The sequence below is a fragment of the Lampris incognitus genome, chromosome 6 (assembly GCF_029633865.1).
Source record: "Lampris incognitus isolate fLamInc1 chromosome 6, fLamInc1.hap2, whole genome shotgun sequence".
In the NCBI taxonomy this organism is placed as follows: Eukaryota; Metazoa; Chordata; class Actinopteri; order Lampriformes; family Lampridae; genus Lampris; species Lampris incognitus.
Window position 1 is genome coordinate 49025344 of NC_079216.1, and position 143218 is coordinate 49168561.

At 45.7% G+C, this 143218-nt stretch overlaps 7 protein-coding genes across 9 annotated transcripts in view; 2 read left to right on the forward strand and 5 right to left on the reverse strand.

Annotated features, from left to right (window-relative positions):
* Window positions 1-2803, forward strand: part of caprin1b (cell cycle associated protein 1b) — a 16511-nt gene extending 13708 nt beyond the window's left edge. For 2 of the 3 annotated variants that reach the window (XM_056281721.1, XM_056281720.1), the window contains exons 13-18: window positions 178-270; window positions 895-1041; window positions 1378-1531; window positions 1737-1916; window positions 2025-2131; window positions 2232-2803. In XM_056281721.1, coding sequence (XP_056137696.1) covers window positions 178-270; window positions 895-1041; window positions 1378-1531; window positions 1737-1916; window positions 2025-2131; window positions 2232-2318 — 768 coding nt within the window. In that variant the 3' untranslated portion in view covers window positions 2319-2803. The remainder of the gene's footprint in view (window positions 1-177; window positions 271-894; window positions 1042-1377; window positions 1532-1736; window positions 1917-2024; window positions 2132-2231) is intronic. The other variant, XM_056281722.1, reaches the window with a different exon arrangement.
* A 13001-nt stretch (window positions 2804-15804) lies between these two features.
* Window positions 15805-28754, forward strand: nat10 (N-acetyltransferase 10). Its single transcript, XM_056281253.1, has 29 exons — window positions 15805-15903; window positions 16131-16255; window positions 16395-16486; window positions 16584-16755; window positions 18595-18717; window positions 18829-18890; window positions 18997-19111; window positions 19221-19328; window positions 19577-19710; window positions 19812-19905; window positions 19994-20092; window positions 20446-20582; window positions 20707-20831; window positions 20968-21118; window positions 21228-21324; window positions 21438-21554; window positions 22604-22705; window positions 23296-23370; window positions 23466-23582; window positions 23810-23943; window positions 24030-24078; window positions 24219-24315; window positions 24448-24555; window positions 25950-26122; window positions 26208-26327; window positions 28045-28143; window positions 28263-28336; window positions 28448-28528; window positions 28608-28754. The coding sequence occupies exons 2-29, from the start codon at window positions 16142-16144 to the stop codon at window positions 28744-28746; spliced, it is 3108 nt and encodes a 1035-aa protein (XP_056137228.1). The 5' UTR covers window positions 15805-15903; window positions 16131-16141; the 3' UTR covers window positions 28747-28754.
* Window positions 28755-28768: 14 nt separating this feature from the next.
* On the reverse strand, window positions 28769-32036 carry adal (adenosine deaminase-like). Its single transcript, XM_056281252.1, has 10 exons — window positions 31888-32036; window positions 31649-31779; window positions 31442-31502; window positions 31251-31338; window positions 31077-31158; window positions 30869-30995; window positions 30585-30665; window positions 30370-30508; window positions 30171-30271; window positions 28769-30057 (listed from the first exon to the last, which is right to left on the reverse strand). The coding sequence occupies exons 1-10, from the start codon at window positions 31930-31932 to the stop codon at window positions 29866-29868; spliced, it is 1047 nt and encodes a 348-aa protein (XP_056137227.1). The 5' UTR covers window positions 31933-32036; the 3' UTR covers window positions 28769-29865.
* An 11326-nt stretch (window positions 32037-43362) lies between these two features.
* On the reverse strand, window positions 43363-48006 carry edc3 (enhancer of mRNA decapping 3 homolog (S. cerevisiae)). The gene is made up of 7 exons (XM_056282027.1): window positions 47878-48006; window positions 47448-47612; window positions 47057-47283; window positions 46605-46952; window positions 46350-46503; window positions 46011-46228; window positions 43363-45815 (listed from the first exon to the last, which is right to left on the reverse strand). Exons 2-7 carry the CDS (start codon window positions 47609-47611, stop codon window positions 45481-45483), a joined length of 1446 nt encoding a protein of 481 aa, XP_056138002.1. The 5' UTR covers window position 47612; window positions 47878-48006; the 3' UTR covers window positions 43363-45480.
* Window positions 48007-54300: 6294 nt separating this feature from the next.
* On the reverse strand, window positions 54301-57582 carry syt18b (synaptotagmin XVIIIb). Its single transcript, XM_056282425.1, has 5 exons — window positions 57438-57582; window positions 56263-57281; window positions 55720-55888; window positions 54581-54741; window positions 54301-54450 (listed from the first exon to the last, which is right to left on the reverse strand). Exons 1-5 carry the CDS (start codon window positions 57580-57582, stop codon window positions 54301-54303), a joined length of 1644 nt encoding a protein of 547 aa, XP_056138400.1.
* Window positions 57583-64792: 7210 nt separating this feature from the next.
* LOC130114061 (cytochrome c oxidase subunit 5A, mitochondrial-like) lies at window positions 64793-74254 on the reverse strand. Its single transcript, XM_056281794.1, has 5 exons — window positions 74130-74254; window positions 72981-73097; window positions 66476-66597; window positions 66204-66321; window positions 64793-66120 (listed from the first exon to the last, which is right to left on the reverse strand). Exons 1-4 carry the CDS (start codon window positions 74200-74202, stop codon window positions 66208-66210), a joined length of 426 nt encoding a protein of 141 aa, XP_056137769.1. The 5' UTR covers window positions 74203-74254; the 3' UTR covers window positions 64793-66120; window positions 66204-66207.
* A 34939-nt stretch (window positions 74255-109193) lies between these two features.
* On the reverse strand, window positions 109194-116611 carry LOC130114561 (protein mono-ADP-ribosyltransferase PARP6-like). The gene is made up of 22 exons (XM_056282426.1): window positions 116590-116611; window positions 115918-116018; window positions 114852-114946; window positions 114676-114736; window positions 114461-114551; window positions 114301-114367; window positions 114043-114192; window positions 113739-113880; window positions 113417-113551; window positions 111847-111942; window positions 111620-111712; window positions 111337-111462; window positions 111148-111213; window positions 110958-111025; window positions 110777-110825; window positions 110447-110559; window positions 110274-110346; window positions 109993-110062; window positions 109782-109861; window positions 109612-109675; window positions 109405-109489; window positions 109194-109290 (listed from the first exon to the last, which is right to left on the reverse strand). The coding sequence occupies exons 1-22, from the start codon at window positions 116609-116611 to the stop codon at window positions 109194-109196; spliced, it is 1944 nt and encodes a 647-aa protein (XP_056138401.1).
* Between the last annotated feature and the right edge of the window lie 26607 nt (window positions 116612-143218).

Sequence of the window (143218 nt, forward strand, 5' to 3'; positions counted from 1 at the left end):
TGTTTACAGTGTGATGTTTCCATCTTGGTTTGATTTGAAGCCGTTATCGTTACACCTGCTGTAATATCATCAGTTGTGATGCCAAATAGTGTTACTTGGTTATATAGTTGATTTCGATTTTTTTTAATCTTTTTTAATGTAAATGAGAATTTTTTTATGTTATACTCATGTTTTCAGGGCCCTATTGTCTCCCCAACACCACCACCCTTGTATCAGAACTCGCACACACCCGATTCTCGACCACCAACAGAGCCCATCGACCCCATCCAGGTAAATTGTTTGCACCCAAACTTTTTTTGTAGGCGTGTCACATAGCTACTTGAGCCACTGTTATGGTGCCTACTCTCAACATGACATCAAATTAATCCTTATATTCATTGCCAGGGCCAAAGTTATTTGAAACTTTTGGTCACCTCTGAAAAAAAAGATCTTAAGAGCTGTTTCAGGGATTCTGTGCAGGTCTGTAAAGTTTGGGAAAATATAGGAATAATTTTGTCATCCTAATTCAATACAGTTGTGGGCCAACTGTCATACCTATAATGTCCCATTCGTTCTTGTGAAGAATATTCTGTAGCCACTGACTGATTTTTAAACAAGGTACAAATCATTTAGCCTAGATGTTATTTGCTGACTTAATATAAATTATCAACCCAACTCTTAAAACATACTGCAGAAAAAGTGTTGGTCCTAAACAAAATGGTAGAAGACCTGCTTCCCAGAAAAAAATTTAACGTTTGAAATTTTCAAAGTTAAACCTTTGGCACATATGAAATATTAGCTAAATGTTTTATAAGCTTACATAAGTATATATAAGCTAAATATAACTTGTACACATAATTTAAACTGAATATGAATATTTGGTTGTCTAAGAATGCTTTTTGGACTCTTTGCTAGACTTCCATTAGCTTGTCATCAGAGCAGCCTCCGGCCTCCACAGCTCTACCCCCTGTGCCTCAGACCCAAGTTTTCCAGCCAGTCTCCAAAACACCTCACAGCAGCGGCATCAACGTCAATGCAGCACCATTCCAGTCAATGCAGACAGTAAGGACATTGTGATAGCAAGTCTTTTTTAATTCTGCTACTACAATCCAATTACTGTCTCTAAGAATAATTTTGTTAAGAAACAACTTTTTAGCCTTATATTTTTCAGTTCAAGACTCCCAAGCATTTGTCAATTGACTAAATATAAAATCCATAAACTGCTGTCATTTCTGTTAGAATGAGAAGTCCTCAAAAGTGCTCTGATTGTACTGAGATTATATGGCTTTTTTAGCAACGTGGCTGCATACAGAAAGTATCATTAACTTCTGATGAGTCTGTGACCTGTTCTCTGGTTTCAGTTTTTTTTAGATAATATGGCCCTTATTCACCCCTCAGGTGTTCAACCTCAACGCCCCAGTCCCACCAGCCAGTGAGGCAGAGGCCTTGAGCCAAGCCAGCCAATATCAGAACAGCTTCAGCCAGGGCTTTGGTAGCCAGTCTCAGCATCCTGTGGAGCAGACAGAGATGCAGTCTGAACAACTGCAGTCTGGTGAGCAGAACTTGCTGATTGATACAATAATTCACTCATTCATTACTTCCTGAGAGATGCTGTACTGTGATGTGTGATATAGGGGTGGCAATCTGTGATTTGATACTGCACCACTCTGTGTAAGGTTTGCATTCTGTTTATTTGAATTTTATCTGAGAAAACTAATTTGCCCCAATTGTACTGAACCCACCCTAATGTCTTTTAGCAGTTGGTGCTTACCATTCCCAAGACCAATCAGGAAGCCTTCAGCAACCAACACAGCAGGGCCCAGGCTTTGGGCGGCAGTCCCAGTCCTTCTACAATAGCAGAAGCATTTCCCGCGGCGGGCCCCGTAATGCCAGGGGCATGATGAATGGTTACAGAGGCTCATCTAATGGGTTCAGAGGTAATCTGTCTTCACTGACTGTCACAAATGGAATCCTTCCATTTATATTAAGTTTCAATATAATCTTTTAACAATTGCATTGTATATTTAAATCCTTCCAATTTTTAGGTGGTTATGATGGTTATCGCCCTCCTTTCACTAACACTCCAAACTCGGGATATGGACAGACCCAGTTTAACACACCTCGGGATTTCTCAAATGGGAATTACCAGCGGGTAAGAAAGAAGCACTCAGACTTCACTGTCTCTGCTCCTAATGAGCATTGGTATCCGTTGAAGTAGTGTCTAAAACCCTCTTCAATGTTTGTTTCCTAAGGATGGTTACCAACAGAACTACAAGCGAGGAGCTGGCCAGGGACTTAGAGGAATGTCTCGAGGCAATACTCAGGCAATGCGTTCCTGAAAGGCCTTTTATATTGACTGTGACTGACTGACTTACTTGCACCACACTGAAAATTCTCAAATTAACAATGCATTTGCCCCAGCTAACTTATGTTCTTTTTCTCTTTTTTTTCCCATCAGTGGTATTTTTCTTGACTCTTTAATCAAAGTGTACATGCTTTGATGTTTAAGAATATTAATCATGTTTTGTCTAAACACAAGCTAAGCTGTAAATCCATTCATGGTTCTAAGCAAGCCTGAGTTTAGATATTCCTGCAAACTTGAACAATTTCATTAAGTTATTTTGTATAAAATGAAATGACACCTGCCACTGTTGGTCCGATTCATGGGAGTATTTTTCCTTTCTTAGCCCTCTTTGTTTTTTTTTTTTGTTTTTTTTTAAAGATTTTCATTTTTGATTTTGGTTCAGAAAATCATTTGATGGACATTCATTCATTTCATCATTTGTAAATTGATGTTGCTCTAATTGTTTCAATAAAGATGTGTTGCAAACCCTTGGTTTGGACATTGAGTTTTGTTCAATTTTAGACCAACTTAACAGTTGTATACTGCGCTGAAGGGATGGTGGCAAAACATTTAAGAGGTGGAAGGGACGGGCACAAGGGACTTAATGTCCCTTCAAAGGTTCCTGGAAAGCAGCGCTGTGTGTGAGGCTGCAAAGCCATACTTAGCTCTGTGGAAAACACAAGTGGGAGCAACTGAAGAATTGAAAAGGGAGGTCTGATTTATCAAACTAAATTGAGCCCTACAACAAAAATCAACAAAAGCTATCATTTGTTTGATGGTGTATGTCTTTTCTTGCAATATAGCTTGATCTGAACTTGCTAGACAATGTGAACTAGCCTTTTAGGTTGTAAAGGTTGACAGGCGTATTCTTAGCTTAGGTTTAGAGTTAGTGAGTTGGTTGACTCCACACAGTGCATTATTTCTTACAGCACCTCTAATGGGGCAAAAAATCGAGTTGCAAGGTCATCAGCTAGGGACCACATATCCTTGAGATTTTACCCCCATAAACCTTGAAATATTTCCTTGTTGTGGCAAGTCCTGAAACCCTCTGATGGTGGCCCGAGGATCCTTTAGTGTGTTTTCCCAGCTCCTGTCCTACCTCCTTAACTACAGCTACGAGATCTTGGAGCTCTACTCTGCCTGGTTGAACTGAGCTGCCAGATCTGTCAACCTCATCCTTTTCCTTTAGTGTGCTTCCAGCATGCTGTCCTGCCACAGGACGATCAGTTTGAAGAGGAACGCCGCCCTGTTCACAACAGACTGCCGCACAGTCAGACCAGAATGATGTGCAGGTAGGAAATAAAGCCATCTAGTCAGGTCAGCTCTCATGCTACAGTTGTGTTCAGACTAGACCTTTTCACGTCATATATTACCTGCCTTAGGTTGCCAGAAGACCAGCTTTCAAATAATGATCTTCCCTTTTAGGAAAGGAGCTATATCATGGTTTTTAGAAGGCTTAAAACGATTGGCTCACTGAACTTTGTTGAAACCCAGCAAGAAGATTCACCAAGTGGCAAGTTTCTCAAGGCTGGAGTGATTAGTGAAATGTTTGTATGTACAAACCTTAATGATGCCCCAGAACATTTTAATGGGGTCTGGGTTAAAAAAGTTGAACCTATGGTTTAAGGAGATTCTGTCTTTAAAGCCATGGCCAGGATTTCTGTGGCAGCTTTGGTGACGCAACCCTGATGCAGGACTAAGATGGATTTCAACATATTTCAAGGTACTTAATTATGGTAGTATTCCACTGTAATATCTTCCTACTGAGGAATAAACATATAGCTTAGTATTGAGCTTTTCCTGTTTTAACATGCTAATAAATTGCTCTATTACAATTGAGATCTAAACATGTTGTGTAAAGCATGATGTGATAAAGACAAATGCATGCTGTCAATGTACAAGATATTAAGAAGCCTAAATTCAAAAAGGGAAGAATGGATAGTTTATATGTAGTTCATAAATGTGGAATACACACACACACACACACACACACGTGTGTGTGTGTGCGCTCGAATGGCAGGAATGTCCACATACTTGCCCCATGAACACAAAGCTAAAAAAGGCAGCGGTGGCTGCAGGCAAAGGCTAGAACACACTGTGCATAACATTTCTATCTTAGAATGAATGTACTTTTTTTTTTTAAAGAACGTGTTGGATCTCTTATCAATAAAAGTTCACCGCTCATTATACGGGTTGTTATCCCATTTGATAGTTCTACTGACAGAATACCACATCAGGACTGACTTCTGATTATTCGTTGTGCAGGATATTTTTGAGCTAGATTATGTTTATTCATTCATTTTTTTCATTCATTCATCTTCAGCTGCTTCTCCGGAGTCGGGTCGCAGTGGCAGCAAGCTAAGTAGGGCACTCCAAACGTCCCTCCCCCCAGCAATGCCCTCCAGTTCCTCCCGAGGGATCCCAAGGCGTTCCCAGGCCAGATTGGACATGTAGTCCCTCCAGCGACTTCTGGGTCTACCCCGGGCTCTCCCCCCAGTTGGCCGTGCCCGGTAAACCTCCAAAGGAAGGTGCCCAGGGGGCATCTTAATCAGATGCCCAAACCACCTCAACTGGCTCCTTTCGACACGAAGCCGGAGCAACAGCTCTACTCCGAGCTCTCTCCGGATGTCCGAGCTCCTCACCCTAAGGCTGAGACGGGTGAGATTATGTTTATATAATATTAATATAATTAAATCAGACAAATCCATCAGATTGATGCCGACAAGTGAAAGAGCTTAAAGCAGTATGAGCACCTTTTAATTTCAAGAAACAGCACAAGTAATCAACTTCTGCCGTGTTGGTAGTATTGCATTTCAGTATTGGGTGGTGTTTAAACAGTTGGGGCGGGCTGAATGATTTAATTTGACTTCCATTTCATTTTACTGAATGCACTGACACAGAGCATCATAAATTTAAAACTTGTGTGCGACCAGCGCTTGCAGTTGAAGGGCTGCCTTATGCTGACAGAGAGGTGAGCAGGGCATCTGAAATACAGCCTTGGTTTCAAACCAGTCGTGAACACCCAGCTGCAAAATCAGCAGGTGGAGCTCTGGAAAACAGAGCTCATGTTCAAGAAGAAGCTGAAGAGGTCGTGGCGAGCCCTCAGCAACTGTTGCACTCACACAGGATCAAGATCTACAGTGCTCTCACTGTGAAGGACACGGACTGAGGAGTTAGAAAACAACGAGACTGGAGACGTGAGAGTAGACGTAGTCGAGGTAGTTTACTAGCTCCAACTTTGCATGTCATACGTTCGACAACGACACTGAACTGTGTACCGGAAGCGGAAGTGCCTTATCTGACCCCTCGCCTCTTCCCTTAAAGGTACACTGTCCTCTTAGGTGAATGTCTCTAGTTATATAGATGTGGGTCACCACACAGGCCCCCCCAGAATTCACCTACACAAAACAATGCAAAACAGCAAAAGTGCAAGTCATGAACATAAAAATAGATTCTACAACAGAACAGTCAATGACATAGTGCAAAGTCACGGGGAAAACAAGTGACGAGTCGGGGGGCGGACCCTGCGGCCATAACGGCTGCGCTTCACAGGAGGGGAAACAGATGGGGCCGAAACCCGGGCCATAGGCGGGGCCGAAGCAGGAACAGAGGCAGGTGCCGGGGCTGACCTAGGAGGGCATCCCCGCCGCGGGGGTAGGGCCAATTGCATTGGCTCCCCAATGTCCAAGTGAGTGGGCTTGAGACGGTCTATAGCGACCCGCTCCGGCCTGCCCCCCATGTCCACCACAAAGTTCTTATCCCCCGCCTCCAGGATGCGGAAGGGCCCGTCGTATGGGGGCTGCAGCGGGGACCGATGGCTGTCGTGCCTAATGAAGACGTACCTCGCCGATGGCAGATCCTTGGGGACGTAGGACCGGGGGAGGCAGTGTTGAGACATCGGAACGGGAGCGAAGGCACCGGCAGCGCTCCGGGACGCACTGAGGTGAGAGGCGGCCGACCAGGGAGCCGTAGCATCCGGAAGAAACTCCCCCGGAACTCGCAGGGGCTGGCCATACACCAGCTCAGCGGAGGAGGTCTGGAGGTCTTCCTTTGGGGCCGAACGCAGGCCGAGCATGACCCACGGGAGCCGGTCCATCCAGTCGCAGCCAGTGAGGCTTGCCCGCAGAGTGGCTTTCATGTCCCGATGGAACCGCTCACAAAGTCCGTTGCTATGCGGGTTGTACGCCGTAGTGCGGTGGATCTTCATCCCCAGGTGCTCAGCGACCGCCGTCCAGAGCTCCGAGGTAAACTGGGAGCCCCGGTCGCTCGTGATGTCACCCGGCGTGCCGAAACGGGCCACCCAGCAGCCGATGAACGCCCGTGCTACCTCTGCTGCCGTCGTGGAGGACAAGGGAATAGCCTCTGGCCACCTGGTGGCCCTGTCCACAATAGTGAGGAGGAACGTATAACCACGGGAGGGGGGCAGGGGACCCACCAGGTCAACATTGACGTGGTCAAACCGCCTCTCTGGAACCACAAACGGCGCGAAAGGGGCCTTGGTATGGCGTGCACCTTGGCGCGTTGGCATGCCACACACGAGCCGGCCCAGGCTCTAACATCCTTACGGAGCCCAGGCCAAACAAACTTGACGCTCACCAGCTTGGTCAAGGCCTTCACTCCCGAGTGGGAAAGGCCGTGGACGGTGTCGAAAACTCGGCACCGCCAGGAAGTAGGCACCAGGGGGCGCGGTTGACCGGTGGAGATGTCACAGAGGAGGGTGGTGTTGGCCACGTCGAACGTCACGTCCTCCAGCCGTAGCGCCGTAGGGGTCGACCGGTAGTCTTGAACGGTCGCGTCTTTGGCTTGGTCCGCTGCCATAGCGGCGTAGTCGAGTCCCAAGTGAACGGCGTTAACAACCGCCCGTGAAAGGCAGTCGGCGACGAAGTTATCCTTGCCCGACACGTGTTGTATGTCCGTGGTAAACTCGGAAACCGCCGCGAGATGGCGCTGCTGACGCCCAGACCACGGTTCTGAGGTTTTGGCCATACAGAACATCAGCGGTTTGTGGTCCACGAAAGCGGTGAACTGTCGGCCCTCCAATAGGAACCTAAAGTGTCTGGTTGCGAGGAAGAGACCCAGTAGTTCCCTATCAAAGGTGCTGTATTTGCGCTCGCCCTCACGGAGTTGTTTACTGAAGAACGCCAACGGCTGCCAGCCCCCCACCCACCCACTGCTCACACACGGCCCCCACGGCGTAGTAGGAGGCATCCGTTGTAAGGGCTATGGGGGCGGCAGGCGACGGGTGAGCTAGCAGCGCAGCATTGGCCAGCGCGGTCTTGGCGGCCACAAAAGCCTCGTCCATCCCTGAAGACCAGTCCAGCTCGTCCTTAGACTTCTTACCCCGCAGGGCCTCATACAGGGGACGCATGATGTGGACGGCGCGGGACAGGAAACGGTTATAAAAGTTCACCATGCCCAGGAATTCCTGCAGCGACTGTACAGTGCGGGGGAACATGGTGACAGCCTCAACCCTGGCAGGGAGGGGAACGGCCCCCTGTGGAGTGATGTGGTGCCCGAGGAAGGTGATGGACGACTCCCCGAACTGACACGTAGCTGGGTTGATGATGAGGCCGTGTTCGCTGAGCCTGTCAAACAGCTGTCTGAGGTGCGTCATGTGGTCCTCCGCCGACGCGCTGGCCACGAGGATGTCGTCTAAGTACACAAACAAAAATGGCATGTCGCGGAGCACAGAATCCATAAGGCGCTGAAACGTCTGCGCCGCCCCTTTAAGGCCGAAAGGCATACGCAAAAACTCAAAGAGCCCAAAGGGTGTGATGACAGCCGTTTTTGGGACATCCAATGGGTGGACCGGCACTTGGTGATACCCCCGCACTAAGTCGATTTTGGAATAGATGGCAGCGCCCGCCAGGTGGGTAGAGAAATCTTGTATGTGCGGTATGGGGTACCGGTCGGGAGTCGTGGTATTGTTTAGGCGACGGTAGTCCCCGCACGGGCGCCAACCCCCGTTGGCCTTAGTAACCATGTGAAGAGGGGAAGCCCACGGGCTGTCAGAACGGCGGACAATGCCGAGGCGCTCCATAGTCGAAAACTCCTCCCTGGCTATTGCGAGCTTGGCCGAGTCGAGGCGTCGGGCCCGGGCGTAAACTGGGGGGCCCACTGTGGTGATATGATGTTCCACGCCGTGCTTGGCCACCGCCGAGGAGAAGGTGGGTGTGGTGAGCTCGGGGAAATTTGCGAGCAGGCGTTGGTATGGATCCCCGGTGGAGAGTGTGTTAGCGAGGCACAGCGCTCCAGCGCCCCCAAGCGTGCAGGGGTATGACGCAAAAGAGACGGCATCAATCACGCGACAGTTTTTAACATCCACCAGCAGGTTGAAAGCACAGAGGAAATCCGCACCTAGGAGCGGGGTGGATACAGCAGCCATCACAAAGTCCCAGCCGAAACGTCGGCCGCCAAAACACACGTCCACATGTCTGATACCGTACGTCCGAATGGACGTGCCGTTGGCGGCGTCCATCTGGGGGCCGTGACTGTCGGTCATCGTGTCCACAGCTTGTGCTGGTAGTATGCTGCGTTGAGCGCCAGAGTCAACCAGCAGCCGCCGGCCCGACAAGGAGTCTCTCATGAACAACAGCTTGCAGTGACGGCCGGCGCCCATAGCCGTTAACGAGCGCCGGCCTTGGCGTTTCCCTGAACCCTGTAACTGCAGGGTTTGCGACACCGTTTTGCTTTTGCCCCAAACCTGGCATGGTAATAACAGAGCCCGTCGTCAGGTTGGCGGCGGGCTGTCACCGCAGCCGCGGTGTCCATATAGTCGTACACAGGTGGTGGTGGGGCGGTCTGGTGGGGTAGCAGGGCATGCACAAACTGTTGCCGGTTGGCCAGGAAAACCCTGTCTGCTTCAGCAGCCAGAGAACGGTAGTCCTTGGAGGCGGCGAGAGGAGAACTGGCCAGTGCTGTGCGTACAGGTGCGGGGAGCAGCCTCAGAAAAATGTGTGTGAAAAGAAAGGCCGGATCAGCCGATCCCAGCACAGACAGCATTTTTTCCATTAACTCAGACGGTTTGCCGTCGCCGAGGCCAATCGGGGACAGTAAACGGTCTGCCTTCTCCAGCTCCGACAGTTCAAATAGTTTCAGGAGGAATGTCTTTATAGCATCGTACTTGCCAGCAGCTGGCGGAGCTTCCAACAGTGTCATTGCTCGCGCCGTTGTCGATGCGTCTAACGCCGCCACTACGTGGAAGTACTGCGTTGCATCCTGCGTTATCCCTCTCAGCTGGAACTGGGCTTCCACATGTTGAAACCACGGCCGTGGATTATGCTGCCAAAAGTCGGGTAGCTTCACAGTAGCGGTGTAAATGCTAGCGTTAGCAATAGCCATGTTGTTAGCACCGGCGTCGTCGTTGTCAGACATACTCGTATTAGTAGTTCGATCACGTCGGGGTCACCAATGTGGAGTTAGAAAACAACGAGACAGGAGACGTGAGAGTAGACGTAGTCGAGGTAGTTTACTAGCTCCAACTTTGCATGTCATACGTTCGACAACGACACTGAACTGTGTACCGGAAGCGGAAGTGCATTATCTGACCCCTCGCCTCTTCCCTTAAAGGTACACTGTCCTCTTAGGTGAATGTCTCTCGTTATATAGATGTGGGTCACCACAGGACGCTAATTTCCTATGGCATGAGTCTCACGACACCAAGGCAACACTCACGCCGAAACACTGCAACAGAGACGAACAGGCAAACATAAAAGTCTTTCTGGTATAGTAATGGTTAAACCAAGCGAAGGACTTTGACTCTAGAAGACAGCAGAGTATTCGAAAACTGGATCTTTTATACTGAACAAAAAAATAAACGCAACACTTTTGTTTTTGCTCCAATTTTTCATGAGCTGAAATCAAAGATCTAAGACTTTGTCTATGTACACAAAAGGCCCATTTCTCTCAAATTCTGTTCACAAATTTGTTTAAATCTGTTAGTGAGCACTTCTTCGCTGAGATAATCCAACCACCTGACATGTGTGGCATATCGAGACGCTGATTAGACAGCATGATTGTTGCACAGATGTGCCTTAGGCTAGTCACAATAAAGGGCCACTCTAAAATGTGCAGTTTTGTCTTGAAAAAGAGAATTATTAGGCGCTGAACTATGGATTTCACAGATATGCGGGGGGGGGGGGTCAGAAAACCAGTCACTATCTGGTGTGACCACCATTTGCCTCACGCAGTGCAACACATCTCCTTCGCATAGAGTTGATCAGGTTGTTGATTGTGGACTGTTGGTCCACTCCTCTTCAGTGGCTGTGCGAAGTTGCTGGATATTGGCAGGAACTGGAACACCCTGTCGTATACGCCGATCCAGAGCATTCCAAACATGCTCAACGGGTGACATGTCCGGCGAGTATGCAGGCCATGCAAAAACTGGGATGTTTTCAGCTTCCACGAATTGTGTACAGATCCTTGCAACATGGAGCCATGCATTATCATACTGCAACATGAGATGGTGGTGGATGAATGGCACAACAATGGGCCACAGGATCTCTTCACGGTATCTCTGTACATTCAAAATACCATCAATAAAATGCACCTGTGTTCATTGTCCGTAGCATATGCCTGCCCATACCATAAACCCACCGCTACCATGGGCAACTCTATTCACAACGCTGACATCAGCAAACCGCTCACCCGCACGACACCATACACGCCGTCTGCCATCTGCCCGGTACAGTGAAAACCAGGATTCAGCCGTGAAGAGAACACTTCTCCAAAGTGCCAGACGCCATCGAAAGTGAGCATTTGCCCACTCAAGTCGGTTACGATGATGAACTGCATTCAGGTCAACACCCCTGTGAGGACGACGAGCAAGCAGATAAGCTTCCCCAAGATTGTTTCTGACAGTTTGTGCAGAAATTCTTTGGTTATGCAAACCAATTGTTGCATCAGCTGTCTGGGTGGCTGGTTCTCAGACGATCTTGCAGTGAAGATGCCGGATGTGGAGGTCCTCGGCTGGCGTGGTTACACGTGGTCTGCAGTTGTGAGGCCGGTTGGATGTACTGCCAAATTCTCAGAAACGACTTTGGAGACGGCTTATGGTAGAGAAATTAACGTTCAACAGCTCTGGTGGATATTCCTGCAGTCAGCATGCCAATTGCAGGCTCCCTCAAAGCTTGCGACATCTGTAGCATTGTGCTGTGTGAAAAAACTGCACATTTTAGAGTGGCCTTTTGTGACCAGCCTAAGGCACACCTCTGCAATGATCCTGCTGTCTAATCAGCATCTTGATATGCCACCCCTGTCAGGTGGATGGATTATCTCAGCAAAGGAGAAGTGCTCACTAACACAGATTTAAACAAATTTATGAACAAATAGGCCTTTTGTGTACATAGAAAAAGTCTTAGAGCTTTGATTTCAACTCGTGAAAAATTGGAGCAAAAACAAGTGTGTTCATTCTATGTGGGTGTTGCCATAGAGATACGTCTGAAATGACTGATTACTGCGGTGTATATCTCTATGTTGAATAAATGTTCCGTAAACAGCCAGCTAACCAACGTTAGCTGTCAAACGTTAAGTGCACGTAAAAGAGAAGAATGAAAGCCTCACTCCAGCCAGGTTACCAAAGTTGGCAACTCCAAACTTCATTTGTATTCCATCAGAGCCAGACATGGATGAGACAAAGTTATGATCGTTGTCTTCTTAGTCTGCATGATGGTGACAATAATCCACAAAATAAATCAATTGACATGAGAAAACAGGCTGAGATTTTGGAGGAAGTTCTCAGATATTGGCATCCGTTATCGGAACCGCTTATCCTGCTCTCAGGGATGCTGAAGCCTATTCCAGCAGTCATTGGGCGGCAGGCGGGGAGACACCCTGGACAGGCCGCCAGGTCATCACAGGGCTGACACACAGACATCAATTCATACCTAGGGACAATTTAGTACGGCTGATTCACCTGACTTGCATTACTTTGAACTGTGGGAGGAAACCGGAGCCCCCACACAGACACGGGGAGAACACGCAAACAACGACCGGGGATGACCCACCAAGGTTGGCCTACCCCGGGGCTCGAACCCAGGACCTTTTTGCTGTGAGGCGACCGCGCTAACCAGTGCGCCACCTCAAATATTGGCATGAAATCCACAAATCTGCAATGCTCTTAGAAGAAAAATGAAGAGAAACTCAACATGGACCATCAGTGAGAAGGATATAGATGCTGATTCCTCCTGTAAGCATCTCATTTGTCCACCACCAGTGCCAGATACAGAGTCAATATCCTGGACACAGATTAAGCCTAGTCCTGGACTTAAAAAAAAAAAAAGACTTTTGTATGAAAAATCTTCATTTAAAATTCAGTTTAATCCAGAGCTAGGCATAATCTGTGTCTGGGAAACTGGCCCAAAAGGTTTTGTGAGATTAGTTTCCATCACATCTGAGAGTCCATCATTAATCAGTGAGGAAGAACCAAAGCCACATCCCTTGAAAAGATGTCACATTAAGGAAAGGCCTCAAAAGGAGATGGTAAAAATAATAAGAAAATAAATAGGAATAAAACTAAATAGTATAAATAAAAGCAAATATCAAACATTTACCAAAGCTTTCACCAAGAGGTTTTAAGAGATTTAAAAGCCAGAGTCTTGGTGTGTCTGAGTTCAGTAGGTAGAGTTCCATAGTGTGGGAGCTCTAACAGCAAAACCCCACCACCCATTGTGACAAACAGACCTGCGAACAACCATCAACACATCTCCTTCCCATCAAGTTGTTGATTGTGGCCCGTTGGTCCACTCTTCAATGGCTGTGCGAAATTGCTGGATATTGGCAGGAACTGGAACACGCTGTCACATATGCCAACCCAGAGCATCCAAAACATGTCCGGTGAGTATGCAGGCCATGCAAGAACTGGAACATTTCCCGCTTTCACCAATTGTGTGCAGATCCTTGCAACATGGGGCCGTGCGTTATCAAAATCAAATTTGTATAGCCCAATATCACAAGTTTGCCTGTATGCTTAACAGAAACACAAGATCCTGTCCTTAGACCCTCTCACTGAATAAGGAACAAGTCACTTAGAAAAAAATAAATTAGGAAGAAACCTCAGAGTGTAAGGATCTCTCTCCTAACAGAGACAACGTGCAATGGCTGTCGTGTTTACACAATACAACATTGAAAGAGAATAACACAATTATGGACTTCTAGAAGTTATGAAGAATATGCTGCAAAGAATGCCAAGCAGTGTCCAGACACCATCGGAACAGTCCAGGACCCAAGCCATGCAAGCAGCATCATGTTAACAAAAACTTATTCGGATTAATAAAAAGAAAATGTGATGAGGGGAATGGCAGGCAGCATCCACCATGGAGACTTGGGAGGAGAACCAACTGCACACAAGGGAGACTCACAGGACACCATTCACACACAGAAAAAGAGAAGACCTGTGAGAGAACAGAACAGTTCGCAATAGTCATAACCTATGTTCTATAATCTCAATCGGCAGATTTGTTGGTAAATTCATTGAGACAGAAAACCAACCCGCCATGCAGTACAGTTTGTGAAGCACTCAAAACGGCAACTAATTGTAAGCCAAGGCAAAAAGATGTTTTAAGTCTGGATTTAAAAGGACAGACTGATTGATGGCAGCAGGCAGGTTATACCACAAGGAAGGGGCCTGATAGGAAAAGGCTATGCCACCAGCTGACTTTTTTTTTTTTTTTTTTAATCTTTGGGTACCATCAGGAGCCCTGTATTTTGAGAGCGAAGAGCTGAAGCTGGAATGTACAGGTCAAGGAGATCAGACGGGTAAGCCCATTTAGGATTTATAAGTCAGCAGAAGCACCTTGTATTCTGATCCAACATGATAGGAAGCCAAGAATTGGTGTAATATGGTCAAATTTCCTAGATTTAGTTAGGATTCTAGCAGCAGCAGCATTCTGAACCATCTGAAGACTTTTAGTCCTAGAAAGTGGTAGACCTGAAAACAGAACATTACACTAATAAAGTCTGGATGAAACAAATGCATGTATTAGAGTCTCCGCATCAGCCCTGGAGAGAAAATACCCAATTTTAGCCATGTTACGCAAGTGAAAAAAGGCAGTCTTGGTGATTTCTTTGTGCTCAAAGGAAAGGCTGGGATCAAACGCAACACCAAAAATTTTAGCTACCACACTGAAACCAGAGTTGTCCATTGTTATAGTTACTTGATCAAATTGGTGTCTGTGTCTAGCAGGGCAAGTGACCAGCATCTCAGTTTTATAAGTTTAAGCAGAAAATTAAGTGACATCCAGTTTTTCCCAAGGTAGCCAAGCAGGCCTCCAAGTTAGTCATTATCATACTGCAACATGGTGATGGATGAATGGCACAACAGTGGGCCTCAGGATCTCGTCACGGCATCTCTGTGCGTTCAAAATGCCATTAATAAAATGCACCTGTGTTCGTTGTCCGTAGCATATGTCTGCCTACACTATAACCCCACCAACACCATGGGCCATCCTATTCACAACGTTGACATCAGCAAACCGCTCACCCACATGACGCCATACACGCAGTCTGCCATCTGCCCGGCACAGTGAAAACCAGGATTCAGCCGTGAAGAGAACACTTCTCCAAAGTGCCAGACGCCATCGAAGGTGAGCATTTGCCCACGACGAACTGCAAGTCAGGTCAAGACCCCGGTGAGGACGACGAGCACGCAGATGAGACGGGTTCTGATAGTTTTTGCAGAAATTCTTTGGTTATGCAAACCAATTGCTGCATCAACTGTCCAGATGGCTAGTCTCAGACTATCTTGCAGGCGAAGATGCCGGTGGGGAGGTCTTGAGCCAACGTGGTTACACGTGGTCTGCGGTTGGACATATTACCAAATTCTCAGAGACGGTTTATGGTAGAGAAACGAACGTGGACATTCCTCCAGTCAGCATACCAATTGTACGCTCCCTCAAAACTTGTGGCATTGTGGCCTTTTATTGTGACCAGCCTAAGGCACACCTGTCCAATAATCATGCTGTCTAATCAGCATCTTGATATGCCACACATGTCAAGTGGATGGATTATCTCGGCAAAGGAGAAGTGCTCACTAACACAGATTTAAACAAACTTGTGAACAAAATTTGAAAGAAATAGGCCTTTTGTGTACATAGAAAAAGTCTTAGATCTTTGATTTCAACTCATGAAAAATTGGAGCAAAAACAAGTGTGTTTATATTTTTGTTCAGTGTGTGTGTGTGTGTGTGTGTGTGTGTGTGTGATATACACACATACGTATATATACACACACAGATGCAGGGAAAAGGTGTTAATGCAAAAAATATTTTATTATTATAATTTTCCCCCTGCATCTGTATTGATATTCAGCTCCTCGTTAGTTGAGCACTTATAACAACACCATTGACGGTTTCGGGGGGTAAAAAACGCTATATATGGATATATATATAATTTAGGCTACATGTAAGGCAGCTCTTTGTTGTCTGGCGTCGCATACAATGGACGTCACGTTTGGGTCCTTAACTCACGGACGTCCCCACGTGAGTACCAATAGCACGATGAGTGAACTGTAAGAAGTTTCTGGCTGTGCTGAGACTTGCTGGACCTTACAAGATTCATCGTCGGTGAAAGTGTCTGAAAATTAAGGTAATAAATTATTTTATACTACGAGTTTGGGGTGCGCGTAGGCTGTCTTGTAATTATTGCCTAACGTTAGTTTGTTAATTGCCCCCAACCACCACGATTTGTTTTGACGGAACACGCTGTCTGCTTGATAACGTTTCCATGTTATCGAGGACCGATGATATCACGGCTTGGTGTATTCAGCAATCTCCTCAATACCTCCAGCTACTGCAACGTACATTTCATCCCAGTTATAGAGACAATGGCTACTTCACGCAAGAAGGTGGACAACCGGATTCGGGTTCAGATAGAGAATGGCGTGGCTCTCCAGCATCGCACCCTGTTCGTTGTGGTGGGGGATCGCGGAAGAGATCAGGTACATAGCTTGATTCTTTGTATTTGCATTAAAATGCTACTATTATTACCATCCACGTTGTTTGTGTACTTGTTATTTCAGTGAGTTAAAATAGTTGCCTCTTAGCACTGTGCACTAAGCCAGCAGTCTGTTCCCTCAGGTTGTCATCCTGCATCACATGCTGTCTAAAGCAGCTGTTAGAGCTCGACCCTCTGTGCTCTGGTGCTACAAAAAAGAACTTGGATTCAGCAGGTCAGTACAAACGGTTCACATTATCATTCATAAATTGCAGCATTCTAACAAGAAGTATGTAAGGATTTGATGTTGCACTGTCAACCTCTGCAAACAGCAATCGAAAGAAGCGCATGAGGCAACTTCAAAAGAAGATTAAAACAGGAACATTGAGCCTTAAGCAAGATGATCCATTTGAGCTCTTTGTCGCTGCAACCAATATCCGCTACTGTTACTACAATGAGACACACAAGATCCTGGGAAACACCTATGGCATGTGCATTTTACAGGTGAGCTTTACATCTGTACAACTTTTATATTCTGTCTGAAATTCAGCATCTACCTGTACAACCAACCTTGTACAACATCCGGTATCAACCTGTACAACATCAGGAAAATTAGACCTTACCTGTACTCCTGGTACAGGCTCTTGTTATATCATGCATTGACTGCTGCAACTCCTTACTAGCAGGTCTCCCTGCATGCACTTTCAAACCTCTGCAAATGATCCACAATGCAGCGGCACGTCTGGTCTTCAACCAACCTAAAGCAGTACATGTCACTCCGCTGTTCATATCCCTTCACTGGCTCCCAGTTGCTGCCCGCATCAAATTCAAAACCTTAATGCTCACTTACAAAACAGCACTAAAATCATCTTCCGCCTACCTGAACTCTCTCATTCGGGTCTACACTCAGTCCCGCTCACTACGCTCTGCCAATGAAAGGCACCTGGCACTTCCGCCACAACAGGGCCCTAAGTCACTATCCAGACTCTTCTGTTCTGTAGTTCTCTGGTGGTGGAACTAGTTACCAAATGCCATTCGATCCACTGAGTCCCTCTCCATCTTTAAGAAGAAGCTTAAGACCCAGTTCTTTCTCGAACAACTCCACACCTACTACTTTTAGCTGTTCCCGTTAGGGGTCGCCATCATCTGTTTCCATCTCTTCCTGCCCTCTGCATCTTCCTCTGTCACACCAGCCACCTGAATGTCCTCTCTCACCACATCCATAAACCTCCTCTTTGGCCTTCCTCTTTTCCTTCCCTGGCAGCTCCATATTCAGCATCCTTCTCCCAATATACCGAGCATCTCTCCTCCACATGTCCAAGCCATCCCAATCTTGCCTCTCTTGCTTTGTCTCCAAACCGTCCGACCTGAGCTGTCCCTCTAATATCTACTACTACTTTCGGCTGCTCCCGTTAGGGGTCGCCACAGCGGATCATCCGTTTCCATTTCTTCCTGTCTTCTGCGTCTTCCTCTGTCACACCAGCCACCTGCGTGTCTTCCCTCACCACATCCATAAACCTCCTCTTTGGCCTTCCTCTTCTCCTTTTCCCTGGCAGCTCCATATTCAGCATCCTTCTCCCAATATACTCAGCATCTCTCCTCCACACATGTCCAAACCTTCTCAATCTTGCCCCTCTTGCTTTGTCGCCAAACCGTCCAACCTGAGCTGTCCCTCTAATATATTCGTTCCTAATCCTGTCCTTCTTTGTCGCTCCCAATGAAAAGCTTAGCATCTTCAATTCTGCCACCTGCAGCTCCACCTCCTGTCTTCATCAGTGCCACTGTCTCCAAACCATATAACATAGCTGGTCTCACAACCATCTTGTAAACCTTCCCTTTAACTATTGCTGGGACCCTTCTGTAGCAAATCACTCCTGACACTCTTCTCTACCCTGCCTGCACTCTCTTCTTCACCTCTCTTCTGCACTCCTCGTTACTTTGAACAGTTGACCCCAAGTATTTCCTTCGTCACCTCTACTCCTTGCATCCTCACCATTCCACTGTCCTCCCCTCTCATTCATGCATATGTATTCCGTCTTGCTCCTCCACACCTACCTGATGGTAAAAAAAAAAATTCTGTGCACCCTATACATTGCCTTTGTGCACTGCCTGTTGACACCTATCTCCTATTGGACTTGAACCTAGTTTTTTTGACACTTACTTGCATTGTCGCCTCCTGACTAGATCCTTGCTTAATATTAACTGTCAGATGTACGTTGCTTTGGATAAAAGTGTCTGCTAAATGAAATTGTAAATTCATATGATTATTGTCTGGTTCTCCAATGTTTTTAAGATGTGTATTTTTGTATAGCTTGTGCTTCTTTTTTTTTTTTTGTCACCTAGGATTTTGAAGCTCTTACTCCTAATCTATTGGCTAGAACAGTTGAAACTGTTGAAGGAGGTGGTATTGTGGTAATACTGCTTAGGACAATGACTTCTCTTAAGCAGCTGTACACAATGACTATGGTAAGTCTACACCATCCACACCCTTTTCTGTAATGATTTGTGTCATCCTGTGTTGATTGGCTGTGCGGCATGCGCAACAATGGAGATTTGCTGTGGTTGGTTTTCTTCCAGGATGTACATTCTCGATATCGGACTGAGGCCCATCAAGATGTGGTGGGACGGTTTAATGAGCGGTATGTTTTCTTCAGGTTTTTGTTGACATTTGGAATATATTCCCTAATGTAAAAGGGCAAATAACACATAATACATTGTACAAATTGAATTGGTTCCTTTTTCCAGGTTTATTCTCTCTCTTGTATCCTGCAAGACGTGTGTTGTCATTGATGACCAACTAAACATCCTTCCTATCTCCAGCCACATGGCCACTATCAAGCCTGTTCCTCCAAAGACTCAGGTATGACATGCACACCTGAACTCCATAACAACTCAGGCAGAAGGCACTACTTCCTGGGTTGTTGGCTAAACCTACATTGATCGTTGACCAATTCTTTTATTTCTCTTAGGAGGATGGCCTGTCCCCACTTGAACAGGAGTTGAAGGATCTGAAGGAGTCCCTTCAGGATACTCAGCCTGTAGGTGTGTTGGTGGACTGTTGCAGGACCATGGACCAGGTTAGATTCTCCTCAATTACTTTACACCACCACCTTACATATGTATTTTCAACACATTGTGGACAATCAGATAAACTGCTACATACACTAAGTGCCCCAGCAGAGTAAGCTTAAATTCTTAAATCTTAGTTTAAGCAACAGCAAAGATTGCAGAGGTAAGGGCCGATTATGTGAAAAGTCAGTTATTACTTGATATTTATCTACCTGTTTTTGAGAAAGGAATTTGAGATGTTTGAGTTGTCCTCCAGGCCAAAGCGGTGCTTAAGTTCATTGAGGCCATCTCAGAGAAGACCTTGAGGAGCACAGTGGCTCTGACTGCCGCCCGTGGACGAGGCAAATCGGCAGCATTGGGTCTAGCTATAGCTGGAGCCATAGCCTTTGGGTAAAGATTAGGTTTAACATATCAGAATAAATACAAGTGCTTCAAATTCTTCTACTGAATGACCTCTCCCTCCTGGTAATAAAGGCTCTAATTCTTCACAGCTACTCCAATATCTTCGTAACCTCGCCAAGTCCAGATAACCTTCAAACCATGTTTGAATTTATCTTCAAAGGCTTTGATGCCCTACAATATCAGGTAGGCTGCCTGCACATTGTGTATGTATGTTTGTCTGTTATTTTATGTCATTAGCATGTATTAACTTATATCTCTTATCTATTTGTAGGAGCACCTAGACTATGAAATAGTCCAGTCATTGAATCCAGAGTTCAATAAAGCAGTGGTGCGAGTGAACATCTTCAAAGAGCATCGACAGACCATTCAGGTATATGGCCTAGGCAGACTCAAGTCACACTTTGCCTACCCCAAGCATGACAACACAGATAGTACACAGGACACAGCACATATAACTGCACACACAGTATACTTTTACACAACACGTTGTTCAAATACAGAAATTATACTCTATCTTCACCCTGAACGAAGAAGTGTAAAGTGTGGGGGCATGGAGTGGTAAGGGGTGGAGTGATCTGGGTCATTGGTTATTGTAAGCGTTCTCCATGTCATAACTTTGGTGATGTGATCTGGCAAACTGGCAAGAGTGAGAACAATAATCTTTGAGGGAACTATCTAATAAACATTTGTATAATCTCTCACTTGATGAACCCCACCCAACAGTACATCCACCCAGCGGATGCAGTAAAACTAGGGCAGGCTGAGCTGTTGGTCATTGATGAGGCTGCAGCCATCCCTCTTCCTCTGGTCAAGAGCCTATTGGGACCTTATCTTGTCTTCATGGCCTCCACTATCAATGGGTTAGCAGTATCTTTGTCAACAAATGCTATGGTTTTAGTGCACCAATGTACAGTAATACTATTGATATTTCAGGAAAATGCTATATTTCATACTGTTGACTCCGTCTTCTCTCCACATTTTCAGGTATGAGGGCACTGGACGTTCTCTGTCACTTAAACTGATTCAGCAGTTGAGACAGCAGAGTGCAGACAGTCAACAAAGCTTGTCAGCAGAGAACAGGAACACCAGCACAGCTCGGCTAGCAGCAGGTAGTAATCCTAGTCTTCAACCACCCATGTGGTGGTTTATGATTTACAGTCAGTGGTTCATGGTAGTTTCATGTGCATGTGCACATATTGTATAGTACATCAGATTCATTTATATTTATCTTTTCACCCTATACAGCTCGTTCTCTCCATGAGATTTCACTGCTGGAGTCCATTCGCTATGCCCCAGGAGACCCTGTAGAGAAGTGGCTGAATGAGTTGCTGTGTCTTGACTGTCTGAACATTCCCAGGCTGGTTTCTGGCTGTCCCCTCCCTCAGACTTGTGACTTGTATCCTTTATTTTCTGTGTGGAACATGAGGTTGTAGCACAGACAGTACTTTAGTCTTTTAGTGTGCTGTTGTGGGTTATTACATTGTTGCCCTGAACCTCAACTGCAGATATTATGTGAACAGAGACACGCTCTTCTGTTACCACAAGGCATCTGAGGCCTTCCTCCAGAGACTGATGGCCCTTTATGTGGCATCACACTACAAAGTGAGATATTTTATCTGCAGACCCAACCATCACGAATTCCTCAGGAATAACCGTGTCCTACAGACGACATAGCCTTCTCTGACTGCATTCCCTGATGCTTTCTCTGCTTCTAGAATTCCCCCAATGACCTCCAGATGTTGTCCGATGCCCCAGCCCATCACCTTTTCTGCCTTCTGCCTCCTGTCCCACCCACACAGAATTCTCTACCAGAGGTCCTGGCTGTGGTGCAGGTAAGACTAGAGTGCCTTCTATGATTTGGGACAGAAATCCTCTTATATACAATCCTTTCATTATGAATAGCTAAACATGCATGGGCATGCCTTGGCATGTAGAACAACCAGGGCAGTAATGCATGATGCAGAGTCTTGAAAATGGAGGAGAGCAGAGATAAACAAAAATAAGAGGCAGGAGCCATGTCCGAAGTTCGAGACCATTTCCAACTAAAATGTAAAGAAAAAGTAGTGGTCTGCAGGCATTGCAAAACTGAACTTGCGTACTACAGCAGCACAATGTCCAGAAAGCATCCTGCCGGCAAATTTTGCCTTTCTGTACACGTAAGGTCACCTTACAAGGACAACACAAAACCATGGGCCAGAAATAAAAATACACATCATAAAGAGGGAGAGGTTTATCCATGGTTTTACAACAGGGGGTAAGGAGGTACCACCATTCATTCAAACACAAGGCAAATGAAGGCAAAGCCTGTCTGGTTAAGTAAAACTTGACTGTGAAGTGTTGATTCTCAGTGCAATTGGCAGTACAAGCAATCCTTTCACATTACAGGGGGTCATTTGAGTCACTGTTAATATTGAAAATATTGCTTATTGCAGCTTTAACTTTAATGGCAGCATCTCCCCAAATAGGTGTAAAACTAGTGACATCCTGTCACTTTTTTCAACTAAATTCTGCAATAGCCACACACCCACTTGTATCCCACAAAGCCAAAGATGGCAGGGTTCAAGCCCCCAGGGCACCTATGTGCACTTGTCTGTATCTGATCTACAACCACATGTAAATGTCCCAAATCGGAATAGAAAAATATTTTTCTTCTTTGTTTTTTGCGGTGGGGTGTGTCTTCACAAATGTTCTTGAGGAACAAGGACTCAGTGTCATTGATGCAAAGCAGCACTCTTAACATGGTATCCTGGGTGCTGTGCATGTGGTCAGCCTGCTAAATGTGAGGGAGTTACATGCCCGGTCCATGAGGTGATTTGCACCTGGTATGAATGTTGCCCTTGTATGTTTCTGTGTGTTTATTATGGCTGCTTTGATTCCTCAGGTGTGCTTAGAGGGGGAAATATCTCGCCAGTCCATTCTCAACAGTCTTTCCAGAGGAAAGAAGGCCTCTGGTGACCTTATCCCCTGGACTGTGTCAGAGCAGGTAAACAGGACGGAGTGGGTTTAATATGCTGTGACAGTCTAAGGAGAACATTATAACCTCTAACTGCTTTACTATGCTCTGCTAAAATAATTACAAACAATTAATAAACCTTTGTAAAGGAAGTGCCCTTTTTCAAAATCTAAGCACCTGCAGTAGCATTGATCACACAAAGAAGACCATATTAATAACATCAGTATCTGTTATTCTTACAATACCAAAGCAACTCATACTATGTATATAAGGAGTGTCCATGTATCAAACATTAAATGAAAAATAAGGCGTCACAACATTTTGAGGAAATGAAAGTAAATGGTGCGCAAACAAAATATTGAGATTTTGGTTTCATACCATCCTTTGTCTAACTTTTTATTTGTATTAGTGTTATGACACTCTTGATTAACAATTACCACATGATTAAAAAATGTTGTGTTTTTGATTAATGATGAAAAAAGACAGACCTTGGTAGTGGGCTCGTTTTGAACCCCAAAACTTTGTGTGTTTGTGTGTACATGTACGTGTGCATGTGCGTGTAAATACTCACAACGGCTCATTTAATGAATTTCTCCTATCCTCCACCTTACCCTCTGTAGTTCCAAGATCCAGAGTTTGGCAGCCTCTCTGGAGGCAGAGTGGTGAGGATTGCTGTCAACCCGGACTATCAGAGGGTAGGCATAGTAAACCTCTTCATGAAGATAATCTCACTTAACGACTCAATTTGTTAATCCAGGCTCTCATAAATGGGTGTAAACCTGTTTTACAGATGGGCTATGGCTCCAGGGCTCTTAAGCTGCTGCAGATGTACTATGAAGGCAAATTCCCCACCATGCATGAGAACATGCAGTCAACCAACAGTGAGATCATGACTGTTGGTAGTGAGGTAACTGAGAAAAGAATCTTGCAGTGAACAAAATCTGTCAAAATCACAAGGTTTTGGTTCGTTTCATACATCCAAAAAAAAAAAAAAAAATTTTTGGGAACACCAAGTAAAGCTACAAAGTTGAATTCTTTATTCGTTCAAACAAATCAATAAAGCCAGCACAAAAAGCATAGCACTGCCCGATGTACTTGACTACTCTCATCCTCTTGTTTTCATTGGTTTTCTAGGCTGTCAGTCTTCTGGAGGAGGTTGTCACTCCAAGAAAGGAACTACCTCCTTTATTGCTTAAACTGAGTGAGAGGACAGCAGAGAGGCTAGACTATCTAGGGGTCTCCTTTGGCCTTACCTCTCAGCTGCTTAAGTGAGTGTCCTTGCATGGCAAATGTTAGAAGATATTAGCAGATTGTTTCAGTGTCACCAGTGTTGGTTTCTGACCCAACATGACAGGTTCTGGAAGAAAGCAGGTTATACCCCAGTCTACTTGAGACAAACTCCTGTAAGTAAGAGAGAAAAAAAACCCTCTCCTCTCTGAGTGACAGTCTGTCATGGTTCATGTTTTTTTAAAATTTAGTTTGTCATTAGCATATGGTGTGTGTGTGTGTGTGTGTGTGCGTGCGTGCGTGCGTGCGCATCTAGAATGATCTGACCGGGGAGCACTCGTGCGTGATGCTCAAGGCCCTAAATACAGATGAGGGCTCAGAGCAGGGCCAGTGGCTGTCTGCCTTCTGGAAAGGTGAGCTTCCACTGCTGTCACATAACTCCTCCCATATTGCTTAGAGATAACACATCTGCCTAATTCGTCGTGTGTGTGTGTGCCCGTTATATCCCTCCTGAACATTGATTGTTTCTGTAAATGTTTCCACAGATTTCCGCCGGCGTTTCCTTTCTCTGCTGTCCTACCAGTTCAGCAGCTTCAACCCCAGCCTGGCACTCAACATCTTGCAGAACAGGAACACAAAGGAGGAGACAAACGGTAAGACTCCCTTATTACCCACTGTAAAAAAAAGTGTTGGTATACTTTCGGTGGAAATGCCTTTCATCTGGTTTGTATGTCACAATTAATCAGTCTGTCAATCAAACTTTATTTTTAGAACACATCTCACACATTGAAATGAATGTGCTTTACATTAAACAATAGTGCACAGATAAGAATGATTAAAAAGAAGACCGTAAATAAGCAAAATAAAATGTAAAAAAAAAGAGAATTGAACCCTAATAAAATAGTGTGAAAAAGATGAGATGGAATGACATGATTCAAAATAGAATTGATTAAATTTAAACAGATCCCATCATTAACAGCAGATTAAGAGCTAATAAATAAAAGTAGAAGAGTTTACCTGAGGTGAAAGGACAACTAAAAAGATGTGCTTTGAGTAAACACTTAACAGCCACTTCAACAAAGGCGTTTCTCAGTTCAAATGGGAGAGTTTTGAAGAGTTGTAGGACCAGATATACAAAACGCTGCTCACTGTGTGTCTTCGTGTCCTTGGAATAGTTGGAAGGATCTGTGGCTTGGCTCTACTGAAAACATAGTTATGCAGCATATACTCTATGTAGACCGGAGAAAGAACGTCAAAAATTTGTAAATGAAAGAATATTTGATGATAAGACAACATTCATCCCAATTTGGTATGTCCATTTACCTGTTTTCCTACTATCCCACCATTGCACAACTCCTATAGCTAATGGAGAGAGCTGGGGGTTACATGGTCCAAATTGTCATAAGGAAGGTGCAGGAAGCACTACCCTTGTCCTCCCCCCACCCTTTGAAGTGGATGCGTCCATCCATGTGATGTCAGAGGTCAAGTGGGAAATAATCAAATCAAGAGAGATCGAGTGGAACCTAAAAGTTGTTATAATTGACAATAAAGCTAGCCTGAAATGGATAAATGTCCCAAAAAGCTACAAGGTGGAGCGGAAAAGGTCACATTTCTCCTCTCAGATCCACCACAGCGGTACAGGCACCCACCTCCTGCAGCATTTGGGCACCTGGGTGTTACTTGGTTGCACCACCCTAGTGACCCAAGAAGATGCATTTGTATGACAAAAGAAATGTCACATATCTGCTTCTGCACTGTGCAGCCTTGCTGGCTAAACTAGTGATATTTTTGCATGTTATTTGTGAACTATCATCTGCAGTTTGTTCACTACGTCACATGATTTGGTGCACTGTCTTGATATGAAGTTTACCGATTTTACTCCCCAGTGCAAACATCTGATGTTAAAGCAACAACGGCAAGCGCTGAAAATATGCAAGCATTTGTAGGGATGATGGCTTTTAACTGAAGTTGATTTCTTGATCATTTTTGTTTCCGTGGAAAGTATCCTGACAGACCTTACCTGACTTAACTTGATTGACCCCCACAGCCCTCAGCACCACCGCACTATCAGTCCATTTCAGCCCCTATGACCTGAAACGTCTGGAGTTGTATTCAAGGAGTATGGTGGACTACCACCTCATCATGGACCTGATCCCAGCCCTGGCTCGTCTGTTCATGCTCAATCAGCTGGGCGAAGTTTCCCTGTCGGCAGCACAATGTGTAAGTTTCCATTTGCTCCAGGTCTGTTTTTAAATTGTTAATCTCTGGGTTCCTCAATGTTGACAGGTCTCTGTCCTTGCCTCAGGCGTTATTGTTGGGGATTGGGCTGCAGCACAAGTCAGTGGAACAGTTGGAGAAGGAAATTGATCTTCCTAGTTCACAACTCTTGGGCCTCTTCAACCGCCTCATACGTAAATTTGTACAGGTCAGTTAAAATCGAGTCTTTGAAATTGATCTTTTGGTTAACATGATAAAATTGGTGGTAAAGTTTATATACAGTGGCTTCAGAAAATATTCAGACCCCTTCACTTTTTGCACAGTTTGTGTTGTAGATTTAATTTCAAATGGATAAATTTGCCATTTTTGCCCATCAATCAACACTCAATAACCCATGACAAAGTGAAAACATGTTTTTAGAAATTCTTTGCAAATTTATTAAAAATGAAAAACTGAAAACTCTCATTTACATAAGTATTCAGACCCTTTGCTGTGGCACTCCAAATTGTGGTGAGATGCATCCTGTTTGCTTTAATTATCCTTGATGTGTCTGATTAGATTCAATTTGTCACAGGTGGACATCTGTGACAAATTGAATTGAGTGGACATAGTTTAGAAAGCCACACATCTGTGTAAATAAGGTCCCACAAGTTACAGTGTGTCAGGCCATAAACCAAGCCATTAAGTCCAAGGAATTCTCTGTAGACCTCCGCGATAAAATTGTGGTGAGGCAAAGATCAGGGCAAGGCTATAAAACCATTTCTTAAGCTTTGAGTGTTCACAGGGTGCAGTGGCCTCAATAATTGTGAAATGGAAGAAGTTGGGAACCACCAGGACTCTTCCTAGAGTTGGTCATCTGGCCAAACTGAGTAACCGAGCAAGAACGGCCTTGGTGAGCGAGGTGACCAAGAACCCAGCAGTCACTCTAACAGCTTTGGAAGTCCTCTGCAGAGATAGGAGAACCTGCTGGAAGGGCGACCATCTCGGCAGCACTCAATCAATCAGGCCTTTATGGTAGATTGGATAGACAGAAGCCACTCTTGTGTTAAATGAACATGACAGCTGGCTTGGAGTTTACCAAGAACATGAAGAAAAAGATTCTGGTGTGGCCAGACAAAAATTGAACTCTTTGTCAGAACTCCAAGCACTATGTCTGGCGAACACCAGGCAGTGCTCATCACCTGGCTAATACCAACCCTGCGGTCAAGAATGGTGGTGGCAGCATCATGCTATGGGGGTGCTTCTCAGAGACAGGGAGTCTGATCAAAATTTAGGGAAGGATGAATGCAGCCAAATAGAGAGAGGCCCTTGAAGAAAACCTGCTCCAGAGTACACTTGAAGGTTAATCTTTCAGCACAACAGTGATCTGAAGCGTACAGCTAAGACAAGGCTGGAATGGCTTCGGGAGACAAGCCTGACTGTGCTTGAGTGGCCCAGCCAAAGTCCAGACTTAAACTTTATAGAACATCCATGGAGAGACCTGAAGAGGGCAGTTCACAGATACTTCCCATCCAATCTGATGGAGCTTGAGAGGATCTGCTAGGAAAAATGGGATTAACTGCCCAAATCCAGGAGTGCAAAGCTTGTAGAGACTTCCCCAAGAAGACTTGAAGCTGTACTTGCTGCCAAAGGGGCTTCTACAAAGTACTGAATTAAGGGTCTGAATACTTATATAAATTAGATTTCAGTTTTTGATTTTTAATTTGCAAAAATTTCAAAAAACATGCTTTGACTTTGTTATTGTGGGTTATTGAGTGTAGATTGATGGACAAAAATGACAATTTTATCCATTTAAAATTAAATCTACAAGTGTGCTAAAAGTGAAGGGGTCTGAATATTTTCTGTGTGTGTTATACAGTTTACAAAAGCATAATCACGTATTTGGATTTTATGTACTTCTACAACTGCTGCCCTTCGTACCCTAGGTCTTTACTGGTATCCAAGAAAAAGCCATTGAAGCAGAGATGGTGGCCTCTAAAGAGATTGCCATGGAGCCGACAGTCCCTAGCCTAAATGATGATCTGGTATATGATTTCTCATTACTTCCAGGGTTGTTTTATTTTGTAATAAATAATTTTTGGCCTTTGTTTGATACATTGAACATTGTTTTAAATATGTAATCTCATCTCCCCTTCTCAATCAGAATGAGGCTGCTAAGGAGTTTGAAGAGAAGCGCAAGCAGGATTTAGAAAAAGTCAAGGAGATGGACCTTGAAGAGTAAGTAAAGGGTAGGGAACGTGTCCTCACTTAATGACTTTGAATTTATATTACCTTGAAGTGATAGGCCAACATTAACTGTTGTACAACGATTTTATTTATTTTTAACAGGTACAAGATTCATGGAAATGATGCTGAATGGGTTCAGGCATTGAATAAAGCAGGGAACACGGCTGTTGTCAGTATTAAGAGGTAAAGAGAGATCCAGAATGTCTGTAAATGCTCCATAGTTCTGTAAAAATGTGATTGTAAAGCTGTCCTTCTCACGCAGTGACAAGAAGAGGAAATTGGATGGGGAAAACCACACCGCAGATCTAGGAGTTCCACAGAAGGGCAAACTCAAAAAGGACATGCAACAGGGCAGGTTTAAAAAGAACAAGGACAAGAAAAGCAAATTTAGACGACCATGATCTTAAGCAATCACCACTGCAGTAATGAGACTGATTATACAGCAGTGGCAGTTTGGCCTGCCCGTTTAAGGAGTCTGAGCATCTCTCAGAATCAGAAATACTTTATTCATCCCCAATGGTAAGTTGTATCCCATTACAGACACACATTCTAGCAAGAAAAACCAACAAGAAAATAGAAACAACAAAAACAGAGAGAAATAGAAGATAAAATAAGAAACAGAAACAAGAACAAAATATATAAAACATATGTGCACCATGCTCCAGCATACAACACTTTACCTACACTGCAGCACGAAACAAACGGCACAAACAAACACCCAACAGGGTAAAATAAGTCGAAGGGCCTGTCTAATGACTATTGACTCAGTGTCTGACACTCTGAGGGAGGAGTTGTTGTAAAGTTTGATGGCCACAGGCAGGAATTACCTCTTGTGGCACTCTGTAGTGCCTTTCAGCAGAATGAGTCTTATCAGTAAAAGTACTCCTGTGCCCGACCCGCATGTCATGAAGTGGGTGGGAGACATTGTCCATGATGGCACATAACTTCAACAGCATCCTCCTCTCAGAAACCGCTGCCAGAGTCCAGCTCTACCCCCACGATGTCACCGGCCTTGCGGATCAGTTTATTGAGCCTGTTTGCATCTGCTACCCTCAACCTGTTGCCCCAACACACAACAGCAAACAGGAGAGCACTGGCCACCAGACTCGTACCACGTCTTAAGCATTGTCTGGCAGATGTTGAAGGACCTCAGCCTCCTCAAAAGTTAGAGATGGCTCTGTCCCTTCTTGTAGAGGGCATCAGTGTTTAGTCCAGTCCAGTTTGTTGTCTATATACACCTGGGGTACTACAAGGAATGAATGGACTTGACTGTAAGAAGGAATCACCAGAGGGACTGTATATGCATCTTTTTTTATGTCTTCACATTACATGCAACATGTTGGTTGTTGACTCCCGATTCTTGTATTTTATATAAATTATTCAAAGCATGTACAAAGTTGGGAGTAGTCTTTGTGTTGCTTAAAATGTTTCAGAAGAAACCGTACTTTTCAGTTATAAATTTTCCCCAATGAGAAATTTATTATAAAATGTATGTAATTGGCTTTGTGCCCCAATTAACGTTATTGGCACACGTGAGGTCTTAATTCGTTCCACTTCTGCTTCAGCTGCTGTTTGAGGGTCTCCGGTGCAAAGGTACAGTCTATAGCCTCCTGAGAAAGTTTCCATATGGCTTCATGACTGAGACCAAATGTGGAAGCTGCCAGCTGATATTCATGAGACAAGTCTGTACAGAAGACTCCCTTATCATCAGTCTGTAACACAAAGGTTAAATGTTGAGTTGTACAAAGCTGAATTAAAAAAAAAATTTTGTTAACCCTTAAGAGAATACTGATGTACAGGACAATTGCACTGACATGAGACTTACACAAATAACACTTGGGTGTCCCAAATGGTACCAGTACTGGAAGTGGTGTTTGGAATAACATGGCACTGTTTGACCCACAACGTTAGATGTTAAACACAGTTCTGCAAGAAAAAGATGACTTGGAAATCAAGGAACAGGTTAAACAGGCTAACATTTTTGGTGCCAACAGAGGTGTGTACCATTTTCGTTCTACTCCTACCCAGTGGGATGTTGTTTTTCACCACTTTGTCAACAAGAATTTGAGAGCCTCCCACTTCAGGATGCAAAAAGGTTCCATGACCGATCCTATCTGGCGGAAGGTTCAACAACAACTCTGATTCCTCCAGCTGAGATGGGACCTGAAACATTAATTACAATATTTTTGCAACCTACAATTGCGTAGGCACAGCTAATGTAAAAATATTATGATCATACTTCAGAGAGGTGCAGCGCCAGCTTCAGTCCCCCATTTTTGGCCTTCTCCAGGGCAGGAAATAGATCTCTCCCATGTCCCACCTTGAAACAAAAACTCAGTTAATACATGGTGGATAGCAACGTGATCCAATTACGGCCCCCCAAAATGACTTGCCAACCTCAATAATTCCTCAAAAAGTTTATAATTTCCAAAAGTAGTGTTTTGAAAGCATGGATTTATACACATCTTGCCTTTACATTGCTTTCAAGCCAAAGAAGTGTTTTGTTCCAATTGCCTAACTAACCGTTGGATCACCACTTAGATCCACACCAACCACCAAACCATCAGTGGTGAGCATGAACTCCTCAGCCAGCTTCACAGTCTCAATGGCAACTTCTGTCCCATTCCTGCGATCTACAGCCACAAGGAACCTTGAAAACATTTGGCAGTTTTAAATATAATTTCACAGTGTTCATATCAGAAGTCGCTACGAAATTATACTTTCCATTTACCTGACATCAATGTCCACTCCCTCGTTTTTACACTGTTGGATGGCTTCAAGGATTGTTTCAACATACTTCGTTTTTGTCAGTCCTAATAGTTACAAATAAGTTTTAATTGTGATAAACTTCAAAGATGGAGTTACATCATGGCTCAAAATTAAGATTCATTTTGCAGTGTCTTGCCTGTGTTTTTCTCCTCTCTTGGTGTACTTCTCAGTTCCAAATACCTGACACCGTCATCTGCAAACTCCCTTATAACATCCTTAGCCACCTAGAAGTAAAACAGGGGCGCCTATCGTTATGTGCCAAACATCGACAGAAAAAGAGATAAGAAGCGGCACGTTCCAGCTTTTGTAGACTTTCGTAATGCTTACCATCAAAATATCCTCCTCCGTATCAACCAGCTGATGAATAACCTTGAACACCTGAAAACACCTGCAGAGATGCACGACGAGTTGTAACTGCTTTGTTCGCATGGTTACGCAAGGGGAAAGGAGGCAAACAACACACCTTTGCTCCAAATGGCACAGCTGCCCGCGTAGTTAATTAACATTAACCGAATGAAAGGTGCAAATACGTACTCGTCTAACGTCCTCCTCTGGTCGTTTCGAATAGCAGTCATACTGCGTTCAATACCGAGGTGTTTCTTGCGGGCAATGAGCTTTTCCATAGTTTGGAAGCTGACAGATCCATTGAGATGGGCATGAAGCTCCTACAGAAAATCCGAATTTTGCTGACATTAATTTAAATACAACCTCGATACTCTTGACATTACTACGACTTTTTTCTTCTTCTTCTCTCCGTCGATTTGCCAACTTACCACTTTTGGCAGCTCCCGATAAAACTTATCAACATCGTTGTCCATTTTTAACGAAATCAAAGCATTTAGTCAACCTCTCAGGCCGCGAGTGACACACGTATTGTCAACTTTGTTTTCGGTGGGATTTCCCACAACACTGCCATGTGCGCCAAGGCAATAAATCCCTCTTAAAAATGGGTTGTTCAACAACAGTTCCGCTAGCAAACTTTCCTGTGTCAAAGACAAGGCTAACTACAACAAACTCCTTTGGAAAGGGGATTTAGACGTCTATTAACGTCCATTAACAGCAAAAGATGTAAATATTTATGCTCTTGCTTTTAATTAATTACACTTTTAATTACACCGTGGTTTTATTTCTTGCCTTATTTTGTTTTTGTTTTTTGTTGGGTTTTTTTTGTTGCTTAGGTCTGTGCTTTATTTTTAACTTATTGTAAACTACTAATAAGACACGTTAGTCCCTAGCTAACGGGTCTGGCCCTTTAGCCGAGCGATTAGTGACGACGCCTTGTGGTGCAGTACTTCCCGTATCGAATCCCGCACCGGGCAATAGCCCGTTAGCTAGGGACTAACATGTCTTATTAGTAGTTTACAATCGTCACCCTCCCCGGAAGCGCGCCCTCACGCTTTGTTATTCCCGCGCTCCGAAGACACTTCTGAGGATCTGCACACTTCCGGATCCCACCGCTGCCACCAATGTAACCGGTTATTTTCTTGCCCGGTGCGGGATTCGATACGGGGTGTACTGCACCACAAGGCGACATCACTAACCGCTCGGCTAAAGGGTCAGACCCGTTAGCTAGGGGCTAACGTGTCTTATTAGTAGTTTACATTATTTTATCTGTATTTTTGCTGAGTTTTACGGTTTCTCTTGTATTTAATGTGAAGCACTTTGAGCTGCATTTTTGTATGAAAGCTGCTATACAAATAAAGTTTAATATTGTAAGGATCACGGCTGAACAGGCTCGGTAGCCCTTAGCTAACGGGTCGGACCCTTTAGTCGACTGGTTGTAGCAATTCCGGGGACAACAACAGGAACTGCCGCAGCGCGAACCCGTATTTCCCGCACTGCGAGATATATTGCTAACCGCTCCACTAAAGGGTCCAATCCATTAGCTAACGTGTCTACTTATCCATGCACGTTACACTACCATCCCTCCTCTTTCGGGAAGCGCGTATCCCACTTCTGACACCGATGTAGCAAACTCGGGGGGGGGGGGACAACTGCAGGAACCGCCGCAGCCGGGACGCGAACCCGTGGCTCCCGCACCACGGGAGACATCACTAACCGCTCGACTAACGGGTTAGTCAAGGGCTACCGAGCCTATTCCTTCGTGATCGTTACAATATTATTATTATTATAATACGTGGCATAGAAATGTATTATTTGCAAGCCTGATATGCAAGCCTGATACCTTGAACAGTAGAAATTAATTGGCCACCAGTTGTAGACAAAGAAAAAAATATCTACTTTGCAATTATAAGTAAATCAGTGTCTTTATTATTCCCCCTCCCATTAGATTATACACATGTGACATTTATTAGATGTTATATTTTTATATTTTAACTGTCTGCTCTTCCAACTGTATTCCAGCACCACTCCACTATTTGATATACATAAAGTGCCCCATTGGATGTGTTAACATATTAGCTGGGCCAAGGTTATGTGTATGTGCTCTTATACAGATGTAGAGGACGATGTTGTGTTGACCTGTGGTCTATAAAAGATCCATCCACCTGTTATCTTAACTGTTTATCCTGCTCTCAGGGATGCTGGAGCCTATTCCAGCAGTCATTGGGCAGCAGGTGAGGAGACACCCTGGACAGGCCGCCAGGCTATCTCTCTCTCTCTCACACACACACACACACACACACACACACACACACACACACACACACACACACACTCATGCCTAGGGACAATTTAGTATGGCCAATTCACCTGACTTACATATCTTTGGACTGTGGGGGGAAACCGGTGCCCCCGGAGGAAACCCACGCAGACACGGGAAGAACATGCAAACTCCTCACAGAGGACGACCTGGGATGACCCACCAAGGTTGGACTACCCCGGGGCTCGAACCCAGAACCTTTTTGCTGTGAGGCGACCGCGCTAATCACCGCGCCGCCACTAACACTTATATCTAACACATATATCCAAACTAACACATTGTTAACATGTATAAAAACGGTGTACTCTGTGGTGCGAATTTCCCTTACGGGTGTTTTGTATATTGTACTGTTTGTACCTTATGAGCCACCGTAGGTTCGGCGGCGACGTAATCACGCAGTCTAGTGTGCGCTTGTACAGTGTGTGCAAGAGATCACAAAAAAAATGCGTGGTGGTCACATATAATGTGAGCTCTGTATAAAAGTGAATGCAAATGCATTGTGAAGAAAGAAAATAAATTCACCATCGTTGTTGAAAACAAGTCTGTTTATTTGTAAGTACGCAAAGTATAATCCGCTGAAGAAAAACACCTCAACAATGGCCCAAAAATTTCGTTGCCCACAGTTCATACTTCTTTTCATCTCCGTCAAAGACTAGTCGAGACCCACGGCTACTCGATATTTCCATCCTGGGTCTTTCGCCCCTGCTATTTGACTCGGCGACCCCTCTACTCATGGTGCTAGCATGCTAACGACACGTGGTACGTTGCGATATTTCTCTCGGTGGCAAATCGCTTGATAACTGTCTCTGTGTAACTCTGGGCCCATAACCTGTTGTCATAGTTGAATTGTTCAGCGATTCTGGCGTGTATACCCAGTGCTAGACCGAAATAAATGTTAACTTTACGGAGGAATAAATACACAGTGGGGCGTCAGTTCTGATCTTACCGGGATCAACGTAGAAAGAGAAACTTTACTGACATACACACTATTATATACGCACAGACCACATGTCAATGTCAGCACATTTCATTGGCTGTTATCATTGTCCATCATACAGTACCCGCACGAACTCATTAAGTTTTCCTGTGTTAATACAAAAATATAGATTTACTTCTGCAACTGAGAGCACATTTATTTCATATGTCAACAATAGATGAAACATTCACTCGAGTTAATGAGGCGTGTAGTGGCTGCTATTGTTCTCCGCTAGCTAACATTTCTTATTGAATAGGGCTGGAGTTGAGCTTAAACAATACGACCACAACATCTATGTTTGTTTTGTTTTTGTCAGGTGTTGCAGCTGCCATCAGGACTGTGTAGGTAACATATAGCTAGCAGAAAGCACTATTAACGGGGACAAACTGATACATGGTAGCTGTAATATTTGCTAGTAATATTTGATTTGCTAATGTCCCTTACGGCTTTCCGTAGCGCCACAACAAAGTCACGTGATGTACGTAACAACGTCAGTGGGCATCCGGTCGGTGAATAAACACCCAGCACGAGAGAAGTCGTCCTTGCTTTATTAATGTTATAAGTTAACATAGCCAGAGGACACAGATCATTACATGGTGTCAGAGTAGCGGAGTTTAAATACCCAATATGGATTCGTACGGCGTTCCAGCTCCACGGATGGACTGGGAATCGGCGAACTTACCTGAAGCATGGAGACGATTTCGACAAACAACGGAGCTAATGTTCAAGGGCCCCCTGCGCGGGAAGAACGAAGAGGAGAAATGCAGCTACCTCCTGCTCTGGATAGGGGAAAAAGGGCGCGATGTGCACAACACTTGGACACTCAGCGGAGAACAAGCCAAGAAGCTAGAAACGTACTACGATAAGTACACTGAGTACATCACCCCCAAAGCAAACCCGATTTATGCCAGATATAAATTTCATGACAAGATGCAGGGAGAGAGTGAATCCTTCGAACAATTTGTAACTGAGCTAAAGCTCCTAGTCAAACACTGTGGCTACCCAAATGCCGACGAGATGGTCAGGGACCGCATCGTGTTTGCCACCAACTCACCCAGAGTGAGAGAAAAGCTACTTAGCCAGGGAGCTGAGCTAACGCTAGAAAAAGCCATAGATGTAGCCCGCTCACACGAGCTAGCAAAGCAACAGCTAAAGTTTATGGGCCAGGGCAGCACACATGAAACGGTGCACGCAATAGGCAGAAAGACTTACAAACCGAACGCACCCAAAGCAGCTAACGCTAACTTCAGACAAAGGGAAGGTAACGTTAGCACCGCCGCTAGGGCGTGTAGCTATTGTGGAGGGCTACACGGCGCTAAAGCCACTTGCCCAGCTAAGGGTAAACAATGCATTAAATGCAAGAAGCTCAATCATTTTGCTAAAGTATGCAAGTCTAGCTCCCAGGGACAGACAAAGTACTACCGCGGCACAGTACATGCCGTCGGAGAGAACCCAGAAGAGTACACCACTGACAGAGAGCAGGAAGAACTGTACTTCGACAACATTACAGTGGAGAGCACCGCTGTGGCAGAACAGACAGAGCTGTACATAGACTGCATCTCAATAGAGAACAACGGAAAAAGCAACGAGCAGGCTTACGTAGAGGTTGGAATTGGCACACCTCCACAGAAGGTAAAGTTCAAATTAGACACTGGGGCACAGGCCAATACTATTCCCACCAACCTGTTCCGGGCGCTGTTCAAAAATGTGACACTGAAACCAGCAATACACAGACTCACTGAATATGGAGGAGGCGCGCTGAGCGTGAAAGGCACATGCAAACTCAAATGTAAGTACAGAGACAATGCAATGATGCTGGACTTTTACGTCATTGACACAAACGCCCCACCAGTCATGGCAATGAAAACATGCCGTGACCTAAACTTGGTAAAAATAGTGATGGCTGTGAGCGAGGAAAACAATGTCACATCACAGAGCATAAAGGATGAGTATGCAGATGTTTTCCAGGGAATAGGAGAGTTCCCAGGCGAGTGCACCTTCCGCGTCACACCAGATGCAACGCCGGTCGTCTGCCCGCCACGCAGAATCCCCATCGCCCTACGCAGCAAACTGAGGGACGAGCTTGACAGCATGGAGAAAGGCGGCATAATCTGTAAGGTTGAACCCACAGAATGGGTGAACGCACTCGTCATTGTTGAGAAGCCAAAGACAGGCAAACTTAGAGTGTGTTTAGACCCCAGAGCTCTTAACAAAGTGATACAACGGCCTCACTACCCCCACCCCACGCTGGAGGACGCCACCACTAAGCTCGCTGGAGCTGAGTACTTTAGCGTGTTAGACGCGCGGTCAGGCTATTGGGCCATCAAACTGAGCACTGAATCCTCAATGTTGACGACATTTAACACAGTGTTTGGCAGGTATCGTTTCCTCAGAGTGCCATTCTGAATCGTGTCCGCTCAAGACGAGTTCCAGAGACGCGTGGATGAAACATATGAAGGATTGGACGGTGTGACGGCCATAGTGGACGACATACTAGTGTTCGGCAAGACTAAAGAGGAACATGACCAGCGTCTCAGAGCGATGCTGAAGCGCACAAGGGAGCGAGGGGTGAGGCTCAACCCCGACAAGTGTCACATATGCGTGTCCAAGGTACGCTACTTCGGCCACACGCTCTCACACGAAGGCATCAAACCAGACCCACACAAGGTGAAGGCGGTCAAGGACATGCAACCCCCACAGAACAAAGCAGAGCTGGAGACAGTCCTCGGCATGATCAACTACCTCGCCAGATTCGCTCCACACCTCTCACAGATAAACTCACCCCTCAGACAGCTTCTGAAACAGGACAGTGAGTTTGTGGGGGATGCAGTCCACGACAAGGCGTTCCAAGAGATGAAGAATCTCATCACACACCACCACAAGCCCCCACTACCCACAGAGCAACGGACTCTCCGAGAAGACTGTCCAGACGGCCAAACGCATCCTGGACAAAGCCAAAGCTGAGAACAAAGACCCCTACATGAGCTTACTGGAGTATCGCAACACACCGGTGGACAACCTGAAATCACCGGCAGAGCTACTGATGAGTCGGAGGCTGCGGTCCATTCTCCCATCAACAGCAAAACACCTGCAGCCACAGATCGCCAGTCAGGAGGATGTTCACAAAAGGAGAGAGGTATGTCAACAGCGCCAGCAGGCATACTACAACCGAACAGCCAAACCTCTGCCCCACCTGCCCGCAGGCACACCAATCCGCTTCCGGCAGGAGGATGGATCCTGGAGACCTGCAACTGTGGAAAGACCAGCGAACACAGACAGGAGCTACCACATCCAAACCAAAGAAGGTCAGATCTACCAACGCAACCGTCAACACCTGCGACAAAGCAGAGTGAACACTCACACTACACACACACACACACTTCACAGCAGACTGTTACCAGCGCTAACAACAACACACAAGCCCATCAGCAAGAGCATGCTGAACCTCCAGACACGAACAATCAGCGACAACCAGACACACAGCCTGGTTACACCACGAGGTCAGGTCGCACGATCAAACCAAGACAAATCCTTGACTTATGAATGTTAAAAAAAGAGAGAATTTTACACCAACCTGTACTATACCTGCTATGTTTTGAAAAGAAATATTTACAGCGTTCACTTACCTTGTGTACCTACTTGCTGTTTGCAGTTACCAGTAATGAAATGAAAAAAAAAGAGATGAAATGTTATTACGGTGTCACATTTAGACAGTGAAGGAAATGTTTTACACTACTTTGTTGCAGTCCAGTTATATAAGAGTTCCACTTTCATATTCTTTCTTATTAAGATTGTATTCGCTTATAAACGCGCTCAACGTGGTCTGTATCTCTGCAGAGAAAGCAGCACTTTTCAGAAAAAGGGAGATGTAATATTTGCTAGTAATATTGGATTTGCTAATGTCCCTTACGGCTTTCCGTAGCGCCACAACAAAGTCACGTGATGTACGTAACAACGTCAGTGGGAATCCGGTCGGTGAATAAACACCCAGCACGAGAGAAGTCGTCCTTGCTTTATTAATGTTATAAGTTAACATAGCCAGAGGGCACAGATCATTACAGTAGCCATCGGATCTCTGGTCTCACCGGAATGCCAAAAAGGGCAACCGGCCGTTTATTTATTGAAAAGAGAGTAATCACCCGCCCCCCTCTGCACAGTGACGTCAGCATAAGGGCATTCAAGACAGACAGTGTTCATCGGTGTTCAACACCCCCACTTGCTCTTAGGCTGATTACAGTATGCAGTTGTCAGGTACATCTAGCAAAGAAAATAAAAAAAACATCTTACATACCAAAAACAAAAGAAACAAACTTGTCAAGCAGAGCTTTAGTTACAGGTTTAGTCAAAATATCTGCAACCATGTCTGATGTGGGGCAATACTCAATAGTTATCCTCCCATTTTGTGCAGCTCCAAACCATATTGTGCAGCAACCTGCACTAAACTGCGTACAGAGGTCATATCAGCGGTTGGGGAAAAGGTCTCACTATAGTCTATCCCTTCAATTTGACTATAGCCTTTAGCTACATATCTTGCTTTATATGTGGTTTCAACTGGGTTTTCCTTAACGCTGTAAACCCATCTGCCCCCCCACTGCATGTTTACCTTCTGGCAATGTTGTTAGGGTAAAAGTGTCATTTTCCTTCAGGGAACTAATCTCATCCTGCATAGCTTTAGCCCATAGTGAGGACTCTGGTGAGCCTAGGGCTTGTTTCAGGGTTTGGGGTACATCACAAATAACCCTGTAACAGTAGTCAATGCTGGTTAAAACCTGGTCATCACACTCATAATCATCTAGATACAGGGGAGGTCTCTGGTCTCTCCTTGGACGACTACCTTCCCCACTCATGTTGGTGTCTGACTCACATTGCTCTACATCTTGTGTACTCTGACTTGTCATCTCGATTTGTGATTGGGTCTTAGCGCCCTTTCTAGGCAGAACACATTCACTGGTTTCCTGGTCTGTCTGAGTCTGACATTCAGTAGCGCTCTTTGTATTGAACTTCACCAACCTGTTCTTAAACACTTTCCCTGTGTCTGGATAGTATACCAAGTATGCAGGACTGTTCTTGTCATAACCAACAAAAATACCCTTTTCACATCGGGGATCAAGCTTTTTCTTATTTTGTTTGTATGCATGGCACGCAGAGCCAAAAATATACATTTTGGAAAGATCAGGCTTCTTCCCGGTCAACATGTAGTATGGAGTCTGCCCTACACGCCCATTATAACATCTGTTACGGATAACCGCGGCAGTCTGAACTGCATATGTCCACAGTTCTTTCGGTAGGCCACTCTCAAGCAACATACATCTAGACATTTCAAGCAATGTTCTCCAGCTTCTCTCGGATGTCCCATTTTGATGAGGCGAGTAAGGGGCCGAGGTCTCGTGTCTAATGACATTTTTGCTAAGCAGTGACTGAAAATCTCTCAACATAAATTCTGTACCATTATCCGATCTGATACATTTGACTTTGCCATAAGGTGCAACGTCAGCAAAGAACTTTTCTGTGCCCTTCACTGTGTCGCTCTTGGATTTCAAAAAATAAGTAAACATTGCTCCTGAATAATCATCAGTGAATCCCAAAATGTACTTGAATCCATCTTTGGCTGTCGGCTCTATAGGGCCAGCTAAATCTGTGTGCACCAGTTCAAGTGCGACTTTAGCTTTTACATCTGCCTCTATTTCTGCTTTGGGCAAATTTACCTTGAATGCATATTTCACATGGCACCAAGTTACACTCAGTTTTGCCTTTAACACTCATTCCCTTAGTGACACTTTCCAATTTTAACACATCATCATAATTGCAGTGACCAAGGATTTCGTGCCAAGTATGTACATCATAGCATGCATGACATTCATCATTTTCATCATTCTCGAGTTCATGCTCACCATTGTCGTAGGTGTTCAGGTAGTAGAGCCTGTTGCGCTCGCTAATGTCGAACCTGGTACCGTCCTTATGGACGAGCTGGTCCTCTGCCTTGTTGAAAGGTCACTGAGGCACCGTTTGCAGTCGCTGTCTTCACGGAGAAGATGTCCTGTGGGTAGAAGGGAATGTGCAGCGCTCCCCTCAACGTCGCTTTCACCCGTCGGCCGTTGGTGTCCTCCAGAATCACCTCCGCGTCTCCTCTTCTCGTGGCAACACCCGTTGTCCTGGTCCCGTCAGCCAGCTCCAGGGTGTGTTTCGCTGGCTGGAACGTTGAGTCGAAGCTCTTAAACTTGCGTTGGTCGGTGATGATGTGGGATGTCACTCCTGTGTCCACCATCAGGCCACCTTCGGAGCCCTCCCGCTGTCCGTCGCTGACCCGGAATGCGAACTCGTGCTCCTCTTCGTCGGTGGTAAGTATGGTGGCGCGCTTCACGTCATCCCTCCTCCCCCGTCTGCATGCGGCGTCGCAGTGTGTTGTGCTCCTGCAGAGAGTGCACTACTGCCTGGGCCGCTGCCCCCCCTGGTCGTTTTGCTGACAGGCCCGGGCAATGTGACCCCTCTCCCCGCAGGAAAAACAGGTAACGTTCGCTCTCCCGCCCGCCCCGGGAATAGCAGTCACCTTCATCACTCCGTCATCAGGTTGCGTGTTCAGCTTCTCAGTGTTCTCATCTTAGCTCGGAACTCGGAACAAGTCATGTTGTCATCAGCTTGGGTGGTGATATGAACAGCAAATGGCTTAAACGACTCGGGAAGTCCTTTCAATAGCATAGCGATTAGCAGCCCGTCGCTCAGAATCTCGCCTGCGTTTCTAAGCGCTGTTATCGCCATTTCGGCTCTGATGACATAGTCAGCAACAGTCTCGTTTGCTGCCTTCTGCAGCGTGGTTAATTCGACGTACAAGCTTATCACACGAGGCTTTCCTTCACCTGCGTAGTGTTCTCGGAGCAATTTTAATGCCTTTCGGCCATCATCTGCCGCTTCCCTCATGATCAGAGAGAGACTAGTGTCATCCAAAAATTGGATCAATTCAGCGAACGCTTCCTCATTTCTGCTCTGCTCGCTCTCCTCGTCATAATCCGCGTGAGTTGTGTCGGGCTCGTAAAGGATGCAGTCCTTCAAGCCTTGATGGCGCAAATGTCCCAGAAACTTCGTTTCCCACAACTCATATTTCTTTTCGTCCCCGTCAAAAAACAATCTGCTCCAACGCGTTCCCACGTCCCTCCTGGGCCCATATCCTGTTGCAGCTGCCATCAGGACTGTGTAGGTAACATATAGCTAGCAGAAAGCACTATTAACGGGGACAAACTGATACACGGTAGCCACTGGATCTCTGGTCTCACCGGAATGCCAAAAAGGGCAACCGGCCGTTTATTTATTGAAAAGAGAGTAATCACCCGCCCCTCCTCCGCAGTGACGTCAGCATAAGGGCATTCAAGACAGACAGTGTTCATCGGTGTTCAACATCAGGTATGTTGTTTTGCTGAATATAATTTTTCTATGATGCACATACAATTATATTCATTTCATAATAATACAAAACGGGTTCAGGGAATGCTATTGTGGGAGTGCAGGAATGAGGAGAAGGAGAGATCGAGTCGAGTCAATTACGTTTACTCGCCACACAAAACGACACCGATACAGCACAATCTCTCGTGGCAACCAGCTAACCGCTAGGCTGCTACAAACATGGCTCCACCCGGAAACTCTAAGCAGAGCCTACGTCAGCACTCTGAATGTCTGCCTTAAAGGAGTAGCAGCCCCTGGTGACGCTACCCTCAATTGTGTATCACCACACTATTATATAAAAAGTTTATATTAAGTAGTGAAAATTAATACTGTTAACTATACGATCAAGTTTTATTTTGGTTGAACCAATTATTATCGTATTTTATTTTCATGACGTATTTGTATATCAGCAATAGAAAAACAGCCCTTCTTCACATGATGGCGACAGAGTTGGGCTGGAGTTGAGCTGACAGCATACGACCTCAACATCTATATGTTTATTTTGTTTGTTGTGCCAGAAATAAATGGGCCTGCAGCAACTACCCTGAATTCAGAAGACTGGTGTGGTTTCTTCAAAGTTTAGCCAGAACAAGGGGGTTACACACAGGGCATCTCTCCTCTAGCCTGGGAACCAGACGAATCTGCGAGCTCGTTTTACATTTGCTCTGGCAGATAGTTAGCATACGAGAACTCATCTGGTTCCCAGGGTGTCTTTCCTCTGTGCTGTCTAATCGCAATGGCCACTAGATGGCAATGTGCTGATTACTGTTGATCACTTGGCCGAGGAAACGTTCCTTCTGGGCACTAACTGCAAGGAGGACGTTTTTTTTATATTAAGAGATGACCACAAGCTCTTGGGCATTTTTAGTTTGGCGTCAATAAAAGCCATTCATGTTAAACGTGTTGAGACGTTTTTGCATGGGCTCAGAATATCACAAGTATTGGTGCTTCTTAAAGGGAGGCCTGCTGCAGGCCAAGGCAAGGTTTTCTTAAAAACTAAAACAATACTAAAGTGAAATTGAAATTGGTGTCCAAAAACTAAAACTTTAAGAAAAAGGGCCAGCAACTGATAACATTTAAGTGAAATGAAAAACTAATTAGAACAAAAATAAAACATTCAAAAAGTTACAACTAAAATCACCCTGGTAAAAAAACATTTAACAATGAATTCCTGTGATCAAGAAACTTTTAATGAGCCATTCCATATGCTCTGCACAAGAAGCACAGTGCTTTTCTTAAATGGGTGAGGGAACAAACGGTTGTACTGCCAGTGACAATACTGACCATAACTTTATACTCTACACATTAACAAATTTGATAAATTCTGGTTACCAATCATCTCTTTTTTTAATTGTGCTTTCAGACACGTCAATATGCCCAGTCAAGGTCAATTTATTGGCACCTGACTATTCACATTTTGTTAGGGAATTCACTGTCATTGATTGGCTCCTGTAAAACTGGGTGTCTATTGTAGCAGAATAATGAAAAAGGTGGGCAAAAACACACATGGCAGTCAACGAAAAAAAAAAAACCCACTTCCTGTCAAGTCATGTTCAGGACCTTGTCAAGCATGTTCTTTAGACCTGTCGACAACTGAGATGCATATCACATTAGGAATTTTTGAAACAGCAGCAGCCAGCAGATTTGTCTGCAAAAACTACTTCATAGTTGCATGAACTAGATGTAGGTAAATGTATGCAGAGGACATAACAGGTCAAATGGCAAATTATCCAAATCCTCTTGAGTTATTACGCCAAAAAAAGTATGACAAATATGAACAAATGAGACACCATAACATTACTTTGTTTGGGGGGAAAAGGTTACATAGGCCTCCATAAAATCATGGATTGTATTTTTTTTTTAAAAAGAAAGAAAGAAAAAATGTGGGCAATGAGCGTAACATGTTTCAACTTGTGCCTCAACTGGCGCATCATTGCTTCATAGTTCTCTGCACAAACCAACAAACAACCTACTGTGGTCCTGTATGGATTGAAATGTAAACAGCAGACTCACATAAAGACAACTTCAGACCGTCTGTCAGGGTATCAAAAGGCTACTTTACTTAATTATTTCCTCTCACCACCAGTTTGAATATATGATCACTAACAATCATAGTCACATTCATAAGGATACATACCTCAACAATGTTAGAAGGGAGAGGTGGTAATAAAAAAAACTGAACAATATTTTGTTTTCTCAACACGATATATTTGTTCAAAGCCCATTGCTCAGAGCAGGGTGTCATGTGTTAAGATCATTTATGTATATTAAGACTCACTCCTAATGAAAAAGGGTCCTCCACACAACAGATGTTAAGGATACAAGAATTTATCCTTTGGAAAAAGCTAGATACTGACTCCGATTACTAGCTCTGATTACATTTTCCATGACAAAGGCAGTTATTCCTCTAACCTAAATGGTTTAGCTGAAGAAGCATTTGCATTGTTTTAGACTTTAGTGATACATTGACATGTTATCAATGTATCACCGTTAGGTTATTATGTAGATTTTAGTCCACTGTTTTCAGTAATAAGAAGTAAGTCAGGTTTGATGAAACATCAGCCTAGAGAATGCGCAACCCACAGAGCACAAAACTGGGTAAAAAAAAAGTGAGCTCAGAAAAAAACTGCAATAGCTGCCAAAACAATATTAGTGCAGTTTTTGAACCTGGCATATACAAATATCAAAAAAGCCTCATTCACTGCAGATACAAAGGTTGATATTTATGGGAAGTACTAAGTGAACTTAAGTGTTGTTGAGGATAGCAGATAAAAAGCAAAGCCATTAGAAGATGCAAGGACACATTTTAAACTGCATTTCTGAACAACTCTAAATATCGTAGTATCCACATGTACTATATGGTGATTCACTGATTGTGCATGCCAGATTGCAATGCAGTAACACATCGATAAGATTTAGCACTTTGTTACTGCAAATTGTAGGAACATTTTTATTCCATTTAATGTTAATAATTGGGGTCAGATTATTTCTGTACAAATCAGGTCTACTTATGCTATGTTAGTTACTTGACTAAACTTGTTAGTTTAAGTTACTTCAAGTGACTTAAAAAGTGACCAAATAAAGACATTTTTTCAATAAAAACAAGTAACCGATATGTAATGGTGTTTTATCCAATCAATGGGCCGTTAGCCTTTGTAAAACTGACGTACAAATCAGTGGTCCTAAAATGGGGAGGGGGGGCACGCAAGTTCTCTAGGGTGTAAAATGGTTGAAAGTCTGAAATGTAAGGCCCCAATAACCAAACTGGATCCATTTTGTTTCTTGTCAGTTCCATTATGCAGAGTGCAAGGGAATGACAAACTTGCAGCCAAAAGGAGAGTGGTATTTGATCCCAACCTCCTGAAACACTTTGCAGGGAACCCCTATGTCACAGAGGTAAATCCTCCCAGCTCCTTCAGCCATGGGAAGGGGCAAGCAAAGAGAGAGGGACCACTTCGCCTCAACTGCCTGCTCTTGTCCACTCACTGGAGGGTCTATGCTTAGCACTGGTGCTCGGTTCTGGTTGGCCCAGTCTGCAGCTGCTCTGTACCAAGGCTGATCCATTAGGAATGTGTTTTCATGACAATCTAGGCAGTTAATGATGAGGTCTACTGGGGTGTCAGGAAGGTCTGTGGGATGAAAAGAAAACTAATCAATTCTAAAACTTTTACTTGACAGTGCCAACAGTTCAGTGCTAAAACCACTAAAGCCCTTAATAAAAGAAAGGATGTCAGGATCACAAATAACTTAAGCCTTTCACCTGTTTTACACTATAGCTCATAATTTAGACTAGAACAAATATTAAGTTCACAGTATAGGTCTACCTTTGATATTTGACACTTGCTTGCCCCCAGTCTTGCTAAAGAGGGCGAGTTCACTGGTGACGGAGTCAAGCATCTTAACAAAATTTGGCAGAAACAGGATGACCTCCACTTCATGATTGGCCAGATGACGACCACAGCTGATGCCCTGAGCACCCTGCACATGAGGGCCACACAACAGAGCCACTGTGGGACGCTGATGCACATTCTTAGGGGTGAGTCTGTAAGGAGTGCAACAAAGTAAATGATTAAAATACAGCTTTTCTTTGTTTTACGTAATTTATTAATGGGTATTTTGTTGTTAAGTTTGCTCTGTACATACAATCCAAAGCATGTGCTTACCTGTTGGGCCCACCCAGCAGTGTTAGTGCCATCTGACTGGCACACACACCTGTCATTTCTAGCCGCCGTGCCAATGACAGACCGTGACGCTCAGCCGCCAACAACAGACGCTTGTGTAGTTCATAGGATATACTGGGTACAACAAGCCCGGAATCTATACAGAATCCATGATGGAAATAGGAATATAATATTGTTCTTCACTTCTTATGCCCACAACACTACTTGGTTCATGATCTAACAATGCAAAATGCTTACCAGTGCAGTATTCTTTGGCCCCAGGCTGTGGTACAGCAATCTGCCTGTAAACAATGGGCTTGGCCTCCAGAATGTTTTCATCATGACGGTATCGTGAAGGAGTCTGCTCTTGAGGCGTCCCACGTGACCTCGCACCATTGCCACGGCGCTCTGATGTGTCAATCTCTGAGAAAACTGCTGCTTTGTCAAAGAGAGCCAGGTTGCCCTCAAAGTCAAAGTCTGTATCCAACCCATCATCCACTCCATCACCAAAACATTCATCGTCTCTGTGCTTTATCTGGCTACTGCCGTTCTTTACCCCATTTTTCTTGGGAGTGACCTGGTTAGCCCCTCGACTACTGGATGACCCTGACAAGACAATGAAAGAACATTTAAGCTCTTCTTGACCAAAACTATTTACAGTCATAAAATCTTAACAGTAACAGCAATTGGTACCGTGAATCAACATTTACATGAGTTGTGCCTTCGACGAAACCCCTTAGGCTGAACAGGTACATCCAGATGGCGGTCTCCATAACTTTTGGAATAGTGCTGTGGCGAGTTTAGCCTCTCCTGGGCCCTTTGGTCATCCCTTGGGACTGCAACTGGAGCACTGTTTCCTTTTGTGGACACAGAAGAGCAATTTCCAGGATTGCCATTTCGGATGTCCAAAATCTTCAGCTCTCTAATGTCCATGGCACTGGAAAACAAAACAGACAAACCCAAGTTTAGACAAAGCAAATCTTTAAACCGTTAAACACTTTTTTTTTTTAGAAAAACTTGTAATAAAACGTCTTAAGTTTGATTTTCGATGGGCCACATCGAAAATAAACGATGATACAAAGCTTTGACCCTATACTTTACCTGAAAGTAACCTCAGGAACAGGACACTTCACACCATTGTGGAAAGGCTGCTTGAGGGAGATGGTCTGGCTTGACTGGTCCACAGAAGATACTTCCCCTTGATAGACTCCAAGTGTTGGACCGCAGTTTATAGAAACCAAACTGCCCAACCAATCCGCAGCCATCCTGTATATGAAAAATCACAGAACATGGGAGGAATCTAATTTCCCGTCGAGAATTTAAGGGACGATTTATCAATTGTGCTGTTGTCATGACGCCATATTCTCCGCGCTAAATTATACAACAGGGCCAAATGTAAGTAACAACGTTAATCCATCGACGTTAACAAGCTAAGTTACGATGCTAACGATGGCTAAGGCCTGTAACGCTAATTTGCTGTCTGATTTTAAGGGTCATATATGCTTTTCGCGTAAATAACTGGGCACGGTACCTTTCTGTAATGTATGCTTTTCCAGGAGCACGCACAAGGACTAAATTGACAATTTTATTCCAATGAAAGAATTTTACGCTTCGTTAGCTATTCAGCTTCGGATGTCGTCATATATTGCTGCGCCCCCCCCTCTTACTTCTTCTTCGGCAGTATTTATTGGTAGTCAGCATCCTTAGTGGTGCATTACCGCCACGGTAGTCGTCGGAGGCAGTAATGTGTGGCAGGGGATAATCTCATGTCACACGGATCTCCTCACTTCTGACTCCAATCTAGAGGATAGGAGTCTGCTCTGGCAAAACTAATAAGGAGATCTTATTGATTGTAGTCACTGACTGAGCTTTCAGACCGCTTGTTACATTTATACTAACACGATAATCATCATGAAGTTTATCAAAGAAAGTTGAATCAGTTCATCTGGACACAACTTTTATTGACAGATATATTTCATCACTCATCTAAGTGACCTCTTCAGTCTAAAATGACTGCAGGTATCCCCACCCTTATAAACAATACAGTGGCATAATGACCGAAACCAGCGATCTGTTTCATATGTAAATATGGGCGTGTCCATTAACTGCAATTACAATGGCCATGTGTACTCCTCACAGAGGATTTGGGAATGTTTGCTATCACAGCATTGCAAATGGCAACAGATGTACTATTCGGCTGGTGCAGTGTTTGGGCGTCTTCGTCTTCAGTAATAAGGGTGGGGATACCTGCAGTCAGTTTAGACTGAGGAGGTCACTTAAATGAGTGAAGAAACGTTTCTGTCAATAAATGTTGTGTCCAGATGAACTGATTCAATTTTCTTTGATTTTCCTACCTGGATTATTGAGCATGCATAAAGACATCATGAAGTTTAATTTTCAATGTTCCTTCTTTTGCCATGTGCTTTTCTGGTGTTTTGTGGTGTCTATGGGCAAACATTAGGCCAGTCAGCTGCAGCAGGAGAGAGACCAGGCTGTTCAGAAACTCAAAACCCTGAGGTATTTGGTAAACATGATAAAAATATCACCAAAAAGGATTTATACAATTGGAATGTGGTGGGCTTATAATGAGGAATATTGTAAACAAGTCTTATTTTTCATGTAGTGTTAAGGTGAGAAACCATATCTTGAAAGCAAGGAGGACATAAGTGCAAGTGTCTTTTTCAGCTAATCTAAAGCATGACATACACATGAGGATTGTCACTGGGCGGGTATGAGCACTGAATGCCAATAAGTGTTATTCATTTTTATATTTTATCAGTGGCAACATGAATGGTTCATAGGGGACTACTACATTTGTAGTTACAAGCCTATATAAGGAGCGAGAACAGCTGGGAAAGGTTTATGACTTACCAGTGGCTGCTCAGACTGGAAGATGTTCTTTGCATAGCCACACATCTAAGTCAAAGATCATTAAAGTACAAACTATTCTCATTTATTTGGGAAAATTAGAACAAGAACTATGAGAGCCATGTCCCTCATAGACATTCATAGCTGTCATGTATTGTACAGCCAACCACATTTGGTCTCAAACCTTTTTTTCTCATATAAAACACCCTGGAGTTGCTGAGGGAAAGGAGTGTAAGGCAGGAAGAAGGCAGGAGAAAGATTACCCAGACTGTCCAGAAAGGGAGGAGGGGGAACGGAGAAACAGCCTCTAGAAAGAGCTCTGCATTGGAAGCCACTAGATTGAAAGTACTTCTGTTAAAGTGGGTCAGGAGGTGGCCCAGCAAAAAGGCTATACAGATTTTATCCCCCAAAACAGCCAAATTGTCCATCGACAGCCACAGGTCCCGATAAAGTCATTGAAGATTGAGACGAGATTGAAAACATACTATGTTTTCACGAGCCATGATGGAGTCACCTGACAATTGTAAGTGTAAATGGAAAGCCATTACAAACGTACTAGTAGAAAAACACTCTACTGTCTCTTTCTGACCTCTTGCCGAGAGATATGCTGAATGATGCATTAGCTTTTGCACATCATGAATTCTAGCACCACAAAACACTTGGATCACATTCAGAAATTAACAGTGGTCCTTGTGGCATTAGTAATGCATTTCAGACATATGTACAGGCAACACTAATCCCAGCTTCTGCCTTAATCAAAGTGTGTACTAGTAGAGCGATGTCAGAGGCTACATAACCATTTCTGTTCCATGTCTAACACACAGTGTGACTATAATCTCATTCGCTCTGTACTGGGTAAATTAATCGGATTGGAGCCTGAGGCATGCTCTGGTCAAAAGCGTGGCTGGAGCACATCCTATCTCATCAACAAGGGGGTAGATAGACAACAGTTACAATACAGGACTGACTTGTATGGAAGACTCTTCATTACCAGTTATTTTTATAACAATTTGAAGCAAGGCCTGATATAGCCAACATTTAAATCTATACAGAGTAGAGTTTTGTTTTTGTTTTTTTGCAGGAAATCAAAAAGTCAAGTTTGACTTCTTTAAATCAAAGGCCTTAAAATGTTTTAACTATAGGCAATTGTGGCCCATCAAAAATAAAGCTTCAAATGTTTTATTTCAAGTTTTACTAAAAAGGTGCTCAACATTTTAAAGTTTACTTTGTCTAAAATGGCTAAACACACTGTTAGGATAGAAAAAGTAAGAACGCTAATAGGAACCATTGTCTTGCCTGCCAGACACACACCATGATTGTGATATCCTGCAATCTGAAGAGGAAAACTGGGAATATACTGAGAGATAACCTTTATATGAATTAGCATAATGACCAGATGGGACGTGTGGTGGGGTTTTTGTTGTGTGAAGGAGATTGGGGGCTTTAATCTCAGGAGTAATGTGTGTATACAGGAGAAGGATACATGATTTGTGACATCATTACAAACAAAATATCCACAACTGGTCATCCATAACTATACTAACTGATGTGAAATGTATTGTTTTAAAGGGTGGACAAATCCCCCCCCCCCCCCGACCAACCAGAGGAGACGCTAGTGCATCGACCAGGACACATACCCACATCCGGCTTCCTACCCGCAGACACGGCCAGTTATGTCAACGGGGACGCCCGACCAAGCCGGAGGTAACACGGGGATTCGAACCACCGATCCTCGTGTTGGTAGACAACGGAATAGACCGCTACACTACCCCTAATAGAAGGACTTGGTATTTTCAGTTTACCAATGTAGGATTCACGCGGTGTTTTTTTTTAACCAAGGCTTCATATAAGAACAACTAAATTCGCATTTATTCTCTTGCAAAAGACACCTGCCAGATGCCTTTTCAACCATAAGTAGTTACGAATGTGACGATTTAGTAGCAAAATCAAATATTTTATTGGTAAAAAAAAAAACAACTGCCAAAAACGTGACTAATTTATTTCAGACAGTGATGTGGTCATGCACACCCTTTTTTACATTCATGAAACCATAAAGAAAAACAACAAAAGAATTCAAATTCAGTTGGCTGTTAATCCCACAGTTGTGGACTCACAGATGTGCATATGAGTTATACGGTGTGTGTGAAGTACTCAGTGTAGCTCACACGTAAATGGAAATACAAAATATGTCACACAACCAAGGGGATTAAGCCTCATGCAGCACAACACATGGTGTGTGTGCGTGTGCGTGCATGTGTGTGTGTGTGTGCGCGTGTGTGTGACTATTGAAGTCATGGTGTTTCAGGAAATAGACAGTTCACTGAGTTTTTTGACTAACCAACATGCTTTAGATTGGTAAAAATTTACTGGGAAACATATTTAATAATTTTTGAGATAGAGACGTACATTTTAATACATTCATTAGTTATTACCTGTTTGTGCTTGATAATTGGTCTCCAAATGTATGCAGTCCAGTGGGTCAAGCAAAGTCAATCCTGGGTAAAATATTGTCTTTAATCCAGTGTGCTAATCTGTGTTGTAATCTATAGACAAATTCTGAATGTGCAGAATATCAAAAGCAGTACATTTTACTTCCATGTTGTTAGACACGTACAAACATTTTGTTTATGATGGAGATTGTTTTTGTTTTTTTTACTTTGTAGGCTCACATTTATATTGGACAGTTACACCACCTTTCCAAAATAATGCATAGGTTAACACCCTGGAAACCAGTGATGCCAGACACAACAAACCCCACTCCTGAATTTTGGCCATTGCCAAACAATGCATTTCTCACTACGGCAACAGATTGGAACATATTATGGACACATAGAGACAAATAATTTGTTGGCATTTTGAAGTAAATCAGATCATTTTTGACAAAGCCAAGGCCGAAAAACTATTTTGACCATTTTCTTGGACTTGACCATGGCCTCAACCCAATTACATCCAAAACATAATCAGATCATTCAGGGAAATTGTCCGCCTTTCCTTAAAATTTAATTCCACGGGGCGTCTGGGTGAAGTGGCAGTCTATTCCATTGCCTACCAACATGGGGATCGGCGGTTCGAATCCTTGTGTTACCTCTGGCTTGGTCAGGCGTCCCTACAGAAACAATTGGCCGTGTCTGCGGGTGGGAAGGCGCATGTGGGGGTTGTGTCCTGGTCGCTGCACTAGTGCCTCCTTTGGTCAGTCGGGGCACCTGTTTAGTGGTGGGGGGGGATAGCGTGATCCTCCAACGCGCTACGGCCCCCTGGCAAAACTCCTCACTGTCAGGTGAAAAGAAGCAGCTGGTGACTCCACATGTATCGGAGGAAGCATGTGGTAGCCTGCAGCCCTCCCCGGATCGGCAGAGGGGGTTGAGCAGAGATCGGGACAGCTTGGAAGAGTGGGGTAATTGGCCATATACAATTGGGGAGAAAAAGGGGGAAACACCCCCCCCCCCAAATTTTTTTTTTTAATTCCACATGCAGCAGCTGTGCGGCACGGTGGCGCAGTGGTTAGCTTGGTCACCTCACAGCAAGAAGGTTCTGGGTTCGAGCCCCAGGGTAATCCAACCTTGGGGGGTCGTACCGGGTCATTCTCTGTGTGGAGTTTGTATGTTCTCCCTGTGTCTGTGTGGGTTTCCTCCCACAGTCCAAAGACATGTAGGTCAGGTGAATCGGCCATACTAAATTGTCCCTGTGTGTGTGTGTGTGTGTGTGTGTGTGTGTGTGTGTGTGTGTGTGTGTGTGTGTGTGCGTGTGTGCGTGTGCATGTGCGTGTGCATGTGCGTGCGTGCTTGCGTGCGTGCGTGCGTGGGGGGGGGGCCCGTGTGATGGCCTGGCGGCCTGTCCAGGGTGTCTCCCCGCCTGCCGCCCAATGACTGCTGGGATAGGCCCCGCTAACCTGAGAGCAGGATAAAAGGTTTGGATAAGGGATGGATGGATGGAGCAGCTGGTGTTTTTTCTATAGAGATCACAGGAAGTTGAATCAGTTCATCTGCACACAACATTTATTGACAGATACATTTCATCACTCATATAAGTGACCTCTTCAGTCTCAGTCAGAAGAAGTCACTTAAGATGAGTGATGAAACATTTCTCACAATAAACGGTGTCAAGATGAACTGATTCAATTTTCTGTGATTTCCTTACCTGGATTATTGAGCATGCATAAATAAATTTCTATAGAGTTGTTGATGGATAAGCAAAAAACAAAAACAAAAAAACAAAAACAAACTGTACCAAAAACAATACCCCTCGAGTTGCTGCAGGGTAATAAAGTATGTAAAAGTGCTCTGCAGTCCTTTGTTCAGATGGTCAGCTCTCTATCCATCAGAAGGAAAGGGTGTGTAAAACTTGTCGTGGTCAATGGTGACCTGTAATGTCCTGTACTGGATATTGCGGTACCCACGGAGTGACTGGAGTCTTACGCCTACCTACTGAATCCCAACCTCCGATAGCCAGTATATCTCTATAGAGCAGGGGTCAGGAACCTTTTTGACTGGGAGAGCCATAAAAGCCAAATATTTCTAAATATATTTCATTGAGAGCCATATAGTATTTTTAACGTATAATAAATTAAATATGTCTTACTTTTAATGCGACTTCTGGTGCTGCATGGCGTATCGAAGTGCCGCTTTATATTTGACCGTTTCATCGATGCAATTTTATCATTGCATATTAGACATACCGCAGATCCTGCTCTCTCCACAAATGCAAATTCCTCTGTCCACGCAGCCTGGAATGCACGGTAATCATCGTCTTTTTTTCTTTTCGCCATCTTTTCCGTTACAAGGGTTGAAGCGGATAAACTAGTTGGCTATCTGATAAAATTGATTTCTTCACCTTTACAATGACCCGGACATGCTCGCGAGCCATTGGTTCCCGACCCGACCCACGGGTGACCCGTGACCCGTGAAATTTATCTTCAAAACTAATTTCTGTTTACTTTAAAATGACACAGTATTATTAAGAAATATCACAAGTATTTTAAAATCAGTTCCAAACTGATTTTTTTTTTCAACTCAAAATTGTCTGGGAGCCATATGCCGTCACCGGAAGAGCCATATATGGCTCGCGAGCCATAGGTTCCCGACCGCTGCTATAGAGGCTCTGGTTGTATAGCATGCCAGCGTGCTGGCTCTATCGGCCCCTGGCTGCACATGTCCCTCCAGTGGGCACGTCCTGCCTCCGGAGCCTCTGAACCAATCAGCACTCTCCCAAGTACTGTACTTTTTGAATGGGGTTGATTCTGTCAGAAAAGAGAGGGTATGCTAAATTAGCCGTGTTTACCTGGTGGGACAGCTGAAACGCCACACAACAACAACAACAAAACAAGTAGCTGTATTCTGTAAATGCAGGCCGCCCGAATCAGCTTTTACCTGCATGACTATGAATTCCAGCATAAGAGAGAGTTGACTGACATCTCCTTGGGGAAGGTCAAACAAGAAAGGAGTATTCCACATTGTGCTGCACCCTCCCTTGGTTTCCCTGGTGTCAGTCAGCAGACCCTGGTGGTGCAGGTTAATCCGCACATGCAAATCTGTACAAAGGAATATGTGGTCAAAAGAAATCCAGCAATTTATAACCATGTTTACATGAAAATAACGTATATAGACTGGATAGTTGATTTGCATTCTCATACTGCTGACTGTTAAATCCCTGTTAAAGGGGTTTTTTTTTAGGGAGTTGTTCCTTATCCGATGCGAGGGTCTAAGGAGAGGATGCTGTGTTGCTGTAAAGCCCCTTGAGGCAAATTTTTAATTTGTGATATTGAGCTATACAAATAAAATTGATTTGACTTGACTTAACATGACTACCTCTTGGCTTGACTTTAGCGTACTACAGGTTCAAAAGCAACTCATTTTTAATTTCGGTCAATCCTTTTTATTTTAATTGTGGAGAGCTGTCAGTCCCACGGGTATTTCAATTCTAACATTAATAGTATTAATTATTAATATCAGTAACAGTTTTGAAATTAAGTAGGTTTAGGAAACTAACATTTTTACATCACATTCTCTTTTAAACTCCATGTCCAAAATCTTTAAGAAAACCATTAATAGAATTAATAGCAGATGTTTTGGTTGCATGAAATAAAAACTGAAAAACTGTAATTGATATTGTATTGTCATGCCTATTTAAAATCTGTATGTCACATTTACAAATCTGCCTAGACGGGCAATTGCAGACCAGGACTAGATCTGTTAGATCAAATGTTGGACAGGACTGGAACATTGTCTGGAGGATTGTGAATAGTGAGAAGGGGATTAAGCCTCAATGTCATTAAAAAAGGGATGATCTCCTGCTGCACTCGGATCCTATAAGACATTATTTAATCCCCAAACATTAAAAGCAAACATAGGGACTTAGTTTACCTCAGCTCGCAAAAGTCAGGGGCAGCCCACGCAACTTATATAATGTCTGTGCGTGTCCTTAGTGGATCCCACTGATAAGAATATATTTAATTTTGACCGCCTCTTGAGATGCCACACATACTGTTGACTTCATAAACGAGTTTTACCTGGTGTTGCTGGCAGCTGAGGGACTGCTGTGAGGTTATCCGCTCTGAGGACCGTGGCTTTGATTCGATGGGCAAGGGTCTGATACTGGAGCAGAATGAAGAGCTGCCCTAAGGTCTGTGATGAATAGCTGAGCCCTTTGCTAGGTGGTGCCTCCTGGGAGTTCAGGCTCTGGAGTCAAAGGGCACGAGTTCATGGAGCACAGAGAAGAACGCAATCAGGAGGCAAAACATAAAACATTGCTGTTTTGAAATGCGTTGTATATTTAATATTTCATAAAATAACATACATGTTGGTGAATAAATTCTATCTTTATGAATACAAGGATACCAGGATTTTTCATGCATCACAAAAAAGAAAAAAGGGGGACTTACTCTCTGTCTCTTATCATTATCATATGGATGCTGACTTTCTTTGATGCTGAGTTTCTTTTTGACACATTGCCTTTATTTCGGCTGGTGGCCGTTTATATCTTTACCATCTTACACTTGGGCCTATCATAAAATCGTTTCCTCTTTGAACATGTAAAATCAATAGACCACTACCTTTTTCAGCACCCACTTGCTTAGGCTGAGCTCTTCAGTAAAGTGGAATGGATAATCCGCCTTCCAGTCTTTTCCACCACACTGGACCTCCAGTTCCCCCAAGGGGGTACCTCTTTGGCTGGGAAAGGCTTGCGTATTGAGAGCGACTCTGAGAACACAGCACTTGAGTTCCTCAACAGAGCCCACCTTGAAAACCAGAATCAGTCTTTGGGGCTCAGGCCTAAGACTACAGCCAGCAGACGCCTGCATGGGACATGGGCAAAGAGGCGGTAGGCTGCCCAGCACAGACAGATCCTCTAGTCTGTGGGAGGTCCCGCTGAGGCCGAGCATGTTCACAGTCAGGGTGCGCTGCTCTGGAGAGAAGGCCACAGTGAAGTGGAGGCAGGGGATGGATGAGGCTGGTCGTCTGTAGCTGGTGCTTGAGCCATAGTATAGTGGAGCCAGTGGGATCAGTTCCTCCAGCACAGAAGGAGAACCAGCAACTGGGCCGGTGAGTCTACTGTGCTCTGTATAAGAAATACTGCCCCCAGTAATGGTGCGACGCCTCTCTAAAAACTTTCGTGTTTTGGACAGCAGTCCTAGCTTGGGAAGTGTTGGCAAGGATGCACGGCTATGGTCCATGGGCTGATAAAGGGGGGACATTATAGGTGGGGTGCTGAGGCGGCGCAGGGAAAAGTAGGACTTTGGATGCTCCTTCCTTTCAGAGCCAGCATGGGTATGAGAGGAGAAATACAGAGAGGAAGACCCAGCCTCAGAGGGGGCAGGACTGGTGAAGGTGGAGGGGTACTCCAGAGTATCTCCATCCAATTCCTCATACTTCTCCCTGTCTAGTGACAGGGCTGCTGAGGGGGGTGGGCTCTGGGCCAGCGTCGTGGGTTCAGCAGGAGCAGGGGCAGATGTCATGGGTTTGTTGTTGTTGAATAGATGGATCTTACTCGTTCTCACGCAGAGAATACAACCCAGGATCAAACACAGACAAAAGACTATCAGGCCAACCAAAAGCAGAATCTGGAGGTGAACTGTGGACAAAAGAAATTAGACTGAATTAATTATTTAAAAACTCACATTATTTGTTTATATGCAAGTACTGGACAAGCAGTTTAACACAGAATAACTACATTATGCTATACTATACTACACTATGCTTAGTATAGTGTAAGTCCTTATCGCCTTACCTTCTAATTGTTTGGTAAACAGAACCTGCACTAGCAGCCAGAAGAAAAGTATGACCATGATGCCCTCGATCATTCCCTTACAGCAGAACAGCAGCACAGACTGCCAGAGAGGCTGTCCAGGATACTCCTCATCATGGTAAGGCATGGTGCTGATGCTGTGCTGAGGCTCTGAGACGATCCTGAGAAAATATCCACGTGAATATGGATGGCCAAGTGGTACTGTTTAATCCATTTCCAAATTCCCTCACACTTACTTAGGTGGTGAAAATGCGTTCATGCTGAAGAGTAGATCATGAGTTTCGATCCTGTAGATTTATACAAATATTCCTTCTTCACAGAATTAGTCTAAGTCCTTGTTTCTGAATTCAGACGGTCACATAGGCATGCACAAAAAAGCTACTCTTGCTCTGATCAGAGCATCTTAGATATTCGACATCACAGGCTTCCCAGTTTTCAAGTCATCAAGGAAAATGATGAGTGACAAAGCAACCTCCACGTTATATAAAAGTTCATAGATGGGATTTTTCCCGTTTTTTTAAGGCTGGAGAATCATCTTGTGGTCAGAGCTTTGCTGTGGTTCCTTTTCACGCTTGCGCTGTAACAGTGGCAGTGATGCCTTCCTCTACAGAGAGACTTAACCAGCGGTATTAGTCGCTGATAGGGAGGGGGGGTGGGTGGAGATATCCATCTCAATAATACCTCTCATCCTGCCCGTGGCACAACTTCTACTATGTTCCAGATGCCGGCATCAACACTATAGAATATCTGGACCGTAACCCTCCCATCCCACAACCTACAAGCTGTCACTGCCATTAGTATGGCCACTGTCATGGGTCTGCCGCACATCAGATTTCAGGAATTAACTCTCTCAGTGCAGAATCTCTAACACACAGATTAAAATCCCTTTTTAACTTGAATGTTGCTGATAGAAACTCCCAGATAACATTATGTTATGATACCTCTAATTAAAATCAATCACAGGTGCTGTAAAATAGAATCTTGTCCCATTTTGGGTTGGACAACCCATGTTCATAGTAAATAATTCATGTAGTTATGTTAATAGTTTAATCCTCTGGAATGGTGTCTACAGTTTCTTAACATAGTGTGTGGACCAGATTCTTTACGAAACATCTTGGCGCCATTTTTGTCCTCCCATGGAAGCCTGATTGAATCCACATTGTAAATCTTACATGAATAATTGGTTTATCATTGTGTCTAATTTCTGTAAACACATGAGCTAGAACACTGATGTCTCAAATAAGAAAGGAGGTTTTAGCATCTAAGGCACTATGGGGCAGCCTGGCAGATTTTCCAAAGACCTATGGACTTTGGAAAGGGCACACGGTGCAGGATTGGCCAGGTTATCTTTTTTTTTTAAAGAATTTTAATTCTGTTTTTGAGTTGTCCAAAACATATTAAAAAGTGCATTTCTTTTATGAAATGGTTAGTCGGCAACCATCCAATTAGACATAGTGAATATCTTCAAACAATTGGGATAAAATTTTGGAAACATCACCCTTTTTATTCAACAAGACAAGAACTTATCTGCAGGTTTTTATATGGTATTTCTGTCAAGTAATGATGTCAGAATATCCTACTCAGACTTCCTATATGTACTGTGTTTGGAAGACCATGCTCTAAGTCTTTATCAACTACTACTACTATTTTGGCTGCTTCCATTAGGGGTCGCCAAAGCGGATCGTCCGTTTCCAATTATCTTCCTCTGTCACACCAGCCACCTGCATGTCCTCCCTCATTACACCCATAAACCTCCTCTTTGGCCTTCCTCTTTTCCTCTTCCCTGGCAGCTCCTTATTCAGCATCCTTCTCCCAATATACCCAGCAGCTCTCCTCCACACATGTCCAAGCCATCTCAATCTTGCCTCTCTTGCTTTGTCTCCACACCGTCCAACCTGAGCGGTTCCTCTAATATAATGATTCCTAATGCTGTCCTTCTTCGTTACGCTCAGTGAAAATCTTAGCATCTTCAGCTCTACCACCTCCAGCTCCACCTCCTGTCTTTTTATCAGTGCCACTGTCTCCAAACCATATAATATAGCTGGTCTCACAACCATCTTGTAAACCTTCCCTTTAACTTTTGCTGGTACCCTTCTGTCGCAAATCACTCCTGACACTCTTCTCCACCCACTGCACCCTGCCTGCACTCTCTTCTTCACCTCTCTTCTGCACATCCTGTTATTTTGGACAGTTGAACCAAAGTATTTAAACTCATACGCCTTCGTCATCTCTACTCCTTGCATCCTCACCATTCCACTGTCCTCCCTCTCATTCACGCATAGGTATTCTGTCTTGCTCCTACTGACTTTCATTCCTCTTCTCTCCAGAGCATACCTCCACCCCACCAGGCTCTCCTCAACCTGCACCCTACTCTCGCTACAGATCACAATGTCATCTGCAAACATCATAGTCCACAGAGACTCCTGCCTGATCTAGTCTGTCAACCTGTCCATCACCATTGCAAACAAGAAAGGGCTCAGAGCCGATCCTTGATGTAATCCCACCTCCACCTTGAACCCATCTGTCATTCCAACCACCGCACACCTCACTATTGTCACACTTCCCTCATACATATCCTGCACCACTCCTACATACTTCTCTGCAACTCCTGACTTTCTCATACAATACCATACCTCCTCTCTCGGCACCCTGTCATATGCTTTCCCTAAATCCACAAACTCCTTCTGGCCTTCTCTATACTTCTCAATCAACATTCTCAAAGCAAACATCGCATCTGTGGCGCTCTTTCGTGGCATGAAACCATACTGCTGCTCGCTAATCGTCACCACTCCTCTATACCTAGCTTCTATTACTCTTTCCCAAATCTTCATGCTGTGGCTTATCAACTTTATACCTCTGTAGTTGCTACAGTTCTGCACATCGCCCTTGTTCTTGAAAATCGGTACCAGTATGCTGCTTCTCCACTCCTCAGGCATCCTCTCACTTTCCAAGATTGTGTTAAACAATCTTGTTAAAAACCCCACTGCCATCGCTCCTAAACATCTCCATGCTTCCACAGGTCTGTCATCTGGGCCAACCGCCTTTCCACTCTTCATCCTCTTCATAGCTGTCCTCACTTCCTCCTTGCTAATCCACTGCACTTCCTGATTCACTATCCTCACATCATCCAACCTTCTCTCTCATTTTCTTCATTCATCAGCCCCTCAAAGTACTCCTTCCACCTTCTCAGCACACTCTCCTCGCTTGTCAGCACATTCCCATCTCTATCCTTGATCGCCCTAACCTGCTGCACATCCTTCCCAGCTTGGTCCCTCTATCTAGTGAATCAGTACAAGTCCTTTACTCATTCCTTAGAGTCTAACCTCTCATACAACTCACCAGACGGCTTTGCCTTTGCCTTTGCCACCTCTCCCTTAGCTTTACACTGCATCTCCTTGTACTCCTGTCTACTTTCTTCATCTCTCTGACTACCCCACTTCTTCTTTGCCAACCTCTTCCTCTGTATACTTTGCTTTACTTCCTCATTCCACCGCCAAATCTTTATCAACCAAACTGCAAAAGTTTTCAATGGCAGCATTGTTGTTCTGTGGACAGAAAGCACTTTTACTGAGGTGTCTCAGCTGGGGTAAGAACCCAGATGAACAGACTAAAGATGAAGTTTGCTTGCTCCTGCTCCACCATCTTCGTGTGTGTTGTGTTTGCATCGGCGCATGTACCCCCGACTGCTCTGGCGTGTCTTCTTTGTCTTGTATTGTTTTTGTCTCCACCAGTCGTGGGTTGGTGTGCTGGGCTGCCTTGATCCTCTTATCAGAGGGATATTCAGAACTGGAGCACTATGTGAAGGAGGCTCTCTTTAGGATCAGGTCCTGTTTCTTAGGTTTTCCTCTACTGGAGGGATACTGTCTCTAAGGATACCACCTTGTCATCCCAATAGCCCATAGAGTCTCTTTTAAGTTTTTTGCATTTTTCATTTTCTGTAGAGCTTCTTTGTACCCAGTAGTGGATTTTTTTTTAGGCTGGCTTTAATGGTAAGAGCTGCCTGGTTATCCATAGCAGTATACCCTCATTTTAGCGCCATTAATTTCAGCTCTCACAGATGAGAGTTCCTGGTGAGTTTGTTCTGCCACCATTTGGTCTAGAGAGACTTTGTTGAGAATATTGCACCATTTAGTGCAAAATTCTTTACGACCATGACTAAGCGATGGAGCTTTTTGAATAGAGACCCCTTATGATCCCCTTGGCTTGAACATATTCAGTCAAAAGCTGTGCCATGCAGCACAAGTCTTGTTCTGATAGAGATGCTTGTCTCATAGAAAAGTCTTCAGTAGAAGGGGAAGCCATATATAAAAGCTTTTTAAAAAAAATCTTTACTCTTGGTCTTCTTACTTTATATAGCCCATGTAACCTGAGACTGAATTCCTCTTTTGGCTGCTGTACAAGAGCCCAGACACTTCTCATATCTATTTTCTGAAAAAATGTATATAAAATGTCAAATAGGTTTTTGCCAACACTTTTTATTGATTCATTTTTTTTTCTTTCTCCTCTTTGCTTTGACAAAGTAGGTCTACTTTTTGTTGTTTTTCTGGTCACATCCTGTCCCTTCTTCACTCATTTCATTTTATTTCATTCATTCATCATCAGCCGCTTCCCCGGGATCGGGTCGCAGTGGCAGCAAGCTATGTGGGGCACTCCAGACGTCCCTCTCCCCCGCAACGTCCTCCAGCTCCTCCTGGGGGACCCTAAGGTGTTCCCAGGTCAGATTGGACATGTAGTCCCTCCAGTAAGTCCTGGGTCTACCCCAGGGTCTCCTCCCAGTTGGCCGTGCCCAGTAAACTTCTAAAGGAAGGTGCCCAGGAGGCATCCTTATCAGGTGCCCGAACCACCTCAACTGGCTCCTTTCGATGCGAAGGAGCAGCAGCTCTACTCCAAGCTCCCTCCGGATGTCCGAACTCCTCAACCTATCTCTAAGGCTGAGCTCAGACACCCTACGGAGGAAACTCATTTCAGCCACTTGAATCCGCAATCTCACCCTTTTGGTCCCTATGCAAAGCTCATGACCATAGGTGAGGGTTGGAACAAAGATTGACTGGTAAATTGAGAGCTTTGCCTTCCGGCTCAGCTCCTTCTTCACCACAACAGTCCGGTACAACATCCGCATTACTGCTGATGCTGCACCAATCCCCCTGTCAATCTCCTGCTCCATCCTACCCTCGCTTGTGAACAAGACCCCGAGAAACTTGAACTCCTTCACTTGAGGCAACAACTCATCCCCAACCCGGAGGGAGAAATCCACCATTTTCCGGTAGAGAACCATGGCCTCAGAATTGGAGGTGCTGACTCTCATCCCAGCCATTTCCCACTCAGTTGCAAACTGCCCCAGTGCACACTGGAGGTCACGTTCTGATGAAGCCAACAAAACCACATTATCTGCGAAGTGCAGAGATGCAATTCTGAGGTTCCTAAAACAGACACACTCCTCACCTTGGCTGTGCCTTGAGATCCTGTCCATGAATATCACAAACAGAATCGGAGACAAGGGACAACCTTGGCGGAGTCCGACACCCACCGAAAACTTGTTTGACTTTGTGCCAAGAATGCGGGCACAGCTCTCACTTTGGTTACACAAGGACTGGATGGCTTGTTAGCAACTGCCTGTGGACTTCATCAAAAATTAAATTTTTAAAACGTTGCAAAGAGAAGGAGTCTCTGTTGGAGACTTGGCACACTCTGGCCAAACATATGTGGACACCCCTTCTAATGAGTGGATTTGGCTATTTCAGCCACATCCATTGCTGGTAGATGCATAAAATCAAGCATGCAGCCATGCAGTCTTCATAGACAAACACTGGCAGTAGAATGGGTTGAATTGTAGTGGCGAGTGACTCAATGTGAACCTGTCATAGGATGTCACCTTTCCAACAAGTCAGTTGGTTGAATTCCTGCCCTGCTAGATCTGACCCAGTCAGAAGTCAGTTATTGTGAAGTGGGAACGTCTCGGAGCAACAACAGCTTCGCCATGAAGCAGTAGGCCACACAAGACAACGTGATAGCAGGGTGCTTAAGTGCGTAAAAATCATCTGTCCTCGGTTACAACACTCATTACTGAGTCACAAACTGCCCCTGGAAGCAATGTCAGCGCATCAACGGTTTGTCAGGAGCTTCATGAAATGGGTTTCCATGGCCCAGCAGCCACACACAAGCACGAGATCACCATGCCCAATGCCAGGCGTTGACTTGAGTGGTGTAAAGCACACTTCCAGTTGACTCTGAAGTAGTGGAAACATGTTCTCTGAAGTGACGAATCATGCTTCACTATCTGGCAGTCTGATGGACTAATCTGGGTTTGGTGGATGCCAGGAAAATGCTACCTACCTGAATGCACAGTGCCAACTGTAAAGTGTGGTGCCAACTGTAAAGTGTGGTGGAGGAGCAATAATGGTCTGGGGCAGTTTTTCATGGTTTGAGCTGGGCCTCTTAGTTCCAGTGAAGGGAAATCTCAATACTACAGCATACAATGACATTCTAGAGAATTGTCTGCTTCCAACTTTGTGATACCAGTTTGGAGAAGACCCTTTCCTGTTTCAGGATGACAATACCCCCATGCACAAAAACAGGGCCGTAAAGACATGGTTTGATTTGCCAGGTTTGGTGTGAAGATCTTAACTGGCCTTCACAGAGCCCTGACCTTAACCATATCCAACACCTTTGGGATGAATTGGAAGGCCGACTGCGAGCCAGGCCTTCTCCCCAACATCAGTGCCCAACCTCACTAATGCACTTGTAGCTGAATGGGAGGAAGCAAATCCCCACTGCCATGTTCCAAAATCTAGTATCTAGCAATGTTGACAAAGTTGTTACAGAAAATGCGGCTACCATCATCTTCAGACAAGATTTCTTGAGATTTCATGAACTGATGTCTAAACGAAGCCATACATTTCACTTCCCTCTCATAAAGTGCGCATTTACCTTTTCATGCAGCTTTGCATTGTTAACTCTCAGGCTATAGCCACAAAATTCCATATTACATATTTACAAGGGAAATCCATCTTAAAACGGACTGCATTCATCATATTACCATTACCTATACTATTTGAATCAATTTTCATTAAAAAAAAAATCAAGCCCTTCTTTCCAAAATACGGAACTGAGATTTTAATCAAACAGTGCTTTCTGGAGCTACTTTGACATGGGGAGGCTGATCCTAAAAAATATCCTTTTATGTTATTATAATGGGAGTCTGTGTTCTGCAAGAGAAACAGGGTGGATACACATTTCAGCCAATTTGCTGACAAGCCATGACAAATCATGAAGCCACATGAAGATTACGGTTTATTTTATAACCTGGAAATCTGTAGAGACCAAGCAGACTATACTAAATCCAATCATAGTGATTTCTTTACTTCCATTACATTTGGGCACAGCTTTTAATGATTGAAATGATTGCCTCTGATTCAAAATGACACAAAAACATATAAACAGAAAAAAAGTTTTTTTTTCCTATTAGTGTCCTTTAAGCTTTACGAAGTATTCAATTACTTTGAAAAGCTGCCTTAAGAACATTTTTGGAAAAAAACAATGCATTCAATTGATATACCCAGCTGTCCTATTGCTCTGCCTGTGAAACACTTGACAGGCAAGCTTAGAAATTATTTGCTCATATCAACAAAGCAAGTGTTAATGGTAGAATGTGATAATAAAATGTCAAACCATGTATCACTTAAACAAGTTTATTTTGCTAGCATGTTTCCCTGAAATTAAAAAAGTGTTTTCTGAACAATGTACAGTAAATGAATTAGCTTTACATTCATACATAAATGCTGCTCTCTGGTGGTGGTATACCATGAGCCTCACAAGAGGGCATGCCCAGGACATCCATGACGAAACCCACTTTATTTGACATTGTATTCTTACAACAAATTGTATTCTTACAATGAATTTGTTCTCTGCATTTAAGCCATTGGGCAGTTGCAGTTGTCATGTAATCTGTGGTACTCTCAAAGCTACAATCCTTAAGATTCACATGCAAACAAAAGTCTTTTTGATGCTTTCTCACAGGTGTAGTTAACGCGACAGTTAATCTGCAAATATCCAACTCATGGAACGCTTTTGTACATTTCAGTGGTTTTTGCTGAGTGGAACGGTACTGAGAAAAAGATATGACAAATAGTATTTCAAACAGAGAAGTGTAAAGTTTGAAGAGGCAGCAATGTTGTTGTACCTTGCAAACACATATGGCAAAGTGAACTCATCAAAGGCCTTTACAGACTGATATTGCAACATTGATAGCTAAAACCCAGATTCAACTATGCTTTTTAGTTTGGTGGTGGGGAAGGTGCTGAGCCAACAGCAGTGGTTGCTCCTTCATTTCAAATGGATCGCGGGGATATGGAGGGCTCTCACATCACTGCAATTACCACATATCACCTTAGGTGTTAGTAGGTTAAAGAAAATGATCTTGAGGATTGTTGCTTCCAGCAATACATATTACTGCATGAGGAAATTTTGAGATTGAATCAACTCCACAATTATCTCAAAACTCTTGTGTTACACACACAAAACATTTTTCTCTTTTATTAGGTTCATTAAAAATTTACAAGCAAAAGAACCCAATAATGGGGGAAATTAAATATCACAAAACATATTACATGAGGCAGAGATTTAAGCACAGGTTTTCCATGTCCGGGTATTCCCACTGTTGTCAGAACTGGAAGAAACATGCAAGAGTTTTAGTGGTGGGGAAATCGTGTAACATGAAGGAAGCATTGCTTATTAAATATAAATACCCACGTCTTTATATTTTGTCTATGCCAAGCTCCTCGGGAGTGGAGATCCCAAGCTCCTCTAGTGTAGGCCGCAGCTCTTGAATCAGGTATGGATAGATTTCTTTATGGGGACCAGCTTTGTCCTAAACATCAAATGAAGTATGCTCAAAGATCAGTGAAATCCAATGACCGATCACTAATGTTTTTAATTACAAATGGTGCGGAAACAGTTTTTCAACAATGGGTAAATCATAAACAAGGGCATGCATTTCTGAGGCTTACAACACATTTCCTCACCTTGACAGCTTCCAAGATTCGAATGGCACTAGCCAAGTCATTTAATCTTCGACAAGCTCTCAACGCTGCTTCAAGTATCTTTGCCTCAGGTACCAAATCATACCCGATCAATGTGTTCATCCCTGAAAGATGTAACTTAAGTGGTCAATTTCATGACAGGCAATACAACCATACTTCGCAGTGAAATTTCCTGCACATGAAGAAATATGAGACTTTTTAGTTAGTGTTCCATAGGATGCAAGTAAATAGTGGTTACATTTCACGTACTCCAAAATGGCTGAGAGGGTTATTGCATTGTGACATCATCCACAATAGCTCGCTGGAAAAAAGAAAAACGATGGAGGTGCATTCCCCGTGCCAATCCCGGACAATATGACCCCCTGTGGTCATATGTCCTCCCACCGACCCCGTATTGGCACGCCCACCGGAAGCGCTATTCCTCTTTCCATCTCCAACTAAATGAGATCGGTCGATGGCTGTTTCTCTCTCGCTGGGACTAAGAGGAAAACTGCAAATACGCAAGTAATCTAGTGATATACTGGTATATTAGATACTAACTTATAGTTAGCTTACCTTTTATCGCCAAGATGTTCGTTAATCCGGTCGATGTGGCCGGATTCTACGCTTGGTGCGGGTGTGTTAAACCGGCGACGCTCCGATGGGACCCCCATCCGGACTGTGTCTCCCATATCCCGCATGTTCACTACACGGGCTACTTGAGGGATGTAGACCGTAATGAGATTGACTGCAATTTCTGTAAAACCATCAGAGGATCGGGGCGCCAAAGGTGGGCTGCCCTGTACCGTCAAAGATGGGGACTTGCAGATCCCTTCGCACCTGCTAACAAGGCGGCTAGCATGGTGCTACCTAGCTATAGCCATGGGGCGGAGGCTAGCAACATCCCTCCGATGCTTCCTAGCTACAGTCACGGGACGGCGGCTAGCATTAGCATCCCTCCGGAGCCAGAGGCTATCCCACCATCCGGGATAGTTAGAGAGGACTGGATCAATGAGATCCTATCTCTCCCTGGTGAATCCGTGGCATTTAATTCGGCGGGTGCGGAACCCGAGGATTCACTGCCTGAGGAAGTAGACGATCAGGGCGTGGAAGACGACCAGCCAAGTTCGTCTCAACCAAACAAAGATGGCGACGCCATGCAACGTGGGTCCGAAACATTCCTCGCCAGTTTCCGCGATCTGTTCGCGCGAGCGGTCAAGTCTGCCGACATCGTTACCGAGCCGGGCAATCCTCGAGATCCGGTGGTAGCCAATTTTCCACGAATGGCAGTTAGGGTCAGGGACTCCACTCTACCACCTTATCCTCACATCGAACGAGCGTTTAAGCGGGCGGAGGCAGATCCGCTACTTAAATCGTCCTCAAAGTTCAGTCAGAAGGGGGTTGACGTCTTAGCAGTCGAGGTTAGGAACCTCAACTACAAAGACTGGAAAATTCCGCAACCAGAGAGGGATGTTTTATCGTTCAACCCTAACACCAAGGTGGGGTCTCGCGATACTCCCAAACACCCTTCGCAGTGGGGCCAACAGGTGGATCGTTACGCGTGTGATGCATGGCACGCCAGTACACGCGCAGCTGGACTCGTCTCAACGGCTGGGATGATAACGGCGTACATGCGCAAGCTCTGCAGCCTATCAAACATCGAGCAAAGCAAAGCCGCCATCGCTACAGCAGGTATCGACGGGGCCGAGTTCGGTGACGTAGTGGCCAGCGAAGCAGGTTGTGAGTACATCTTGGAAATGGAACGCATAGCTGACTCCCTGGGATCGCTGCTGTATTCCATCGCTCTAGAGTGCGGTTCTAGCGCAGCTGCCTCCACCCTTTCGCGCAGATGTCTCTGGCTAGAGACAGCCGGGGTAAAAGCGGAATTCTGCAAGGAGTGGATGGCCCACTCCTGCGCAGGGAACCAGGGCCTGTTTGGAACGACCCCGGACATTATCAGCAAATACAAGGCCGCCCAGGCCGAGCGCGAAACCTTGCACAAGGAGCTTCTCCCGATGATGAAGAACCCGCCTACCCCTAAGCCCGCGGTGGGCACAGGGCAGGGGGACAAGCCTGCGCGCAAGCAGAAATGGAGAGAGACTTATCCAAAAAGAGGTGGTAAAGTGGGGCACGGGCGTGGACAGGGCTCACGTCCAAACTCCCAGTCTTCCACAGATCCAGCGGCCAAGGCGGCCAAGCCGGACAGCACAGACACTTCCAAGAAGGGAGCTGCCAAGTGACGTGTTTCGGCAGGATGTTACGACCCACACCAACAGACTGATTCCAGAGCCGTCTCCGGCGATATAGACGCTTGTTCAGGGGACACAGCGTGCGCAGGGCTAAACACTGTGCCTTTTATTTTGGTTTCTGATGCACAGTCTACTTGTTCTATTCCAAAGGTTGTGAATGTGAATAAAAGTTTTTATGTTGGTGATGATGGTGATTGCGTTTTAAAAGGTTTGAAACGCAAGTCTGATTGTCTGTCTGAATCTTTAGGTAAAGATGATGATAACAATGTAATAACATCCCTGCTGGAAATATTGGATAATAATGACATGAGCGCAAATGAGCCCCTGGGAGGGGACTATGATGCGACAATGTTTAGTCTCTCTGATGGGTCAAATGGTAATTTGGAAAGGTTCAAAGCGCCAATTCCCCCATCTGGGTCTCCTTTACAAGGACGAAGCCCCCCCATGGATGCAGGGCATGGCGGGCGGGGCTTCCCCAGACCCTTTACGCGCAACTTACGCGCGCTACCTGAACAGCAAGGTACAGGAGGCAAAGAGACCTCTGTCACGCATGTTACACAGGTGGAAGGAATTGGTCCCGTCGGCTTCTGTTTTGGATCAGATAGCCCACGGACACCAAATCCTTTTCGAGAACGGTATTGTACCCCCGTACTTGGGAATAGTGCATAAGGAACCGGGGTCGGTGGCCGAAGCACAAATCCTAGACAACGAACTCACAGAGTTACTCTCGAAAGGGGCAATCACGGTGGTTCCTCCCCTAGAAAGAGAAGACGGGTTTTACAGCCGTTACTTTCTGGTCCCGAAGAAGGATGGGGGCATGCGCCCAATCCTAGATTTGAAACCCTTCAACAAGTATGTAGAGAAGGTCAGTTTCAAAATGCTACGCACACCGGTTCTGCTGTCAATGGTGACACAGTCCGATTGGCTAACTTCGGTCGACCTAAAAGATGCTTTCTATCATTGTCCGATTGCGGAAAGACACAGAAAGTATCTTCGGTTCTGTTACCGGGGTCAGTGTTACCAGTACACATGCCTCCCGTTCGGATATCGCCTCTCTCCTCTGACATTCACAAGGTGTGTGAAAGCAGCGCTCGGAGTGTTGATGCGCAAAGGTATGCGCTTGGCATGGTTCCTAGACGACCTGTTGGTGTTGGCCCGGTCGCCGGAACAAGCAATACTCCATACTCAGGAGTTGATGGAATTCATGGAGTACATGGGTTTCACTATCAACATAAAGAAGAGCGCGCCATGGCCTTCGTGCCAGGCAACGTATCTGGGTCTGAGTTTGGATACGGTATCCATGCGCGCAACCCTTACGCAAGAGAGATGGCATTCCACCAGGACCACGTTAGCACATTTCGTCCCGGGGACATATGTCACTTATCGGATGATCAGGAGGCTGCTGGGCCTTCTGGCATCGGCTCACCAAGTTGTTTCTTTAGGTCTGTTGTTCATGAGGAGACTGCAATTGTGGTTCGCAGTTCACTTCTTGAAATACGGCAACGAACGCCGGTACAACAACCATCTTATCCTGGTCCCGCGCGTGGTAGCGCAGGACCTAGATCACTGGAACAGAGCCTGCGTGGACATGTCTGGGGTCCCTATGGGCCCCAGGGGATCCGAGGTAACGATTTATACGGATGCGTCCCTCTCGGGTTGGGGGGCCATCCTTGGCTACAAAACAGCGCGAGGAGTGTGGCCGTCTGGGGAGAAGGTCCACATCAACGCGCGCGAGACGGAGACGATTTGGCTGGCTATCCAGCATTTCGCTCAGGATCTCGTAGGCCGTCACATACTGATAATGACAGACAGCATGACGGCCAAGGCCTACATCAACCGCCAAGGCGGTATGAAGTCCAAGCGTTGCAGAGAGTTGGCCATGCAAATTTGGATTTGGGTCAACAGCAACGCGCTATCAATCAGGGCGCTTCATGTTCCTGGGAAGGACAACGAAGCAGCGGACATCCTCTCGAGAGGCGGCCCGCATGCGGACAATTGGAGCCTCAACCCAGCCATAGTGGCTATGATCTGGGAGAGGTTCGGGGTAGCTCAAGTGGATCTGTTCGCATCGAAACTCAATTACAAGTGCCCTCGATGGTACTCGATGCTCCCGTCCGACCTAGCGCCGTTGGGGGTCAACGCGCTTGGACTAGATCCATGGCCCGAGGAGATGCTTTACGCATTCCCCCCGCGCAGGTGCCTCCTAGACCTGGTGGTCAAGTTCGAGCGCACAGGGGGTCGGTTAGTTCTCGTGGCCCCGTACGAACCGAGCACCCCGTGGTTTCCGCGAATAGTGCCCTGGATAGTAGGCGAGCGGTTCGACGTCCCGGAGTGGGCGGACGCGCTCACGCAAGCAGGAGGGCTGCTACGGGAGGGCCCCTGGATAGGAGGCTCCCGATTAGCGGCGTGGATGCTTACAAAGCCAGGCTCTTAGCTATGGGACTTAGTGCGCAAGTGATTCGTGTCATCTTAGCGGCGCGTAAAGACTCCACGTATTCCAGGTACCAGGGGTACTGGAATCGATTTGACCAATTTTGCGCTGAACGCGACATGGACCCTTTGTCAGTAGGGATTGGCCCTATACTGACTTTTGTGGAGGTCTGTAGGAGTGATAGACTATGGTCTTTCTCCTCGGTCAAAGTCTGTGTATCGGCTCTCACGTTCTTCCGGGGGGAAGATCGAGGGTAGCACGGTTTTCACGCACCCGCTCATGACGCAGTACCTGTTGGGTGCTAAGAAGCTCTCAGCTAAGGAGCTTACGAGAGCTGAAACATGGGATGCTTCCCTTGTTCTGCGCGCACTAGAGAAAGATCCCTTTGAACCCATGTCTACGGCAGACATGCATTATGTCTCGGCTAAGCTGGCTGTGCTCTTGGCACTTACCACCGCAGCGAGGGGTTGTGAGCTCACTGCACTCACCATCAAGGGGATGGTGTTTTCTGGTGATCTGATGGTCACGCTCTTTACAGACCCCAGCTTCGTGCCCAAAACTGTGTCTGTCCTGACGAGTAGGGCCCCGGTGGTGATACACGCGTTTCATCCGTCACCGGTGACTAGGGATGAGAAACGCTTGCACCTCTCGTGTCCTGTACGGGCTTTACGCATTTACATGCGGCGCACAGCAGATATTCGTAGGTCTGACAGGCTGCTGCTGACCTACAGAGTGAGCAAACCAGGTTATGCCCTTTCCACCCAGAGGCTAGCACACTGGCTGGTGGATGGTATTACGGAGGCGTATACCAAAGCGGGTAAAACAGCTCCTAAGCTGAAGGCGCATTCTACCCGAGGGACTGCTACGTCGATAGCTGTGTTGTCAGGTATCGACCGGGAGTTCATCCGCCAGGCGGCGGTTTGGAGTGGTGAGACCACTTTCTTACGGCATTATTACCGGCACGTTAAGGTGCGGTCGGTTGCCGACGCTGTTCTGGAGAAGGCCTCTTAGGATGCTCTCATCAGAACGCGTACCCCTTCCCACCAGGGGTTTGAAGGGTTCATTGGACGGCTAGGGAACGGAGGCACGAATCCTGTCGTTGTTCAATGCAATAACCCTCTCAGCCATTTTGGAGTACGTGAAATGTAACTTTGGGTTCGCGAAGCGAACCCTAGTTATATGAACAACGACAAAATGGCTGAGAATAGAGCCGTTCTCCTCCTACCCGGGCCACAGGTGTGGTACTCATTTAGTTGGAGATGGTTCGACTTACAAAGAGGAATAGCGCTTCCAGTGGGCGTGCCAATACGGGGTCGGTGGGAGGACATATGACCACAGGGGGTCATATTGTCCGGGATTGGCACGGGGAATGCACCTCCATCGTTTTTCTTTTTTCCAGCGAGCTATTGTGGGTGATGTCACAATGCAATAACCCTCTCAGCCATTTTGTCGTTGTTCATATAACTAGGGTTCGCTTCGCGAACCCAAAGGTATGTATGAATTTCAAGATCAAAGCAATTACTCAGTTTCCCTTACATTTGCAGACCCACACATGAACACAGTAAATTGTATTGCATTACATATTGTTTGAAAGCATAACTGAGGTTTTAATCTATGGATATAATCTCTGTAAACAAAGTATTTATTCATCAGTTTCTTTTGCAGCTGAAATGCTCTTGATGAAAAGAGGTTCTTGGATGTTCTTGCAGTGATTTTAAAGACAGTGATTTTAAAAACAACAGTGTTTACAATGATGGATCACATTTTCTATGTGACGTTTCTTTTTCTCACCTATATAAATGGCCCTGCTGATATTTCTTTCTCCTACCTTTTCTCAGTTCCCATGCATCAATATCTGGCTTGTTAAAATAGGTTACCCAGCGGGCATCGAACTCTTCATCCGTCTCCTGCTTCCCATGTGAATAACATCTTAAGGCTAGAGGAGCTACACAGAGTAAAGACAAGAGTTACCAGGTTGCATGCATGAATGAACGAATAAAGGAATAAATTATATATATATATATATATATATATATATATATATATATATATTCACTGGATCTACATTGGCATCTAGTCTCAACGAATACTTAAGTACAAGTGTCACATCGTCAAGCATATCTATGTTCTAAAGAGGAAAAGTGTTTGCTTGCTGTCTAGATATGTTTTCCTGCTGGACTCTTGCCAATGTAATGACCTGTCCTAGCTACTTAGCAGCCAGGGTGTTCATTGATAGCCTAGCAGTATAACTCAAGTTGTATTTTAAGGCCTGGGGACTTGAACGGATTTCCTTACCTTACCAAGATTTTAGATAGGCTAAAGCCTATGGCCATAGGCTTCATTTTTATTTGCCTATGAAGTATCGTTAGCCGTAACGTTGCCCGTCAAAACTGAAAAAAAAAACTCTAGCCCAAGGTAAGCTCGCCACAGCTTTGCTTGTACCAACATAAAGACTAATGGAAATGTGCACTATATAACGGAAGATCTCTCATCACAAGTATACCGAAACACTTAAGACAGGATGCTAAAAAAAGACACGACACCCCTACTGGCTGTTGAGAACCTGGCAGGTTAGCGAACGCTAACCTAGCAAGACGAGCCTAACCGTAGTGGGGCCTGTGTGAGCCTTCCGCTGGGTCACGGCAAGGACATACACAACATTTAAATTGATTAACAGAACAGTTTAACAACAGCATACTTCGTGGTTATGGGTCTAATTTAAAAATGACTGCGCCGACCAAAATCAAAACCAATCGACGAATCCCGCATGCGTTTCACTTTGCTAGTGAACCGGAAAAGCAAGCTTTTTATGTAGGCTATTTTAGCTAATGTTAGCAATCCAAGCGCATTAGTCAGGAGAGATGCAGCGCAATGTGCCGACAGCCACTGCGGCCGGTAGTCACTCAAACTTCGCTCCTCGTCGTGGACTAAAACAAGAAACCACAGTCAAAAAAGCATTATCAAAAGGGCCACTTACCTTGGCACCCACGGCGCGTATGGGTAAGACTCCGGACACCGGAGACAGAAAGTCGGACGGCAGCTCTAAACATGATCAGGGAAAGCCAGCTAGTAAAAGGTGGACACAGAAACGTCTTACGTAGATCAGTGACCCTACTGCGCATGTTCACATTTATTACCGCTGATATAGTGCTGCACTGCAGACTTATTTCAAACTGAATGCAGGGGGGAAAAACACGCAGAAATTATTCCATAAATGCATCATGTCTTACACATTAGGTTCACTAAACACAATAGTTTCCTATTCTGAATTTAAAGCATTCTATTCTGCTCTATTCTGTTCTATTGTCGTTATTATATCGTTACACAAATAATTTATTTTGATAGTTTTAAAGTGCTGGTTTACATTCGCTCACATATATCTGAAATTTATTGAAGTGAAAAATAAGTATACGTCATCCTGCTCCTTTCCGAACGTGTAACAAAATAATCTGATGCATACGGAGATTTGTTCGTTGAGTTTGTTGTGTGGATACACTTCAGATTATTGGCAATGGGTCATCTGTATGTTATCAATCAATCAATCAAGTTACATTTTATATAGCGCTTCTCTAGCTGCAACAGCCACTCAAGGCGCTTTACAATTAATTCACACACACACACACACACACACACACACACACACACACACACACACACACACACACACACACACACACACACACACACACACACACACACACATACACACACATTGCTTATTTACATATTCGAAATAAATCATTATCATCACCATCATCAGTGAGCACTGAAGCAGGACTCTGGTCATATCGTAGCTATCTGGTCGTACTGGTTGTTGCCTCCACCGAAGGGTCCTGGTGCCCCATAGAGATATCACCCTATGAAAGTCAGAGCAGGTCAATAGCAAAAATAAATTAATAAAATGAAATGAAATAAAACAAAAGACGCAAGGCAATTCGTGGACCTGGAACGAAACCCACTCACTCCTTCAACCATTCCCATCACAAACTGTTCATGCCTTGGAGTGTGTGAGAGTGTGTGTGTGGGGGGTGGGGATGGGGGGGGGACAAAGAAATAAAATGATAGCAGGGATCCAAAGTTAAATGAATTCAGAGAGGCTTGACAGGCTTGACACTGAAAATAAAGAAATTGGGAGATATCTAACATTTCCAAATACAACGTAAGATTAGTGTTCGGACTTAGTGTTCGGCCCACTCGAAGTCATTCTCAGATGGATCGTGTCATCTTTCCTAGTATGAGCAGCTCCCAACTCTTTGGGGAAATCTGCCCCTTATTAAGCCTCATGTCTACTGAACTTGTATAGTAAGAGTATGTGTCAACCAAAAGCCCCTTTCGAAGAAACCTTGATTGTGTTGAAAGTAAACGCTGTGTGTAAAGCAGGGGCTGAGTGCTATGAGGAGATGCTCGGTAGTTGTTGCTACACAATGATGACTTCCCTTTTATCATAATGCGATAATACACATCTGAAATGTCAGATTAACAGAGGTTTTCTATTGTCAATACTATAGATGCAGTTATGGGTTTTCTCTGCCCTCAGCCCTCTTTCATATTTACTGGTTGGTGGGACCAGAATTGTAGGCCAGGCCATCACAGGGCAAAAAAAAAAAAAAATTGCATTTGTATAATAATTTAAATTTGACAGGTTAAGAAAGATTCATGATGCTTATTTTCCATCTGCAAGTGAGATACTGCTAAAACACATACAAACATCCTAAAACAGATATCTGAACTTAATCTGGGTTGTACTTTTTAAATTTAGCTTATGATGAAAGACTTATGACTCCATTAACAAATTCTATGGTAAAAAAACCAAAACAAAACAAAAACAGGCACAAATTAAATGAAATCTTATTCCATGGCTTTGTTTCTCAAAGAGCAAGGCTTACATAACCAGTGCACACTCACCCAGGAATTCATTACAATGCTGAGTATGATTGCACAGTAAAGGCAGTTCCAGGGGGTGTCTAGGGGTGGCCCCTGTTGCCACCCCACTGACTAAAGTAGACAAACAAACAAACAAACAAAGGTTCTGATTTTGTGTTAGTGGTCAGGTCATATGACACCCTTATCACCCATCGGCATTTATTCACTTAAGAGAACTTAAAATTACAGGCACTGAGCTTTGTGAGACCACAACACTGAATTGAATGTGAGATTTTCAATTCAATATATATATATATTTCAATATATATATATATATATATATATATATATATATATATATATATATATATAATCCAAACCCACGTATCCTGCTCTCAGGGTTGCGGGGATGCTGGAGCCTATTCCAGCAGTCATTGGGCGGCAGGCAGGGAGACACCCTGGACAGACCGCCAGGCCATCACAGGGCTAAAACAGAAAATATTTGAAAAAAAATAAAGTGCTCGGTGTTCAAGGCACTAGATAACAATGAGTGGAATTCTTTTTTAATAAAAAATAAATAACTTCCAAAACATAAAAATGGAATGAATTAAACTGCATGGACAGCAGGAAGTAAACTTTGATCAAACTGAATAATTATAAATTAAAATAACTCCACATATATTGGTTAAAGTGCTCCTAGCAGGCTTTGACTGAACTAAATGGAAAAATGTGCATTAGTGTCATTATTTTCCCTTTCTCTTATCTTTAAAGTGATAGTTCGGGTTTTTTGAAGCGGAGTTGTGTGAGGTACTCATTGCTAGTGTGTGTGTGTGTGTGTGTGTGTGTGTGTGTGTGTGTGTGTGTGTATATATATATATATATAAATTTAACAAATCATATTTTCTACCTGGCCTCTTTTGCCATACCATTCAATTTTTTTTACTGCCGCTACTGTTCCACAGTATTTTGTGGAGCTATAAATGACTATTTCTTCTGCCAATACAGTGCTGATTGAGAATGTGAGCTCTCTACTAGAATATTACATGCAATGCATCAATCAGAACCAATGAGGACACATGTACCAGAAACTAAACATGCAAAAGCCCAAAAGCTCAAAATCTTTTATTTGTTTGTCAACATCATGATGCCTGATGAGGGTCTTTTTAATGAAAGGTGGCTTCTTTAAAAAAAGAGAATTTTATGTACCTCTTTTACTCTTTTGACTATATACACCAATCAGCCAAAACATTAAAACCACTGACAGATGAAGTGAATAACATTGACTATCTCGTTACAACCCACAGAAGAGCTACTGTAGCTCAATTTGCTGAAAAGTTCATGTTGGCTATGGTAGACAGGTGTCAGAACACACAATGCATTGCAGCTTGCTGTGTATGTGTATGGGGCTGTGTAGCTGCAGACCGGTCAGAGTGCCCATGATGACCCCTGTCCACCGCCGAAAGCACCTACCATGGGCACGTGTGCATCAGAACTGGACCATGGAGTAATGGAAGAACATGGCCTGGGTCTGATGAATCATGTTTTCTTTTACATCGTGTGGACAGCCGAGTGCATGTGTGTCATTTACCTGGGGAGGAGATGGCACAAGGATGAAGTGTGGGAAGAAGGCAAGCCGGCAGAGGCAGCGTGACGCTCTGGGCAATGTTCTGCTGGGAAAGCTTGGGTCCTGGCATTCATTTGGATGTTACTTTGACATGTACCACCTACCTAAACATCGTTGCAGACCAGGTACACTCCTTCATGGCAAAGGTATTCCCTGATGGCAGGGGCCTCTTTCAGCAGGATAATGTGCCCTGCCACACTGCACACATTCCTGAACAAAGAGGTCAAGGTATTGCCTTGGCCTCCAAATTCCCCAGTTCTCAATACGATCAAGCATCTGTGGGATGCGCTGGAAAAACAAGTCCGATCCATGGAGGCCCCACCTTGCAACTGACAGGACTTGAAGGATCTGCTGCTAATTAATGTCTTGGTGCCAGATACTGGAAGACACCTTCAGAGGTCTTGTGGAGTCCATGCCTTGACGGGTCAAAGATGTTTTGGCGGCACGAGGGGGACCTGTACAATATTAGGCAGGTGGTTTTAATGTTTTGGCTGATTGGTGGATATGCATAGCTCAGGCCAAAAACAGCTGCCAAGGTGCATTTCCAAATGAATGTGTACATCACAGAGACTGGAACATTAAAAAAAAAAAAAAAAAAAAAAAAAAGACTGCATCAAAGCCAAAATCCTACTAATAAATACAAAAAAACCTGCCAACATATATATTACATTTTGAGATTTTTCTCAATGTTTAGTCAAACTGAGGAGGCAGAGGGGGAACTTATGCTCTGGTCATCTAGACAGGCTCTCTTGGCATCACACAGTCTAGGATGTGAGAAGGGACAGCAAAGTGGCCTCCTCACAGCTCCATTTCTCTCCTTGTCATCTGAGGAGGTGGAAGCGGTTTGAGGGGGTTGGTAACCAGGCTCCTGTGGATCAAGTGGGTCTTTGGAGAGGAGGATACTGATGGCTGGAACTGTCTTCTGCAAGGTCACAGCTGGTACTCCATGATGTAGACTCTCCCAAACCTCATTCACCTGTTTGTAGTAGAGCTTGGACACTTGGTGCAGCCCCCCCAGTTCACGTTTAAGAATCTCAGCGCAGGTGATAGTCTTAGTGATCCCCCTACCCGATCCAGTGAAGACCACTTGTCTCAGTGCCATTCCATCTGGGCCCTTTCCCTCCCCTTGCATCTGAGTCACTGCAAACCGCAATAGGTTTTGAATCTTGCTTCCTTCTTTCACTCGCATATGCAGGCTGTCGCCTGCTAGTCCCGGGATAGGGGGCGGACTGGTGTCTGCTGTGCAGCTGACTCTTCTAAAGTTGTTCTGGTCTAATTTTAGAGGTGCTGACAAAGAGCTTAACGATGCTGCCTGTGCTTCCATAATGAAGCTGCTCCTGTCGTATGAGCTCTTTATCTGTCTTTTTGGCTTCAGCTGTTGCTGCAGAAGCAATGAAACACCATTGCCAGAAAATACTGTTTTTGAGACAGCAGCTTGGATTTATTTTTGTATGTCCCTCAAGGTATGATGAAGTGTGCCTGGGGATTTAGTGAAAGAAACTAAAAGTTGCTCACCTTTGTGCTTCAATCATCTTTTTGTCCTCTGCTTCTAAATCCAGTTTGCTCTGAGTGCTGTGATGAGAGCTATAACAGAATGTGGAGGGCAATTCTTCTGCTAACCACATATATGGAAGGAAAAAGATGCCCTTGCTCCATCCAGGACAGCTGATGCCAACAAACACATATGAGGCTTAGAGACAGACATGCACAGCGAGAAATAGTTCTTAAAGGCACACACAACATTTTGCATCATAAAATAACGTCTGTAGTTTATTGTTTATTGTATTGGAGAGAGTGTTACTGAACTGTTAAGGATGGAGAGATTTTATTTCATGACACGAGTTAACATGAGTTAATTTAAATTAACAAGGCATGCAGTTGAAGCAATTATTTCTTTTCACTGAATTGCTTTTGCTTATTTTATGAATTTTAGCACTATTCTAACTATGACTTGTTGCAGATTTCACTGGAAAAGATCAAGCTGACCTGAGATTATGAATGAATTAATAATAACATTTCTGTATTTACAGCGTGCTACTTTTTTTTTAGGAAAATGTTCCTTCTACCCTATCATCAGAGGGCCATATGGTCTTTGAGATATGTCTGCCTTTGGGCTAGTACACCATGTCCACCGTTCTCCTTCCCTTAGTCCAAATCCTACTGGGCTGACCCAGAAAATGTTTGCTTTGTCATCTGTGTTATGTGCCACTTTGAATGTGTCCTTTAGATTCATGATGTGCATATGTGACAAGTCTGTCAAATGTTTTTTGTTTCTCATCAAAACTTACTGAGAATCACAATGGAAAATCTTCAAAGAAAAACCCTTGCCCCGATACTAACAGACCTATTTTCATGGGCTTTCTGTAGGATGGACAAAGGAGGAGGGCAGGAAGCAGCTGTGGGTCTCATATGGAATCAGTGTGCTGGTATAATGATGCTTTTCTGCCTCATGGCATGGTGCGTACCGCTTCTTATTCACTGATTTACACCCTGGCACGTATCTGTAATCTGTAGCAGTGTTGGTACTGTTCAAAGCAATTAACTCAAAACTGCCCATTTATTTCTCCACACACAAACACACATACATTCATCTATACATACGCAAATGTACAAATATTCATATACTTAAATGCAAAAGCAGACTAAGTCCCCAACAGGTCTCCATTGTTCATGAAGTTTTGTTAAAAAGTTAAAGGTTTTGCTGCAACAGTGACGTGGTACTTAAATAAAAAAGTTCTTCCTCGATGTAGATATAGCTGTATCTCACTGTGCACACCCGTGCTCAAATCATCATTCATGTTTATTTGCTCTGTCTTTATAAAAAAAATGTGTTTTTTTTAATAAATGCACCAAATACAGCTCAAAAATATTAGTTTTTGACACTGATGATGCAACTTTTGAACTTCCATCTGATTTTGCATTCTTAGTGCTGGTTCTGTATCTTTAAATGTGGCTACATACTGCAGTGTGTTATTCTGAGGAGTTGACTGGAGCAACCTCTCCATCATCTTGAGTGGTCCTCGGACCTCATGTCCGTAGACTAACTCAAATGGACTGAAACCTGTAGACTCATTAGTGGCATCCCTAATGGCAAATAAAAGAAAAGGCATAGCCATATCCCAGTTCTCAGGGCACTCCATGCAATAGGCTTTTATTATAGTCTTGAGTGTTTGATGGCACGGCTCTGTTGCACCCTGGGATTGTGGGTGATAGGCAGACATCACCTGCTTAATGCCTAACTGGCAGACAACTTCCTGAAACAGATTTGATTTGAAATTGGTGCCTCAATCATGCCGAATTTCCTTCAGCAGCCCTTACCCCAGAAAAAAAACTGTAACAGGGCTTCTACTACAGGTGTTGTTATGATACTGCATAATGGCACTGCCTCTGGAAATCGTGTACCCACATCCATGATAGCGAGTAAGTACTCGTTCCCCTTCTTAGTTCTGGGGAGGGGGCCCTACACAGTCAATAATTACCCTGGAAAACGGCTCCTCCATGACCGGAGAGGGATTCAGTGGTGCAACTGGAATAGTTTGGTTGGGCTTGCTCACTAACTGACACATGTAGCAGGATCTACAGTAATTCATCACACCCTTACGTACCTCCGGCCAATAAAAATGGCACGTAACCTTATCTTGCATCTTCCCGACAACAAGATTGCCGGCCCAAGGGCTCTCATGAGCCAAGCGCATCGCCCATCTCCTGAAGCTACTGGGTAACACCACCTGTGAGAGTACTGTTCAGTGTTCATCAGCTGGGTGGCGCAGTGGGCGCCACTTTCACATTAGAACATCATGGGCCACATTGTTGTTATCTTGTAGTAAAGGGCAAATATGACAGTAATACAGCAAAGTCACGTGGCACAAAAAGAAATAATAACTTAAAGCAGGCTGCACTTTATTATCTGTCATTATATGATAAAGGCCAGGCAAGGCGATGCAAATTCATTTGTATAGCACATTTGAGCATCAAGGCAATTCAAAGTGCTTTACATAAAATATTAAGCCCATTAAGAAAAGCAACATAAGGCAATAAAAACACATTTAAAAACAATTGAAAAGAGAGTAAAAGTTGCAGTGCAGTATAAGATGAAAATCAAAAGCTTCAAGTTTTATTAAATAAAAGGCAGCGGCAAACAGCCTTGATTTAAAAGAACTGAGAGTTGCAGCAGACCTGCAGTTTTTGGGAGTTTGTTCCAGATATGTGGTGCATAAAAACTGAAATCTGACTCTCCATATTTATGTAGCGCTATCTATCCCTTTTAACTGTCAAGGACAACGCTCCTGAGTTCTCTATACAACTCGGTATCCAATAAACTATTGAAGTATGTTAACTTCGCTTCTTATGTGTTTAAAGTATGTTCTAAAGGCTCTAAATGTCTTACAGTGTCATCTGGTAACTCCAACTAAAAAGTTGACTACCTCTTTAAGGCGCTTAAATATGGCATATGACCCCTTTAAGGCAATCTAACATGGTCTAGACATCTCTGGGTGTCACTAGGTTACTTCCAGTAAAAAGGTGGACTAGCCCTTTAAGGTTGTCTCAACGTGTCACTTACCATAGCCTAGACACCACAGGAATAAACACACACGAATAATCCACACTCACACAGGTACATAGAATTATATATACAAATGTATTATGAGTAATAATTATTAGAATGAATGAAAGTAATAAGCCTCAATGACTAACAAGCATCTGCATTCATATACACACAAATGAATCAGACCAACACATTAGCATACAGCTCAACAACCCTATAACTAAGCCGGCAATAAAAATAAAAGAAAGTCAACCCCCAGTTGCAGGCCTGTTTCTTTATCGGGTACGTTGGGACCCTAAACAGCCCTCTTCGCTCCCCTTGGGAGCCCGCACATCCAACTTGTACTCACAAAGAATGCTCCTCTTCGTCTCGCGCTTCTCACCGCAGCACAGCAGCGAACGTCAGGCAGGCAGCCATCCTAGCTAACTGGCTAGTTAGCTGTTAGCACCATCTCACGGTCAAACCGTGCGCAACAGACGACTCCTTCTGCGTTCCTCGATGGTCGCATGAACACACCACTACACTGTAACTGATAACGTTACTTCGCTAAACTAGAAGACGGCCCGACTCACTGTGGGGCAAGCCCCTTACCGCATCCAGTCCATTCGCGCGTCTTGCTGTGCTAGCAACGAACACCGACTGGCTAGCTCGCTCCGTAACGTCGCTGGGTCCACATATGGGACTGACGAGTAGTCAGTTTGTCTCCCCAGTCCACACAAACAGTTCCCGGGATGGGTCTCGGTCAGACACCCGCACACATAACTGTTCACTAAACTTCAATTACATTTCTCTCCCCGCAAAATAGCATATAACAACTCGACATCAAACTGCTCGATTTTTCTCACACAAGGGACGAGTGACCTACTTTCTCTCTCAGTCTAGTGGCGCTCACGTTCCCCGCTGCCCTCTCAACCAATCACATTCAAGGTAAGTTATTCTCTCCACAGCCAACCAATCACAACAATGGTAATGTAACCGGTTATTTTCTTGCCCGGTGCGGGATCCGATACGGGGTGTACTACACCACAAGGCGACATCACTAACCGCTCGACTAAAGGGTCAGACTCGTTAGCTAGGGACTAACGTGTCTTATTAGTAGTTTACAATAAGTTATTCTCTCCACAGCCAACCAATCACAACAATGGTAACTTTTCAATAATAAAAGTAAATGCATTTCACATTGGTAAACAACTGTTTTGCAGAACAATATTAACAATATAATATATTCATTTTCAAAAGGTAAACAAATAACAAACATAGGCCAAACTCTTATCTAATAGTGCAATATAATATATCTAAGGCCTATAATTTAACCACAGGGTTGCACCCTCCCCCTGTAGCGTTCCAGCCGGACTTAATTCAGACGATGAACTCCAATGACGACTGATGAGTCCATGGTGCGGTATCAGACCATTTATTGTAGCATTTTACTAGTCACATCGTAGACACACCATAGAACCACCGTAAGAGCTGTTCGCCTTCCAGCTAGGTGCTAAATAAACGATGATGATCAATGAATTATAAGTTGTGAATTCGTTCTGTGCATAGCGAACATGACCATCGTGTCCAACTTTCAGTTTTGTTTTGCCGTTTTCTCGCAGCAGCGCACAGCATCATGGGAGACCAGAGTTTTTCAAATAAAGGTCACATAACAAAAGGAAGTTTAATTCGCTTTTAATATCAATCAGGACTGTACTTTAGGCACCAAATACAAATCAATAATGAGCACCATACAAATCAATAATAATAAAAAATATTATGACAAAATTATATGGGTCATTTACACTCCCACCAAATCATTAATGTTTCGAATATAGAAAATCAAGCATAAGCAAAAACAAATGATTTCTCAACTCAAAATGACCATAAACCATAAGTATCTTGGGAAAGTAGTGTCAAGTATTTTAAAACAAAATAAAAAACGCATCTCAAGAGATGCAAGGCATGTGTTAGCTAGTAACTAACTAGTCACTATCTAGTAACAAGACCAGTTTTTGAACTGGCCGTTCAAGCACTGTCTGCTTGGTGAGCTGTTCACCTTTTTTGCCTAGGTTTCTATCCCCTAGACAGATCTTCACCCTCCTAACCAGTCCATCTCTATCTACTACTGTCTCTAAAACTCTACCAAACCTCCATTCATTTCTAGGCAGATCATCTTCTTTCATCATCACTATATCCCCTTCCTGTAGGTTTCTTTTTGGGGTGTGCCAGAGCTGCCTGATGGCGATGTTGGATAGATACTCCTTACGCCAACGGCTCCAGAACTGTTCCGTTACCTCTCGTTCCATCACTGTGGAGAGTCCATTGGATTTATCATTGCCGATTCGTCGAAGGATACGCGCCACTGCTCGAACAGCTCGAGACCAGGATGAGAGCCCTGACAGCCGATCTGCCAGGGAGTCTTGTTCTGTAGTTTCTGTGCTCAGTGTCTGAGCTCCTTTCACTTCCGGGTCTCCTAATGGCAGTTCTGGGATCACCTCTTCCGAGAGGCCAATTTCCTTCTGCCATAAAAACACAGGTCCTGTGAACCAGTCCGATGATATCAGTTCACCGATAGTTAGGCCTCTGGAGGCGTGATCCGCCGGATTCTGGTGAGTGGGGACGTATCTCCATTGCTGGGGAGTTGTGCTGAGGTGTATCTTCTGGATGCGGTTGGCCACAAACATGTGGAATCGTCGAGCCTCGTTGTTAATGTATCCTAGAACGACTTTAGAATCGGTCCAGAAGTACTCCTCGGCATCAGCGTATCCAAGTTCTTCTTTCAGCACATTGCTGGTTTTCACTGAGACGACTGCAGCTGTTAGCTCTAGTCTTGGGATTGTGGTGACCTTCGTGGGAGCAACTCGTGATTTTGCCATGACTAGGGCGCAGTGAACGTCTCCTTCTTCATTTCTGAGTCTCAGATATGAACACTGTCCGTAGCCAGTCGTGCTTGCATCGGAGAAGTGGTGTAACTCCTGTCTGGCGACCCTCCCAAAGTTTGCAGGTGCATAGCTCCGGGGAAAGTCTATCTTCTCCATGTTGGTAAGGTCCTTTTTCCATCTCTCCCACCGTGGGCGAAGTTAATCAGTCAGAGGATCATCCCAACCCGTTCCATGTCTGCACATTTCCTGCAGTACTCCCTTTCCAATGAGCAAGAATGGGGCGACAAACCCAAGGAGGCAACTGTAGACAGTATACCTCGGCGTGTTGCAGGTTGATCCTTGAGATTGACGTTGAACTTCAAGCAGTCTGACTCGATGTGCCATTGGATCCCCAACGCTCTTTCTGAAGGTAGGTCATCCAAGGTAAGGTTAAGATCTTTGATTCCTTATGCACGTTCAGATGACGGTATGCTTTCTATTACAGCTCTGTCGTTGGACACAAATTTGTGGAGTCTAAGGCCACCCAGGGCACAAAGTTCTCTGGCTTCTCGAGTGAGCTGAATAGCCTTCTCTGTACTGTCCATACTTGCGACACCGTCATCGACATAAAAGTCTCTCAGAATGAACTGTGAACCTAGGGGGTATAGGTCTCTGTTCTCAGTAGCCAGGTACTTCAAGCCGTAGTTTGCGCAACCAGGCGATGAGGCAGCACCGAAGATATGCACCCTCATTCGGTACTCTTGAGGTTGCGTGCGGAGATCTCCTTTCTTCCACCACAGGAAGCGCAGGTAATCCTGATCCGTCTCGCTCACGTGGAATTGGTGAAACATCTTTTCTATGTCGCACATCAACGCAGTAGAAAGCAGTCGGAAGCGAAGGAGAACACCATTGAGATTGTTCATCAAGTCGGGTCCGGTGAGCAGATGATCGTTTAGACTGGTTCCCTTGTATTTGGCAGAGCAGTCGAATACCACGCGCAGTTTGTCTGGCTTCTTGGCGTGGTAGACACCATGATGAGGTATGTACCATTTTTCTCCTTCCTTCCCATCATCATGTACTTCCTCTGCATCACCCTTTTCTATGACATCCTCCATGAACTTGATGTACTGTTCTTTGTATCTTTCATCCTTTGACAGCTTCCTCTTCAGATGGCTGAGACGAACGATGGCAAGCTGTTTGTTGTCAGGTAGGTTGGGTCTCTCCTTAAAAGGTAAGGGCATTTCGTAGTGACCTTGACTGTTCTTCTGGATGCCGTTTTTGAGTTTGTCCAGGAACAAGATATCTTCCTGGGGCACCGTCTTTTCATCCTCCTTGGCATCTTTGAAGTCGGACTCCAGAATGCGAATAGCATCTGCAGGGGTGACTGGCGGGAGCTCCTTCACAGCTACCCGGAAACACTGTCTCGCCACGCTTGGAGTGTCAAGGCACGGTGAAGAGCAACCCACGATGCTCCATCCAAGGTCGGTTCGGATTGCGTAAGGCTCTTCATTTCCTCCTGCTATTATGTCTCTTGGTGCCATTGCCCTCGCACAGTTGTATCCTATTAAAAGACCAATATCACAATCTTGCAGCAGTGGAATCTCGTCTATGACTGCGGAGAGATGATTCCATTGTTTGGCTGTTTCACTTGTAGGAATGTGGGCGCGGTTCACCGGTATACCGTCCTTAGCGTAGGCAGGAGGAAGGTCGATGTGGAGGGAAGATCTGTAACCGCGCACACGAAGCCCCGAGACTCGTTGGCTTTTCACGATGGTGTCACGTCCTATCATTGTAGTTAACTTCAGTTTCACTGGACAGGACTCTGCCTTTAGAGCGCTGCTCACTTCCTGGTCGACGAATGTGGTGTCACTCTGTGTATCCAGCAGGGCGTAGACAAGTTTTTCTGTTTCTGAGTTGTTCTTGGACGACACCCATACGGGCACAATCATCGATGTGTTGGTAGACTGTCCAGTCGTGACGGCATGTGACATTGCAGTCGCGGCAGCTTCTGATTCATTAGCGTTGCTTGGGGGAGTGTTTTCCCGAGCTGCAGACGGTTCCCTTTTCATGTGGTTGTCATTGTGAAGACAGGTGGGGTGTTTGCCTTTGCAGGTGTTGCAGGTATGTCTATGTCGACAGTCCTTCGCGCTATGGCCGGGTTTGGTGCAGCCATAGCAGAGCTTGTTCTCTTTCACGAATTCTCTTCTCTCCTCCAGAGTCTTGGCGATGAACTTGGGACATGCATGTAGCCCATGTTGACTTTCTTGGCAGAACGCACAGGGGGTTTTTTTCTTTCCGCTGGCTGGCTTTTGCTTGTCACTGTCCGTTTCAGTTTGCGTACTCAGAACACTCGCCTTGTTCCTCTTACGGTCCCTGTTATTCGGTTTCGCTGTGCTAGACTCGGAGTTGCGTAAGGCATAAGGTGAGGTGATCGGATTGCATGCGATCGCTGCCTCCTTTGCCATGAAGGTGGTGAAGTCCTTGAAGCTGGGGAATTCTTGATTCCTGTCCAAGGCTTCCGTAGCCTCCTGTTCCATCGAGATGCTGCCCAGTCTGGCAGTTTGTGGACCAGCTTCATGTTCTCTTCACAGTCGTTCAATATTTCGAGGCTCTTCACATGAGACATTGCGTCTTGGCAGGCGTTCAAGAAGTCGGAAAAGTCTCTAAGTCCCTCTGCATCCCTTGGTTGGATTTTTGGCCACTTTGTGAGCCTGTCTCTGAAGGCTCTCTGTATGACGAAGGCCTGTCCATATCGGTGATTCAGTTTGCTCCATGCGTCCTTGTAAGACTCGCCGTCGTTCCTGTAGAAGGTCCTTTCCAGTGTCTTACGAGCTGGGCCGCCTACATATTTCCTCAAGTAGTAAAGCTTGTCTGCTGAGGAGATGGCCTTTGAGTCAATGAGTGACATGAATGAAGTTCTCCACTCAATGAACTGAATGGGGTCGCCATTAAATACCGATGGCTCTGGCACTGGAAGTCTATTCAGGGCTATACTATCTTGGAGGGCCCGGGCGAGGGACGACACGTTTACGTCAGGTGACGATGCCGTTATATTGAGGGTTTGGTTGCTGGTAGCTGGGGAGCCGTGAAGATTTCTTTCAGGATCATTAGAGCGGACACTGCCGCCCTGTGATGTTCCCTGGTTATAGACTTGAAGTCTGGCCCATGCAGCCCTTAAGTCCTTTTCTGCCTGTAGACGTTCAAAAGCGCGTTTTTCAACTTCAAGCTGCCACCTTTGTTGCTCCTCTAGCGTCCCTCGTTGCTCCTCTAGTGTCCTTTGTTGCTCCTCCAAACGTTGTATCTTCTCCCTTTGCTTATCTTCTTCAAGCAACCCTTCGAACTCCGCTTCCTTTGCTGCAAGCTCTGCTGCCGCGTCCACACGTTTGACTGTTAAAGTGCTGCCTTCGTGGCTGTGGACTGACTTTGACACTCTTGAGACAGTGGATCCATAGATTGAGCGCACATAGCCGCCCTTGAGAAGCTCCTTGAGACGTCGTTGTGCTTGTTCTGCATCAAAATCTAAATCGATGTCTACAATCCTCTCGTAGGCGATTTTCTTAATCTCTGTTGTAGCTGCCTCACATGCATCAACACGGCTTCTCATTTCGGCTGAGGGTGTGAAGTGACCTCCTATGTCATTATAGGTGTTCAACACAGCCTCTTTATCCTTCTCCAAAGTATCAAGCAGAGATGCCAGCTCAGTTTCCTTGAGGTCTTTCTTTAGCCGCTCTCTTGACTCACAAGCTCGACTCTTCCATTTTTCGTACGCTGAGAGGAGCTTTCTCTCCTTCTTCCTCACCTCCTCTTGTTGCAGTTCAAGCATTTTAGGAGTCGAGATCTTCACTCGAGTCGAGCGTCGGAGGCTATCCCCATTTTGTTCTTCAAGTTGATTTTGGAGACTACTTAGTGTTTCTTCCTTAGTTTGAATTTCCTTCTCTAAGTGTTCTATCTCGGTAGTCTCTAGCATTTCGTTGAAAGCCTCTTGTAGCTTACTAATTTTAAGCTGTAGTCTATTTATCTGATTCTCTAGCTCTGACTGTGGGGCAGGATTCTCTGTTTCGGTCATATTCAATTCTGCCATGATAAATGTGATGTAATTGTAAGGTAGTAGTGTAAATCCGCCACAGGGTGGCACTGTTACGCTGTATGTTCCCCTGGGAATGCCGCAAATGGCGATGTTTGTCCCTTTTGCAACACCGTACCCCTAGTTCTTGTCCCGGGCAAAAGGCTACGTTGATAAAATGTTTTTGTTTCTTCTGCCGGAAGCTGTGAGTATGATGAGGCCAGCGGCCAGCTGATTGATGAGAGGTGAAGTGTAAGCGAGTGCCAATAAAGTGTCCAGGTCTCAGCCACGATCCCAAGCCTCCGCCTCCTTCCTTTTCCACCCAAACATCATACTACAACAACCACAACGCAGAGTCCCAGGGCGTGTAGGGAGACGACGGCCGAACGCAAAGTGCGGGTTACATCATGGTGCCGTGACCCGGAGCGTGGTGCTTCGAGATCCAAGGAGATACAGAGACTCGCGTCCTCGCCTTTGCTGCTGCATTGAACTGCGTTACCTTCAGTGACTGGACAGTGTGGTGGACTGAACTACTGTCATCGGCGCTGCAACATTGGCAAGATACTCACCTCTTCAAATATCCTTTAAAGACTGTTGAAAGCTTGCTATATCCATTTGAGGACTTTTTATGATATTTCGATAAACTTAACTGTTATTTGAGTTGTGTAAAAGTGTGCTATGTGAGATCCTGCTATAGGAACACTGTGTTTAACATTATGCTGATATATATCATTCATAATTTTTTGGTTTTGGTTAAGGGTTGTGTATTGACCATCTAATTTTGACTCAAGTTTAATGTGAGTTTTGAGTTGATAGTGATTATTGTTTTTTGATATATTTACTGGAAAAAAATAAAAAAGGGGAGATTTTGCATACACAGCTAAACTTATTCTGTGAACACAGTGAATCATTAATAGTCATCTGTTTTGACATCAACAGTTACACCAGTCATAGTGATTTAGAAAAAAAAATATCAAAATGTTCAGTGACTATGCAGATTATCAGTCAAAGCAAGAAGGTGCCTCTGCTGCCACACCGGGTTCCCAACTGCCCCCGATGCCCACAGCCAGCCACAACTGTGACACTCCAGCCCAGACACAACCCCACCTTTCAAGCAAGGGCGTAACAACCACCAGTGCTGCAAATCAACAGCAATCAGTGAGGCCAAAGCTTAACAACTACTTCACTAGCCCCACCACCACCCAACAGCTGATCCTCCCTCAAGACCACCACAGCAGTCAGCAGCCCCTATACCCAGGACTAAGTGCACCACTCACTCCAACACCCCCAATACTGTCACCTTACCCTATTCACTACTCCACTCCAGCTCATGCACCCACCTTGCCAGCCTCTAGAGCTCCAATGCAAGCACCCTCACTATGTTTTGACAGCAGCCCAGCTGCCAAACCAATCCACCGAAACAGCAGGCCAGACTACAGCCTGCCCAGTGCATCCCTTCCAGCTGTACAGATATTAGTGGAACCTAATCCCCCGGCCCAAGCCAGTGTGAACCAGCACACATACCCTTTGCCCATTCACAGCCTCTCGTGCCCCACCTCCATGGAAATGCAAACTGTACAGCGGCCTACCATGACTCACCCAGACACCCCTCCTTACCAAAGCCCTGCTGCCGAGCCTAAACCCCAGGTCTACACTGGTCCTGCATATAATCCCCCTGTGCCCCAGGCCCTCATGCCAAGCTTTCAAATGCCACCAATGATGAACATTATGAGCTACCCCTCTTCTACTGGCCAGACCCTTCAAAGTTTGCAGCATGGATCAATCCCCCAGGTGCATACGTCACAGCCTGCTGCCCTCTACCCCCAAGAGGTGACCACCCCACTAGCAGTGCAACATGTAGCCCCTAACCACACAGCGCCTGCCTCAGACCCTCGAGCTGTCATGTACCACAACACACTCCCACAACACCCTCCACCACACCCATCCACCACCCTGCACACGCACCCACGTCCGTATGAGCCCCCAATGAATGCTGCCGTCAGAGCCGCAGCCAACACAACCCTTCCACCAGCTGCATATGGTGGGTTCATGCAAACTCATCAGGTAAAAAATGTCCAAATCTTCACTGGAAATCCAGACAGCAAAATACTTGTAGAAGACTGGGTTCATGATATGCAGTATCTTCTGGAGGCATTCGAGCTCCCCACACACCTCCGCTTTTCGACTGTTGTGCGACACCTGAGCGGTGAGGCCAGGAAGCTAGTCCTGAACCTACCCCCCCACGACCAGACTCCAGAGAAGGCGTATGAGGAGCTCAGGGCTGAATACAGCGACACACAAGGCTCACTTGATTCACTAGCCGACTTCTATGAGCGCAGCCAGAGGTCCGGAGAGTCTGCCTGCTCTTATGCTATTGCTCTGGAGGCAACACTGAGAGCGGTAGAGGAAAGTCAGAGAGGGGGCAGGCAATTTCCTGATCGTGATAGTAAACTCACTCGACAGTTTCTAAGAGGGCTTATGGATGAGATGGTGTATGCAAGGATCGCAACAATGAAGCCCAGGCTTTTGAGTTTCCGGGAGCTGCAAGCAGAGCTTAGAAACCTTGCAAAAGAGACTCAGAAGTTCCAGTCACTACACAAGACAAAGAAAGCGCTCACCCAGGTGCAGGTCACATCAGAATGTGATACCAATATGAGGTCAGAGAGGTCAAAACACACTTCAGAGTGGACAGAGCTTAAAGATATGGTCAAGAAATTAGCTCTTAGCCAAGAAGAACAGATGACCAAGTTGGCTCACCTTGAGTTGAGAATTGCTGCACCTACCCCTGCACCAGCCCCTGCACCCCCACTAAGGCCCCAACCATCTCCCAGAACAGTTACTCAGGGCTCCAGTGTTGTTTGCTACCGGTGTGGGAAGCAAGGGCATATAGCCCGAGTATGTCGAGCGGTGCTCCCAGATCCCAGTCCGCCCTGGACTCACCGACCCCAGCCTGCGACCTCCGCGGAGAGCACCACGCCCCACTCAACGCAGCATTTAAACGCCTAGAGCCTGTGGTAACTGGGGCAACCATGGGCAAGCAGCAAGACCCCCCACTGCAGGTGAGCGATACTGATGATGGAGTAGAGGACATTCCTATTGTGGATCCCAGGAATGAGGGTGAGGTGGAAGTCAATGGATTAAAGTGCAGGGCTCTTATCGATTCCGGCTCTCAGGTAACCAGTATTACTCACGGATACTGGTGCAACCACCCTGACCTCCATGGACAGAAACTACGGCCCTCTAAAATACCCATAGCAGGTGCAGCAGGTCAGGATGTGCCTTACTCTGGTGTCCTGCGCATTAAGTTGAAAGTGCTGGGGAAAGAGTTCCAGAGAGTGCCGGCTTTTGTTGTCCCTGTCTCCGAGTATCGCTCCTCCGTCCCACTGCTTGTGGGAACTAATGTCGTCCGTGCCGCCAGGAGGCACCTCCAAGCAACCTATGGGGAGCAATATCTTCAGCGGGTGAAGGAAAGCCATCCAGAGTGGTACACAGCTTTACTGGAAACTGGCGACACTGAATATACAGGAGCAGACGACATGGTGGGCCCTGCTGTGTACACTGGCCGTAAAATACGCATCCCGGGAGGGAAAGAGATGGACTTAATGTGCAAAATCAAAGCTGGCCCACAAAGAAAGACATACACAGCGCTAATTGAAGGCCACGCCTCCATTCGGCTTCCCCAGGACCTTATGGTCGCCAAAGTTCTTGCAGATGTGAAGAAAGGCTGTGCTCCTGTCAGAGTGATGAACCTGTCCCAACAAACTGTCACAATCAAACCAAGCACACAGCTGGCTAGCGCCTTCCTGGTGTACAGTGTTGTGGATTTTTCAGCCACGGAACAGGGTTGTCATCAAAATGAGGAGAACAAAGAGACATACCTGTGTCTGAACCAAGTTGTGAGCCGTGGTGGGGTGGACATAAGGGAAGCAGCAGTGGAGAATGAGCACCAGCGTACCCTCCTAAAAGAGCTTGTGGAGAGGAATATGGGGGTGTTCTCACAGCACTCAATGGACTACGGCCACACAAAAACAGTGCAGCACGAAATCCCCCTGGTCGACTCAAAGCCCTTTCGACTCCCGTACCGCAAGATTCCCCCTTCACATTGGCAGGATGTGAGGAAGTTGCTGACAGAAATGGAAACAGCAGGGCTTATCAGGCCTAGTAAGAGTCCATATGCTTCGCCAGTAGTGATTGTTACCAAGAAAGACGGATCACTAAGATTATGCATCGATTACCGAAGGCTTAACGCCTGCAGCACAAGAGATGCATTTCCACTGCCCAGAATAGAGGAGGCCCTGGAGGCTCTGGGTCAAGCAAAGTATTTCTCAACACTTGATCTCACATCTGGATACTGGCAGGTAGAGGTGGCAGAGCAGGACAAACAAAAAACAGCATTCAGTACTCCCATGGGGCTGTTTGAAGCCAACAGAATGCCTTTCAGCCTTCAAAACGCTCCGTCCACCTTCCAGAGACTCATGACCTGCTGCTTTGGCGATCTGAACTTCACCCATCTCCTGATCTACCTTGATGATCTGATCATATTCTCTAAAACCTTTGATGAGCATCTGGAGAGGCTGCAGCTGGTGTTCGATCGACTGAAGGAGCATGGCTTGAAGTTGAAGCCTTCCAAATGTCAGCTTGTGAGAAAAGAGGTGCACTACTTGGGTCACCTGGTGTCTGCGGAGGGCATCAGGACAGACCCAGAGAAGATCAGCAGAGTCAAGGACTGGGCGAGCCCCACGAATCGTAAAGAGGTGCTTCAGTTCCTGGGATTCACCGGATATTACAGGCGGTTTGTGTGCAGTTACTCCACCTTAGCCACGCCCCTGTACCGCCTTACCGCTGGTGACCCTAGAAAGAAACGGAGAGGGGGGAAGAAGAGGTTAGTGCCTGACCCGCCCTTTGTCTGGACTGATGAGTGTGAGGAGGCTTTTCAGTCACTGAGAGAAAGATTGACAACTGCTCCAGTGTTAGGCTATCCAGACTACAGCCTACCCTTTCTGCTCCAGACTGACGCCTCGGGGGAGGGGCTTGGTGCTGTATTAGCCCAAGTTCAGGACGGAGTCGAGAGAGTCATAGCTTATGGCAGCAGAGGCTTGAGCCCAGCAGAGACGAGGTATCCTGCACACAAACTAGAGTTCCTCGCTCTGAAATGGGCAGTGACCGACAAGTTCTATGACCATCTATATGGGCGCAAGTTCTCAGTCCAGACAGACAATAACCCCCACAAGTATGTCATGTCGTCTGCAAAATTGGATGCTACAGGTCAGCGGTGGGTGTCTCAGCTGTCAGCATTTGATTTTGATGTGCAGTATCGAAGGGGACAGAATAATGCGAACGCTGATGCCCTCTCCCGGCTGTCTAACCAGGAGGTCACCCAAGTCCTGCAAACCTGCCCTCAGCTTGTATCAGCCAAAGTACAAAGGTGTGTAGAGGAACAATCTCCCCAACAACTGGAAAGCTCCACTTCAGAGGGACCTGAGCATCAAGAACCTCTGTCACACACGCTCGGTGAATCCGATCAAGATGTGGGGATGGACTCTCTACCTGCATTGACAAAACAGGAGATTCGTGCAGGGCAAAAAGAGGATGCTGTAATCGGTCCTGTTTTGCGCTTTAAAAGTGTGAACCAAAAACCGAGCCGCAGCGAGAGGATTGGTGGTGGCAGGCAGGTTTGCCTTCTCTTAAAAGAGTGGCGGAGGTTATTAGTAAGGGATGGGATAATGTATCGTCAGGTCCAAGACTGTCAAAGGGGAGTAGTAGAGCAGCTGGTACTACCAGAGAGATTTCACACATCCGTCAAGATTGCACTTCATGATGACTCAGGGCATTTAGGGTTTGAGAGAACGCTGCAGATGATAAGGGAGAGATTTTACTGGCCTAAGATGTTCCAGGAAATCAAGGCTTGGTGTGAGCAGTGTGAAAGGTGCTGCCTCAGAAAGACTCCAACTGCAGGCCTCAGGGCTCCCCTGGTCAGTATTCACAGCAGCGCTCCTATGGAACTTGTGTGTGTAGACTTTCTGACTCTGGAGAAATCAAAGGGAGGCATAGAAAATGTGCTTATTGTTACTGACCACTTCTCCCGGTACGCCCAGGCCTATCCCACTAAAGACCAAAAAGCCTGTACAGTGGCGAAGGTACTGTGGAAGAACTTCTTCTGTCGGTTTGGATTCCCAGCAAAACTACATGCAGACCAGGGGCGTAATTTTGAAAGTGCTGTGGTGAAAGAACTGTGTAAGTGTACTGGTGTAACTAAGACACACACAACCCCCTATCACCCCCAGGGTAACGGCACCAGCGAAAGGTTCAACCGGACACTCATGGACATGCTGGGGACACTAGAGCCTCACCTGAAACCCCGCTGGCATGAGTATGTGGATGCAATGACACATGTGTATAACTGCACCAAACATGACTCTACTGGGTACACACCGTATTACCTAATGTTTGGTAGACATCCACGACTCCCAGTCGACCTGATTTTTGGGCTTTCTACCACCAAAGAGCCATGTGAGTATAGTGAATATGTCCAGACCCTGCATGACTGTCTGTCGGAAGCTTATACTCAGGCTAACCAGGCCTCACGACATGCAAAAGAGCAGCAGAAAAGGTACTATGATCAAAAGGCAAAGAGTCAAGGTTTCAGCCCAGGGGACAGAGTCTTGGTCAAAATATGTCATGTGGAGGGGCGGCAGAAACTGGGAGACAGATGGGAGTCACGCCCATACATTGTGGTGAAGAAACAACCCAGTATACCTGTGTATGTGGTCCGAACAGAGGATGGTGAAAAAGAGAGAGTGGTTCACCGCAACCTTCTTACACAGTGTATGTTTCTTCCGGTGGAGCGGGCTGGTGCAGCAACAAGTGCAGGAGTTGAGTCGGACATGGGGGACTGGGAGGTGGATGGCATGGAGGTAATGGGGGAGGAAGCCGAAAAAGTGAGTCAAGGGGGGGGGGGGGAGAGGACATAAATGTCAGTGACACCAACGCACTTGATGGCCCCAGCCTGAGGAGGAACCCACAGAGAACTCGACGTCCCCCAAAGAAACTGTCTTACGAGTCACAGGTGGTGAGATCAAAAGAGGAACAGCAGAAGATAGAGAGGGGCTGGGCATTGTGGCAGAGGGCCATAGCAGAGAGAGTAGCAGGGCACGTATAATCCACGGAAAAAACAAAAACAAAAAAAACAAGTTTTTATTAATGGTTTATTTATTTTGATTGCATTTACACATCTACATTTCATATGCAACTCGTGGTATTAATACGTCACTTTCAGTGTGATCTGTTTTAATGTTTATGCTCATAAGTTTTGTTTTGTTTTGTTTGGTCTGATGGCTGGGACGCCATCAATTAAAGAAGGGGTAGATGTAAGGTAGTAATGTAAATCCGCCACAGGGTGGCACTGTTACGCTGTATGTTCCCCTGGGAATGCCGCAAATGGCGATGTTTGTCCCTTTTGCAACACCGTACCCCTAGTTCTTGTCCCGGGCAAAAGGCTACGTTGATAAAATGTTTTTTGTTTCTTCTGCCGGAAGCTGTGAGTATGATGAGGCCAGCGGATTGATGAGGGATGAGGTGTAAGCGAGTGCCAATAAAGTGTCCAGGTCTCAGCCACGATCCCAAGCCTCCGCCTCCTTCCTTTTCCACCCAAACATCATACTACAACAACCACAACGCAGAGTCCCAGGGCGTGTAGGGAGACGACGGCCGAACGCAAAGTGCGGGTTACATAATGAATTGTTTGCCTTTACTATAGTCCATAGACTACCCGAAGAGAGGAGCAGAGAACCTGGTATAGCTACAGACTGCTTAGAGGACTACAGCCTATTATTGTAGGCTGACTGTTATATTACTGACTGCAAGGTTATAATAATCTCTCCACTGAATACAACATTGAGTTACCATTCAGACTGTATAAATCATGCATTAAACATTTCCCCCCCCCTTTTTTTTTTACAGTCAACAGGAAGGATGATCAGTAAATGGATAGTAATAATAATAATAATGATAATAACAGTCAATAAACAAAGTCATTTGATTCACTTGTTACTTTGTGTGGACTTATTTGTTATGCTCGCGCACCAGAACCTGACCCGTGTGGCGAAACCCAAGACAGACAGACACGAGATGACTTCAAAATCTACAGAGGGAGGTTTTATTGGGGGAGGGAAATGTATGGTGAAAAAAAGGCGTTCTGTTAGTGGGATGTGTGAATAAACTATGTGTGGTGTCCCGTGGTTTGCGTGTATAACTATGTGTGAGTGTTTTTAGCCAATGTGTGGTGCGGTATGTAAATGACCAGGAGGTGTTGAAAAAATGTGCGTGCACCTGGCGAGAAAGTCCAGTCCGTGATCCAAGAGGGGTTGTCCGAGAAAGTCCAGGTCCGAGATCCGGGAAGTCGAGTCCGAAAGGAGGGGTCCAGATAGAGGGACAAGAGGGGAGATCGCAGGAGAGGTCCGGGGAGAAACGTGAAGGTCGCTGGGGACGAGGGAGACGCGGGGAGCCGTGGAAATCGCGGAGGGAGAGTCTTGGGAGGAAACAGAGACACGAAGATAAGACACTGGGGAATAAACAGAATGCAAGGAACGCTGGAGGGCTTGTCAGAACTTTACCGCAGGGTTCAGTACGTCGAAGCACTGAGAGACGTTCTGGGAGGCTTCTTGTAGAAGGCTGCCTGATTGCCACAGGTGTGCCTGATGGATGATGGCAAACACCTGGTGCAGTGCAGCGCTCGTCTCCTCAGAGCGCGAGCCGAGCGCTCGGATGTTTCCGGCACGTCCGAGCTGGGGGAGTGGCTTGAACGTGCCGGGGAGGCAGCTCGGGCGGTGTAACCACAACATTATTTGTTCTATAAAGTCCCATCAGCTTCACATTGAGAAACATCAAATTCAATAAATGTCCATTGTTGTTGATGTCTTTTTCTTCTTAAACCTTTTCTTCTCAAACCATATGTTTATCAGTGTTCTCAGTGGAGATGAATTGTTCCTTATCAATCAATGAAATGTTCCATACCTTTAGAGTCTGACCGTCACACCAAACCTTCAAGCCAGCTGCCTGATGAGAGTAGAGTTCCTTTGTCTAGAAGACCCGTAAAATGGCGCCGAGTTGCCCGATGAAATGGCGCCAAGACGCCCGATGAATTGTCCCTTGTAGATTAGTAGCAACTTAGCTCCGTGGCTCGTCCTCATAGACCTCCTCTGGCAGCGTGGTGGCGGGGTTGATGAAGAGGCTAGCTCTTACTGTAGCATTCCAGCCGGACTTTATTCAGACGATGCACTCCAATGACGACTGATGAGTCCATGGTGCGGTATCAGACCATTTATTGCAGCATTTTACTAGTCACACCGTAGACACACCATAGAACCACCGTAAGAGCTGTTCGCCTTCCAGCTAGGTGCTAAATAAATGATGATGATCAATGAATTATAAGTTGTGAATTCGTTCTGTGCATAGCGAACATGACCATCGTGTCCAACTTTCAGTTTTGTTCTGCCGTTTTCTCGCAGCAGCGCACAGCATCATGGGAGACCAGAGTTTTTCAAATAAAGGTCACATAACAAAAGGAAGTGTAATTCGCTGTTAATATCAATCAGGACTGTACTTTAGGCACCAAATACAAATCAATAATGAGCACCATACAAATCAATAATAATAAAAAATATTATGACAAAATTATATGGGTCATTTACACCCCCTAATGAACGTGTAAATGCCCTCATTCACCTAAATCTAACTAGTAAGGTCTCTGAACATCTGAGGGTATAAACTAAGCGTGGTGCACAAACTCTTTCCTATCCTGATAGTGACACCTCTGTGTACTATAGTTATAGGCGTATCTCTGGCTTTTCCTGGCTCATCATAGGTAAGTCTTGCGACTGGCTTTACTGACCTCTTCGGCTTACCTACTGGTTGTCTTTGGGGACTAGCTTCCTCATCTACGCGGCTAGCTTGGCCCTCATCTATGTCAGACTCTGACTCTTGAGCTAACTCTTGAGCTAACTCTTCAACAGACTCATTCTCCCTCTCTTCTTCTTCTTCACTTTGGTCTTCGTCATTGTTGTCATCATTTGGTTCTTCGTCATTATGCTCTTCAGTTCTAGCACCAGGAGGTTCCTTTTCCTCCTGAGGGATAACTGCTTGTTCCCGTTCAGCTCTACGCTTGTTCAGGAGATCTTCCAGGTAAGTGCTGTAGGGTCTTGGTATCGGTCTCTCGTACTCAGACTCTGTAGCGGAGTCGGTCGAGCCCTCTTCACTATCCTCTTCTTCTGTACTGACTGTTTGAGACTGTTTGGTTTGTTGCTTCTTTCTTGTGTCGGCTCTTGTCTTTGGCTTTGGTGGTGGTCTGTGGTCGCTCTCTTCTCTTTGCATTCTGACTTGTTGCCCGATAGGTAAGAGATGATCTCGGTGCAATGTTCTGATTCCTCCGTTTCCATCCTCCTGCTTCACTCTGTAGACAGGTAAGTTTGGCATCTGACTCACAACCACATGAGGAATCTCTTTCCATTGGCTTTGGAGTTTGTGCTTGCCTTTGAGTCCAAGATTCTTCACCAACACTCTGTCGCCGGGTTCCAGGTTTTGTGATCCCACCCTACTGTCATAGGCTCTCTTGTTCCTCTGGTGTGTTTTGTCGGCTGTGGCAGAGGCCAGTTGGTATGCCTTCTGCAGATCTTCTTTGAGTCTAGCCACATAGCGTGAGTGGTGACCGACATCATAGCCATCGGGAGACGTCCCGAAACACACATCCACGGCCAGCCTTGCCTCTCTCCCGTATAGTAAGTAGTATGGCGAGTAGCCGGTTGCATCAGACCTACTGGCATTGTAGGCATGCACAACGTGGGGCACTTGCTCACTCCACCGCCTCCTCTTCTCTGGATTCAGTGTGCCTAGCATGGACAGCAGGGTACGGTTGAACCGTTCTGGTTGTGGATCTCCTTGTGGGTGGTAGGGAGAGGTTCTGGACTTTCGTATCCCCATCACTTTCAGCATTTCTCTAATTGTCTGGCTTTCCAAGTCTCGGCCTTGGTCTGAGTGGATCCTTGCTGGCAGACCATAGTTTACGAAGAACTTCTCGTTGAGAACTTTTGTGACTGTGAGCGCCTTCTGGTTCTTCGTTGGGTAGGCTTGTGCATAGCAGGTAAAGTGATCAGTAACCACTAGCACGTTGCCAATACCCTTGGAGTCTGGCTCCACAGAGAGGAAGTCTATACAGACTAAGTCCATTGGCCCATTGCTCCGGATCTGGTGGAGCGGCACAGCTGTCTGATAGGGACTCTTCCGTGACTCACACTTCCCGCAGTTTTTGACATACTGCTCTGTCTCTCCTGCCATTCTCGGCCAGTAGAATCTTGCCTTCAGCAGGTCAGTTGTTCTCTCGATGCCTAGATGTCCCATATCATCATGTAAGGACTTTAGCACGACACCTCTGAACACAGCAGGCAGCACCAGCTGAGAGGACTCTTCTCCGGATGGTCTCTTGCTAATGCGATGCAGTAGGCCGTCTCTCAGTTGTAGTCTTCCCAGCTCCCTTTTCATCTGGCTCACATCTGGATTTGCTTCCAGATCCTCTGGCCATTGGCCGTGTTTCAGAGCTTGGATCGTCGGTCCTATCACAGGATCCTCTTTCTGTGCGGCTTTAAGCTCGGACCTGGACATCTGTCCTAGCGCACTCACATCCACGCGCGTGGGGAAGGCGTAGAGCTCAGGGACACTTTCAGGACGAGCTCCTAGCTGTTCAGCATATCTCGGAGATGTCTTTGGGGAGCTCAGAACGCTTACTCGTCGACAGATTGACTGCACTCCAGCTTGTGAGATGGTCTCCCAGTCTCTTTGCCGCTCTTCACCCCTCTCTTGCCTCAACAGCAGGTCGGCGTCGATGTTGCTTTTCCCAGGTCGGTAGCGGATGTCAAACTCATAGGTAGACAGATCGGCCAGCCACCAATGCCCTGTGGCGTTGAGCTTGGCTGTAGTGAGTACGTACGTGAGGGGATTGTTATCAGTTCGTACTGTGAATCTGGCTCCATAGAGGTAATCATTGAACTTGTTCACCACTGCCCATTTGAGGGACAGGAACTCCAGTTGATGGATGGGATAGTTCATCTCAGATGCGGACAGCTTCCTGCTGGCAAACGCCACCGGCCTCAACCCCTCTGGGTACTCCTGGTACAGGACGGCTCCCAATCCCGTTAGACTGGCGTCCACATGAAGGACATAGGGCTTGTTGGGATCAGCAAACGCCAAGACGGGCGCGTGGGTGAGACAGTTGATGATCTGGTGGAATGCTGCAGTGCAGGCCAGGTCCCATCGCTCTCCGAAGGGTTCAGACTCCTTCAGGTAGACTTTCTTGGAGTACTTCGCAGCTCTCTTTCCATGCTGTTTTGGGGCGTATCCTTTTGTCAGCTCGGTCAGGGGCCTGACGATGGAGGAGTAGTTGGCGATGAACTGTCTGTAGTATCCGCAGAAGCCGAGGAAGGATCGCAGAGTCTTCAGGTCAGTAGGCTGGGGCCAGGTGGTGACTGTTTCGATCTTGGCTGGATCAGTGGCGACACCGTTAGCAGATACAATGTGCCCGACGTACTTGACTTTGCTCTGGCCAAACTGACACTTGTCCAGAGAGATCTTCAGCCCCGCCTCTTGCAGCCTGTCGAGGACTTTGACGAGCCTCTCCTCATGTTCCTCCAAGGTCCTTCCGAAGACTATCAAATCATCGAGGTAGACGAGCACTTCCAGGAGATTCATGTCACCCACGGCTTTCTCCATGAGCCGCTGGAAAGTGGCTGGAGCTCCGGTGATCCCCTGGGGCATTCTTTCGAATTGGTAGAACCCCAGTGGGCAGATGAACGCCGTCTTCTCCTTGTCTTCCTCCTTCATGGCGATTTGATAGTATCCGCTTCTTAGATCCAGTACGCTGAACCACTGGCTCCCGGTCAGGCAGTCCAGTGCGTCGTCAATACGAGGGGTTGTGTACTGATCGGGGATGGTTCGACTGTTCAAGGTGCGGTAGTCGATGCACATCCTCACTTTCCCATTCTTCTTCCACGCGGTCACTATGGGTGATGCGTAGGGGCTTCGGGACTCCTTGATAATGCCTGCCGCTATCAGCTCTTGAATATGTCGTCTCACGTCATCAATGTCGGCTGGGGCGAGGCGTCTGGACCGCTCACGGAAGGGTCGCTCATCCGACATCCTGATACTGTGCTCCACGCCTTTGGCCAAGCCAACATCCCATTCATGTAGGGAGAAGACATCCGCACGTTGTGTGAGCTTCGTGCGGAGCGCTCCTTCCACTCCTGAGGTAGTGGCGAGTCACCGAAGTCAATCTCGCTGGCATCCCACTCCACTGAATTTGGTTCTTTTTTGTGGGTGGAGGTAACGACATCTGTGGCGTACACGTGACCAAGTACCGCTCCAGCAGGTATGATGGCTTCTTTGAGTGACTCATTACGCAGCAGGACTGTGAACTGGTTGGGGTCAACGGCATAGCTGGGCACTACTATTGACGTCAGTAGCACGCCGGCAGGGAGGGGTTTGGTAGGAGAGTCATCCATCATCAGGATCTCTTTCTCCACTGGCTGCGTGAACTCTACTTTGCAGCTGGCCGCACGGCTGGCCCCAGGCGGTAGAATGAGCGAGCCTGGACCTAGCCACTTCACATATCCCACTCCCTTGTCTCCATCTTCCGTATCGTGTAGCGGGAGGTTTGGTCTGGTCTTTGTCCCAGCATCCATCCCCTTGACTCCAACGGTTTGGGCGAGGTGCACACCCACCGTTTCTCCATACAGACGTGCGAGACACTTAGGTAGATTGGCCTTGGCGTTGGTCCCCACAATGATTGGTGTTTGCTCTGTGCCTCTCGGTGTCAGGCAGATCAGGGCGAGCATGGAGATTGTCTCAGGGGCACCAGTGACTTTCTGGGGGAATTCCATCTCCACCACAACGTATCCTCTGTAGGAGTAGCTGGACTCACTCAAACCCCAGATGTCTAGGCCGTCTACTGGGTAGATGGGTACATCAGGTATGTACTTCTTGTACCAGCCTTCGAAGATTATGGTGACCTGAGAGCCACTGTCTAGTAGGGCAGTAGACAGATGTCCATTCACCTTCACTGGCTCAAAGGATGGGGCTCTGATTAAGCCTGTTGGCAGGTTTGGGCCTCGCTGTATGTCAACAGCACTTTTCGGCGACGTGACAGTCACATTACCAGTAGAACTATCACTGGGAGGCTTCTGGCTCGTGACTTGGCCTCTCTTCCGTGACTGGATCAGCTTCTGAATAACCTTGCTCTGGTTCTCAGCGTTTTGACATTTAACAGCGAGGTGGCCGCTTTCACCACACCGGTAACAGAGGTTTTCATCGGAGCCACTGCGAGGCCCTTGGGGCCTGTGACGTACAGGGCGTGTCGTCTCCACTGTCATAACTGCTGCTTGGTTCTCTAGGGGACTGACTTGTCGGTGTGAGAGTTTATGCTGCAGCTGCTTGACTTGCTTCTTTAGGGCTGACGCTTCAGGGTCCTGCCAGTGTTCCTGTTTGGGTCTGGCGACTTTAACCTCTTCAGTGACATAGGGGCTTTTTGTTGACATGGTAGCGAACATTGACCTCAGCTCCTTGATCTCGGCTTTCAGGTTCTGGATCTCGGCCTGCTTGCTATCATCATGTTTGGCGTGGATAGTCTGCACTGAGGGGTTCAGTTTACTCCGAGGGGCTTCAAACTCTTCCTCACTGCAGATTTCGCTGAGCAGATCCACGAAGTTGGGAGGCTTGTCCGTCCTTTCTCTCAGTCTGAGCCGGATTAGCATCAGATCAGCCTCGATCCCGCCTCGAAGTAGCTGCTCTACACGGGCACGGTCAGCCCGGTCGGCTGGAAGTCCACCCTTCTGCACTACTTTGGAGAGGGAACTCTCCAGGCGTCTCAGGAACTCAGACAGCTTCTCTCTGGGTTTCTGCTGTAATAAGTGGAAGGAGAAATACAGATCTTCCCCTGACTCTGCTGTTCCAAACGCGCGCTCCAGCGCTTCCAGGCACATTGCAGGACTCATGTTGGGGTCGGACACTCGCACAGCTTTGACTGTCTCCAATGCTGGCCCTTTGAGGCTTTCCATGATCCGTAGCCTTTTCTCCTTGGCACTGCAGTCACTCTCTTCAACCATGAGTTGGGCTTGCTCTAGCCAGTGATCAAATGGCTCTTCACCAGCTGGAGTAGATAGGTTTCCTGAGAAGATCCGTAGTCGCCGGAAGCCACCACTGTCTGAGGAAGGCTTGGAGGTTTTATTGAGTACATCGCCGACCACTCGTAGGAGAGCTTCAGTGGCTGATAGGGGTTCGGCTGCGGGTGGAGTAGTGGCGACGAAAGCCTGCAGGTCCTCGTCTATCTTCCCCTCAGCTCGCAGTAAGGCTCTCAATTTACTATTGAAGTCTTCAACTGTAGCTTCCGGCTCCCCTACCATGACGATGGGCCACGCCTCTTGTCCTTCGATAGGTAGCACTTCAGGGGGGACGGTCTCTGACCTGACGCTCTCTCGACACTCACACAGCACCATCAGCTTCCTTGGCTTTGTACTGAACTTCCTTCCTCTAACTCGTACTCTTCCCAAACACTTGATGGTTTCCATGGCTTCTTCAACTTTGGCAGTTTCGGTATCTTCAGGTGCTAGAACCATTACTGCACGGTCCTCTTGCAAGCCCTCACCTCTGCACCAGCTCTTTAGATCACTAACTAACTCCATGTTTGCTTGTTGTCTTGTATCTCTATGTAAACTTACTAATAAAGACTTAATTCTAATTTCTTGGCTCAGGTAACTGACTAATGACTAATTTAATGACTTGGACTTAAATGTAATGGTCCTACATACAGCTAAACACATAAAAAGATCCCAGCGGTGCCTCCATTTATGTAGCGCTATCTATCCTTTTTAACTGTCAAGGACAACGCTCCTGAGTTCTCTATACAACTCGGTATCCAATAAACTATTGAAGTATGTTAACTTCGCTTCTTATGTGTTTAAAGTATGTTCTAAAGGCTCTAAATGTCTTACAGTGTCATCTGGTAACTCCAACTAAAAAGTTGACTACCTCTTTAAGGCGCTTAAATATGGCATATGACCCCTTTAAGGCAATCTAACATGGTCTAGACATCTCTGGGTGTCACTAGGTTACTTCCAGTAAAAAGGTGGACTAGCCCTTTAAGGTTGTCTCACCATGTCACTTACCATAGCCTAGACACCACAGGAATAAACTCACACGAATAATCCACACTCACACAGGTACATAGAATTATATATACAAATGTATTATGAGTAATAATTATTAGAATGAATGAAGTAATAAGCCTAAATGGCTAACAAACATCTGCATTCATATACACACAAATGAATCAGACCAACACATTAGCATACACCTCAACAACCCTATAACTAAGCCGGCAATAAAAATAAAAGAAAGTCGACCCCCAGTTGCAGGCCTGTTTCTTTATCGGGTACGTTGGGACCCTAAACAGCCCTCTTCGCTCCCCTTGGAAGCCCGCACATCCAACTTGTACTTACAAAGAATGCTCCTCTTCGTCTCGCGCTTCTCACCGCAGCACAGCAGCGAACGTCAGGCAGGCAGCCATCCTAGCTAACTGGCTAGTTAGCCGTTAGCACCATCTCACGGTCGAACCGTGCGCTCGCCTCGGCAGCACAACACGGCAACAGACGACTCCTTCTGCGTTCCTCGATGGTCGCATGAACACACCACTACACTGTAACTGATAACGTTACTTCGCTAAACTAGAAGACGGCCCGACTCACTGTGGGGCAAGCCCCTAACCGCATCCAGTCCATTCGCGCGTCTTGCTGTGCTAGCAACGAACACCGACTGGCTAGCTCGCTCCGTAACGTCGCTGGGTCCACATATGGGACTGACGAGTAGTCAGTTTGTCTCCCCAGTCCACACAAACAGTTCCCGGGATGGGTCTCGGTCAGACACCCGCACACATAACTGTTCACTAAACTTCAATTACATTTCTCTCCCCGCAAAATAGCATATAACAACTCGACATCAAACTGCTCCGTTCTTCTCACACAAGGGACGAGTGACCTACTTTCTCTCTCAGTCTAGTCTGCTCGCGCTCACGTTCCCCGCTGCCGTCTCAACCAATCACATTCAAGGTAAGTTATTCTCTCCAAGGCCAACCAATCACAACAATGGTAACTTTTCAATAATAACAGTAAATGCATTTCACATTGGTAAACAACTGTTTTGCAGAACAATATCAAAAATATAATATATTCATATTCAAAAGGCAAACAAATAACAAACATAGGCCAAACTCTTATCTAATAGTGCAATATAATATATCTAAGGCCTATAATTTAACCACAGGGTTACATTTAGTTTTGACTCTGGGGAGAGAAAGGAGACCTGTCCCAGATGATCCGAGCAGTCTGGATGGTTCATAGTGTAGCAGTAGAGCAGAAATGTATTTTGGCCCTAAACCATTCAGTGCTTTATAAACCAAGAGCAGAGTTTTAAAATCAATTCTTTGATGGATAGGAAGCCAGTGTAGTGACCTCAGAACTGGAGTGATGTGATCCACTTTTTTGGTCTTAGTAAGGACTTGAGCAATAGTGTTCTGAAACAGCTGCAGCTGTTTGGTCGATTTTTTTTTTAGAACGACCTGTAAAGACATCGTTACAGTAGTCGAGTCGACTGAAGCTAAATGCATGGGCATGTTTTTCCAAATCCTGTTGAGACCTAAATCCTTTAATTGTTGATATATTCTTCAGGTGATAGTAGTCTGACTTTATAATTGCCTTAATGTGGCTCTCTAAATCCAGGTCTCAGTCCATGAGTACACCAAGATTTCTGGCTTGATTCGTGGTTTTTAACATTACCAATTGTTGCTGAGTGCTGAATTTTTATCATTCTTCCTTGGCTCCAAAGACAATTATTTCAGCTTTATCTTCGTTTAATTGTAGAAAATTCTGACACATCCAATCATTGATTTGTTAAATGCACTTAGTGCTTGTATGGGATTATAGTCCCCTGGTGATATGGTTATGTAAATCTGTGTGTCGTCTGCATAATTATGGTGACATATTTTGTTTTCCATAGTCTGAACTAGTGGGGGCATATCGATGTTAAACAGAAGGGGCCCCAGAGTGGAGCCTTGGGGAACTCCACAGTAGACTCAGTGTACACTCAGATTTGTATATACATAAATTAGTCCCTGTCCTTTAAGTAGGATTCAAACCAGTTTCGTGCTATGCCAGAAAGTCCCAACCAGTTTTTTAATCAGTCTAGTAATATGTTGTAGTCGACTGTGTCAAATGCAGGACTGAGATCCAATAAACCAGGACTAAGATTCTGCCACTGTCTTGTGTTTAAGCAGCTGTCATTAAAGACCTTAAGAAGAGCAGTCTCAGTGCTGTCGTATGGTCGAAAGGCATTGACTGCCTGTCTAATTTTCTGAAATGTGTCATTGAAAAAGGAGGCAAATTCATTTCAGGCCCTGGTAGATAGAAGTTCAGAGGCTACTGCCACAGGGGGGTTTGTTAGCCTGTCAACAGTAGCAAACAAGGCATGTACATTATCATTGTTTTTGGCAATGATGTCTGAGGTGTAGGACTGCCTTGCATTTCTCAGTTCTAACTTATAAATGCGCAGTTTCTCCTTATAGATGTCATAATGAACAGTAAGATTTATTTTTCGCCAGCTGCATTCAGCTTTACGACACTCTTTTTTCTATCCTGACCAGTGGAGAACATCTCCATGGAGATCCTTTCTTACCAGAGACCACCTTCAACTTAGCGGGTGCAATGGCATCGATAACATCTGTAATCTTAGAATTAAAATTATGGACAAGCTCATTGACTGATACCTGACAGACAGCAGGTGTGGAAGAGAGAGGCTGAATAAATATTTTACTGGCGCTTTCCTTGATATGCCATTTTGTGATTACCTCTGTTTGAGCATTTGTGTGCAAGGAGATAGTACTGTCAAAGAAAACACAGGAAGCACAGAGGGGCACAGAGTGTGCCCCTTGTTGTGTGTGGGCTCCGTCACATGCTGAGTCAGTCCATAGTCCATTGTTAAAGGTCCTGAAATGCTTTTAATTTACTGAAAAAAATTACAAATATTGCAAAACTTTATTTTAAGATAAAAGATAGTGTATGATCATAAGGCATTTTTACAAAAGTCATGTTCACATGTGTACAGCACACAGCTACAATTTTGAAAGGACATATCATGAAGTTTGTGAAGAACATTCAGTTCCACAACTCAACATTAACACAACGTCGCCCTCTATTCATTCAATATATACATATACTTGCAAAATGGAAAAGAAATGTCCCTCAGAGTTCAAAGCTGAGAACATATGAGAATAATGATCATCTTCAGAAGTCAAGGGCTATTCCTTACTGTCTTCTTGATACCAACTCGGGGAAAAAAAAACACCTTTAGTCTTTTTTTTTTTTTTTTTAAATGGTAGTGAAAACACCATTATTAAACTTATGTTCTGGTGACACAATTGCTACCTGGTCCACTCTTATGCATTGATTTCTACTATTTCTCATAATGTTTTCTCCGACTCCTAATAACCTCGTGTTATTGTCAGTTTTCAAGGTATTGTCAAGGTAGCACATTTCTTAGCACATTTCTTTGTTGAGTTGTTTTGAAAGTAGATTAATATGCCTGCCCTTCCTCTCCTCACATAAGTTTTTCTTTTTTTACATGATGATGCTGGACGCGTGACTTGGGTCCTGGACTGTTTCATTGGCATGTGGACACTGCTTAGCATCCTGTGCATCATGTTCGTCATAAATTTTATGTCCATTATAATTCTGTTATCCTCTTTCAATGTTGTATTATGTAAATTGCGTGAACACAACATCCATTGCACGCTGTCCGTCTTGGGAGAGAGATCCCTCCTCTGTTGCTCTCCCTGAGGTTTCTTCCTATTTTTTCTCCCTGTTAAAGGTTTTTTTTAGGGAGTTGTTCCTTATCCGATGAGAGGGTCTAAGGACAGGACATTGTGTTGCTGTTAAGCCCACTGAGGCAAATTTGTGATATTGGGCTATACAAATAAAATTGATTTGATTTGATTAATATGGCAAAGAAATGTTCATTCAGCAAGGCATTGCTGCAATCACTTGCATAATCTCCATGTAAATCCCGGCATCTTGGGTGTTAATGTCGACATCTCCCACCTGACCATTCTCATAGCTGAGCAGATAAAAGCAGGTTTTGGTGAGAGAGAATCAGATTGGAAACCTATCTGATGGGAGTGATTAGTATTCAGGGGCAAAATTTTTCTGCTGCTTGGCACAATGTACTTACACAAAGAAGAATCGTGTACACACATGGTCAGGTATTGGGCATAACCAGATGTTCCCATGTTTTTGGAGGTCCTTTGAAGTTATGACTGACAAAATTAAAAAGGAAGGCAAGGAAGGTAAATTATGCAATTTATAATTAGATTAATCTGAGCTTAGATAAAGCTGAGCAGTTTTTGATGTAAAACTATGATTAGTGTCTTTTATTTACCCTCACAGAGTGCAATACAGTTCAAATTCCTGCTCTGCAGAAACCTGGACTGTCCTGGTTGCTCCTGCAGAAAGGGGAACATTTTAAATGAGATTAAAAAGGCTGGGAAAAGGACATCCTTGTCGAGAGCATACAGAGATTACAAAAGAAAAACCTGAATTGCTCTGTACCTGTTTAATTGTGTTTATTCGATCATAGTTTTTCATAAATTCTTCTTTGGTGGGTATTTGGTGTTGTCCTCTACCCATCTCTGAGCAAAAAAAGAGGGATAAATGTAACAAGAGGACAGCATTGAAAATCAATGATACATCAATGTATACAGTGTGAGGAATTTATCCCATGCAAAAAGTGTTAGTAAAATGCTGACATGCACATTCTCACCAGAATATCCAAAGGATATGCTTGAGATAGGGCTCAAATATATGCCCTTTCCATACACAGCCCCATGCAACTTGAATAAGAAAGAACAAAACAATGTGACGGACACTGCAAATATACACCAAAGGTCCAGCTCCAAAGACAGTTTCATATGTCTAAGTATCTGATCAATATTTAAGTCTACAGAAAACCCAATTTGTCAAATTGAATAAGGCTTATTCTTGTCCCCACCAACTTCTTTTACAAGTCTCATAGTGTTACAAATTCTTATGATAACGATTTACCTGCAGCTTTGTGTAGGAGGCATTGACCAGTCCATTTCTCAGTATAGAGTGCCAGTTTTCAATGTGGGAACCACTGAACGTAGAAAGAGTGAGACAGATTAAAATTTTCATATACAAAGCGAGGATTTCTCTCCGTTTATCAGCTCAAAGGAAATCAAGTCAGCATTACTCACTGGAAAGCAAATGTGCTGCCATATAGTTTTTTGGCAGTTTGGAACTGAGCCTCTTTTACAGGTGGGCTGCTGATGAGCAGAAACTGGTGTGGTGTGTGCATGAACTTCAGTTGCTGTTGTGTCCACAGGAATGACAAAATAACAGGGATAGAATGAAACAACAAAAGACAATACAACATCAAAACAAGCTTCATGTAGTAGATGTAGGTATAATGATGATAATCTAATACTAAATGACAATTGCCAGCTCTGACATCTATGGATGATTTCTAGCACTTCCAACTACTGCGCTAATGAATCAGATTCTGCCTATTGACTACAGTCTCATACCCTGTTCAGTGGGAGCTTGACAATGTGTGATCTGTTGCTTGCTATTATCCTGTTTTTTTTTCAAACATACAAACAAATACCTCAGAATATGTATCTAAAAAGCATTTTGAAACAATAGTACATGACCATATAACAACTGAATAAAAATACATGGGATGTGAATTAAGATGATGTGTGTCACCATTGTAGTAAGGGGTGAGCCAAAGGATCTTGCTTGTCCATTTGTTTCTTCAACTCTGAATATGGACCCTGGAAATTGACAATCAAAATGGAGACATTTACTGAGTTTATTTCATTGAAAATAATGATGGAGAACAAATGTGAATCATTAAAATGCCATGATGAGCGTAGGATTCCTTGACATTCGTCACCTGTGTTATCTTCTGGATTAACATGACGCTGTCCAAGGCATTTTGTAGTCTGTCATAGCTCTTTCTCTGTCACAAGATAAACAATATTGCTTCAAAATGACTGATTAGGTTATTGAACGAGATGCTACATTTTAATAGGTACATTTTAATAGGGAAATGAGTTTAGATTAGTTGAGGTTGATAGGGTACCTTGGGACTGAAGGCCAGGGTTTTGGGGTTGCATGGATCAACAACAGAGGGGTACGGTTCAAATATGATGCTCTTGCGTGAAGACTGAAGGGCAGCTCTGCACATGGCCACCAGCAAGTCCACCACCTGTATATCAGGGAGGTTTATGGTAATACTCCAGCTCTCTGTTAGTGTGTGCGTGTGTGTGTGTGTGTGTGTGTGTGTGTGTGTGTGTGTGTGTGTGTGTGTGTGTGTGTGTGTGTGTGTGCGTGCATGCACGCACATGCGCGCGTTGGATACCAACCTCTGCACCTGTTGCAACTTCTTCTGTCGCCCTGGACATAACTCCTAGTGTATGGTAGGAAAAGACACACAGCTCCCGTGTACAAACCGCAGGCTAGAAACCCAGCAGCAGTACAATAAAAACATTGAAAAATAAACTGTTTTATTGTCATTATTATTGTTATTATTTCAATAGATCAGAAACTAAATGCTAGGCTAATTTCTATAACCGTGATTATGATGTTGTACCTTTAACATAGGGCCATTCTGAAACACATGTCGCTCATCACAAACCACACAATATTCATTCAGAGTTGGTATCCTCTGTTCTGCATACTTCATGATCTGCATGCAAAAAGACCAGAAATTATATTGTTTTCAATTAATTATCTTCTTTTGCATGAAGTCAAATTGCTCGTCGAACAAGCAGTAGAGTGTTTATTATCATCCAACCATGATCCAAACCACTTTATCTTGCTCTCAGGGTCACAGGGACGCTGGAGCCTATCCCAGCAGTCACTGGGTGGCAGGCGGGGAGACACCCTGGACAGGTCGCCAGCCCCCCCCAACTACACACACACACACACACACACACACACACACACACACACACACACACACACACACACACACACACACACACACACACACACACACACACACACACACACACACACACACACACACACAGGGACAATTTAGTATGGCCGATGCACCTGACCTACATGTCTTTGGACTGTGGGAGGAGGAAATCGGAGCACCGGAGGAAACCCACGCAGGCACGGGGAGAACATTCAAACTCCACACAGAGGATGACCCAGGGCGACCCCCAACGTCGAACGACCCGGGGCTCAAACCCAGGACCTTCTTGCTGTGAGGCGACCGTGCTTACCACTGCACTACCGTGCCACCCTGTTTATTATCAATTAATGTTTATCAATCGTATGACAATGTTGTGGTGTTGTTAAAGCTAAAATCAGATGACTTTAAGGGAAAGCACTTGATTAGTTGAATCTCTTCAATGTGACTGTAAAGGACAACGTACTAGATCTTTTTAAGGCCTTAAAACCTGTATGATCTGTATTATTTTTGATGGATGATATCACAGTAGGTTTTAACATATCTTGACATCATAGCCAGGAATTCTGTCTTGGCTTATTCTGTCTAACAACGTTGTAAATGTCATAACTAGATGGATATCATAACAAGACGGACATCATAACAAAATGTCATAAAAAGATGGACAAGTGCAAGTCATATGTTTGTGACGAGTAATGTTCCCACTTTTCATGCTGTATTGAGGAATTTTATGTACAAATTTGTGTCGATTAATTGACTCTAAGAATGTAATTATAATGCTGTTAACGGAGCCTACACAAAGTGACACCAGGTACTCCTCTTGTTTCTGGAAAAATTGGAACAAATGTCTGTATAGCTTTTAATCATTGTGGACTTGTGAGCTGCTGTTTTTAGCTATATTTTTGTGTTCTTGTGTTGTATTTCTTTGTTGTTGTCTTTAACATGGACCTACCTTTGTGTCTCAATAAAGTAAGATTTGTTGTCATAACTAGAACTATGTTGCGTGTCAATTCCATCACATCCAATTGTTATTTCATAACTCACCCTTCTAATGTTACGTCATGAGTCGTGAAGATGCTGTCTAGTGTTGCTGTGATGCCACACATACGTCACAAAAGCCCCCCTGTTAGTGATTATTATGACACCCTCTCTGACAGATGAAAAGTTCAGATGCAAAGTTTGATTTCATATATAGGAGGTAGGCTATAGGATTTGGCATGTCTTTTGGGAGTGACTTTACCTGCACTAGGAAACCATGCTCCAGTGGAGGGACAGCCTTGCAGTGGCCTGCTATGGCATTGGAGAAGAACAGCAGCTCTATCAGCTGCTTGGTCGTAAGCTGTGCTGGGGACTTGATTGATGACACCATCACCCTCTGTACACAAAGCATTTATCACACCGTCACACACTTTCAATAGTCAAAATTAGTTGTATCGCACAAAAATTAAAGATAGTAGACTCTAAAAAGCCCACTAAATGGATAATTCTCTGTCATAAATTAAATCTATGAGTTTAGTCAGTACATGCTGTAGCTTGAATATGCTGCTGTTATGGGAACTTACCTTTCCATTGGGAGTGTAAGTGAAGAACTCTCCTTTAGGATTTTTGATTGTGTAGGAATTTCTATGAGTTATTTGCTGGTTTACTCTTAGCTCTGGCATGATGACCCTACCCCTCTTAGTTGGTTCCTGGAGCCCATTAAACCTATGTCACAGTGGATGAGGATGCAATGGTTAGGATACAAAAGAAAATTTTGGATTCTCTAAAAAAAGAAAAAGAAAGAAAGAAACAGACAAGTAATTTGAAATTTTTAGTATCAGACAATAGCTAACTGAATGACTGAATGCTAATATTAGGGTTCAATACTTTGATATTGGCGACCAGATGCCAAGTCTTGCACGGAATTTTTTCATGGTTCCTCCAGGCCTGAACCAGCTGTGTCTGCTCTTCCTTTGGACTGTGATGCTCTCATTAGTAAGATATTTCCACTCCTGAGATATGAACGTCCTTAAAATACTATGGAACATGAAGGAATAGGCCAGTGTTACTTTCATCTCCGCTATTGATGTTAACAAGAGATCTGAACTATTAGAAAAGTTGCATGACAATTATGTGAGCACTCACTTTTGTAACTGTAGTCCAAGGCTGCAACTGTTTTTGTTGGATGGCTGAAAGACCTCCACTGAAGGTGCTGTTGGGGAAATTATCATTAATTTCAGCCAGACATTATAACACGGTAAATTCTGTGTCAAACACTGGCAATCATTACAGCACTGTTGTTTACCAGGGCCATCCAGGTACTGGGACAGAGAGAAGCGGAGACGAATAACAATGGGTTCTGACTGGTTTATTTTCCAAGCCTCGGCCACTGCTTGCTGTGGACCCAAACCCCATCCCCCAAACATGTTATTATGCATAACAACTGATGCTGCAGAAGAATGCATTTGAATGCATCAAACGCACATGTTGAGAAAAGTATATATTAAAGTTTTAACTTACATCCATAAAGCTGAGATTAATATGCATGTCAATGTCCACGTCATCAATCATGCCATATTCCCTGGTGTGGTTGAGCAAGCGAGGTAAAAAAAAAAAAACATGAGAAAATTATTGTCATCCCTCCTTGCAAGGCCTCAGGAGAGGGAGAATGGACCTTTTAAGGTGACTGACTGTACCTGACATGGACTGCAGTGTCTGAGTACAGAGCTTTAACCCTCTCAATATCTGTGTCCAGCTCAGGGTGGTGGTACAGGTCAGTAGCACAGCTCCCCTAGCAAAAAGAATGTCTTAAATGTCTTGTTATTGTAAGTGAGAAGTAGCTTCATGACATTTCACCATGCATGTGAAGTGAATTCGGGGGGCAGCCGGGATATGAACCCGGGTCTCACGCATGACAGGCGACTACGTTAACAAGTCGACTATAGGGTCCGACCCGTTAGCCAGGGGCTAGCGAGTCTAGTCATGCATGGTCGTTACACTACCCCCCTCCTTCAGGATGCACGTCCCTGCGCTTCAGCATATCAGCTCCCACACACCTCTTGGGCGCACGTGCTTCCGCTGGCCTTAATGTCTCACCATCCCACTTCTGACACCAATGTAGCGAATTCGGGGGCAGCCGGTAACCACTGCAGCCGGGACGCAAACCCAGGTCTCCCGCATCACGAGTGACTACATTAACCAGTTGACTAAAGGGTCTGACCTGTTAGCCAGGGGCTAGAAAGTCTAGTCATGCATGGTCGTTACACTACCCTCCTCCTTCGGGAAGCGCATCCCCGCATCCCCGTAGTTCAGCATACCAGCTCCCTCACGCCTCTGGTCGCACGTGCTTCCAATGGCCTCACGGTCTCCCGCACCACGGGTGACTACGTTAACCAGTCAACTAAAGGTGTCTGACCCGTTAGCCAGGGGCTAGCGAGTCTAGTCATCTGTGGTTGTTACACATGCTGTGAGAGAGGATAAATACTCTGAGATCATTTAAAGGCCTAAAGGATCAGACGGACAGCAGCATGTGCCATATGTTCCGCTTGCTTTGCTCACCTACTAAACTGGCTCCGTAATGTGCATTTGAAACAATTTGAGACAAACAGATTCCTTTGCCATGTACCCCAGGCTTACATTCACATAGATTACTGTGTCAATTTCTATTTAATTGTGTAATGTCAGGCACCACAAAAACTGGTATTCATACCATGCTGCCACATTTCATATTCACATTCATGAAATAATGAAACAAGTGTTTACTTGGATTCCATAAATGAACTCCTCTGTGTCACTGTCCTCATCAGATCGGCTCTCAGTCCAGCACTGGATATCACTGTCCTGTTGGTTCAATGGAAAGGCAGCTGTCAACACATCTGCAAGCCTCTTAGCATGTGAGTAGCTCTTCTAAAGGAACTAATATGTTAGCTATGAAAGGCTTGAGGGATGTTATAGTTATTTGCATTTTTAGAGCCATTTTATTTCATTTTCTGTGATCAACAGGACTCTAATCTAAGCCTGTCACTGACATCTTAGGCTACCGTTTTACAATCTGCAATATCTAACCTTTGCAGAAGGATGTACACTTGATAATATATGAACAACAAAATAAGACTTGGCTCAGTGACGTACCATTTGTTCAGTATGAAGGGACCGCTTCAGCAGGACTCCACAGTGTATTCTCTATGGTCCATTTGGGTTTGATAAAAAAACAGGCTACAGAGATAGGGGTGCATGACTTTGACTAGTTTAGCCATGAAATTTTAACTAGTAAAAAAGGTATGCAACAGTATATTAAAGTTAACTTTCTGCCGTCTTTGTACAACAACTTTCAGTCACAACAAACAAACACACACACACACACACACACACACACACACAAAACAAACATGTGATGCAATTATTGATGAATAAAACCTCCCATTAAATTCTTACCTTCTCTGGGCGAGTAAAACATGACAATTCCACATATCCGTCTCGAACAAACAGAAAACTGTTGCGGTGAAAAATGTCAAGAAAGTGGTGAAAAATATTATAATGGTGCCACAAATCGATGCTTCTGTTTGATGGCTTGGGTGTCTATGTGTATTTGGCCGTTGCTCTCAGTTGTCCTGTCCCCACCTCGTTTGAACTACAGCTAGGAGTCACACATGCTCAGTCTAGCACCAACACAATCACACGAACAGCCTGATCAGCTGAGTCTGACCCAGAGAGGTGAGGCTGAGGATGCCTATGAATGAAGATGAAGGACAAATATGCTTAAACATTTTGGGATCTTAATTCTAGCTACCATAACACTATTTATAACGTTAGCATTGTGTTAGCTGTATACTTAAGTCTGTATGTTCCAGATTGTTGATGTTAAACTGTATCATTGCTTTTGCTAATGTGTGAGTGTCAGTTCTGACTGGACCTGAATTAAAAGAAAGCGATGAAGGTCAAAAGAAAGATGAAAACCATTTTCTCTGTGTGATAGGTTTGACACGGTGTGTATCATGCTGTCCTGTAGACTTAGTAAAAGTCAGTCAGGTTTATGTAAATACTCTCATATTTAGCAAGCCTAATGATTCTTAGTGGCAAAAAAACAAACAAACAAAAAACAAATAACAAGGAAAATAGAACGAGTGCCATTTAGCTACCCATTTAGCTACCACACACACACACACACACACACACACACACACACACACACACACACACGCACACACACCATGCCTTGGGTACTCCTGTGTGTGTGTGTGTGTGTGTGTGTGTGTGTGTGTGTGTGTGTGTGTGTGTGTGTGTGTGTGTGTGTGTGTGTGTGTGTGTGTGCGTGTGTGATGTCGTGCACTGTGGTCTGACCTTAATCAGCAGTTACCCTTGTTAGCAGTCACCTGCTGCTCCACAGTCTGGCGCCAGTTTGTTAGTTACCAGTTGGGTCAGCGTAATCTACTTAGATTTAAGTGGGTGTTTGTTATGTTTGCCGTTTTAAATTATCAACCCGAGGGATTATCAAAAACTTAATTTGTATGGAATAGAATAGAATAGAATATTTAGATATGGTGCCTTGAAGCTGCAGGCTGCTTTACACAGCTTTTTAATAGAGCTGTCTCCAACAACCTGGGTAGATTTAGATTTAAATGTCTGTGATGTTTGTCCATCACCTCCTCCGTAAATTATATCAGTGTCTGGCTACTGTTATTTTATAACCTGTTAGGACTTTTTCTTTACACTCGCATGCTAATCGAAGAACATACAGTTATTTAGTTAGCAATCCAGGAGAGAGACCAAATTTGGTCTCTAGTAATCTTGTTATGTACAGCAGGTTTTGTGGATATTTTATGGGATATTCGGTATCAGTTTAAATATATGTATTCGGCGTGTTACAAAAGGAATCAAATAACTCTAAATAAAATCTATTGTAAATCTAAGATCTAAAATCTGTCAGGAATCTAAGTCTATTACTATTTGATATGGTTCAATCATTCAGAACGCTGTCCCCCCCCCCCCCCGTTGTAGTTGTGGTTTGCTCCACCTTCAATATCGTATCCACAAGAGGTCGCTATTGTCTCAGGAGAGAGGGTGCCATGTACGCGCTGAGAGACAGAGGAGGTGCCACGATAACAACCTCTCTCTAAATGCCAATAAGACAAAAGAAATCATTGTTGACTTTCGAAAGATCAGTGAAAATCACACTCCTATTTCCATGAATGGTTCATTCAGTCTATTGCACGCCAGCAGGAAAGGCCACAAGTATCTCGTTAAGACAGAACTTTACACTGATCCACCTGTGGATGAGTTTCAGTCGCTTTCAATGGCTTTATCAGTGTATGAATGTGCGTGTGAAGGGGTGAATGTGAGGCATACATTGTAAAAAAGTGCTTTGAGTGGTCAGTAGACTAGAAAAGCGCTATATAAAATGCAGTCCATTCCATCTGATGAAATTGTGGACAGTTTCAGATGTCTCGGTTTACACATCACAGACACCCTCACATGGTCTCTCAACACCAACTGCATCCTCAAGAAGGCACAGCAGAGATTGTATTTTCTGAGGTGTCTCAAGAGTTTTGATATGAGTACCAAAAGTCTTAATAGAATGAGTATGTGTCCATATGAGTGTGTATGTATATGTGTCTGTGTGTCTATGTGTGTGCATCCTTAGATTAATCCTTGCCTTGACGGTTGTATCCGGGGCTGGAACCTGATGAACCAGGGAGCATCTGGGGTCAAGGAGATCATCCAGGAGAAGAAGAGTAAACATTGCTTTGTCTATATGGAGAGAGGATCCTACTTCACTAGGGCAGGACTGGCGGTCTTCGACATTGACTACTGTGAGTTGTACACACCAGCTATAAATACTGAGATCTCTCACCTCTCAGCATCAGCTGCTTCTCCGGGGTCGGGTCATGGTGGCACCAAGCTAAATAGGGTACTCCAGACATCCCTCTCCCCAGCAATACCTTCCAGCTCCTCCTGGGGGAATCCCAAGGTGTTCCCAAGCCAGAGCAGCTATGTAGTACTTCCAGCAAATTCTGGGTCTACCCCGGGGTCTCCTCCCAGTTGGTCCTCCTGGACCAGTCTGCGATGCCGGAAGTTGGCACACCCCGGTCCCCGCCTCTGCCTGCTGCCCGGCCTGCATTGCACCCTGCCCCAGTTCTCATCCCCACGGGTGGTGGGCCCATGGGGTGGTGGCTCCATGTTGTTTTTTCGGGCTGGGCCCAACTGGGCCCCATGGGCCAAGGCCTGGCCACCAGACGCTCGCAGCGAGCTCCCTTCCCAGGTCTGGCTCCAGGAGGGGGCGCCGGTTTCCCTTTTCCAGGAATTTCTCTTTTCCGGATAAATGCTGTATAATATTGTAGTTAATTCAGGGGGCAACCAAGAACCACCGCAGCCAGGATGCGAACCCGGGTCACCCGCACCACGGGTGACTACATTAACCAGTCGACTAAAGGGTCCGATCCTTTAACCAAGGGCCAGCAAGTCTAGTCATCCATGGTCGTTACACTACCCTCCTCCTTCGGGAAGCGTGTCCCCGCGCTTCAGCATATCAGCTCCCTCATGCCTCTGGGCGCACGCGCTTCCGATCGCCTCACGGTCTCACCATCCCACTTCTGACACCAATGTGGCGAATTCAGGGGGAAGCCGTGAACCACCGCAGCCGGGACGCGAACCCCGATTGCCTGCACAACGGGCGACTCTGTTAACCAGTCAACTAAAGGATCCGACCCATTAGCCAAGGGCAAGCGAGTCTAGGTATCCGTGGTCGTTACACTACCCTCCTCTTTTGGGAGCATACCAGCTCCCTCACGCCTCTAGGTGCACGCGCTTCCGATGGCCCTACGTTCTCACCATCCCACTTCTGACACCAATGTAGTGAATTCAGGGGGCAGCCGGGAACCGCTGCAGCCGGGACACAAACCCGGGTTTCCCGCACCATGGGAGACTATGTTAACCAGTTGACTAAAGGGTCCAACCCGTTAGCCAAGGGCTAGCGAGTCTACTCATCTCTATCTATCCGAATTGGAGATATAGTGTGAAAAACACCTGCAGTTGTTACCAATATTCTCTGTGTCTCTGTGCCGCTGCTGCAAAATTTGTTCTTCCGGCACCAGCACCGTCATTTGACATGTAAGTGATGTAGTTGGTGACAAAGACAAACTAAGCGCAAGTTGTTCAGCTTGGATTTCTAGTCGCCGCCTCCACCTCAGCCAGGGGGTGTGCTCTAGATCAGGGGTCTCAAACTCAACTTACCTGGGGGCCGCTGGAGGTAGAGTTTGGGTGAGGCTGGGCCGCAAGTATTCCACAAAAAAAGTACAACCGATCCAATGTTCTCAATCTTTTATATATATATATATATATATATATATATATATATATATATATATATATATATATATATATATATATATACAGGTGATCAAAACAAGACAGGTAACAGTACAAGTGCAGGAACAAAAACGAACAGTGTGAGACAAAAAGGGGACACCAGGTTCTGTTATGACAAGATGGAATACTAATAATGTAATAAGCTAAAAAAAAAAAAAACAACAAAAACAAACAAGCAATCAAATACGCTCATTGAGCTCCATTTGACGCACAGGAGGGGCATCTTGCCACTCACAAGGCAGGCAGAACAGTCCTTCACCAGAGCCTCAATATCTCTGTCTATCCCCGGCCACCACACCAGGTCTCGGCAGCGCTGTTTCAGTTTCACAATGCCCAGGTGGCCTTCATGCGCCGTATTCAAAACACGTGCACGGAGAGCAGCTGGGACCACGGTGCAAAACCCATGTGCCACGCAGGTGTCGTTCCAGCAGGAGAGCTCCTGTCTGACTCGGGCGAACGCAGCCAGCTCCTCTGGGACCTTGTGAGGCCAGCCGTTCTGGATGTAGGTGCGGAGCTGGGAGAGGACAGGGTCCTGTTCGGAGGCTGCCCTCAGCTCCTGCAGAGAGACAGTGGCCTGGAGGGGTGTGTGTAGCATTTGGACAATGTCCTTTTCCACACAGTCAGTGTCCGTCTGTGGAGCTGGGGTGGAGACAGAGCGAGAGAGCAGGTCGGCGACAACATTGTCTCTGCCTGGGGTGAACTGCAGGCTGAAGTTGTACTGGCGGAGGCGGTCAGACCAGCGGTGCAGCCTCAGGGGTTTGTGGCCTGTCCCAGATGTGGACAGCAGCGCTGTCAGGGCCTGGTGATCTGTCCTGAGGGTGAAGGAGCGGCCATAGAGGTAGAGGTGCCACCTTTCACAAGCCCAGATACAGGCTAACGCCTCACGCTCACCCACGGAGTACCGCTGCTCGGTCAGGTTGAGGGCACGGGAGGCGAAGGCAATGGGCTTCTCCACACCGTTCTGGGTTTGAGACAGCACGGCCCCTATCGCTGTGGCTGATGCGTCACAGGTCACAAAGGTGGAGCTGGAGATGTCGAAGTGAGCCAACACTGGTGGTGAAGTCAGTTGAGTCTTGAGATCACGCACAGCGTCACTGCATGCCTTTGACCACACCCATGGCTCGTCCTTACGCAGCAGCTGGCGCAGGGGGGCTGTGGTCGCAGAGTACTGGGGAAGAAACCTCAGGTAGTAACTAGTCATACCCAGGAAGGAGGCGACCTGGGCGGCCGAGTTGGGCTCAGGGATGGCCTGAATGGCGTCCACGTTGGATTGTAGTGGAGTTACACCGCTCGCTGACAGCCGGAACCCCACGAAGTCGATGGCTGGCACAGAGAGGACACATTTCTCAGCATTGAGAGTTAGCTTGTGCTTGGACAGGGCTGCGAAGACCATGTTAAGGCGCTTGTCGTGGATTTCACTGGTGGGCCCGTGTACCACTATATCGTCCAGATAAATGGCCACGCCCAGTATGCCAGCCAGCACGGAGACCATGATTTTCTGGAAGCAGCTAGGGGCGGAGCTGAGACCGAAAGGCATCCTGGTGTAGTGAAACACTCCTGCATGTGTCACAAAGGCTGTGAGGTTTCGGCTGCTGGGGTTTGGAGGGGCACCTGTAAGTACCCCTGTCTGAGGTCGAGCTTGGAGAACACCTCAGAGCCATAGAACTGAGCAGTGAGTTCTTCTGAGGTGGGCAGTGGATACTTATCAGGGACCACTGCCTTATTTACTGCACGTAGATCGACGCAGACACGCAGGCCCCCCGACTTCTTCTTAGCCACCACGAGGTTTGAGACCCAAGGTGACGCGTCCACCGGTTCAATGATGCCAGCTTCCAGCAGTTGTTGCAGCTCGGCGGAGACCCCATCACGGAGAGCCAACAGGATGCGGCGCAGTGGTTGGATGACAGATTTCACAGCAGGGTTGAGGAGAGGTTGATGGGTGAAGGCGGAGAGGCAGCCCAGCCCCATAAACAGCGATGGCCACTTCTGCTGCCAAGGTGTGGCGACAGTCAGGATTGCTGCCCCCCTTGTGTCTAAGAGGGAGAACCCCAGAGCGGAGAACAGGTCCAGGCCCATCAGGTTGGCCCCACGGCGTGCCACATGAAAAACTGCATTAGGCACCAGCTTGGTTCCATAGTGGACAGTCAGTTGGAGAGAGCCAACCAGATCGATTTTGGAGTCACCATACCCACAGAGGACAGCTGAGAGTGCGGACAGTGGCAGTGAACCGAAAAATTGACTGTAGGTATCAACATTCAGGAGAGACACACTTGCACCGGTGTCCAACAGCAGGGGGATGCACACATCATTAATGTTGACTGTGCATGATTTGAATGACACTGGCCCAGAGCTCACCTTGTGAATGACGGCGGTTGAAGACTGGGGGGTTTGGCCCTCTGACCCAGCCGGGGAAGATCGACAGACGTTGGCAAAGTGATTGTGCTTACCGCAGCTACGGCATGTCTGGCCACGGGCAGGGCAGTTCTGAGCCCTTGAAACATGAGACCGAGACCCACAGTTACCACAGGACTGTTGAGGGCGGGGCCGAGAACGCCATCGTTGCAGTTGCAAGACGTCCCCAGTGTAGTCGGCGCCCGCCTCGCTCTGGTTGGGTTGCGTCCCGAGGGGCAGCCGTGAGTAGAGGGAGGAGTCGTTGGCAGCTTGACTGGAGGTGGCCACTTGCTGTGTATTTAGCATAGCAGCACACTCAGCTGCTCCATCAACCTGTAGTGCGATGGTAATTGCTCTGGACAGCAGCAGATCGTCTTTTTCCAGCAGGAGAGTCTCACGCACCTTTGCGTTGTTGGTGTGTTCGATTAGCTGGTCGCGAACCATCTCGTCCTGAAGCGCGCCAAACTTGCATGAGCTAGCTAGCCCTCGCAAATTAGCTACGTACTGCCGCACAGACTCACCAGGCAGTTGGTGTCGCTGACGGAATATAAATCGCCGAAGGAGGGCACTCTGTGGAGCAGCGAAATGGGTGCTCATAAGTCCCACAGCTTCGGCAAAGCTTGTGACGTTCCCCAGAGACCCGAGCACACGATGACCCTCTGCTCCCAAGCAGTGTAGCAACAGAGCCGTCTTCCTAGCCTGGCTCACGTCGTCGAGCCCTGAGGCGATGATGTAATTTTCAAAACTATGTAGCCAGCGAGTCCATGGTACCGGAGGCTCGCCAGGTAATGCCAGGAAGGGGGCAGGTGGTGGGAGAGAGATATCAGCCATCCTCGTTGCCAATATTGTATTTAGAAATCACGTCAGGACACAGCGCTGTCGCTTGACACAACCTCTCCGTGGCATTCTTTATTTAGACTGACACAGCATCAAAGGCAGACCCGATCAAACAACCCAGAGCCCGCAGGCATCACCAATCGATCCCAGCACAATAGAACAGCACCAAATCAAATGCAGCACTGTCGATGTGTGCATACATAACACCCTGGTTTTGTAATTTCTTGTTCAGTACATTCAGCTCATGTGTGATGTCAACAAGGAAAGCTAAGTCCATGAGCCATTTGGGATCACTTAGCACAGGAACAGCCATCCCAGCCTTCTCCATGAAGGCTTTCACTTCTGCTCTCAACTCAAAAAACCTCTTCAAGACGTTTCCCCTGCTGAGCCAACGTACCTCAGTGAAGTAGAGCACATCCTCATATGCTGACTCTATTTCCTCCAAAAAGGCGCGGAACTCCCGGTGCTTTAAACCCCTGGATCTGATATGGTTGATGCATTTCACAACGACAGACATCACATTGTCAAACTTCAGGCATTTGCTGCAAAGGGCCTGCTGATGGATAATGCAGTGCAGAGCAATGGCCTCCTCCACACCCTCCTCTTCCAGTTTTTTTTTTGAACAAATGCCACCATTCCATTTCTCCTCCATGTCATTGATGGCGCTCCGTCGGTTGTTATTCCAGCAAACTTCTTCCATGGCAAACCCGCATCCACAATGGCATCACACAGCTGGCGGAATATCTCTTGAGAGGTGGTCTGGCCATGCATTGGAATCACTGTGAGCAACTCCTCCATCACTTCAAAACTGTCGTCAACACCACGGACATAGATTGCGAGCTGTGCAGTGTCAATGATGTCTGTGCTCTCATCAAGAGCGACTGAGTATGCACAGAAACGTTTGGCTTTCTCACGCAGTTGATCATATATGTTACCTGACAGGTCAGAAATGCGCTCTGCCACTGTGTTGGCTGCAAGGCTGATGTTGCTAAACTGACCCTTCTTTTCCGGACAGACTATACTTGCAGCCTGTAACATGCACTTTTTAACAAACTCCCCTTCTTTGAATGGCTTTCCCGACTTAGCAATCATCTCACTCACCACGTGGCTAGCTTCGACTGCTGCTGCATCATGATCTTTGCTAGCTTTCTTGAAGAAATCTTGTCGCTTCAGTAAACATGTTTTAAGATTGGCGACCCGTTTCTCTCTCTCCTCTCCCTGGTATTTTGTATACTCATCAGCAGCAGCAGCATGTCTAGTCGAGTAATGACGTCTGATGTTGTCTTCCTTGTGCACCGTCACTTTCTCGGTGCATATAAGACACGTCGGGCTGCCTCCTCTGTGCTCAACAAAAAAACATGCCGTCTCCAACTTTTCCTGAAATTGTCTGTGTTCGTCACCAACTTTTCTCCTCACGGCAGGTTTTGAGAAAGACATAACTGGGGCTTGCTGACAGGATATATTTTCCTTCCACTTGGTGTCGCTCCGGAATCAAGTTTCAACCAAGTTTCAACCGTTGCTGCCAATTCGCGCTGCCCATTATGGTGCGTTCAAGTTGTGCTCGGAAGTCGGACTTTCTGAGCTCCGAGTTGGACATTTCAACTGGAAGTTTGAAATCCGAGTTGTTCCAATTTACAACTTCCAACTTAACGGGAACGCATCATCACTTGACAACAAACGCGACACCGGAAGCTGTCATGAGCCTGCGCTATGGTAGCTCATAAGTGAAAAATAAAAGCCCAGGGCAAGCGCGGGCCGCACTAACACTAAACTTTGATGTCAAGTAGGGGGCCACAAAATAACGTCCCACGGGCCGCAATTGGCCCGCGGGCCGCGAGTTTGAGACCCATGCTCTAGATGCACCTGGAAGGCTCTTGGCATTGTGAAGGACACACACCCTTCCCACATCCACTTCACCCTCCTACCCTCTGGCAGGAGGTACCGGAGCATCCGTGCTGCCTCCACCAGACTATGCAACAGTTTCATTCCTCAGGCTGTGAGGTTCCTCAACAGCCTGAACACTTAGACCCTCAATAAAATGACTTTTTGACCATCTTACTCACTGTCCGTGTCAGGTGTGCTTGTGATGTTTAGGTCTGTGAAGTATTTGTAATTCTTGTTTTTAATGCACTTTTTGTTTTTAATATTTATTGTGTGTTATTTGTTTTTATGTGGCACTGAGGTCCTTGTGAAACGTAATTTTGTTCCCTTGTATGTATGAGACATGCATATAAGGCAATGACAAATAAAAGCAGTCTAAGTCTAAGATGCCGCTCAAAAACAAAATCTCTTTGTTCTCTTCGCTTGTATTGCAAAGGATACATTTTACAGTGTTTTGGCTGACTCAGATATTCAAATGTATTATTTCGAGCCAGAGTATACCACTGAAAAAATGCAGCAGATAGAGGAGAGGCTGTGGCTGCATTAGCCAAGCAGGAGGATATGACGGAGACCATCCAGAACCTGTGCTGCCAAGAGCAAACAGTGACTAGTGGTGCCTTTGCTCAAATTGACCTGCATTGCCAACAGAAACTGAATCATTCTGCGGCAATTAATTTCAGTGTGGGCAGTTTCTGTTGGATGCTGTCGCAAACACCAAACCCGAGACAGCCTTTGTGTGCATTACTATGCATGAAAATTTTACTCGCCACATGGGCAGAGGTGTGCTGGATACTTTATTCAGGATCTCAAAAATAAACTGGAAAAGACGATCAAGAATAGGGAGAGAGCAGATGACCATTGAGTATTTTATCACCTAATGCTATGTTTTGTCCAACAAAGTCGGTGGTGATACACAGCAATGTTGGACAAGCAGCTCTCTTCTTTGGCCTTCCTCTTTTCCTCTTGCCTGGCAGCTCCATATTCAGCATCCTTCTCCCAATCTACCCACCATCTCTCCTCTCGCACATCTCAATCTTTCCTCTCTTGCTTTGTCTCCAAACTGTCCAACCTGAGCTGTCCTTCTGATATAATCATTCCTAATCTTGTCCTTCTATGTCATTCCCAATGAAAATCTTAGCATCTTCAACTCTGCCACCTCCAGCTCCGCCTCCTGTCTTTTTGTCAGTTCTACCATGTCCAAGCCATACAACATAGTTGGTCTCACTACCATCTTGTAAACCTTCCCTTTAACTCTTGCTGGTACACTTCTTTCGCAAATCACTCCTGACACTCTTCCCCATCCACTCCACCCTGCCTGCACTCTCTTCTTCACCTCTCCTCCACACTCCCTGTTACTTCGGACAGTTGACCCCAAGTATTTAAACTCATATGCCTTCGTCACCGCCACTCCTTGCATCCTCACCATTCAGCTGTCCTCCCTCTTATTCACGCATATGTATTCCATCTTGCTCCTGCTGACTTTCATTCCTCTTCTCTCCAGTGCATACCTCCACTTCTGCAGGCTCTATTCAACCTGCCCCCTACTCTCACTATAGATCACAATGTCATCAGCAACATCATAGTCCAGGAAGACTCCTGCCTGATCTCGTCTGTCAACCTGTCCATCACCATTGCAAACAAGAAAGGGCTCAGAGCTGATCCTTGAGGTAATCCAACCTCCACCTTGAACCCACCCTTCATTCCTACTGCAGTCGCACTGCCCTTATACATATCCTGCACCACTCTTACATACTTCTCTGCCACTCCCGACTTCCTCATACATATCACACCTCCTCTCTCGGTACCCTGTCATGTGCTTTCTCTAAATCCACAAAGATACAATGTAACTCCTTCTGGCCTTCTCTATACTTCTCCATCAACATTCTCAAAGCAAACATTGCATCTGTAGTGCTCTTTTGTGGCATGAAATCATACTGCTGCTCGCTAATCATCACTTCTCCTCTTAACCTAGCTTCCGCTACTCTTTCCCATATCTTCATGCTGTGGCTGATCAACTTTATACCTCTGTAGTAACTACAGCTCTGCATACCACCCTTATTCTTGAAAATTCAGCTCATCCTATCCCCTAGAAACCCCCAACTCAAACCAGCTACTTACCTCACCCTCCACAACACCCCTCTCACCCTGACCAGAGGCAAGTTTTCTAGGAGTCACATTACAAAGAAACATGACATGGACCACCCAAGTCAATAACCTCAAGGTTTGTGAGACATATATCAGATCAATTTTTGAATATGCAGCACCAGCCTGGATCACAGGCTCACAACGACAGTTCAACAAACTACAAATCATCCAAAATAAGGCAATAAAAACTGCATACAGACTCCCACTGTACATCAGCACTCACTACATATGCAGCATGCCCAGACTCCAAACCATCCAACAAATAAACATCATCCTCTAGCAGGAAAACACACAGAGCAATCCGCAACCCAGCGCGGACAGTCTTCATAATCCTGCATAACAAACCACCATAATTATCAAAATTCTGCCACTGATGGTACCCACATGATTTCATTTAACTTTAATCTCTTTCATTCCACACACCTTATATACTATATTTAATGCATCAGCTCTACTTTTCACCACTCCCTTCTTTACATTTCAATGTTTCACTTTCATGACCAGCCCCCCCCCCCCCACACACACACACACACACAGACATACACACTATGTGCATAAACTATAAACACACAAGCACTCACACCTTGCTCAGCTTTGTTGGCTTTTCTCGGTTCTATTTATTTTACTTTATTGTGATTTATTTTATTTTATTTATTTATTATTTAAAAAATGTCCACCAAGCCTCGGTCCCATGCTGCCACCTGGCTCCTCCCCCACCATCCCCTCCTGTCATGGCTCCAAATGTAAAGGATTCAGTTATCTATGGACAGAAAAGAGCGAAAGCCCTGGACTATCTACCAGGTTCATGAACAAACTAGACTAGTCAGCTGAGACTGATGAAGTCACTTAGATGAGTGACGAAACACTTCTCCCACTAAACTTTGTGTCCAGATGAACTGATTCAACTTTATGGGAATAGATGCTTATGTTACAGTACATGATCAGTAGCTGTAGCTTCCTGATGAATAACCACCTTCTTTCCTGTGTTTTGCTCTCTGCAGATGATATCATCTGTCTGTTTATTTATTTATTTGTTTGTTTGTTTGAGTGAGTGTTACAAGGGGAGGCAAAGGTAATCACATTGTCTTGTCTGCTTGTGTCGTACATCACATCAGAGCCAAATATCCTTCCCCCAATGGTCAGTACAGAGGGCATGCTGAAGTGGACGAAGCAACAGATGAGCTTTGACCATGCAATATGCAACCCTTTGTGTAATAATGCTGCTAAACTTCAGTGCAGCTAACAATGGACTCTTTTACCTCGAAGCTTGTTGGGACTAATCTGGGCTTTGTCTTGTCTTATGATATGTAATTTGCTAAATATGTATTTGAAAATCGAATAACATGCTGTAATGTGTTGGTTTGAATAGAGTTGTTTTCTATATAGATACAAAGTTCAATTGTATACTAATGACTATCAAAGTTGACTGCAGGTACACCTACATCAGATGCATGCAAAACCATAGCTGCTGGCTAATGCAGAGATAATTCACATTTTACTTCAGAGGCAAGATCCATCGTGTTTTCTCCCAAAACAGGGCAAAGTTGTTTTTTTTTTGTTTTTTTTTGAGGGGGTGGGGGGGTGATATATGGTTAAAAATAAACCATTTGTGCCAGAATGGGAAAGCTGTTGCCTTTGGAGTGGATTTTCTAAATAAGAAGGAATAAATGCTTCAAAAGCCTGTTTCACCCTGTTATGGATACAAGGCAATTGAAGATAACCTGTTATGCATTTTTTTAATCGAGGCATCCATTCATCCATCCATCCATTATCCCAAAAAAAATAAATATATATATAGACTAAAAAAGGACAGAATAGCATAGTACGCATAGTACAATATGTTTATTACATTTTTGAAAAAGAACGTTTCAGTAAATGCCAGCGTTCTCTCAGCCTGGCATGACTGCCTGCAAAGGCATTTTGAAGAACACCCATTTCAAACTCAGTGACTACTCCAGGTTTTGCATGGCTAAGAAAAACTATGAGAATAATCAGAATCAGAAATACTTAATTGATCCCCGAGGAGAAGTTGGAAAATAGAAAAATAAGAACTATGTAAAAATATGTGCATCATACTACAATATATAATGACTATTGTTCAAGAGTTGGACTGTATTGTTGAACTTTTTTGGTGTTTTTTTTGTTTGTTTTTGTTTGTTTTTTGCTTTGTTCTCCGTTTTTGTATGTTTTTGGTGGTGTCGTTTTCTTTTGGATATGTGTTTTTTGTCTTTTGTGTTACACTGCTGTGGGCTGTTTCGTTTCTTTTGTGTATAGAAGTACATGACTGAGATGACAATAAATTGTTCCGATTCTGATTCTGAAGAGACTTAAGGTGACAGCACAGCCGGTTAGAGCCAGTTAGTCCTACAGTAAACCAGGAAGGGATTAAAAAAAAACTCGGGAAATGAAGCTAAGTTAGCGGTTTACTCGTTTAATTAGCAGTTTGCTTGTTGAATTGGCAGTTAATTCCACCTGTATTACCTGTGTGCGTAAATTAAAAAAAAACACACACTCATCCACTATAATTGCCAATAAACTGGTAAAGGGAAGTTCTGCCTCCGTGTTTGAGCAACACACCTTGGCGATGGCTATCTTACCTGACCCACTTAGTCTCACCTACAAACTGGTCCTTCGAGCCGGATAGAGTCATTACCATGGCAACCCCCAGATGTGATCCTGGCAGAACAACTCAAAGTCCTTGCACCCGCAGGACAACCTACAAACCTGCTTACCTCCAAGATTATGCTGTTGATTATGGAGATGACGGACAGCAACAAGCAACACCTTCCCCCCGACGTGAAGCAAGCCAGTCAAGCAGCCTTGCATCCTTGTTGCAGAGCCCAGGTCCATCAAGCCCATCTACCAACCTTATGCAGCAGATTGTAGAGATGGCTAAACAGCAAAGTGAAATGGCATGACAGCAGAGCGAAACGGCTAAGCATCAGACAAAGCTCCTAGAACAAGTCCTGCTAAGAACCACTCCCCAGACTTCAGCCCATTCCTCGAGAGCAGCATCACGGCAACAGTCACCTTGGGCTTACCCCCAAAAGCCAGTGGGGGGAGTGCAGTCAGCCCCCGATGAATGCCATCCCTATCAAAGGTTCGAGGATGCTGAGGCCCCAGATCAGAGCTCTTCCCCCCTAGACACACAAAAGCCACCTGGTCCCCAGCAAATCCTCAGCTGAGTAGGCAACCATATCCATCACCACCTCCACTTAGCCATGCAACATCCCTCACAATGTACTCCCTTGATTTGCAGCAGAATACCACACCAGACATCCACCATCCTGCTCAATTCATGCCACTGCAACCCCTTCCACTAATTCCCGAAGAGCATCAACAGTTACACACCTTACAGCACTCTGACATCCAAGCCCAACCACAGGCTTACATTAAGCAAGTGCTATCAGCCCCCCTGAGCCAACCTTACAGTGCAACCCTTCATCACCCTACACCTACTAAAGAAGGTGCAGTTACTGACAGCCACATTCCCCCTCCAGTTGCAGTCCCAGCTCAGACCAGATACCCCATGGTATGTTCCTTCCCATCCATTCCACAATGTTGAAGGGCCAACATTCCCAGATTTCACCAAAGAAGACCGAGCACAGTACGTAGAGCTTCGCCTCTCATTCAGTAACCTCCTACACCAGAGCCAATCTGAACAATATAAGTATGCTCTACTGCTGAAGCATGTAAAGACCCCAAATGCTCATCAGCTTGTCCTTGCCCATGCTGAGTCCTCCGTCCCTTATACCAATGCACTGTAGGCACTGGATAGAAGGTACGGACGGCCTAATCAGTTTTTTCTAAAGGAAATTGAGACCCTGGAGAACTTGCCCCCATTCGTGCAGGAGATGAGCGGGCCATGGATGACTTCTCACTGTGTGTACAGGCCATTGTAGGCATGCTAAAAGCCCTAAAGGAAGATGGTGTGGAGGAGCGCCACAGTGGATCAAATGTGAAACGTCTACTGAATAGACTACCCCGCTCACAGCAGCAGAGATTCAGGAGACACCAAATCAGGAAGAACCCCCAACCAATCAAAACAACTCTGCTAGAGTTTGCAGAGTGGCTGCAGTTGGAGGCAGACTGTCTGGAATTTGATCCCACAGACCAAGTTTCCCCTGTGAAAAGAGAGCAGAAACTTTGACCCCTGAGTCGACAAGCCACTGTCATGCATGGAGCAGAGCACCTCCTATGTAAGACCACCCCAGCTGCTCACCAACCAAAGGTTAAAGGAAAGGGAAAGATTCACTGCCCGTACTGCAACAGTAGAGCAGATTATTTGAGCCAGTGCAGACTTTGCTGCCCTTACTAGAGATCAGGCTGTCATTTGGATTAAAGAAAATAAGCAATGCTGGAAGTGTGCCCAAGCGCACCCAGCTAAAGACTGTGACTTAAAGAAGCCTTGCCATCTCTGTAAGGGAAAGCACTTGTCTTCTCTCCACGAGGTAAATCAGTGGAGCGCTGCAGAGCCCATAGACAGTCTCTCAGAGAGTGCCACCCTCTACAACTCTGACTCTTGAGATTCTGTACTTGGACCAGCCTCGCCATGGTGGAAGAGTCTTCCTCAAATTTGTGAAGGTTACCCTTCATCAAGAGAATAGAGCATTGGAGACATATGCTATTCTTGATGATGGCTCAGAGTGCACCATCCTGCTTGCCAATTCTGCACAGCACCTGTGACTGCAAGGAGCAGCTGAAGCCCTGAAAATGCAGACGGTACACCAAGACATTAAGACAGTGCATGGAGCCTCTGTCTCCTTCTCTATATCTCCTGCTAATAAGCCACATAAAAAAATTTCACATCCAAGATGCCTTCACCACCAACCACCTCAGTCTGTCAGCTCCCCTGCAGTGGACACAACTCAGTACACCTCCTTTGAAGACCTGGTGGAAGCCACCTGTAGATCCCTAGATGGGGTGGGGCGTCAGCCCGACAGTCCATCTGCTGCAGACGACCAACTGGCTGAAACCACCATATTGCGACAGGCACAAATGGAAAGGTCCCCTGATGAGTATAAGGCCATCGAGACTGACAAGCCCATCTCATCAGGTTGCCTTATTTCCTTGTCCCCAGAGTTTGACCCCAGCATGAGAGTGATCCGTATAGGTGGTTGACTCCGTCAAGTGAAGGCCTCAGCTGACATGGTGCACCCAGTAGTGTTGCACCCAAAGCACCCAGTGACAAAACTTGTTGTACAGCAGTATGACAACAAGCTGTGCCATTCTGTACCAGAAAGGGTCTTTGCTGAGATCCGACGACGGTTCTGGAACCTCTGGGGGAGGAAACTGGTACACCGCCCTCAACACCACTGCCCCCAGTGTCAGAAATGGACAGCCAAACCAAAGGTTCAAAAAATGGCTGATCTACTGCCTGCATGGTTCCGTCTCTTGAAACCAGCCTTTTATTTACTGGTGTAGATTGTTTTGGGCCCTTACTAGGAAAGTGTGGACGAAGCAACGAGAAGAGATGGGGCGTGATCTTCAAGTGTTTGATGACCGTTATGTTCATTTCGAATTTCTCTACTCAATGGACAGTGAGTCATTCCTGATGGCCCTCAGACACTTCGTGACCAGGCGTGGCACCCCCTTTGAAAGTCTGTCCAATCAAGGAAAAAATATAACAGGCCCTATATAACAACATATTATGGGACGGTTTTTACAGCGGGGTGCTCCAAGAGATAAAGTTGCTATGCAGTGACGTACTGGCAAATGAAAACGCATTGCACACATTGACCAATTGCTAGTTTTGGTGTGTGTGTGTGTGTGTGTGTCCGCATGTTCGTGGTGCATTTCCCATTGCGTACAAATGCCGTGCCGCTCATTCTAAGAAGGCCTGAGAACAGCGGTAGAAAACATAGGTGCCGGGCTCTATTTAAGCTGCTCAGAGCTCCATCCACTCGGTGTGCACAATGCGAGAGATCACAGCCTCACACCCTGCCCCCATCAACCCCCCCCCCCCACACACACCAAAGCTTTACTGTGTTTTTGCATGCTGGATGTTCGTGTGCATACATGCTTGCATGGGCACATGTTATTGTATTCATGTTCACTTTAGCAAGCTAAAGTTGGGTTACTTTCATGTTATGCTTGTTTTAAGGAGATGAAGCTTGTAGAATGGCAGGGTCCTACTAATAGGCATTAGAGCAATTTTTTTTGGGTGCCTCCGCACCCCCATCTGCTTATAGGCCTCCGCCTTCAAATGAAAGTTCAGCAACTAATACACTGGTCTTGCAAACAGCGAGTGTAAAACAAAGCCATCTCTTCTCTCAACAAACCAGACCGGAAATTCTTGTGCAAGTACTCGTACGCTGGAAGTCGAACGACACCATCTTATGCACCCAGGCTATTGGAGCTGTCCAATAGGAATGAGAAGCTCCATTTCTTTCCTGGATCCCATCTCATCCAATCTTGTTGTGGACTGTCTCCCAGCTATCTCTTTGTTTTGTTTTGTTTCTTTATTTACAGATATGTAGCGCCCACCCCCTACTCTGTGTCTATAGACGCCGTGAAAGGGAATAAACTAGGAAGGTGGGGCTATGGGTTCGTATACAAATACTATTCTGAATAAGAGTTACACCCAGCAAAATTATGCTTAATGAACTCAACTTCTAATTCAGAATGAAATAACTGGACCAGACAACCTCCTTATATAAACAGGTAATGTACTGAATTTAGGAATGTGAATAAAGCTGTGACAGCAGCAATGCAAACAGGCACACAATTATCAGTTATGTCAAATACCCCAAAAAAAGAAAATGCAAATAAAGAATAATGTGACTCCAGTCAATACATGCACAAACAATACCTTTGTGCATTACAAAGAATACCAGTGCTTTTGAGATGGGAAAATTATCTAATATATATATATATATATATATATATATATATATATATATATATATATATATATATATAATTCTAAATGTAAATAGAATAGAGTGGGAAAGAATTTGTATAAAGCAAGACCAGGATTATAATAGTAGTATTATATATATTTAGAGAACAGTATGACACTAGCTGTGAGTATACCCCAAATAAAGCTAACTATCTATAGCTTTTAAATAGATTGGGCCTAATTACTTTGACTGTAAGCAGTACTATAGCAGACACTCTGCTTTAAATGGACCCCTAGGAATGTATTGGCTGTACTGTAACAGAGTAATTCACCTTGTGCTTTAAAACAGGTGCACTGTGGAGTTAGAAAACAACGAGACAGGAGACGTGAGAGTAGACGTGGTCGAGGTAGTTTACTAGCTCCACATTTTTCATGTCATACATTCGACACTGAACTCTGGACCGGAAGCGGAAGCGCATTCTCTCTTAGGTGAATGTCTCTAGTTATATAGATGTGGGTCACCACACAGGCCCCCCCAGAATTCACCTACACAAAACAATGCAAAACAGCAAAAGCGCAAGTCATGAACATAAAAATAGACTCTACAACAGAACAGTCAATGACATAGTGCAAAGTCACGGGGAAAACAAGTGACGAGTCGGGGGGCGGACCCTGCGGCCATAACGGCTGCGCTTCACAGGAGGGGAAACAGATGGGGCCGAAACCCGGGCCATACGCGGGGCCGAAGCAGGAACAGAGGCAGGTGCCGGGGCCGACCTAGGAGGGCGTCCCCGCCGCGGGGGTAGGGCCAATTGCATTGGCTCCCCAATGTCCAAGTGAGCAGGCTTGAGACGGTCTTTAGCGACCCGCTCCGGCCTGCCCCCCATGTCCACCACAAAGTTCTTATCCCCCGCCTCCAGGATGCGGAAGGGCCCGTCGTATGGGGGCTGCAGCGGGGACCGATGGCTGTCGTGCCTAATGAAGACGTACCTCGCCGATGGCAGATCCTTGGGGACGTAGGACCGGGGGAGGCAGTGTTGAGACATCGGACGGGAGCGAAGGCACCGGCAGCGCTCCGGGACGCACTGAGGTGAGAGGCGGCCGACCAGGGAGCCGTAGCATCCGGAAGAAACTCCCCCAGAACTCGCAGGGGCTGGCCATACACCAGCTCAGCGGAGGAGGTCTGGAGGTCTTCCTTCGGGGCCGAACGCAGGCCGAGCATGACCCATGGGAGCCGGTCCATCCAGTCGCAGCCAGTGAGGCTTGCCCGCAGAGCGGCTTTCATGTCCCGATGGAACCGCTCACAAAGTCCGTTGCTCTGCGGGTTGTACGCCGTAGTGCGGTGGATCTTCATCCCCAGGTGCTCAGCGACCGCCGTCCAGAGCTCCGACGTAAACTGGGAGCCCCGGTCGCTCGTGATGTCACCCGGTGTGCCGAAACGGGCCACCCAGCAGCCGATGAACGCCCGTGCTACCTCTGCTGCCGTCGTGGAGGACAAGGGAATAGCCTCTGGCCACCTCGTGGCCCTGTCCACAATAGTGAGGAGGAACGTATAACCACGGGAGGGGGGCAGGGGACCCACCAGGTCAACATTGACGTGGTCAAACCGCCTCTCTGGAACCACAAACGGCGCCAAAGGGGCCTTGGTATGGCGGTGCACCTTGGCGCGTTGGCACGCCACACACGAGCCGGCCCAGGCTCTAACATCCTTACGGAGCCCAGGCCAAACAAACTTGACGCTCACCAGCTTGGTCGAGGCCTTCACTCCCGGGTGGGAAAGGCCGTGGACGGTGTCGAAAACTCGGCGCCGCCAGGAAGTAGGCACCAGGGGGCGCGGTTGACCGGTGGAGATGTCACAGAGGAGGGTGGTGTTGGCCGCGTCGAACGTCACGTCCTCCAGCCGTAGCGCCGTAGGGGTCGACCGGTAGTCTTGAACGGTCGCGTCCTTGGCTTGGTCCGCTGCCATAGCGGCGTAGTCGAGTCCCAAGTGAACGGCGTTAACAACCGCCCGTGAAAGGCAGTCGGCGACGGAGTTATCCTTGCCCGACACGTGTTGTATGTCCGTGGTAAACTCGGCAACCGCCGCGAGATGGCGCCGCTGACGCCCAGACCACGGTTCTGAGGTTTTGGCCATACAGAACGTCAGCGGTTTGTGGTCCACGAAAGCGGTGAACTGTCGGCCCTCCAATAGGAACCTAAAGTGTCTGGTTGCGATGAAGAGACCCAGTAGTTCCCTATCAAAGGTGCTGTATTTGCGCTCGCTCTCACGGAGTTGTTTACTGAAGAACGCCAACGGCTGCCAGCCCCCCCCCACCCACTGCTCACACACGGCCCCCACGGCGTAGTCGGAGGCATCCGTTGTAAGGGCTATGGGGGCGGCAGGCGACGGGTGAGCTAGCAGCGCAGCGTTGGCCAGCGCGGTCTTGGCGGCCACAAAAGCCTCGTCCATCCCCGAAGACCAGTCCAGCTCGTCCTTAGACTTCTTACCCCGCAGGGCCTCATACAGGGGACGCATGATGTGGGCGGCACGGGACAGGAAACGGTTATAAAAGTTCACCATGCCCAGGAATTCCTGCAGCGACTGTACAGTGCGGGGGCGGGGGAACATGGTGACAGCCTCAACCCTGGCAGGGAGGGGAACGGCCCCCTGTGGAGTGATGTGGTGCCCGAGGAAGGTGATGGACGACTCCCCGACTGACACTTAGCTGGGTTGATGATGAGGCCGTGTTCGCTGAGCCTGTCAAACAGCTGTCTGAGGTGCGTCATGTGTTCCTCCGCCGACGCGCTGGCCACGAGGATGTCGTCTAAGTACACAAACAAAAATGGCATGTCGCGGAGCACAGAATCCATAAGGCGCTGAAACGTCTGCGCCGCCCCTTTAAGGCCGAAAGGCATACGTAAAAACTCAAAGAGCCCAAAGGGTGTGATGACAGCCGTTTTTGGGACATCCAGTGGGTGGACCGGCACTTGGTGATACCCCCGCACTAAGTCGATTTTGGAATAGATGGCAGCGCCCGCCAGGTGGGTAGAGAAATCTTGTATGTGCGGTATGGGGTACCGGTCGGGGGTCGTGGCATTGTTTAGGCGACGGTAGTCCCCGCACGGGCGCCAACCCCCGTTGGCCTTAGTAACCATGTGAAGAGGGGAAGCCCACGGGCTGTCAGAACGGCGGACAATGCCGAGGCGCTCCATAGTCGAAAACTCCTCCCTGGCTATTGCGAGCTTGGCCGAGTCGAGGCGTCGGGCCCGGGCGTAAACTGGGGGGCCCACTGTGGTGATATGATGTTCCACGCCGTGCTTGGCCACCGCCGAGGAGAAGGTGGGTGTGGTGAGCTCGGGGAATTTTGCGAGCAGGCGTTGGTATGGATCCCCGGTGGAGAGTGTGTTAGGGAGGCACAGCGCTCCAGCGCCCCCAAGCTTGCAGGGGTATGACGCAAAAGAGACGGCATCAATCACGCGACAGTTTTTAACATCCACCAGCAGGTTGAAAGCACAGAGGAAATCCGCACCTAGGAGCGGGGTGGATACAGCAGCCATCACAAAGTCCCAGCCGAAACGTCGGCCGCCAAAACACACGTCCACATGTCTGATACCGTACGTCCGAATGGACGTGCCGTTGGCGGCGTCCATCTGGGGGCCGTGACTGTCGGTCATCGTGTCCACAGCTTGTGCTGGTAGTATGCTGCGTTGAGCGCCAGAGTCAACCAGCAGCCGTCGGCCCGACAAGGAGTCTCTGATGAACAACAGCTTGCAGTCACGGCCGGCGCCCATAGCCGTTAACGAGCGCCGGCCTTGGCGTTTCCCTGAACCCTGTAACTGCAGGGTTTGCGACACCGTTTTGCTTTTGCCCCAAACCTGGCATGGTAATAACAGAGCCCGTCGTCAGGTTGGCGGCGGGCTGTCACCGCAGCCGCGGTGTCCATATAGTCGTACACAGGTGGTGGTGGGGCGGTCTGGTGGGGTAGCAGGGCATGCACAAACTGTTGCCGGTTGGCCAGGAAAACCCTGTCTGCTTCAGCAGCCAGAGAACGGTAGTCCTTGGAGGCGGCGAGAGGAGAACTGGCCAGTGCTGTGCGTACAGGTGCGGGGAGCTGCCTCAGAAAAATGTGTGTGAAAAGAAAGGCCGGATCAGCCGATCCCAGCACAGACAGCATTTTTTCCATTAACTCGGACGGTTTGCCGTCGCCCAGGCCATTCGGGGACAGTAAACGGTCTGCCTTCTCCAGCTCCGACAGTTCAAATAGTTTCAGGAGGAATGTCTTTATAGCATCGTACTTGCCAGCAGCTTGCGGAGCTTCCAACAGTGTCATTGCTCGCGCCGTTGTCGATGCGTCTAACGCCGCCACTACGTGGAAGTACTGCGTTGCATCCTGCGTTATCCCTCTCAGCTGGAACTGGGCTTCCACATGTTGAAACCACGGCCGTGGATTATGCTGCCAAAAGTCGGGTAGCTTCACAGTAGCGGTGTAAATGCTAGCGTTAGCAGTAGCCATGTTGTTAGCACCGGCGTCGTCGTTGTCAGACATACTCGTATTAGTAGTTCGATCACGTCGGGGTCACCAATGTGGAGTTAGAAAACAACGAGACAGGAGACGTGAGAGTAGACGTAGTCGAGGTAGTTTACTAGCTCCACATTTTTCATGTCATACATTCGACACTGAACTCTGGACCGGAAGCGGAAGTGCATTCTCTCTTAGGTGAATGTCTCTAGTTATATAGATGTGGGTCACCACAGCACGTACCTTTGCGGTACAATAATATACCCCCCCCCCCAGTAAAAACAAAACACGACATACCTGTTGCTCAATATCACAAATGTAACAATAGTGGTGGGCCCACACCCTTTATAACACAAATAAAATAACCCAAAAAGCCGGCATAAACAATTCAACGTTGCAGACTTGGTCGTTGCTTGGGTGCGCGGTGACCCGCACTACTTACAATGGGCCCCTTCACTCAACAGAGCCGAATGAGACTGTACTTAACGAATGTCCGCGGATGGTGGTGTGGGTCAAGTAGTGCTGCCTTGTGGCCAGGAGAGCTCTGTACGTGCCCACGTAGCACCGAGCGGGAACGATGTTCAAAATCCAACGATGAACTGCCGTATACTATGGCTCAGTCCCACGAGCTACCGGCTCGCCAAAACCAGGCAGAGTATAGCCGATACAGATAAGCTAACTTGCCAGCATATTTGACTAGCAAGACACTCTTAAAGAACACTGGGGTCGTACAGAAAATAAAACACGTCTTTCAAACGTGCTATGAAACCGAGTCGACTCCTATATGTTGTCAGTAAAAGACCGTATTTCGAATGACAACTACCGTCATTAAAGTAAAGGTTAGGTTAGCTTAACTACCCAAGCTAATCGGGAGCAATCGGCTAACGTAAACTGATTGAGCTAGCAAACGAAGTTAACAGTGAGAATTTACGTACATAACCTCAAACTTCTGAATATAATCTGACTCAACATACCTTACAATTTACACGTTTGATCAACGTATAAGAGTCGACTCTAACAAGTATATTATTAAAACCGAATACAGGATAATGCTGAGGACATTAGTGGAACGCCACTTGACTTGAGACCTTCACTCACAAACTCTCCAGAACGCCGTCTTCTTTTTCTCTAAAGTTCTTTCTACTCCCGCCCCCCATCCAATCATAATAAAGCTTTGCCCTTATTGACACTTAACATTAACCAATAAAACACTCTTCTATGCTTTACAGAGTAGGTTGTACACTCGCTATGCTGCGTGTGTGCCCATGTACATTCCACTCAAACTTGCTTAGTTTTTTTTTTCTCTTTTTCATAGGCAGACAGGACGCGAACCTCAGTTATTAGCAAATCCATACTGACACAGTAAAACCACGTGCATTTAACAACTGTACTAAACCCAGCCTTTTCTCACCCGGGCTACACCTATGAAAATGAAAAAAGATACAATATATAATTGGAAACCGAATGTAAAGGAGAATTGCCTAAAAACCCTCAAGGGGCTTGAAAAGTGGCATTCTCCAGACAGCATAACTACAGCAAACAATTACAGTGACGCGGTATGCACTATTTATCTATCAATAATTCCAGATATAGCAAAAGACAAAAGACGGAGACACAGTTCACTACAGCAATGCAACAACAATGCATCCCATAAACACCCATGTTACAGCAGTACAACGAATCAGTCAAAGTCACACACACACACACACACACACACACACACACACACACACACACACACACACACACACACACACACACACACACACACATCTCACCATAGAAATCATTAAATCCTTCAGCTCTCGTTCATTCCCCCATACACTTAAACTGGCTGCTGTCAACCCCATCCTCAAAAAACCTGGACTCAACCCTGACATCATGCGCAATTTCCAGCCCATCTCCAGTCTCCCTTTTCTGTTAAAAATACTGGAACATGTTGTTTCCTCCCAGCTCAATGCTTACCTCATCTTCAACAACCTGTTCGAACCATTTCAATCTGGTTTCCGCTCACAGCACAGCACAGAAACAGCCCTCTTAAAGTCACTAATGGCCTCCTCCTCTCAGACTGTGGCCACCTCAGCATTCCCATCCTCATCGACCTCAGTGTAGCTTTCGACACCATCAACCACACTATTATTCTCTCCAACCTTGAATCCTCCCTCAACATCACCGGTACTACCCTTCCCTGGCTAAAGCCATATCTCACAGACAACAGTTCATCAGCATCAACAACTGCACCATCTTCACTCTGTCCCAAGGCATCCCCCAGGATTCGGTCTTGGTCCTCTCCTGTTCATGCTGTACATGCTCCCCCTTGGTAACATCATACGTCGTCATGGTCTCCACTTCCACTGCTACATCCAGGTCTACATCTCCACTAAATCCATCACCACTGCAACTCACTCTTCTCTGACCAACTGCCTCACTGAAGTTAAATCATGGATGCAAGCCAACTTCCTCAAACTAAATTGTGATAAATCTGACATGATTATTATCGGGCCCAAATCACTTTCCAAAACCACTCACAACTTCTGCCTCACCATCGATAATGCCATTCTGTCTCCCTCCCAGCACATCCACAACTTTGGACTCATTTTTGATAGCAACCTTTCCTTTGAACACCACATCAATCAAATCACCAGAACTGGCCTTTCCCACCAAAAAAAATAAAAAATAACTGGTCTTCGCTCATCACTCAACAGTATTCTTTACAGCTCATTATCCAAAGTCCTAAACAACTACTGTACATCCAGAACACTGCTGGTTGCTTGCTCAGCCACTCCCGCTCCCATGACCACATCACCCCTGTCCTCCAGAATCTCCACTGGCTCGCTGTCCCACAACGGATCCAATTCAAAGTCTCTCCTCACTCACAAAGCCCTCCATAACCAGGCCCCTTCCTACCTCACTGACCTGCTCCACTACCATACTCCTTCCCACAGCCTTTGCTCCTCTGATGCCAACCTTCTGTCGCCACCACTCAGGACCAAGCACTAGACCTGGGGCGACAGAGCCTTCTCCATTGCTGGCCCCTCCCTCTGGAACTCTCTCCCCAAACACATCAGAGACTGCACCGATCTGTCTATGTTCAAATCATTAATCAAAACTCACCTCTTCAGAATTGCTTTTAATTTATGATAATGTTGTGTGTTACATGTTTTGGGTGTGCGGAATTCATGTTAATTTTAACTTATATAAAGCATCTTTTAGTACTCCAAAAAGTACTCTACGAATGAAATGTGTTATTATTACTATTAAGAATTACCATTCTTTTCTAAAGTACTAGAGAGAGTTGTATATCAACAACTTTCGACTCATATAGAAGAAAACCATCTATATGAATTAACCTTTTCAATTGACTTTCATGGCCTGTCACTCCACTGAAACTGCTCTGACCAGAGTGGTGAATGATCTTTTACTAGCTATGGACTTTGATTCAACTGTGCTTCTACTACTGGACCTCAGTGCAGCCTTTGACATCAGTGATCACTGTATACTATTAGACAGATTAAATTGTAATTTTGGTGTGTCGGGCTTAGATCTCGCTTGGCTTAACTCCCACTTATCTGGAAGAACAAATTGTGACTGCTGTAGTAATACATCAAAATTCTCTGACGTTAAATATGGTGTACCTCAGGGCTCAGTTCTTGACCCTCTGCTTTTCTCTCTTTATATTTCATCTCTTGGCAAAATTATAACGAGTTATGGAATAAATTTCCATTGCTATGCGGATTATACTCAGCTGTATGTGCCTATAAGGGCTGAAGATCATACTCAAATGATTAATTTAGAGGCCTGCATGGCTGCTGTGGGAAATTGGATGTCCCTACACTTTCTGCTTTTAAATTTGGAAAAAAACGAGATGCTGGTCATTGGCCCTGCTAGACACAGACACCAGCTTGATCAAGTAATGATCACAATCGACAACTGTGTCTGTGATTTCACAAAGTGTGGCAGCCTAAAATCTGATCCCATCCTTTCCTTTGATAAGCACATTAAAGAAATCACCAAGACTGCCTTTTTTCCACTTTCATAACATAGCTAAAATTCAGTCTTTCCTGTCCATAGCTGATGCAGAGACTCCTAATGCATGCATTTGTTT

Coding starts and splice junctions, on each gene's coding strand:
- nat10 (XM_056281253.1), top strand. CDS start 16,142: ATGGCTACTTCACGCAAGAAGGTGGACAACCGGATTCGGGTTCAGATA. Junction 19,329..19,576: donor GTTGCAGGACCATGGACCAG/GTTAGATTCTCC, acceptor GTTGTCCTCCAG/GCCAAAGCGGTGCTTAAGTT. Junction 24,079..24,218: donor TCTACTTGAGACAAACTCCT/GTAAGTAAGAGA, acceptor GTGCGCATCTAG/AATGATCTGACCGGGGAGCA.
- adal (XM_056281252.1), bottom strand. CDS start 31,932: ATGGACAACGATGTTGATAAGTTTTATCGGGAGCTGCCAAAAGTG. Junction 31,159..31,250: donor AAGAGAGGAGAAAAACACAG/GCAAGACACTGC, acceptor TGTAACTATTAG/GACTGACAAAAACGAAGTAT. Junction 30,058..30,170: donor GACACCCAAGTGTTATTTGT/GTAAGTCTCATG, acceptor TTTGTGTTACAG/ACTGATGATAAGGGAGTCTT.
- edc3 (XM_056282027.1), bottom strand. CDS start 47,611: ATGGCTGCGGATTGGTTGGGCAGTTTGGTTTCTATAAACTGCGGTCCA. Junction 46,504..46,604: donor GGCCAAAGAATACTGCACTG/GTAAGCATTTTG, acceptor GATTCTGTATAG/ATTCCGGGCTTGTTGTACCC. Junction 46,229..46,349: donor CTGCTGGGTGGGCCCAACAG/GTAAGCACATGC, acceptor CACTCCTTACAG/ACTCACCCCTAAGAATGTGC.
- syt18b (XM_056282425.1), bottom strand. CDS start 57,582: ATGCCTTACCATGATGAGGAGTATCCTGGACAGCCTCTCTGGCAGTCT. Junction 57,282..57,437: donor GTTTACCAAACAATTAGAAG/GTAAGGCGATAA, acceptor TTTTGTCCACAG/TTCACCTCCAGATTCTGCTT. Junction 54,451..54,580: donor TGGAATTCATAGTCATGCAG/GTAAAAGCTGAT, acceptor CTTTTCTGACAG/AATCAACCCCATTCAAAAAG.
- LOC130114061 (XM_056281794.1), bottom strand. CDS start 74,202: ATGTTTAGAGCTGCCGTCCGACTTTCTGTCTCCGGTGTCCGGAGTCTT. Junction 73,098..74,129: donor TACGCGCCGTGGGTGCCAAG/GTAAGTGGCCCT, acceptor TACTCTGTGTAG/CTCCTCTAGCCTTAAGATGT. Junction 66,322..66,475: donor GAATCTTGGAAGCTGTCAAG/GTGAGGAAATGT, acceptor TTTGATGTTTAG/GACAAAGCTGGTCCCCATAA.
- LOC130114561 (XM_056282426.1), bottom strand. CDS start 116,611: ATGTTTTACTCGCCCAGAGAAG. Junction 111,943..113,416: donor AGCATGGTTTCCTAGTGCAG/GTAAAGTCACTC, acceptor TTTTGCATGCAG/ATCATGAAGTATGCAGAACA. Junction 109,676..109,781: donor GAATAAACACAATTAAACAG/GTACAGAGCAAT, acceptor CCCTTTCTGCAG/GAGCAACCAGGACAGTCCAG.